Raw genomic sequence first — 141,078 nt, forward strand, 5'->3', positions numbered from 1 at the left:
GGGGTGCGTGGAGAAGGGAGGGGGAAAGAGGGAGAGAAACAGCAGCTGAGAATGAGAGAATAGATCGGTTGCCTTCCATAAGTGTCCAGACGGGGGCTGAACCAGCAACCCAGGCATGTGCTCTGACCTGGAATCGAACTGGCAAACTTTGGGTTCACTGGACATTGCCCAACCAACTAAGCCAAGCTGGCTAGGGTTCCAGACATACTCTTTTAGAATAAGAATAAAAAGAGACAAACACGATGACCTTCACTCAAATGCATGGATTCAGAACCCAAGTGTCTATACCCGGTCATGCGCGCCGCCAGCAAGACTCCCCAGCAGTCACGAAAACAACAGGTTGTTAGGGAGCGGAAAAAGCAGCCAAACAAATGGGTGAAAGAGTAAAAAGTTTAAACAACTGAAATTCAAGTAATAACCTTAGTTTTTTATCTTATAAACTATGTTTAGAAGTTTATATAACTTTCTGTAACTTTTTGGAAGAGTTTTAGATTGACAGAAAATTGAGAAGATAGTATAGAATCCCTCTGCACCCCGCCCCCAGTTTCCCCTGTTAAAGGCTTGTTCTACTTCCCTGACCAGTGTGCTCAGTTGGTTGGGCGTCTTCTGGCAAAGCGAAAGGTCTCCGGTTTGATTCCCCAACAGGGAACATGCCTGGGCTGCACGTTTGGTCTCTGGTCGGGCGAGGGGGAGCCACAGGTGGATGTTCCTCTCCTACTCTTTCTCCCTTTCCCTCTCTTATGAATAAATAGATAAATAAATAAAGGCAGGCTCACACTACCGTGGTACTTTTGTTAGCAATTAATGAACGAGCCCTGACACAGTATTGCAAATTAAGGCCCGTTGTTTCGTTTATTCCAATTTCCTTAGTTTTCCCCTAATGTCTTTTGCCAGGTCTCTCTCTACAGTACCACTTATATTAGTTGTCACAGTTCCTTAGGCTCCTCTTGGCCATGACACTTTCTCAGGATGTCCTTGTGTTGGATGACTCTAGTTGTTAAGTAGCAGGACATACAAATATATTCTCTATGGATGTGTTTGGCAGAGAGCAATTTTAAAAAAAACAAGACCACAGAAGAAGTCACAATCCAGTTGGCCAATGGAAAGTTACGCTATTCTAAAACATTTTGGTAACCTTTAAATAATCACATCTCAGACACCGCGCCGAAGAAGTGCACTGGCGTTATTAAAAGCCAAGCAACTGCCTGGGTTGTGGACACCATGAAACAGCACTTTCGCCCCAGCTGTCAAGGAGGGCGTTGGCTGGAGAGCTTCGGTGGATTTATAAACAAGGTTAGGAAAGAAAGGCTTCTACACATGTGTTTTTGACCCATAAGTGTGTTACTATCAACCTGTAAAATAAAGGAAAATACTTCATACACAAGTGGAAAAAACTTCACACACAGAGAAATGTTGGAAGAAAACAAATACTTTGGGTGGAAATGGAAATTCCTGATGCTTTGGAAATTGTTTCAGTATTTTTTCTAGTACTTCAGACATTGACTCAAAGAATTAAAACTACAAAATGTCTTAAACTGTTTAGTCAATGTTCACATCTTCGTCTGTTCTCCATGCTGAGACTTACAACTTAAAATAGTGATTACAAACTTGGGCACACAACCCTCCCCACACACACTCCTTGCTCAATAACAAACCAACTGAGCTATTTTCTGAGTCAAATTTGTGCGAGTCTAAAGGAAAAACTTCAAAGAGCAGGGTGTTTTTCAAGGCAGGTTTTCAGAAGCTACTGTTCACTTGCTCTGTTCTAGGCTTTTGGGGGGTTCAGTTTGCTTTCCTCTGACAGTTGATAGTTGGGAAATTAGTTCATCATCTGATATAGGAAGGTCAGATTTTATTTTTATTTTTTAAAAGATTTTATTTATTTATGTTTAGAGAGAGGGAAAGGAAGAGAGAAGGGAGAGAAACGTCAACATGAAACATCGATCGGTTGCCTCTCGTACGTGTACCGACCAGGGACTGGACCCACAGCCCAGGCATGTCCCCTGACCTGGAATCAAACCACTGACCTTTCGCTTTCCGGGACAATGCCCAACCAACTGAGCCACACCGGTCAGGGACAGGAAGGGCAGATTTTAATATTTTCATTCTCCCATTCATTTGGTTAAATGCCTAAAGCAGGTAATTTACTAGCACTGAAAGTGAGGGGAAGGAAACATTTATGGGTCTCTAAAAAATCCCCTCGGCTTAAGGGTCAGCTGATTTTTTCTTTTTTTAAAGATTTTATTTATTTTTAGAGAGAGGGGAAGGGAAGGAGAGAGGGAGAGAAACATCAATGTGTGGTTGCCTCTTGCACACCCCTTACTGGGGACCATGGCCCACAACCTAGGCTAGGCATGTGCCCTGATTGGGAATTGAACCTGTGACCCTTTGGTTCGCAGGCTGGTGTTCAATCCACTGAGCCACACCAGCCAGGGCTGGTTTTCTTGTTACAATGCTTAGAGAGGAGGACTGACCCCCCTCTCCCCCCCAAGCTGAAGAGATCTGGATCAAAATAAGCAGATTTATCAGTATCATGTCAGTGAGGGCATAATAATTTTAATAAAAAGAAATTTTAATTTCAACATTTAAAAAATTACAGTTGGAAGCCAGGCTGTCATCAAGCCAAGTCTGCTACAGTTCACTGTGGTAACCCTAGTAAGCGTGGCTAACTCACTGCTGGAACCTTGATTCGCCACCATCCGGAGCGGCGAGCGCGAGTCCCGCCTGCCACATGCGATTCTCTGATCTCAGCTTATGAAATGAGCCCACATGCAGAGGCCAGAACCTAATTTTCCTTTCCAAAAGTAGGAAGGATATGAACACATGTTTTTTTCCAAAGCAAAAAGTTTTTTAAAAAAGGAAAGTCTCGACCCGAAGCCCTCCTTCTGACCCACTTAGAGTGGGTTCTCTGTGATCTCTGGGTAGATCTCATTACTGGGCAAGATTAAACACTGGTAGCTGTCTATTCATGTGGCCAGACTTCTTTAAAGATGGTGAGAACATTTTATTTTATTCTGGCCAAAATTAATCATATTATTTTTTGAACTGAGCCTTTACATTTACTGCTTTTAAAAAAAAATTCCAGCCCTGGCTGGTGTAGCTCAGTGGATTGAGCACCAGCCTGTGAACCAAAGGGGCAAAGGTTCGATTCCCAGTCAGGGCACAAGTCTGAGTTGCAGGCCAGGCCCCCAACAAGGGGCGCATGAGAGGCAGCTGCACATTGATGTTTCTCTCCCTCTCTTTCACCCTTCCTTCCCCTCTCTAAATAAATAAGTTTTAAAAAATTCCAGCAAGCTCAAAATTTAGGTGTTAAAGATGCCAACGATTTAAAAATCTACCCTTTGAAACAATACGAAGAGTTTGTGTCTCTGTTATTGTAGTTGCTATCTTACTGCATTCTAGTTAAAGCTCAGCATAGGGAAGAGTGAGCTGAACTCAATTCCTCTTGCCACAAAACCTCCGGCTAATACAGAACCAAGATGATTGAGAAGTAGGCATGCACGGTTCGCATTAGAGGTGCATTTGTACAGCATTAGAACATTTGATCTACTGTGTCAGTTTGGTGGAAAGATCAATTGGTATCATATAAAAAAATCAACAGGTTAATTGACCAAACTTTTCCAGCTTTCAATTGGTTGTGTGGGATTGAATAGACATGATAGGCTAATCATGATAAAGTACACACGATCCTAACCACAGTTAAGGAAAAATACAAATGTTTAGTGTAAGTACTTTCTTATATGTTTCTTTACTCAAGAGGGATGAGAGTTTATTTTCATGATTTCCTTTAAATAAATAATGGTAAAATTTAACCAACTGGCATAGTTCAACTTATTAAGTTACAATGTAACATTCCAATCTATTTCAGTTTATGGCAGACATATATCACTAGAGAACTGCAGTTTTCCACACCTCCGTTTTGCTATATTTTTGATTCAGAAATAATGCTTAGAAGGTAGAACCCAACATTTTGTGGTTATTTATAATGCTGCCAAAAGAATTGTTTATCAGATGTCAATGGCTCAGTTACAATGTAAACTGTATCAGCTTTCAATGTAAAACTCCATTTGAGCAAGAGAAACTGGATTAGAGTCAAACCAGCCGAGGAAAATTATTTAATTCATTGGCTTTCTTTTACAGCTTCTCCCTTCTTTGTTGAGGTGGAAGGTCGCCGCCGTCCCCGGCGCGGCACCCCTTCACTTCCGTCTTCTGAAGCAGTGAGTTTGGAGTTTGGAGATCATGGACCCATCGAAACAAAGGGTTTCCTTTTCCGTTTGGGAGGCATGTATTTTTATGAAAGATAGCTTTGCTTTGGATTTACTACCAGTTTTGACCTCTGGTTTGCCTTCTCTGGAATTTGAAAGACGGTTGTTGGGCTGGCTGCATGTCATCCTCAGATGTCTCCAAGAAGGCTCAAACTGTGACTCCAAAGGTACTATTATCAGCTGCGACATTTTTCTGATTATTGGTTCAGCTGCCTTTACGACTCCATCCAACCACTTCCCATTGATTGCTACTGCCTGTTGGTCACCCCCTGCCGCGTGTCTGCACTGATTCTCCAGGTCTCGCTATTCTCCTCCCTCCGTATCTTACATTTTCGGAAAGATGTTGGAAATATGAAGATGGTAATGCTTATGCAGCTCATGGTAGAATGTCTTGAAGAATTGAGCGGTAATCCCCTTTGCTGTCCTCGCCAGTGGAGACGTTTTTGAGCTTGTTGGTTTGCCTTTCCGACTTCTACTTTTAAAAACATTCATGTCAGCAACACGTTCTGAAAATACTGCTGTGCTTTGTCGGGCTTTTTGCAATCCCTCTCAAGCCTTCTTTCACTTGATTTAAGGTGCTTCCCGCAAGTGTCCGTGGGAGGTGCCCCGTGCCCCATGAAGGGACGACGTCCACTCCTGCTCAGGCCCTGATCACAGACCGCTAACTCCACCGTGACCTGCGAGGTCAAGTTCTCGAAGATGAGATCCTGCTGCCCAGTGCGGCCGCTCGTTTTGCGCCCGGGGTGTTAAAGAAAACCTACATGGTGTGTTCCTGTATTCTTCCTCCGAGTTATTATTGGGTCGGTGTTTCTTCGAAAGATTCCCGAGTCGCCTTGCACGGCAGAGTTCACTCTCGGCGCGTTCCTGGACTGACGAACGTGACGTATCTCTCAAGAACATCCATTCCCCACGGGTGTGTTTGCCGAAGTCAAACCGACACCGGAGCCCAGCGGGCCGGCCGAGCGCGGAGGGCGGGAAGGGCGCCGGCGGCGGCGGCGGGCCTCTCCACCCGCATCCCTCCGCCTCCCGCGTCCCTCCGCCCCCGCGTCTCTCCGCCTCCCGCGTCCCTCCGCCCCGCATCCCACCGCATCCCACCGCATCCCACCGCACCGCCCCGCCCCCCGCGCTCCCTGCGGCCCCTCCTCCCCGCCCGTCGCTCCTCTGCAAAACGGCGGGAGGAACCGGCACCCCGCGCCCTGGGCGCTTTAATTTGTAAAAGACCAGGACATCCACCCAGCTCCGGAAGCGAACACGCGCGCGGAGGCGCGCGCGGGCCCGGGAGCGGGACGGACGAGGGTGGACGCCGGCTGCCCCCGCCCCGGCTGCTGGCGACCCGGCCCGGGTCCCGGCGCTGAGCCGCCGCCGAGAGGCCGCCCGGGAATAGACCGCGCCGGGAAGGAGCCTGGATCCCGGGCCCAGGGATGGAGCCTCTGGGGAAAGAAGCCCAACCAGTGCTGGGATGCGGCGCCCCGGGGCTTGAAGCCCCTGGGGAGCAACCTGGAAGCCCTACAGGCCGTCTGCTGCGAGAAGGGAAGCGGCCCGCACACGGTTCCAGAGCGCTCGTGGTAACTCCGGGGCCACGGCTGGGCGCCGTCTTCTCCGGGCGCTTCAAGCCCGACCTCCCTCTGCCTCCTCCTGCCTTTCTCTCTCGGCCCCCCTAAGCCAGACTCGCCCGCCCAACCTCCTTGCCCTCTTCCCAGTAGAAGTGGACGAAATCACAAGATATGTTAAGCCAAAGCTCAACACGAAATGGAATATCATCATTGGATAATTAACCTCAGTAATAAAAATTTATGTTAAAACTGTAACCAGACTCTTAGAGTTACAACACATGGTGTAGACGGTGTGGGAAGCGACAGGAGTAGATCCCTCCCGTGGAATACACTTGCCGCATGAAACAAGGGCGCATGTTCACAGGTGTGTGTATTGAGAGTAGCCTCAACTCAGGAAGGGTTTTCAGGACAGTTTTCTAGAAGGAACTTTGTTCCTAGGTTCATAGGTTGAGTAGAACAACAACAAACCAACAAACCCTTTGTGCCCTGGCCCGTGTGGCTCAGTTGGTGGGAGCAACGTCCTTACCCCAAAGGCTGCTCTTTGATTCCCGTCGGGGCACTTGCCTGGGTTCGCTTTGGTCCTGCCCCCTCCCTGCGCATGTGGACGAGAGGCAGCCGGCTGAGGTTTCTCTCCCTTTCTTTCTCCCTCTACTTCCCTTCTCTCTCGCATTTCCCCCTGTTACTCGCCCCAAAAGTCCTTATATTTTTGACATCACTTATGCTCCCACATGATAAAACAAGTGACAGTTTAAATCAATTGCAACAGATAAACCCATGAAATGAATGTTTGTGCTGTTTGATGAATCACAGTATGTTATGGTTAAATATATCTGCTCTTTTTTACATTCCTGGAATCCAGGATGAAGAAAAAAATCTTCGAATATACATTTCATGTAGGTAATCACTTCATGGCGAGTGGGATGAGGCTGCTTGATCTTCTGACACTCTTGGAAGACTTCTTCACGCGCGTCCTGATACTCTTGGAGCCCGGAGACAGTCACTTCCATTGTGCGTGTGGTTCGATCACTCTTCTAGCTGCCGTCTCTAGTCTGGTGTGCAGAGCCCCGTCCTCATCCTTGTAATCTGGCGCTGCTCCCAGGAGACGGCAGGATGCGTTTTGTCAAACGCTCTGGGAGTGCAGTTGTCGAAAAGGGCGCGGTGGAGGCGGTGCGACCCTCTCCGACTCCTTCCCTGGAATTCAACTGGAGTTGCTCAGCGCGGCAGTGCCCTCAACCCTTCCCAGGTCCTCTTCCTCGCCGTCAGTCACCTCTGTGTCCTGTTTGTTTATTAGGTCCTTTTCCGCATGTTTTTCATACTTCGTTTTAGACTTTTGGTGAGACACTGAATGGTTTTCTCCCACAGGCTTAGGACAGAGCGAAAGGTTTCCAGAGAAGTCCCAGAGGTATATTTGTCTTGCTGGTCCTCACAGATACTACTGTTTTGACAAAAACAGGTATGTCTTGCCCTGGTGTGGCTCCGTGGATTGAGCGCTGGCCTGTGATGCGAAGGGTCACGGGTTTGATTCCCAGTCAGGGCACAGCCTGGGTCCCTAGTAGGGGGCACTTGAGAGGCAACCACACATTGATGTTTCCCTCTTTCTCTCTGCCCTCCCCTCTCTCTAAAAATAAATAAATTAAAGACACACACACACACACACACACACACACGCAGGTATGTCCTGAGTCCCCTGGCCTTCTGAAGTGCTAGGGGAACTGGAGTGAGAAGGAAGAGGCCGAGGGGATGGGAGCTGGGCAGGTGCGGGGAGGACAGCAGCCGCGGGGGCGGCGGGAGGCCCGCGCAGATTTTTCACCGCTGGAATTGTCGTGACCGTTTAATGCTGGCGGCACGACTGGGGAGTGGTTTTTTTTAACCCAACCCCGAGGACATGATGATGGGGGCGGGGGGACCCCGATGTGAGAAACATGCATCAGTTGTCTTGCGTTCACTACCCCCCGCCCCCACATCAGGAATTGAACCCGCAGCCTTCCGCCGAGTGGGGTGACGCTCCCACAAACTGAGCCCCCCGGCCAGGGCCCGGGCTGCGTGACCCGTTAAAGGGTCCACGAATCCGAATCTGAACGCTGTTTCTGAGCAGCAGACGCGGGGTCCCTGCGGGAGGTTCTGAAGGGCGGGTGCGGGCGGCCCTGCGGGGCGTTCGGGTCCCGAGAGCGCCGGCTCCAACGGCCCGGTCAGCTTGCACCCCGGCCGCTCTCCCGCAGCCCTCTGCGGTTCAGGGGAGGCCCTCGCGGCTCGGACCCGCATCTGCGGCGCGTCTCTGCGAGGGGTCCCCGTCCGCGGACGCCGCCGCCCCGCAGCTCCGGTTTCTGGCGGACTCAGCCCCTGCCCCGCACGGCCCCGCCCCTGTGCGGCAGCGGTGGGACACAGCGGCGGCGGGCGCTCGCTCACCTCGCCCCGCGGGCGCAGCGTCTGCAACAGCCCGAGGCGCCCTCCGCATCCGCGCCCTGCCCCGCACACGGCCCTCCGGGTTTGGGAGCCTCTGTGCTTCGGGGCGGGAGTCCCCCCGCCCCCCAGCCTGGGTCACGCTTCCTCGCGTCGTGGCGGCGCGCGTCGTGATCTCGTCCCGCAGAAACCCCGCGCGCTTGGGCCGGGAGGCTCCAGAGCGGGAGCCCTTGGCCGCGTGCGGTCCCATTAGACAAATAGAAGTTAAAAGCGTGCGCCGCGCTGACAGGACTGTTTCGGGGAATTTGACAAGCCCTTGGAGCTCTGGGAACTGAATTAAAGTTGGAAAAGGGATTAAATTCTCGTGTCTCCGGGAGGTCCAGATCGAGGACTGGAGCTTCACCTGCGCCCGGCGGCGACGTCCCGCCCGCGCCCACCGCGCCGCTCTTCCCGCAGCCCCGCCGCGCCTCCTGCGGCAGCTGCAGCTTCAGCCCCGGGGTGCCGCCGCTCAGGCTTCTAGGTAACATATTTGAATGGATATTTCACCAAAGAAATAGGCAAATGGCCAAAACACACATGAAAATCTCCTCAACAAGATTAGCCATTAGGGAAATGGGTAGCAAAACTACAAGGAGATAGCACTTGGCAACCGCCAGTACTGCCAGAATCAAAAGGCGAGCAAGTCTGGGGAGAACGTGGAGGAACTGGAACTCACGTGTGCTGGGGGGAGAGCCGCTTTGGCAAAGTCGGGCAGCTTCTTGAAAGGTTAAACATGGAGATACCACAGGACCCAGCAATTTCACTCTTAGGTTTCTTCCCAAGCGAAGGGCAAACACGTGTCTACAGAAAAACTTGTGCATGAATGTCCATAGCTTTGTTCATAACAGCCCCAAGTGGAAAGGATCCAAGTCCATCAGCTGCCGAATGGGCAAACAGAATGTGGCATATTCATACAGTAAAACGTGGAAGGCTATAAAAGGGAAGGGAGCACTAGTACATGCTACAATGTGGATAAACCTTGAAAATGTCATGCCCAGTGAAAGAAGCCAGACAATAAAGGCAACATATTATATTATCCCATTCACAGGAAATGTCCAAGACATGCAAATCCTTAGACAAAGGAAGTAGCTAAGGTTAGGGATAGGGTGTGTCTGGTAATAGGTATGGAGTTTCTTTGGGGGGTGAGGACAATATTTTGGAGTTGTAAAGTGTTGATTCATGTGCAATTTTATGAATATACTACAAATTGTTGAAATGTACACTTTAAAAGGGTGAACTTTATGCTTTATGAATTACTTGAAAAAATTACCAGAAGTGGTGGGAAAAAAGGAAAAGGACTCATAGACATGGACAACAGTGTGGTGCTTGCAGGGGTGGTGTAAGGAAGACAAATGGTAATAAAAAAATACAATTAAAAAAATCCACAGTGGAAAAAATAGTGGAGGGAAAAGAATAAAAAAGAACTCTATAAATTGATGAGGAATTGCTTCCGATTTGCATTGTTAAGATATAAAAGTAAAGTGCAGTCAACTGGAAGCAATCCAAATGGCCATGAACTGGGAGAGGAAGAGACAAATCATTCTGGCCACAGGACAGAATAGGGTACAGCAATAAAAAGAAAGGAACTATCAGTGCTTGGAACAACAATGGATGCATTGTGGTCTCCACTGATCTGTCAGTGCTGGGGCACAAGGTCGTTAGTCAATGCCTCTGGTCCTGATGTCAGCCACGGTGTTGCTTATCTGGTTTTGCTGCTTTTCTGGGCCTGGAGCTAAAATACAGCTGAGGCCTAGATGTTATCCCTAGGGAGGAAAGGTCAGGGGGTCCAAACCACCGGACTGGTGTGAGGTGCTAGGGGAGGAAAGGTCACCCTGGGGGCAAGGTCCTTGTTTTCCCAGTTTTGCCACTTGCTAGGCACCTGGGGCTCTCCGCCCTGGTGCCTTCTGTACCTGGCCCGCCACTCTTGCTCTGTTTACGTCCGTCTAACTGCCTGTCACAGTACGATTTCACTTATGTGAAGTGCAGAAGTAATGAAATGCATGGAGACAGAAAGAAGGAAGATGGTTATGGGGGGCTGGAAAACGGGAGAATGGGGAGTTGGTGTTTAGGGTATGGAGTTTTTGTTGGGGATGATGAACAAGTGGTCTGGAGTTGGCTGGCTGCGATTGCACCCTGTGAATGTACTTGGTGCCACCGAATCGTAAACTAGTGAATAGTTAAAATAGTAAGTTTTATGTGATGTACATTTTACAATAATAAAAAATTTTAAAAAATGCTAACAAAACCAAGAGAAAACCTCACTTTAAACCAAATGACAATAATAATTTTTTTTAAAAAGCATGTGGCTGAGTCCACATGTCAGAGGTTGACTTAGAATTAATTTGCCTACAGAATATAATGTTTATCAAAGAGAGTAATTTAAAAATGTGCTACTCTGAAGGACATGCATATTGTTAAAATGGTAACTGAAGCAACTGTTACAATTTAGACCAAAACAAGTTTGCCCGCCCAAGGCGGCAGTCCGCCTGAAGGCACCTGCGAAAAACAGAGCCTGGGGCCTCGGGCTCCTCCCTGCCCTCCGGCTTAACGTTTCCTGTTCCTGGGCAGCACTTCTCACTGCTGTCAAATCAGATCCCAACAGGTCCCTCCTCTCCCCCTTCCATTACCTTCCCTGCCCCATCTTCCCTACACCTCCCCCTTTCTCCCACCCAGCCACCCAGCTGGCCCTTTCCCCGTCCTCACCTGAGCCAGGACCAGCTTCTCAGGCTTGGTGCTGACAGCTCTGTCCCCAGGACACACTGCGCCCTGGGTGCCCACAGAAACCCCTCTCTTCCTTCCTTTTACAAAACACATGTTAATGCAATTGAAGTGTTGATTCTAGTGATAAAAAGAAATGAGCTATCAATCCATGAAAACACATGGAGGTAACTTAAATGCACATTATTAATTGAAAGAAGCCAATCTGAAAAGCTATATACTGTGTGATTTTAACTGTGACATTCTGGAAAAGGCAAAACTATGGAGACCGTGCAAAAGGATCAGTGGTTTCCAGGGGCCGGAGGGGAGGAAGAGATGAACAGTTGGAGCACAGAGGGTTTGGGGGCCGTGAAACTACTCTATATGATTCTGTAATGGTGGATACATGTCATTATGTATTTGTGAAAACCCATAGGCTGTACAATACGAAGAGCGATCCCAGTGTATAGACTTTAGTTTATAATTTTGCCAGTATGTATAATTGTCAATACTGGCTCTTCAATCATAACAAATGTAGCACGCTAATACAGGACGTTAATAATAGGGGGAATTGGGGAGGATGAGGTGGGTATGTAGGAACACTCTACTGCTCAGTTTTTCTATAAATGTAAAATTGTTCTAAAATAAAGTTTATTAATTTAAAAACAAAAAAATGTGTCAATTCACTATTCCTTTTTTGCACTATAGTATTTATTTATTTATTTCATGTACTCCTTTAGCAATGATGTTTAGAATTGCCAGTGCATAGAGATGATGATGATAATAATAATAATAATAATAATAATAATAATAAGCCAGCTCACTTTTAGCGTGGCCCTCTGCTCTGAACTGTGCGATGCCTGGGCCTGGCCCCTGTGCCCAGCACAGCACCCACTGAGAGCAGGGCACTTAGTGCTGGCTGTGGAGTGAGTGGATCTGAGAGCTGTGGGCCACGGGGCTGAGATTTTGCTTAGGGTTCCAAATGAGAACATGGCTGAAGAGTCCTGATGTATTTGCAGAAATGCTTCCCCAGCCCATTAGGAGAAAGATAATTTCCAGGACTCTCCCTTCTTGATGGAATGGACCAGAGCCTGCAGTACTTGGGAGGTATCAGTTCTCATCTGACCTCAGTCTGAACATTTTCCCCCCATAGACTTTTATGACTAACTCAGAACCATTTATTCATGTCCTTTACCAGGAATTCCCAGTATTCTCAAGAGGCATCTCCGCGCTCTAGTCTCATGGTCTTTTGTGGCCTCGTGCAGTTCCCTATATATTCTTTCATGTTAAGTAGCTGTTTCCCGATCTTTGGTTATTCTGTTCCCTGCACATTAATTGTGTTTTTGGCATAGATACCACTTAGTCTGTTATCTGGTGATCCCACTTTTGTTGAGTAGGTGAGATGTTCTCTCTCATCTTTTTGAAAATAGATTGCAATTGATATCTAACTTCTTTTTGCAAAGGGCTTATTGCTAGTCTTTGGATTCTTAATGTTTGTTTTCATTATGCAGTAGACGGTTCTTTTTGGTGTCAAACAACTTGGCTTCCTATTTATTCACACTTCTTTGGCTAAAATCTTGTTGATTTTTTAAATTCTTATTGATAATTTATGCGGAGTTGCTTTATAGTTTATGTAAATATTTTAATGGATTTTAAAAGGAGTTCTTGCCCTTAGCTGCATGGCTCAGTGGGTTGGATGTGGTCCCGCAAAGTGAAAGGCCACAGGCTCGAATCCTGGTCAGGGCACATGCCTGGGTTGCAGGCCAGGTCCCAAGTTGGGGGCGTGTGAGAGGCAACCCATCGATGTTTTTCTCCCTCTCTATTTTCCTCCCTTCCCCTTTCTCTAAAAATAAATAAAATCTTTAAAAAAATAAAAGAAGTTCTTGGCGGTATTACTTGTACTACCATTAGCTGGAAAGTCACTTCATATTTGAGAAGCCACTTGGGGGGTGCGACATTAAGATAATTGGAGAAAGACATGGAGCAGCCGGTAGTGGTACTAGAGGTCCAAGCTGAGGCCAGGCCCTGCAGGGCCCTATGACAAAGTTAAAATGGTGTGCCTTATCCCGAGAGCTGTACCCAAATGGGGAGCAACTGAGGAGTGGTACAGCGACACAGTATCATCCTGTCTGGTCTGTAGGAAGGCTGGACAAGGGGAGATCGGCTTTGGAGAGATGGGCAGGGAGATCAAATGGGGACTAGAATGCAGACTTCAAATACCAATGGCTGTTGAAAAAGCTCCAAAGAGCACAGGCCTCCCTGCCCACCCACCCTGCTGTACCCGGTGCCTCTTACATCTGCAGACCGCCAGGTCGCCGGCCATGCCCTAACCTCTGCTTGTGGGTAGATTCCCACTAGTGAGGACAGTGTGCGTCCCTCAGGGACATGGCGCTAAGATGCAGAAGAAACGGGTGTGTTTGGACAGGGCATGGGCTTTGGTGTCAGGCCCAGCCAGGTCTGAGTTAGGTTCTGCCACGTCTTAGCTGGATGGTCTTGGGCAAATCACTTAATTTTTCTGAAAGGTCTCATTTTCACGTCAGTATGAGAGGCCCCCAGCTTTAAGGGGCCCTGCTACAGTCTTCTTCCAGCTTGCCCTGCTCATGGGGGAGGAGTCATGCCAACGATGAAAGCCCACGTGGCGGTCTGTGTGAGTGGCGCCGGTCCAACTTGCTCAGTGCACGCCTATGAAAACGCACAGCATGGATTGCTAACAATAGTGGCACGGAAAGCGGGATTGAAGACGTGGAGGGGATTGGATCCAGACCCGGCAGGGGTCAGGATGTGATCAGGAGAACGATGAGGCCATCAGCGGCCAGAGGGAAATTTGGCAGAGAGGTAAGGTGTCAGTTTGAGGTGTGAAGACTGTGGCCTGTCAAGCAGCCACCCAGAGCTATCCAGCAGCAGCTGGAACACATGCCGGAGGTCAGGGCTAGACACAGTTTTGGAAATCATCAGCACTGGGGTCATAGTTGAGGCCTCGTGGCTGAACGGGGCCTCTGAAAGGAAGCCTATAGGCCATGGCAAAGATGGAGCTGATTCTCTTGAGGGCGTCTGTGTTTAAAGGACAAAAGTGCACAAAAGGGCCATGAGAGGGGCAGAGGGCTTTAGGGCCCTGGGACAGTGCCGTGCTACTGGTGGTACAGCCCAAAGGGGGAGAGTTTAGGGGTCCACAGAGTCAAGGCTTCTGGGGACGGGGATCAGTGAGAACAGGATCCTTGGCTTAGAAGACAGCCCTTTCTGGAGAGACAAGGGCACAGGTGAGTGAGTGGTGTGGAAGTGGAAGCCAGGAGGTTGCCTACACCTGCAGAATGTGGTTGCAAAAGGAAGGGGTGGGAAAGGCGGTGAGCATGAGGGTCTCAGAGCAGGACTGGGCCCGGGGACTGAGAGTACAGTGAGGGGAGGGGCTGCAGAAAGCGGACAGTGGATGAAGCCCATTCCAAAGGAGAAGCAAAGGGTATAGACCAAGAGAAAACATGGGGGTGGGAGGCAGTTCGCCCAGAGGAGTAAGGATCAGTGTGTGTGAGGAAAAACGATGAAGATATGTTTGAAGTGTAGGGAAGGGAAACAGGGCAACTCACTGGGCCTGGCACTGGGCGTCTTGGTAGAGCAGAGCAGGTATCTGCCAAGGCTTGCAGGGGTAGGTGTGGGGATGGGGTTGGAAGGACCTAGATTTTGACGCGCTTTGATGGTGTTCTCTGTGTGTGGTCCTCTTGTGTCTTCTGTGGTGCTCCTGGCTCTAACAGATGTGCCTTGGGTTATAGGTGTTGAACGTATTTTTACTAGAATCGCCATGCCCTGGGGGTATGAGAGAGTCATTTCCTCTTACAGGATGATGAGTGTAAGATTATTTTCCGAGTTCATCGGAGACATAAAGATGACTGAGCCCTCCGAGGTTAAGCCTACAAGGACGTCAGCAGAAGACCCTGGGATAAGGCTGTCGAGCTGGATAGGGAAAACCCATGCTGACAGAATTAAGATTCAAAACAGGAGAGGGATGAGTTGAACAGTCCATTTAAGAAGTGCTGTGTGTAGAATTAAAAACAAGATGAAATGCATAAAGGCTGGGGTTGGGGGGCCTGCCTTGGCAGTAGTTCCCTTAAGAGGTCACTGTGGTTTGCGACTAGTCTTGGACACTTCGGTGCCCTCAAGTTTTGTCTGTCCTGAGTAGTAGCGACAGCATCTATTACCGCCATGTGCTGAATACCTGGTACGTTCACGGCAGGGTTTTGTTTGATCGTCATATCCATCTCCTGTGGTTTCATTAGCCTGCTCTATAAACAAAGAAATGGCGCCGCAGATGAAATGGCTCACCTCACATCACACGCTCGGGGAGCCGGGGAGCCACGTCCTTCCCACTGAGCCCACCGGCCATCAGCACAACTCGGCTGCTTAAAAAGGGAAACTTGGTGGTTTACAAAAATGGCATGTCCAGATCGTGGGATTCCTTGGTGTCGCTGTGCTTGGCTTAGGCCAGCCAGATCCCCCCTGGCACAAAGTGTTCATTTCTAGAAATCCCAATATAAGCTGCTGTAGGTGTTAAAGATAGGGGGACAGGGGTGGGGTTGATTAGGGTCTGGGGCTATGTCGCCAGAAGGTTTGGGGAGTTAAGGATGTGGTCGTGTGGCTGAGGGATTCATTGGTATGCTTTTTAGAGTGGAAAGAAATTCAGTAGGTGGGACTTTGATGGAGGCAGATTTAAATTGGTTCAATTTATAATTGCAGCAACTTGGGATTTCAGAGTTTAGTAATATTATGAATGACTAAATCCATATACAATGAAATACTAGGCAACTCTTTAAAAAGATGTAGCTCTGCATCACTGGTACTTAAAGATATATTGAGTGAGAAAAGGTTACAACAAAGTATTATTCCATTTTAAAATGCATGTACACATATGGTTATATTTACACATTCAGAAAATGTTTGCAACCAATATGTGGTTCTCTTGTAGTGGGAATTCAGAAACATTTTAAAAACTCCAGTCTTCTAGTTTTTCTATATCTAGCATGGAGTTTCTATAAAAGAAGAAAGCATGTTATAGTTGCCCAGTAGTGAGTCTAGCGAGTCTGCACCGGCGGAAGCAGGAATCTCCTGGTCCTCACCTCAGGCCCTGGGATTGGGGACAGGACTGGGGCTCTTTCAGCTCAAAGGGGTCGAGTGGAAAGGAGAATTTACTAAACAGTGTGATCCCACTTCTGTAAAACACACACATGTGTATGAGGATCCGGGATAGCTGCGTGTGCCCAGGCATTTCCAGGGGTTCTATTGCCAGGGAAACGGAATGCAGATGAAAGCCTCGGAGCCTGTGGTCTGGCGCCCCGTTATGATTGTGGGGTTTTCACTCCGATGCCTTCAGAGAGGCGCTCTCCTGTCTAGTGATCTAACAGGATGTTGGCATCAACTAGAAAGAATGCTGAGGTCTCCATGGATGGCTGGGTTGCTTGTCTCTGGGATGCTGAATCCGTTTCAGCTCCGTGTTTCAAGCGGGAGGGGGTGGTTTCCCCTCCCCAGTATCCTCTCTCTTGCTTTCCTTGATTTACAGTCCCTTTTCAAGAGCAGCCACTGCACTTGGCAATCTGAACCAAGAGAATCTATTACCTGCCACGTTCTGAATACCTGGTCCTTTTGACAGCCCCAAGCATGGGACCTTGTGGGAAAGCTCCCTGCCCCGAGGACAGCAGAAAACTAGTCCCCATATTTGCCCTTCCCTACCAGACATGGATGGGTTCAGGCTGTCAGCCTAGAACAGGGCTAGTGATCCTTTAGCAAACATAACTGAAGTAAACAACTTTAATGGGGGGTGGGGGGAGGGCATTGGTCTCCAAATTGAATGAAAAAAGGAACAAAGATAAAAGGGAAAGGAAGCAAAAGGAGACACGTGAGAAAAAGGCCACCTGTGTTTCCCCCCTTATGGCCCATTTTAACAGCTGACAGCCTCTGAACAGTACTTTTCGCAGGTGGCAGACCGGGTCGAGGACCGGCTCAATCTCTGCCATCGCTGGTGAGGGCCCATCTGCGCACCTGCAGTCTACAGCGTGAGAGCAGGCTTAGTGGGGCTTCAGCACCCCAGCGGGGCCTGCCTCGAGGGGGGAGGCGCAGAAAGAAGGACCCACACTGAATTTGAGTGCAAAAAATAAATATAAAATTTATTAAAACACCCACAATATTTTAAAGATACCAGGAGTAATACAGTTCACAAACCCAGTTGTTTGTGTAAATTATAATAAAATACAAATCAAAAAAAGGATACATACTTGCAATTTCTAGGCACCCTAAATTAAATTTACTGAAACACTGGGGGAGAAGGGAGGGTAAGGAGGGGTAGCTCAGGAGGCAAACCAATAAAGTGGGAAGAAAAATATTAACAAAAAAGGTAAAAATTATACAAAATAAAATTATCAGCATAAATTTACTGTACTAAGAATATCTACAGTTTAATAATACACATCCTATTGCCTTGAGACATTGCAAAAATCTACCATTCATCCATCAACCCCAGATAAACTTCATTTCAAGTAGCCACAGTTACAAAGTCAAGACGGAATATTCAAGTATGGTTGTTAAGTTCACCTCCATTGGAAGCCAAGTAACCAAACAGGAATTCAAAGAGAGAAGAAAAAAACACATCAGAAAGCTACAGGGGTTTGAGATTAAATCTAATGCATTTGTATGCCGTAATATGACCTGCCCTTGTTTCTTTTTAAATTGGAGTACATGGAAAAGAAACATCACTCCTGTTTTTCTCCTCCTTTTTCCCCTCAAAAGAAAAAAAAAAACTTTTGGAACCAAGAAAATTTGGATGTTCAAATGAGTCAAATAGTATTTTTTTTAAATCCCCACGCGAATAGTGACAAGTTATCCCTGAATGATGGGTAGTCAAAATGAGAAAAGAGAGCAAATAATACCGCTACAAAAAGCATCCCTGATATCAGAATAGAAGCAAGCGAGGAAGTAGGCCAAATCACTCACTGACTCTTAGGCAAAAAGCAACGTTAGACCTTGCATTTCTGTGCTGCAGTCTCTGCTCAGGGGAGAAGCCTATTGCTTTGCTCTTGGGGGCAGCTCTGCGGGAAGAAGGGCTGGGCGTGCCAAGCCGGCCTCACACGTAGGAAACAACTTTGCAGGTGTGAGGTTGGGACTGTGTAACCTATGCTGGGAGTACGCACCTCAAGAAGTGTTCGTTTTGGTCCAGGGTGTGTTGAAATTAGCCACGTCCTATTGTAGATGCCACTGGCTAATCAAACTAGGTTTTGTGAGAGTCATTTCAAATGACAGCAACAATGACTGCAAAAGCTCAATGAGATGGGCACAGGAAATTCACATTTTCTTGAAGAGCAAAACTTAAGAAGAAATTGAAATAAAGTCAACCATGCTCCTTTCTTAAGGTGGTCTGCCATCTGCTGAAGAATGGAAAATAACGTGACCTCAGATTCTCCAAGGTCAAGTACATCATCAAATGGACAAGCTGCAAGTATCAGACCCTCACGGAATCTACTTTACCAAAGTTGTCACGATGTCCTGTTTTTGAGGTATTTAAAAAAATTATTGTGACAGTGGATGACACAAAATGGAGCTTCCTGTTGAGTTTTAAAAACATCAACTTTTGTGGACCCAAGAAGAAATTTAGAATAGCACCAACTAAAAAGCAGCCTCAGTGGCATTGAGGGAGCAAAGAAAGCTCCTTCTTTAGTTTGAACACGAGGGGTTACCAATGAGGGGTGGAAGCAACACTGGGGCAAAGGCTGTGAGGAGCCAAGGAAGGAGCCCGTCACCATGGCTCTGGCCAGTGCTGGGGGAGGAGGCAGATCCTGTGGTCCACCTTGGTGTGCAGAGCACCTTTGCGACTCTCAGAGAGGTCTACTTGGCACCCTGGGCTGCAGGAGAACGTGTGTCCTTGGCTATGGGAATGCCTGCCATGTTAGAAGAGGCAGGAGAATCTACTCCCCTTCCTTTGAAAAAAGGAAAAAAAAAAAAAAAGCCCTTCACCCTTCCTTTCTCGTTAGGCCTGAGAAGACAGATAGGAAACTAGAGCACCAGCCAAGCCAGGCAGCCCGCTCCCATTCGCAGTCGGGGGGCCGGCTGCCTTTGCGGCTTGCCTTTCTGAGTTTGGCCACCAAGGCAGGAACAATAAAACAGAAATACTGCTCAGAGCAGGTGACAGCATGGTAAACAGGGGTCTAAGGAGACAGCACCAAAATAGGGAGGGGAGAAAAAGCCGAGAGACTGGAGCCCACCTTGTTTTTGGTTGGTTGTGGTTTCAGAACCTCAATAGCACCTCAGCAGGAACAGGATCGAGGACAGTCACGTAAGAACACCATAGCACCATTTGATTTAGACTGCTTCAATTCATAAAAATGCTTCCTAGTCCACGAAACACACGTCAGGAACGAAAGGAGAGAGGTTGGTCGAGGCACGTCAGGGATGTCGTTTAACTGCCCACCAGCTCTGCCTGGGTGTGAGACCTGCGGTGGCCAACCGGCCCAAAGTCTGGCTGGACTCCTCTCTGTGACATCCGGTTACCAACTACCCATCGTCAGCCGTCCTCACACACCCCCCGCCGCCAAGTACGAAACAGTGAGGTGCCGCTACCCCTTTCCTTGCTCTAGCGCTTTGGAAGCCCCCCATGCTCTGCACAGCACGGTACCCAAAAGGGGGCTGGTGGCAGGACCAGGCGGGGGCAGGGTATGGCCGCTGTTCACGCACGCACACCAGTGTCATCTCGGTGAGAAGGCAAAGCAGTGCCCGCGGAGCCGGTGAGTGGGAAACTGAGGCCTTGCCAAAACACAAACCGAACGACAAAGAAAACAAAACACCTCAAAAATCCATGAAACACCTTTAGTCAAGATTTCCGACGGTTAGATAATGGTTTCTTAAGCTAGCACCAGTTATTTTGTGAGAACCTGCCAAGAAGCACTTTTTATTTTAAAAATCTCTTAGCACAGAACTTTGCAAGCACTTCCCTTGCACGCAAAAGGCAGGGCAAACAAAGGAAAAGGAGAGGAACCAATCGTCAGCGCTGCATGTGGATGGTGTCTGCGGATGGGCACAGTGGGGAGATGACTCAGAGACTCCGTTGTTTTCAGTTGCTCTACTACTACTCTTAACACTTGGTCATGCTGTTAGGTTCTTTAGTTGCAATGGCTTTATTTTTCTTCTCATGATAAAAATGTCTGTTAATCATCTTTAGGACTTAAAAAATGACAGTGCCAGTAAAAAATAAAAATTTGATTTTTTTTCTCTTTTAAGAAACCTTCAGCAGCAAGGGGGGATAAAGAGCTGTGCATAGTTACTTTTTAAATATACGTCTAAAGCATGCTAATTTTAATGACTGAGATTTGAGGTAGGTTATACATGTAGTGTGTACAAATCAGCATGGGCTTGAGCGTGGCAACGGCGCCACCTCATTTCTGGAACACCACTCTGAGGGGCTGGGGACGGATGGAGACTGCCTCTGACTCACCTCTCAGCAGCCTGCTTGCTAATCTAGAAATTTATGCACCAGAGGCTGTTTGAGCGTGGGGTGGGGGGAGGGGAGATACCACATGCTTTGAGCTTGTATTGGATTCTCTTTTCATCTAATGGCTTTGCTACCAAAGGGCATCGAGGGAAAGAGTATAGCTACCATACATCAGGAAGACTCACACACGCCAAGTATCAGAATCGCCTGGGTTACACTCGGGACCTTCCAAACCAGCAGCCAACCTGGGGCTCTCCCGCGCCATACAGACGGTCACATTCTCCAAATGTTTCGTAAAATATTGTATTTCTTGCTTAAGATCATTTAAAATGAAGTTTTCAAGGCACCCCCGTATCTACCTAAGCACGGAGTCAAATGAGACCTGCATAAAAGTACTGATGCGATAAGCAAAATAGCATTTAAAGGACCCAACTTCTCCCCAAAACTAGAAAATCAGCATGCTCATTAAAGACTCTGCTTCCTTTAGCTTGTCACACTGAAGGTCAGAGGTTTTCCTATACTTCTGAGTTCTGAATAATTCTAAATCCTGATAAGCTCTTGGGTATTTATTTCAAAAGCAATAATATTTCATTTTTGTCCTGTAAAATAAATGCAACTTTACAGAATATGGTAAAAGTGAAGGATAGACAAAAGCACGTTAAATATTCAGCTACTATTTACAATTTCTCCCACAATTACATGTTAAAACATACTTTATTTTTTCAAGTTGCTGTTTAAATCTAGGCAAAAGTGCTTAAAAAAATCTTTCCCTATTTACAGTTAAAACCAGACCACACACATGCTCAGGACTGTCACAGCGACCTCCGCCAGTGCTCCTGGGCCCCTGCAGTGAACACCCAGCGGGCGGCTCTCGGCTCCTACACAAGGCACCTGGAAGCTCAGGAACTTGCCTTCAGCATCGTCATCTGATTGTTAAACTCGTTTTAGGAAGACCCACATCTGAATAAAACTGCTCCATAAACATCTGACGTTTATCTCAGGGCTCGGCGGTCATTCACTGAGTGGCCACGTCCCCCTCTGTGTGTCCTGATGAAGCCTCCCATTCACCACACATCCACACTGACATCATCGCTGCTAACGCCACAGGGAAAACACACACGCCAAGAAGAGTGACTTACTGTCCGCGAATGCTGCTTCCACCTGTCAGGCCCAAGCTCTCTCAACATGTTGTGAAAATTAAGCACCACATTCTTATTTCAAAGAACTGAACGAATGCACCAGAATTTTCGAATGCGTGTGTTGAAGTGGGTGAAGAGGGGAGGAAGGAGAGGAGAAAATGACCGAATAGAGAAATGGCACCAATTAGGGAGGAAAATCATAGCTACCAGCTGAAAACGTTTGACTCTTGTATTTTAAAATTGTTAAGTGTAGGCCCACCCCCCAAGTGATAGCATGGAGGGGGTGGGCTCGGGGTGGGGCATGCACCATTACCCAATGGGAAAATCCAGAAATAAGGAGAGATGCGTTAACTGCTGTTACACTGGTGTGCTGAGCTCCTGCAGGATGAGCCCTGCCCTTAAGTCAAGGAAATCCCAGCACAATACTACAGCACCAGGCTCTGCGCAGCGCTGCACACGTGGCAATGCTGGCTTTTCACAGCTTGGGTTCAGCTTCTTGTTTTTAAAGATACAGTAGCCCTTTTTCAGTATCAGCATGGACTTTGGGGCGTTTTAAAAATAACTGCCTATAAGACAAATTCCTTCAGCCCAGTATTACTCATTGGCTTGTTGACTTGGTGGAAAAAGGCTCCTGAGAGCCTCTCAACTCCAGCTCCATCACAAGGTGCTGCCTAGGGAACCATGACATCATGTGACTTGATAAATAACAGACAGAGAGGATTCAGTGTGGAGACTAGCAAGCTTGAAGCTGTCTTACTTCCAACCTGGTTTCTGGGGAAAACTACGTCAGCCGCTCAGGTGCCTGGCCTGGGGTGCACCTGCCCCCTCCCCACAACACCAAGCTGGTGCCTGGAAAAGGGACCCCAGATGTTTTTCTACAGATTCTTCCATCCTACCAGAGAGAACAGAAGCCATCCTGAGGGCACCCTCCCCCGAAGGGAGGCCGTGTCTGTCCAGAGGGATGGACTGGGTAGCTACAATCTGCACTTGGCTCATGAGGGGCAGGTGGCTGAGAGAACCTCGTCAGCTCCCAAGAAGGCCAGGCTCGCCGGGCCCAGCCAGACTGGGCAGGAATGAGCACTTCCGGCCTATCCTGACCATCCTTTACCATTACTATTGTCGCTTTTAAAAAATCCAATAAATACACATTTTTAAATGGAATTTAAAACTACTCCTTTGTGAAAGGACACTATAAACTTTCTTTCCATTATTGTCATATACAAGGATAGAGTTTTAAAAACAAGAGAAAATAAAAGTCCCCCCTAACAAGGGGGGTAAAAAGCCAATGTGGAGATATAAATATTAAATTCCCGAAAAAAATCACCCGACAGCCGTAGCTTCTTCTTCAAAGTGCTGGGGAAGTGGGGGAAGGGAGGGGCGGGTCAGTTCTGAGGTTTGGACCATAAATACATATATATGCGTATCTATATATATGTATATATAGATAAAAAGACTTCTGCACCCCCAACCCGCCCCCAGGTGTGAGGGCAAAAGCACCACAGAGGCAGCTCGGGCCGGGCCCGATGCTGAGGTACGCTGGCACCCTGGCACCTAGATCCAGCGGCTGTAGGGACCAGTGACCTTCGTGTAGGCGTAGGAGGACACGGTGACCGCTGAGTCTGTGGGCACAGCCAGCGCCTGCCGGGTAGGGACAATCCCCTTCTCCTTATGCTGGGGCTCGGTGACCACGGCACCCCCCCACTTGCGCTTCTTCCCATAGAGCTTGGCCTCCTGCTGGCCCAGGCCCAGCCGGGCAGCCTCCTCCTGCCGCTGTCGTGCCCTCTCTGCCAGCTGCTTCATCTTGGCCTCCCAGAGGGCCAGCCCGTGATTGGGCTGGTTGAGGTTCTTGTGCTGGTAGAAGACCAGCGAGATGCGGGTGGGGTGGCAGCGGTTGGGCTTCTTGAGGGGGGTGGTGGCGTGCAGTTCCCGTCGGGCGCACTCGATGAGGATGGAGCCATGGGCGGGGGCCACAGCCACGCCACCGATGTTCTCGTCCAGGAAGTTGTGTTCACTGTCAGACCACAGCTCCTCCTCTTCCTCCTCCATGCCGCCCTTCTCCTCCTTTACCACCCCCTTGTTGGGGGGGTCCTCAGCTGTCCCCTCTTCCAGGCTAAAGGGATCCCACAGCTTCTCCTCGGACTTCAGGGCCCCGAACAGCTTCTCACTGGAGCCCAGGGGCATGCCAAAGGACTGCCAGGCTTTGTCCAGCTGGCTTACCCCCGGGGTTGAAATCCGTCCCTCCTCCCCTTTCAGGGGGCTCCACAACTTGTCTTGGAATCCAGGACCACCTTTCAGAGCAGAGCTGAAATCCCCTGCCCCCACCCCCCATGGCTTCTCAGTCAGACTGGACCCGGCCAAGGCTGACGTGCTATTCCCAAACTTGCAGGGGCTCCATGGTTTGCCTCGCAGCCGTCCTCCAGGCTGGGAAGCCGGCTGCTGCCCCTCGCCAGGGAACAGCCCCCACTGGCCATCTGGGAAGGGGGAAGGAGTGAGGCAGCCAGCTCCAAAAGAACTGATCTTATCGGGGACAATGGCAGGGCTCTCCCCTGGAGGGAACACACCCCAGCTGCCACCCACACTGTTAGTCCTCTTGGGGGACATGCTTGGGCCTCCTGAGTACTGTCCCCATAGGTGATTGTGTCCCCCATTCTGAGATGCCTCGGGCAAAGGTGTTTTGCCCATCTTACCAGGGTCTCTGGTTATAGATTCAGCCTGGGCCAGTGGGTCTACTGGCTCTTGTTTGATGGGTCTGTTGTAGCAGTTGGAGCTCTGTGCAAAGGGAGAGGGGTCCCTGGATGCTGGGTGGATCTGGGGGGCCTTGGGAAGCAGATACTCCTTGGGGCCTGGATAAGCAGGCTGCTGGTGGTGAGGAGTGGGGTGGTGGGTGTCCGTGGGAACAGCCTGGCCAGGCAGCTCGGCAAACTCAGCACCACCGTAGGCCGGGCTCAGGCTGTTGTGCAGAGCATGGAGGTCTGGCTTCTTTTCGAAACTGCAGCTGCTGCCACTGTGCCCCCAGGTGCCAGGCCCCAGGAACTGAGAGGGGAAGACGGGGTTGCTGGATGGAAAGCTGTAGTAGCTGAATGACGGAAGAGCGTACTTGGAGTGGAAGCCATTGACGGAGGCCAGGCTGGGCTGTGCATAGTAGGAGTGGTAGGAGTACACGCTGTTCATGCTGTATGGGTCAGAAGGCCGGCAGCTGCCCAGCACCGAGTAGCTTTCCACCACCGTGTTGCTGCCATACTTGAAGGAGCTGAAGTGGTTTTGTGGCTCCACCTTGAGCGAGGGCTTCAGGCTCTGCTGGGACAATCCACCCTTCAGAGACAGGCCTGGGGAGAACAGGAGGCAAGGCAGAGGAGAAGCAGATAGAACCACAGCTGGCCAAGGCGTTGGGTAGGAGGACTGGGGATAGAATCTCCCCTCTCCCACAGAGGTTCCCTCGGCAGGTAAGGCTGGACTTGCTCTGGGTGCTGCTCATCACGGCCCCCCCAGACCTGCTGAGGCCCTGGGAGAAGTGGCTCCCAGAGCCCACAGCGCCCTCTGCATCACTCCCCGCCCCTCAAATATTCACACAAGTCTTCACTGAAGCACCTCCCCTCCTGCTGGCCACTGCAGGGACAAGGGCCAGGAGAAGGGAGAGCCGGCCCACTCTGCTGCCCCACTGCAGCCCACATGCCTGAAGCCATGGGGCCTCCACAGTCTCTCAGGGAGGGAGCGGGCAAGCTGCAGGGGAAACCCAGCTCCTCTTCGGGAAGACAAGCCCACCTCCTGCCTGGCTGCCCAGACATCTCCCACCAGGTTTGGTGTCCTGGGATCACTGTGACTGCCACCCGACTGACAAAGTTAAGAAAATGGGGTGGTCCAGGTGGCTGGGAGATGCCCCAGGACTGTACTGCCTGGAATGTGATCCTGAGGCATGAAGGGGGAGGTGAGGGAGCTGTCCAGGGCCACCACCCAACAAGCACCAATGCCACCCCCAGTGGATGCCCGCTCCACACACACCTGAGTCAGTGGAGATGCCAGCCAGCTCCAGGGCCTCCTGCTTGATCTTCTCTGGAGTGCTTAGCTTCTCCTTCTGAATCTTCTTCTTCTCAGCCGCTGCCCTCCTGGCCTCCAGCTGCCGCTGGCGGCAGGACTTGGCCGGTTCTGGCAGGCGCCGGACCTCGCGGGGGAAGGCGGTGAGCACCTGGATGGCCCCACTGCCCACCTTGGCGTTCTGGTTCTCCTCACTGCCGAACTCATCCGTGGTGGCCATCTTGTACAGGGGCAGCACGTGCAACTGCTCGTCCTCGGGGATCTTGCCCACGCAGCGATTGTCTTCCTTGGTCAGGGTGCAGACCTGCCCCAGCAGAGAGAGGGAGGGGCACAGAGTTGGGAGAGCCCAGCACTGGGAGGAGCGGCTGAGCATCCACCACTGGTGACACTGCCCCCACCGGCAGCCCCAGCACCAGCCATCCACTCAGCCCTAATGCTCCCTCTTACCTCCTGGAATGTCTAAAAAGCACCTCTTTCTTGGTTCCCAGAGTAACAGTACCACCAACATTGAGTCTGCTCTACAGCTTTCAAAGCGCGTCCATTCACACTATCTCATGTGATCTTAGTAAAGCTGAGAGGGGATGAGATGATTGGCCCAGGGTCACATGGCTGGCAGGGGGCCAGCTCAGGGCTGGGAGACTTGCACCGCCCTCCCTCCAGGCCAGCACAATCAGACCTCCCCCCACTGCCCTCTGTGCCCTGAACACTCGGCCTCCTTTCGCTCTTAAAATAGTTTTCCTTTTTATTCAAAACTGCTTGTGCTGGTTGCAGAAAACTCAGGCCAGCAAAAAGGAAATAAAAATTTCCTAATCCCTAATCCCTGTTTCCCTAATCCCACCACCCAGATGTAACCACTGTAAACACTTTCATATTATGCATGTGGTCCTATAACTTCATGTAAAAAATATAGTAAATATTCTCCCTCAGGATGATTTAAGAGCTGGTTCCATTGTATCAATGCGTTCATTTATTTACTCCTCCATTACCATTTAAACTTGCTTCCAATTTTTCCGTATCACAAATAATACCTTACCCTTTGGCCAAAAATTTTAAGATACTTAATTCCTTAGATGAAAGACTGTGGAGCAGAACTGCCACATGTTGCTAAACTACTCAAAATAATTATCATCAGCGTTTAACCCATATTGGCAGAATGGGTGTTTCAATATTCTTACACTTTTCCATAATTTTGCCAACAATTTCTTAAAAACTTTTTGCACATTATCAAAATGTGTTTCGCTGGTTTGCATTTCTCTGATTACTAACAAGGTTTGATTTTTTTCCTTCAAGTTTACTCTCGGCTTTTTTTCCTTTCATAATTAAGATTTTATGGGTTGTTTTGAGGGTAAGTACACAGGCATTTCAATGTGTATGAAATTCTTTCAACATTGATCGGTTGTCTCTTGTTTGTGCCCTGACTGGGATTGAACCTGCGACCTTTCAGTTTGCTCCAACCAATTGAGCCACGCTAGTCAGGGCTCAATTTATACACAATTCGATTTTTTTTAGATTTACTTATTTTTTTATTTATTTACTTATTTACACTTAGAGAGAGGGGAAGGGAGGCAGGGAGGGAGCCCTTTGTGTGAAATTGATACAGCTGTACATGCACACACATTCAAGTGTCTAAATGAACGGTCATTAAAATGCTAACATTGGCTATTTCTACGGGACTTCAGGCAACTTTTACTCTATTTATACTTTCTTACGTTATTTAAATGTTTTTACAACAAACAGTTGTTCAATTAGTAAAATATACTATTCATTTTGGAACAAGTTTCCTTCTTTTCTCTCCAAACTCTAGAAACTCTGAGACCCCAATAACCTCCCTGTGCTCCTTTCTCCTGGTGCTCTGTCCTCCTCCCCACCCCCCTCCTAACCCTGGAGGGCCCTCCCTTTCTATTTCAGCTGGAGACCCCACAATAGAGTATAGACAGGAGCCTGCCCCATCCTGCTTCTTGGCCTTGGACATGGAGAAGGAAGACAAGGTGGAGAAATGGAATCCTAGGGCTGGGCCATCACTCTCCATGGGGCCACAAGCTGCGCCAGATCTGGGGACCTTTTTTAGATGAATTCATGGGTGCCCCTGCCTCTTCCCCAGCTCCTCGGGAAGCCCTGTCTGCCCGAGACCTAGTTAAAGCGCAGAGAAGATAGCTGGCCTCCTCCCTTTGAGGGTGTCCCACGCAAGCCCAAACCCCTCCTCCTCTCCACTCACTCTCCTGTTGACTGCATGGAGCCTGGGGGCTCTCACCATGAACTAACTACATGCTCTCCCGTCCGGAGTTCATTTCTTCAGATTCTTTCTCTCCCCTGCCTATTCCACATCTCCACCCCAACATCTAGCAAGCATCTCAAAACAGAATTCTTTATTTTTTCACCCCAAACTGGTCTTCCTCCATTGTTCTGTATCTCAGTATTTCACACCAACACTCGCTCAGCTGCTATGCTACAGGCCTTGGAGCGGTCCTCCAGTCTGCTTTCTCATCCTGTATCCAGTCCCATCAGCAAATCCTCTCAGCCCTATCTTCAAAGTCACCCAAGATCTGTCTACTTACCCCTGACTCCCACCCTCATTCCTGCCCAGGCCCTGTCACCTCTGGCCTAGACAATGGTCCTAGCCTCCCACCCTTCCCTCTCCCCAACCCCACGCACTTTATTCTCCATCTGCAGGAACAAGAGACTGTGTCTAACTTTATAAATGAGATCTTACTCATTGCAGCGGAAGAGCCCCCCAGGGACTTCCCATCACACTTAGAGCACACCCCCTGGCCCTGCCAGGTCGCCTGGCTCCCTGCGCCCTGGTCCCTGCCTGCCCCTTTACCCGCAGCCCCCCTGTGCTGGTCCCTCTGCCTGGAGCACTCCACACCCACACAGTCGGCTCCTCACTCTCTCACTTTCCTCACGTCTCAGCTCTGGTGCCCCTCCACACAGAGCTCTTGCCACCTCTAAAATACCTCCCATCACTTCACCCTCGGCCCGCCTTCACCTTTTCCTCACAGCTTCCATCTCTCCAGACAGCAGACCAGATCACACACCCGGGAAGGACTCTGTGCACGTCATGCCCTGGCATCTAAAGCCGTACCCGGGCACAGCAAACATGTGCTCACTGAATGAACCGAGAGGGTGTTCGGATTTAAGTCGAGTGTTCACAGAGACCTGGAACCACACTTCAGATAACGGGCCTCCGTGCCCAAGGGACTGCTTTCCGCAGCATTCACTTAACCACGGACAACAAGGTGAGCCCGTGCACGGATCTGGTGAGGGCTTTATTTCCTTTTTTTAAAAAAGATTGTATTCATTTATTTTTTAGAGAGGGGAAGGGAGGGAGGAAGAGAGGGAGAGAAACAGCAATGTGTGGTTGCTTCTCACGCACCCTCTGCTGGGGGCCTGGCCCACAACCCAGGCATGTGTCCTGACTAGGAATCAAACCAGCGACCTTTTGATTCACAGGCCGGCACTCAATGCACTGAGCCACAGCCAGGCAGGTGAGGGTTTCCTCAGAAAGGTGGGCAGGAGCAGGCAGTCTGGCAGGACAGTCCCAGTGTCTGAGAATCTGTCTGTAGGTCCCTCCCTCCCCGAGCCCTTCTGTCCACACGGCCTAGTCAGCCCATCCCAGGGCGGTCCAGTGGGTGAGGCTGTTAACAGGACACAGGCTTCCTTACCACTGTGCAGCCGTTGTAGAGGTTATGCTGGTCCTTGTGGGCGTGGGCACAGAAGTCCATGCAGGCCGTGACCCCCGAGAAGGGCCGCCCTTCCTTTAGCCCCAGGCGGCAGTCGATCGCTATTTCCTCATTGGTCACCTGTGTGGATGACCAAGGAGAGCTGCTCAGGTGACCTGAGGTAAGTGGCCTTAATTGTGTACCTGGGTAGGGCAGGTCTTGGGGAAGGTGAGTTAAGGATCACGGTTGCCTTGCCTTTGGGCTGCGGGATGGAGGTTTTCTGGCCGACGCCCCTGCAGGAATCACTCCCTCCTGGGTTATCTCAAAGCCCCTGGCCTCCTCTGGAGGGGACCTTGATACGCCACTTGGACACATAAAAACGGTTCCCACTTTGAGGGCTCCACACCCTACGTTAGGGGTGCGCGGTACAAGTGCCAGGGGAGGTAAACTCAAGCCTCACCAGTGAAAACCAGACCAGAGGCAGTAGAGGGGGCTGAAGACCAGGGATGCAGGAGAGATGGACTGGGATGCTGTCAGTGTGGTGTGAAAAAGGGGTCTTGTAAAAGAACCACATCACTGCTCCGCCTCTGGCTGGGCCTTTCCAGTAAGGAGCACAGAGGAGGAGCTCACCCCCCTGTTCCCTGCCTTGGGGAGCCTGGGCAGAGATGGTGATGCTACGTGGGCAGAGGAAGGTCAGGACTCAGTACCTGGTTCTGGTAGGCCTGGGGGGCCAGCCGCTTGTACAGGGGAGCGACTTCGGTGGCCAGGTCCTGGAAACTCTTCCGGAGCACTTCTTCCTGTGGAGACAAGAGCAGTCGCATGTCCAGAGCAGCCCAACTTGCCAACTCTACCTGCTGGAAACCAGCCACCACTCTGGAACCACCACTGGGCTTCCCCCGGGGAGACAGGAGGCAAGGTGCTGTTACAGCGTCCTTCTGTGCGAGGTATGGAGTGCCACGTCTGTTTTAAAGTTGGAGACACAAGTGCACCAGGAAAAGCCATTGGTAGTCATCCCTGACTGCTAAGCTACCGTTCTTCCAGCCCAGTGCTGCCCAGACCACCTAAGAACAGCTCTTGCTTGTGAGTGCTCCACACCCTGGGATAGAGGGTGACACGGGAGCACGTGAAGGTGTGAGCGATGAGTGTGGACCCACCTTCCCATGTCAGAGACAGGGAAGCACTGGCTGAGGTGTGGTCAAGGTGCACACTAGAAGTTCCATAGCTGGCCGGGCCCAGAGCCTGTCCTGAGCCAGGTGCAAGATTTCAAAGCTCCATCCTCTCTACCTGGCACCATTGCTGTGTTAGTCACAAGCCACGTGTGCCTACTGAAATACACATGAATTTTAATGAAAATTAAATAAAATTAAAATTCACTCCCTCCACTGCACCAGCCACATTCAAATGCCCAATGGCTACATGCGGCTCCTGTGGCTCCTGTACTAGACAGCAGGGAACAACATCTCCATCATCACAGGATGCTCCAATGGACAAGGCCGCCCTGAGCGAAGCGGCAGCCCCCCCAGCTACATTCCAGGTGTCCACAGCCAGCCTCTGGCCCTCCAAGGGCAGTTAGTAGGGTTGCAGATGCTCCTAGTGGGCCTCGAAAGAGTTTCCAGAGAAGGCATGAAGAGTTTTCATGGAAGAAAGGAGAAAGAGGGAAGAAAAAAAGAACCAAGTTCATAGGATCAGCAAAGGCTGCCACCCACAATTGCACCTCCCTGGCTGCCGCTCCGATGCGGCCACCAGCGCCATGTGCCTGAAGCCAGCACAGCAGAAGGCGAGGCGTGTAAACTCTGGGGAGAAACAGGCCTCCTTAAACCATGAGCTTTAAACTGTGGCTTCACCATCACGGCCATATGGCCTTGGGCAAGCCACATCCTCACCTGGAAAGTTAGGAGTGATGTGCCTAGGGCAGGTCAGGAGGGTGTTGTGAAATTAACTGAGATACCTGTCAGGTGCTGGGCAGGGTACCCCGCACTTAGTAAGTGCCCAGGAAATAGTAGCTAATGGAACAAGGGAAGTATTTGTGAGAAATTAAACCAATGCATTTTCATTCCCGGTGACTCTGACCTCTTGGTGGCCCTGAGGCTCCTGCGTGCATTGAAGCAACAGTATTTGCTGCTTTCAGGGAAAGCGGATGCTGTCCAAAATAAAACTCCAGTGTCAAACCAGGCTATCAGACTAGCTCACACAATAGTCTAACAGCCAGGCCTTGAGGGGGAAAAGGGCTATAAATTAGAAAATGCTCCTTTTTACTTCTCAAAAGCAAAGCTGGACGTCTAAGCATAGAAGTTTATTTTTGGTGCAGAAAAATGTGCCCCAGGGAAGTCCCTGCAGGTGGAAAATGGGAAGCCCGTCTGGTTCGAGGAGCTTGGAGAGAGCTGAGACACAGTGGCTGGGGTCAAGATGCTGCCTGGAACCAAGCAAAGGGACCCGAACGGCCACCCTGCAGGAGCTCAGGCAGGAGAGAGGCAGGGAGGCTGGAGGGAAATGGCACAGAGCCAAGACAGGCCTGTGTCTTCTTTGCATTTGGAATGCCGAGTGGAGGCCACCTCTCAGGTGGCCTTCATCTCACAGCCTTCTGCACATGGGGAACAGGGGGAAGTAGCAGAGTGGGAGGTGTCCGGACCTGGTGCTCCTGCTGCTGCAGCCTGAGCACAGCCAGCAGTCCAGACCCACAGGCCTGTTGTCCCACTGTCCCTGGGTCGGGCAGGAGGCCTGGCCTTCAATAAAGAGACTGCAGAAGGAGGCCTCAGACCTAGAGGCCGCACCTTGTAGATGCCAGCCCAGTGCCCAGGGAGCAGGCCAGGCCCCTGGAAAGGAGAAGACAGGACAACTGCACAGAGGCATCCTCCCGGCTACCAGACAGGATGGGGGACCCCTCGGGAGGTCGGGCACTGGCCCAGAGAATGGGCCAAGGACCAGGGGCCCTCCTCCTGACACCTCCCAGACCCATAAAGAGGTCTCGGGAAGAATGAAGGAAAGAAATTACCCTTTAAAAGGATCAAATTCCAATGAGAAATTTGAATATTTACTTTAAGAGATGGTTTTAAACTGGAGGAGCCTAAGCACTTGTGATTGGAAAGCCTAATTTTCCACTAATTGCACCTGTCCATGCATTTCCCAGGTAACCTTATTTCATAGCAAGATAAGGTCAGTTAACAAAAATAAAGCCTCATTTTCCATACATCCGAGTTGTGGTGTGTTAACCCCACAAGACAATTAAAGACACGAGGCGTGGCAGGGTGAATGGGAGAGGCCTGCTGCTCCCTGTGAGCTCCTCACCTCTTTAGGGTTGTCCCCTGCGAGGCGGAACTTGCGAGGTGTCTTGCTCCGAGCGTATTTGCAGCCGTTGAAGTACATGCTCCAGGAACAACCAAAGGAGAAGGAGGCACCACAGGTGTTGGGGTCTTTGCCTTGGCAAGCGCAGGTCCGGCTGCAACACACACCATGTGTTAAGCATAGGTATATTTTTTTGTTCTAGAATCTTCCTCCTCCCTCAGAGGTAAGCCCTGCTAAGGCCTGACATCCACTGGACTCCCAGTGACTGGGACCACATCCTTCCCCATTCTAAATTCCTTCCTCAAACTTCCTTGGGCAGAGGGGCAGCTCTCTGCGGCCTGTTCTGTTCCCACTCCTGAGCCTGGAGGTCTGAGAGTCTGTCGTTGGGAGAAGCACATGGGTTGCTTGAGACAGGTGGGGAGAACCCAGTAAAAAAGCCAGGAAGGTTCATACTTTGCCTGAACTCTGATATCCTGACCAGCTCTAACACAGACCACACAGACAGGGGAGCCGCATGCACCACAGGGTTCGAACACGCCTGTGTGCCGACAGGCCTCTAAACAAATACTGACATTACAATTCAACCCCTAATAAAATCCAGAAACCACCCGAGTGCTCCTCACTGGGGGCAATGACAAACCACGACACATCCCCGCAGTGGAGTACTACTCGGCAGTGAAAAGGGACCGGCTGCTGACTGATACACACCCACAGGTCAAGTCTGGAAACTGTGATCGGGGACAGAAGACAGACTCAAAAGGCTACACTGTGTGGGTCCATTCATACAACATTCTTGAAAAGGCAAACCTGTGGGGCCAGGAAACGAGACTGGCGGCTGCTGGGGCGGGGGGCGGGCTGTCTGCAAAGGGGCACGAGGGAGGTTTTTGGATGATGGAACTGTTCTGTGCCTTGATTGTGATGGTCGTGGCTACATGACTGTAAACATTTGTCAAAACTCTGCCAACTGTGTCCCTCAAAGAATCAATTTTATTGTAAGGAAAAGTACCTTAATTTAAAAAATGGAATACAAAGAAAAACCTCTCAGGGCAGGTTTTGTGAATATCACTGATGCCCTGTATTAGTGGGGCACTTACGCACTTTTTCACACTTGTCACCACCATGAGACTCTCAGATTTGATCGGGGCACAACAGCAAAGCTGAGCCACGTGGACAGACCCTCCCCAGCCAGGACCAGAGCCCAGGTCGGGACCCATAGGAAGCATTCTTTCACCCCTGGCAAACAGGGCCCTGGATGGGACAAGCGCTTTCCCCAGAGTTGCCCAGAGTCTCTGCCTCTGCTGCCCAGGGCCCCGCCCACGTACTCATCATTGAGGCCACATCTCCGGCTGGTGGGGTTCCCATACTTCCGGAGGGTGTCGGTGAGCTCCTGATACAGGGTATCTCCGAGGCTGCGGGGGATGCCCTCCCAGGCCAGGATGAGGATGACGATCACGGCGTTCTGGCAGTGGTGGCCCGCCCGGTGCCGCACCAGGCACAGCAGCTTCTCCTCCAGTGTGTGCCTGCGGATTACCTGCAGGGATGGGGGGCGGGGCGGGCGCCGTTAACGACAGAGAGCCAGGCACCTGTGCTCCTCTGCACAGGATGCCGCACACGCCTCCCCGCTGCTGATCACACGGGGCGGGGGGGGGCAGCAGCTCTTTAGGGCAGTGTCCTGAGGGTGTCATGACCACGGAGGCTGACACCATTATAATTAGGGAATGAAAAACACAAAAGTTATGTTTTTTGGAAGGAAACAATCATTACAAAAGCTAAATTAATGATTTATGTAGACTTAGGGGTACAAATATAGAGATAAAATTGTAAGCCAAAATATATTAGGAGAGTTTTATGTCGTCCTAAAACATCGGGAGAGAAAATGCTGCACACCCGCATGTTTCTGGTCAAAAAACAAGGACCTCGGTGCTGTGGAAAACAGTTTTGGGCAGTTCCTCAAAGAGCCAGACATCCAATCACCACACGACTGGTCTATTCCACTCCGGGGGTATCGCCGAGGGATCTGAGAGCAGGGCCCCCAGCAGACACTGGAGCCCGTGTTCCAAGCAGCAGTGTGTGTGACAGTCACAGACAGCCAGCCCAGTGCCCGGCAGCTGATGAATGGGGCCACGACACGGCATGTCCGTACAACGGGACAGCAGTCGTCTTAGAAAGGAACGAAATTCCGACACATGCCACAGCACGGATGAACCCCGAGAACGCTGTGCTAAGTGAAAGAAGCCTGACACCGGAGGACGAATGTCGTGTGGTTCCCCTTCCATGAGGCACCTAGAGGAGGCGAATTCAGAGAGAGAGTAGAAGGGAGTTGCCAGGTGCGGGGCGGGGAGGGTGGGGAGTGCCGTTTGGTGGGCAGAGTGTCGGTGCGGGGCGATGACGAGCTGCGGGAGCAGACTGCGGGGACGGCTGCGTCACCGAGTGCATGCAGCTGGTGTCACTGAACTGTATCCATAGAAATGGTTAGAATGGCAAACCTTATGTTTTATCTATTTCGATACAACTTTTAAAATTTAATAATGTTAATATACCAAAACCCATTGAATTATACACTTTACACAGGTCACCGGTACGTGAGTTATATCTTGATCTGGCTGCTGACTCAAAAGCAAGGGCCTGGAGCCCCACACTCTCTGTGGGGCTCCAGGATCCTCAGGATCCGGCCATTCCCTCCCCCGGTTCTCCCCTCAGTCTTCACCCCTAAAACACTGTCCTGGCTCCCAAAACAGGAGGTCAAGGCACAGGGTCCAGGTAGTGGAGAAGGAGGGGCTGAGTCTCCCCAAAGGACCCCACGTAATTCCGTGACCAGCTAAGACGTAGGTGCGGAAAGACAGCGGAGCCTGGGAAGGACTCTGAGTGGCAGACTGAGGAGCAAGGACTCCAGGAGGGGTTCCCAGGACGGTAGCAGGGGGCTTACTTATGTAAAGAGCCTCATGCTACAGAATGGGGGGACAGATGGTTGGCAGAGGGGGAGCCTGGGAAACTGGACATCACACAAGCACGAAGTCCTGAACTAGGGCAGTGGGGAATAAAATAGGAACAGGAGTGAATTCCAGAGACATTTGGGAGAAGGGTGATTTTGGGACCACCTGAACACAGGAATGAGGGGCAGGGAACAGCCCTGAGTGATATCAACATTTTGTGATGTAGGAGCGAGCGTCGGTGCTGGTACTGGGAACAGCAGGCCCAGCAGAGGGGCCCGGAGGATAGCAGATGTCTGAGCTGGAGACAGACTTGGTCAGGAGTGTGTCAGTGTCAAAGGGGCATCTGGGCAGGCAACATAAATGAGGAAAATGGGCCAGATGTAGTAAGACTGGGGAATGGCGTGGACCATGGCAAAGTAAAAGCACTTGCATCTGCAAAAGGAGGAAGCAAAGCCTCCTCTTCATCAGCCACTGCTTATGGGAAATTCCAGCCCAATGTAGCTATCTCTAGCAATTTTGCAAGAAGAAAATAGAAGTCTAGATTATTACATGCAATCTCCTCTTGGAAAGATAGGAGCACCACATCCAATTTTTTTTATTGTGGTAAAATATACGTGCCATAAAATTAACCACTTCAGCTGTTTCTAAGTGTACAGGTCAAAGGGAGTAAGTACATTCGCACTGCTGCGCAGCCGTCGCCAGAGCTTGTCCATCTTCTGAAACAGAAACTCTGCCGCCATTGGACAGTAACTCTCCATTCTCCCCACCCACAGCCCGTGAGTCACTACCTTCTACCTTTCGCCCCACGAGTTCGACTATCCTGGGTCCCTCACATGAGCGGAACCATGCAACGTTTGTCCTCTTCTGACTGGCTGACTTCATCTAGCATGATGTCTTCAAGGTTCACCCCTGCTGTGGTGTGTGCCAGAACCTCCTCCTCACATGCTAAACAAAACATACCTCTGGGCCGTGAGTTCCTGCTTTGAGCCTTCATTAAATACAAAGGTGCACAGGCAGGGGGTAAATACCAGGTAAGGACAGGCAGGTGCACAGATGGGCACTGGCTGTCAAAGGTCAGTGACCACTGTCCCTCATTCCAAGTGAGCTGTGTGTGCGTTCACGCTGCCTTTGCGCCTTAGCCCATGCAACTCCCCTCACCAGAAATGCCTCTGCTCTCTCCTCGGCCCGTCTGACGTGGCCCTGTATTCGCAGCCCCACACATGTCCACATTCACTGGGAAGCCTGGCCTGACGCTCCCTCATCACCTGTGTCCCTGTCCCTCAATGCTACAGCACCAAGTCTGCCTCTCCAAGTTCAACCTCGATTGTTCACGCCTCTGCAATTTTATCTCGTGTGTCTCAACATCATCAGCAGCTGGAACACAGGGAGAGAGCTCTCCATTTTCCCTGCATGTCCCTCTCCCATGCGCCCAGCACAGTGCGGGGCTCACAGCCACCCGACAACCTTGCTGCCGCTCCTCATGCTACAGTGGTCCTAGAAGTCTCTTTGTGGACTGGAAGTGGAAGGGTCAGAAAACTCTGGGTGAAATTGGGGTCTGAGTCGCTGACATCTCCCTGCTGAGACACCCAGATTGCCTCGTAAGACACAGTGGCTCAGAAGCAAGGCTGTCCCTGACCCTGCCTAACCTAGCCCATTCCAGACAGGAGCCAGAGCCATCAGGAACTCTGGGCACACAGACCAGGCAGAGCAGTCTGTTTGCAGTTGGGCACAGTGGGGCCCAGACTTTGGTTAGATACCGTCTCCAGCCTCGAACGTGGGGACGGTGTGAGCTGAGTATAATGACTAGAGCAGTTCCGAGGCCAACCCAGGATGCCAGGGGCTGGCATTTAAGTTAAAAGGAAGTCAAACAGCTGAAACTGGGGGAAAAAGATTGTAACCATGCACCAGAGGCCAGTTCCAAGGTTTCCTGGAGAGAAACATGTCTAATTCCTCCCCACAGCCCAGCCCTGGAGGGTTAGGCACAGCCTGGGCTGCAGGGTCACGGCACTCACCCACTTGGCGATGGGGCAGCCGCGTGAGCTCTTCCCCTCCTTCCCGGTGTAGATGACCTTCTCGATCCGGATGGCCTTCCCCTTCTCTCCATACCTGGAGAGGGAGACAGAAGCACCCTTCGCTCAGAGGAACCCAAAGGAGAGCAACTTACAGTAAGAAGGCAAGCCTCAGTGGGTTTCTAGTTACTGTGGGGGCAACAGAGAAGAAAGAGAAAGGTGTAAATGTTTATTCTGTGCTAAGAGCTTCTGGGAACACAGTGGCCACTTCCAGGTTCCCACAGCCTCTGGTGCACCTGGTCCAGCTCTGGCCCAGGGAGAGGTCCAGCAGAATGTCCCTGATTATTGGCTCTGAGCCTCTAGAAAGGTAGGCTAACCAAGCATTTGTGTCTAGCCCTGTTAGCTGAGTCACCCTGAGGGCTAACTATAAATTCAATGAAACAAAGAAAATACAGAGAAAATAAATCCTTATTGCTCTCTTTCGACAACCCACAACTGGCAGGTGAACATGATGAGGACACCTGAGGCCAGGGAGCAGTGACCCTGCAAAGCACGAACTGGCTCCGAGATTCCCGCAAGACAGTAAACACACCTGTTCCCGCTCAGGCTTCTGCCCTGGCCCACCTACACGTTGCACACGCCCGGGTATCCTGAGAGCAGCTAATTAACCAAACAAAGCACCTTCAGAGGTGATGAGACTGCGGGCCCCAGAGCTGAAGGGGCCTGCTCCAGGCAGGCCACCTGACCACCTGGGGGTAAGGATGCCTGAAGTGCAGCCCGGGAGGTCAGACAGACTGGGCTGGGGTGACTTTCTCACTACGACTGTGGCCAAAGGACCGAACTTTTCCAAGCCTCAGGTTCCTCATCTGTAAAATGGAGATAAAAATGATTTTTTTCCTCCTAGGCTTGGAAAAAAGATCAAATGAGGTAATAATCCACATGGAGTGCATTATTTAAAGTGCTTTGAAGTTCTTGGCATGAGGGAAGAGTCCAGCAAACATTAATTATTCTTAATAATGTACACAGTCATCTTGCTGAAATTATTTTTTAATAGCTTCTTACTTTCAGGTACAGTATCATATTACCTGCAAATTGTGGTCATTTGCCACCTCCTCCTTTTTAACTCTTTGTGCCTCTACTCCCGTCTTTCATCTCCGTGCTGACCAGCACTGCCCAAGTGCTAGCGGGCACGTTGGCTTATTTCCCGACTTTACCGGAAATGCCCCCAACTGTTCATCACTGAGCATGAGGCCCACCGACTTTGGGATAGACAGAGGCTTCCTTACTTTGAAAGGATCTCCTGTTCTAAGGATTTTTAATGAAGAATTGATTATCTTTATTAACCATTGTCACCCCAATAAATGTACCGTATTTTTGGAGTATAAGACGCACCTAGGTTTTAGAGGAGGAAAATAGTAAAAAATGTCTGTTCCACCGCCACCCCTGTGCCCCACCCCCCCCCCAGCCCGGTGAGCCAGGTAAGCTTCATTCGGACTATAAGACGCACCCCCATTTTCCTCCAAAATTTGTGGGAGGGGGAAGTGCATCTTACAGTCTGAAAAATACAGTTTTATCAAAATGTTTTATCAAAAACATTTTTAGCTTTAAGGAGTGAGATAACGGAATGGTTTTTCTCATTTGGTCCATTAACATGGAATGCTATTTTAACAGACTTTCTAAATCAAACTATCCCTGGATGTCTGTAGGTCTCAGCATATTGTTTTAGTAGAGCATTTAATAGAGGGTAATGTTATCACAGCTATTACAGTCATACATGTTGCTAACACACATACACAGTTACACAAGTGCTCTATGTCGCTGCTCTCGACCCAAAATAACTCTGCGAATGCACCGAGATTCAGGAACAAGACACTCACTGCCGCACCAGTAACAGAAACATCAGGGACAGCGTGAGTGTCCAGCACAGGGCTGGCTAAATAGAACGCAACGCATTTCCACACAGTGGAGACCACGCAGCCACCTAAAAGGATGCGACAGAATTACATGTGCTGACAGGGACGAGATTAAGGGGGAGGGCAGCAGCTGCACACTGTGGGCACAGGATGGCCGGTCCCACTGCGCTCAACATTTCTTTATATCATTTGCAGATCGTTGTAAATGCTTACAAAAAACTTAAAGGTAAGCTTTGTGTTTTTTTAAAGTTTCTTCTGGGAAGGCAAATTGCTAGAGAGCTTTATTCACTGTAAACTTTTTTGAAAAGGCCTCTTACATGTTTTGTTTTTGTAATTGGAAAAGAGAACTAATATTTTTAAAATGCTGTTCTAAGGTTTCTCTGAGTTCTCTATTTCACTCAAGGTCTCAGTGAAGAGGCGAAAACTGTTTCTGATAATTACCACATTAAAATTCTGAGGCTCTGTGGGTCCCGTATAGAAAGTGCTTGCAGACAGCAGTCTGGGGAGGTCACACAGCGTGGTCTGGCTCCAAAGGACAAGACCAGATAGTGCTGCTTTTGTCTGGGTCCCGGAAAACGTTCAATTCTACAAGATTTATCAGGAAGCAGCCCCTGAGCGCAGAGGCTGGGCGCCCGGTGAGTGCTGGGGTCCCTGTGGGAGGAGCGGCAGGAAGCGACCACACTGCTCTCACCAGAACGGACAGGATATCGTGTTCCCCACGCGAGAGTGAGCTGAGGACACTGACTCGGGCTTCCTGGCTAGGACCTGCCGCGCCATCCCACTCTTACGAGAAAAGCTTCCTGTAGTGAACTTCATATTCCAGAGCAAATAAAAGGGCCAAGCAAGCACTGAATGATTGGCTAGACATTTTTTTTTTAAAACCAGAACTGTCTCAGTGTTTAAAGACAACCAACCAACTCTAGACTTCTTTTTGCTTAAATGTCTTACTTTCTGGCCTAGCATTAAGAGGCCCTTTTAGAACATGGATGAATTCCTAGACCCTAAACTAAGACTGCAAGGATGGGCTGAAACCTCATCCCCAAGGGTAAACTGATCATCCTAGCCAGTGGTTTTTCAAGGGTAGTGGCAGGACCGGCATCACCTAGAAACCAGGGAGGAAGGGCACACTCCAGGGTCCCTGCCAGCCGGGCTGGGTCACAGACTCAGGGTGGGGGGCCACACGCTGTGCCTTCCCAAGCACCCTAGGAGATGGAAGCACACTCGGGTTGAGCACCACTGCCCTAACCCGGTGCTGCTTCGGGGTTACCACTATCACAAAGTCCTGAGGCCACTGCCCCCACACTCAGAGCAATGGTGCTGGCTCTTCCTTTCCAGAATGAACCTCAAATGAACTCCTCGCCTGCAGAGAATCCTCTTCCCGCCAGAGGCCACAGGGCTCTGAGCAGCGCACCGTTCTTGGGCACGCATTTGAACACCTGGCTCCAACCATCAGGGGCAATGAGGAGCTGGGTCACTGGCAGGGATGGAACACCTACTAAACTGGGATAATATTTCAGGGTTCCCTTTTGACTCCCCCTGCTTCCTCCACATCTTTACCAAGTAAGCTAAAAGCTCCAGTCTCCCTGATTTCAGTTTGCTTCCCCTCCTGCCTCTGGCCACCTCCTGAGAGAGGTGTGGTCCTGCAGAGGAAGGGGAAAGGTCTAGGGAAAGAGGCAGCCTGACTCATTCACAAACTAGACCCCCAGCAGGGTTCTTTTCATTGTCAACCGTTCATTCCCTTTCTGGTTCTAAAAGGAACTTAAAGACACATCTAGATGATAAAAATAGCAGGCAATGGCATCAGAGTAAAGGTGGAAACAGACGGACATGATGTTGGTGCACAAAATGCAGACAGTGGGTCTTGTGTGTGTTTTTGAGACAAACCTGGAACATTTCATCATATGGGAAATCAAGGAAGCTAATGGAGGCTCCTCAGGGTCCTGTCAAAAGGACTCAGGACTGAACCTGAATAGTCTCCCACAGGCCAAAGATGAGGAATTACATTCCTCCTAATGGGGAACACAAAAATCTGGCTCTAGCTTACAAGCAGCCAACATAAAGATGCAAACACACAATTTTCAGGACTTCTGGCCAAGATGGAGGCGTAGGTAGACTCACTGTGCCTCCTCGCACAACCAAAAGAAGGACAATAACAATTTAAAAACAAAAACAACCAGAACTGACAGAAAATCGAACTGTATGGAAGTCCAACAACCAAGGAGTTAAAGAATAAACATTCATCCAGACCGGTAGGAGGGGCAGAGACAGGCAGCCAGGTGGAGAGGACTTGCGGCAAGGTGGTGGCTGGCGGAATGGGTGGTCCCACATTTGCCTGCTGATGAACTGGGAGGTGCAATTGGGGAGCGAAACAGACTGTACAACCCAGGGCTCCAGCTCGGGAAATAAAGCCTCAAACCTCTGACTGAAAACACGTGTGGGGGTTGGGATGGCATCGGGAGAAACTCCCAGCCTCACAGGAGAGTTCGTTAGAGAGGGGACCACAGGGTCCTAGAACATACACAAACCTACACCCAGGAATCAGCACCAGAAGGGCCCAATCTGCTTGTGGGTAGTGAGGGAAGTGACTGAAATCCGGCACAGAGCTGAGCAAGTGGCACTGTTCCCTCTTGGACCCCTCCCCTACATACAGCGTCACAGTGCAGCCAAGTGGGTTACTCTGCCCTGGTGAACACCTAAGGCTCCGCCCCTTACTATGTAACAGGCCCACCGAGACCAAAAAAAAAAAAAAAAGGTTCAAATGAAAGAACAGATCAAAGGTCCAGAAAAAATACAACTAAGCAATGAAGAGACAGCCACCCTATCAGATGCACAGTTCAAAACACTGGTAATCAGGATGCTCACAGAATTGGTTGAATTTGGTCACAAATTAGATGAAAAAATGAAGGCTATGCTGAGTGAAATAAAGGAAAATGTACAGGGAACCAATAGTAATGCAAAGGAAACTGGGACTTGAATCAACTGTGTGGACCAGAAGGAAGAAAGAAACATTCAACCAGAAAAGAATGAAGAAACAAGAATTGAAAAAAATGAGGAGAGGCTTAGGAACATCTGGGACATCTTGAAACATTCCAACATCGGAATCATAGGGGTACCAGAAGGAGAAGAAGAAGAGCAACAAATTGAAAACTTATTTGAACAAATAATGGAGAACTTCCCTAATCTGGCAAAGGAAGTAGACTTCCAGGAAATCCAGGAAGCTCAGAGAGTCCCAAACAAGCTGGACCCAAGGAGGAACACACCAAGGCACATCATAATTACATTAGCCAAGATTAAGGATAAGGAGAGATTCTTAAAAGCAGCAAGAGAAAAGGAGACAGCTACTTACAAAGGAGTTCCCATATGACTAGCAGCTGCTTTCTCAAAAGAAACCTTACAGGCAAGAAGGGGCTGGAAAGAAGTATTCCAAGTCATGAAAGGCAAGGACCTACATCCAAGATTACCCTATCCAGTAAGGCTTTCATTTAGAATGGAAGGGCAGATAAAGTGCTTCTCAGATAATAAGGTCAAGTTAAAGGAGTTCATCATCACCAAGCCCTTATTATATGAAATGTTACAAGGATTTATCTAAGAAAAAGAAGATAAAAAATATGAACAGTAAAATGATGGCAATCTCAGTTATTAATGACCACACCTAAAACAAAAACAAAAGCAAACTAAGCAAACAACTAGAACAGGAACAGAACCACAGAAATGGAGATCACATGGAGGGTTATCGGGAGTAGGAGGGGGAGAGAGGGAGAAAAGGTACAGAGAATAAGTAGCATAAATGGTAGGTAGAAAATAGAAAGGGGGAGGGTAAGAATAGTGTAGGAAATGTAGAAGCTGAAGAACTTATATGTATGACCCATGAACATAAACTAAAGTGGGGGAATGTGGGAGGGAGGGGGTGGGCAGGGCGGAGGGGAATAAAGGGGGGAAATGGGACAACTGTAATAGCATAATCAATAAAATATATTAAAAAAATAAAAGTAAAAAACAGATGCAAACACAAACTGTTACATGATTTATAAGGTCCTCAAGATAAAAATAAATCAGTTACCGAGGAAAAACACAACTATTTCTGGTCTTGAGAGAAACTCCCCCCTTGGATCAGTTTCTGAAGAATCTATACTTGGCCGTTTTTTTTAAAGCAATGAGGAAAAGAGAGAAGAAATCTCAACTTTATCTCTATCTCTTAATCCTTGTTTGAAAACAGTCTTCTGTAACTAAAAGTTATTTAGACAGCTATCTAGAAATCTCATAAAATTGTGACAAGAAACACACACACAGACACACACACACACAGTATCCCAGAACTAACTGTACATTTCACTCCCCGACAGCCCTCAAATAGTGCGAGAATTCCTTAAAAAAAACCAGTGGCCAAAGTGGTGCCCTTCCCAATCTTGAAACTGTGACACGTAGGCGTGCGTGTACAACACACAACCTGTCATAAGCACGTGTCATGCTTGCTGACTCAGAGGTGCCCCTTCAGCCAGGCCCGAATTCACAGACTGGGTCTCTGACCTACTGCTTTTCTGACGGGCTACTCTGAATATAAGTGTTTCCAGATGGTACAGGACAATGAAGAGTGACTACAGCAGATCACTGTCCTCCATCCACCTTACCTCTTATTCATTCACAGATGCTCTGAGTTACTCGGTTAAAAATCATGTTCTCTGCTATATTAATGAAAGGATTAGTCTGGCTCCCCAACTCAGACAAAATCTGGTTCCCAAATTTGTGGAAACTTGGAGCCACTCAGCTTCCACACATGTATGTATATGTATGAGCAAACATGTTTATGTCTACATAACTTTTGCCTTTATTATTAAAATACTATTGCTTGTTATAAAACAATGCAGCCAGTACATGGGTATACGAGGCAGACACTCCCTATGTAGTAGTTACTAGTAAACACTACGTGTTTTACATACAATCAATTCAGTTTATCCTCACAACTCTCCTACGTGTGCCCTTCTATCACTCCAGTTTGCAGATAAGAAAGCTGAGTCACAGAGAATCGGAGCGACTCGGCGGTAAGTGGGTAGGCCAGGACTGACCGGGCCTTAGTCCTGCTCCAGTGTCCGTATGCTCTCAATCACTATTTTACTCTCCACACACTGGAACGCACAGCGTTTAATACCTGCTGTGGACATGTGTACAGATTTTAGAGTCTCTATCCATACAAACTGCTTAAGAACAAACAAGAGAGAGCTATTAAGTAAAAACCCCATAGTCTTGAGTTTGAATTAGAAGTGTCAATATAAACTCCCAATGTATTTAATCACTAAACAGTAACAAAAATCAAAAACCAACACACACATCTTTGCTCTTTCCACTGAAGTGGTCTAGGAACAGTGAGCACCCCTGTGCTCCCAGAGTCTGTTTTCTAAATACTTTTTCCCACAATAAAAGGAACCAGAACTTCTTGGATAAATGCACAATGTAAGTCCAGAACATCCTGTCAGCTGAGAAATCAAGAAAGCTACGTCAGACTCCCAGGACCATGTCAAAAGGACTCAGGAGGCAACCACTGACCAAAGATGAGACAGTACATTCCTCCTAGTTGAGGTACAAAGTATCACCTATAAAGTAGTTTAAAAAAAAAAGGGAAAGAAAAACAATGTTTCTGATCAAGCCTTTAGATCTAACTACCAATTTCTAGGATGTAGGACAGAAGACCAAGTTAAACATACTACAGGAAAGCTAGCAGCCAAATTCAGACCACGGGGAATTCTATAGGACATAAAACCATTTAACCACATTTTCTTCAATAAGAAATATTTCAAGAAAGAGAGAGAGAGGAAAAGGAGAGAGGGGGATGGATGGAGGACAGACCTACAGATAGACAGAGAGAGACTCAGAAGTAACAGGAGAATCCCACGCTCAACCTTCCACAGTCTGAGTAGCAGTATTCCCTTCTGCATGCTGTCCAGCACAAGGCAGTGAAACTGAGAGGTGTGTAAGTCCACGTTCTGTTAACAACTTGTGCATTTCTCCTTGGCCATCTGCGCATCACTCACCGCTCCTCCATGAGTTCCCGGATAGAGGCTACCGTGGGGCCAGATCCCAGGTGGGTGTAATATGGACCTTCATCTTTCTCCACTATTTGTTCTGCAGAAACACAGAGTAAACATTAATTGGAGACAACAGTTCCTCAACATTCATTTGGAAAGGCAAACCAATAGGAAAATTAATGGGCACAGTACAAACAGGAAATTCAAATGGTTTATAAACACATGACAATGTGTTCAACTCCATTAGAAATCAGGAAATACGAATTAAATGAAATACTATTACACAAATTGGCAAAAAATTTTAAAGTATAATACAATCATGGGCACTGGCTGGTGTGGCTCAGTAGGTTGAGTGCCAGCCTGTGAACCAAAGGGTCACTGGTTCACAATTCCCAGTCAGGGCACATGCGTGGGTTGCAGGCCAGGTCCCCAGTAGGGGGTGCGTGAGAGGCAACCACACACTGATGTCTCTCTCCCTCTCTGTCTCCCTCCCTTCCCCTCTCTCTAAAAATAAATAAAACTCTTTAACAAATATAAAAATAAAACCACGTGTTGTCAAGACTGCAGTCCAACCACATTGGAATTTAGTTTATCATCATACATATTCTAGACCAGGGGTCGGCCAACAACTCCACTCCACGTGTCCGCACAAATGGACCAAAGACAAGGACTCCACAGTCCCTGGAAGCCCGCGTTCACAGCAGCACGACTCACAAGAGCCACAGGTGAAAACGATACAAGTGTCCGTCAACAGAAGAGGAGGAGGATGCGGTCTAGCCGTACAGCATCAGTCCACCGCACAAAGGAACGCAGTCTGGCACCTGCTGCATCATGGGTGAACCCTGAAGACAGAGGCTAAGTGAAACAGGCCAGACACAGGAGGACAAACACTGCAGGGGTCCACTGAATTGCCCCAAATAGGCAAACTTACTGAGACGAAAACGAGAGCTTGCCAGGACCTGGGAGGAGCGGGGAAGCGGAGCCACTATTTAATGGGTGCAGGGTTTCTGTTCAGGGGGATGAGACGGTTTTGAAAACACAAGTGGCTATGGCTGCACCATATTGTGAGTGTAACTGATGCTACTACACTGCACACGTAACAAAGGTGAAAATGGCAAATTTTAGGTTATATGTATTTTACCACAATTTTAAAAAGAAAGGAATGAAGTACTGACTCATGCTGCAAAGTGGCTGAACCTCAGAAGCGTTATGCTGATAGGATCCAGACATAAACGATCACGTATTGTATGACCCCATTCACGTAAAATATCCAGAGTGAGCGAATTCCCAGGAAGAGAAAGCAGACTGCTGGATGCCAGAGGCTGGGCGCAGAGAGAAGTACACATGGGTTTATTCGGGGCGATGAAAGTGCTTTGGGACCAGACAGGCGGTGGCTGCGCAGCGCCGTGAACGTGCTAATGCCACTGAATTATTCACTCTGAAATGATTCATTTTATGTTATGTGAAGTTCACTCAAATTTTATTTAAAAGGAAGCAACTATTGATTCACGGAACAACATGGGTGGGTTTCAAAGACTTCATACAAACACGGTACTACAGTTGGGAAGTTTGTCTCATGTCTAAGGAGGCGTGACAACGAAACAGTGTGGTGCCCCACATCGGGTCCCAGGACAGAAAGCAGACATCAGTGGACTTTAGAGGATGGATTTTAGAGCTACCACAATCGTGTGAGACACTGACAGTAGGGGACGCTGGGTAAAGAGAATACAGGAACTCTCTGTACCAACTTTATAACTACTATAAATGCCAAATCATGTCAAAATAAAAAGTGAAAAAATAAAAAGACAAAACAAAAAACTAAGCAGGGGGCGCTAACTCACTGACCCTGTCTGTCCTAGAGGGTGTCTCGGCCACAGGCACCAATTTCTACGCAAGGATTTTCGCAGCCACGGTACCTGCAGTAGTCGGAGGTGGGAACAGCCCATAGCGCAGCAACAGTGGCGGAGGTCAGCGAGATGCAGCAGTCACACAGGGAACGGCACCCACACGAGAACTGACACCCTGCAGCAGCACCGCTGCAGGCGGCACCACAGTGAGTGTATAACGGGGTGCAGCCAAGGGGGGGGCCCAAACAGGGATTTGTAATGGGGTCCAGAACTCAAGGTGTCCAGGAAATATTAGAAAAATATATATAGGACGCCCTCACCCCCACAAGTCTGAGCTGGGGGAAGGGGCACATGGAACAGGGCCATTCAGAGCTGTTTTGTATAGCAACAGCTTTTCAGCTAACCCCTGGCACGGTCATTTAACATATCTATAACCTTTCACTGGTTTCATGGATATGTTAAATAGCTGTGGCCCTGCTTTGAGCCAGGGAGATAGGAGTGACTTCCACCCAAGATGTAACTGGGAAGCCAACTCCCCCTGGTTACACTGCCTGCTTGAGAGCTTGGAGAAGATTGGCTCCATGCCATGGGGCCACACCTGCCTGGACTTACCATGGCAGCCCAGTAAAGCTGGAAGAATACGGGAATGCTGGCAGGTGTAACTGATTGTAGGAGGAGTCGGAAAGGGGGCTGCAGAGGAAGATTGGCGCTGGGATTTAAACCCAGGCACTGCAGCCATACCAGAGAGAGGACCGTGCAGCTTTGGTGGAGTGGGGACTCCATGGCTGCAACATAGCTGATGGTGCCAGGAGCCTGAATCACGGACTTCTACTTCTTTTCCTGAGTTATGGTACCCAGACTGGGCAGAGGGAGAAGGAAAGACTGTGCATCTGTGGGTATTCTAAAGGACTGTAGTGTTTTAATGTCATTACTCTAAGTATGTATAACTTTTAAATAAATAATTCCTTTCCTTTTCACCAGTCTCTGGCATAGAGAGACGTCTTTCCTCTGGTGGTGGGCAAGGCGAACCTAGGAGGTGGGGGGCACCCCCAGAGAGAAAAGGGGGTCCTTTCCGTAATAGTATATTGTTCACCCCCCCATCTGTTCTGTAACAGTGGAAGAAGAACAGCACCAGACAAATACAGCAAGACTGCACTGAAATAACGTTCGAAACCAGGCTCAACTAACGATACTGTTCGGAGATGCCCAGGGGCTAAAGTCACTAGGTTGAAATATAAAACTGCAGATATTCAATGATTTTGTACCTACAAAAAATGGCAATTTCAGATGGTTCAACCTGAAAGAAAAACAAGGAGGTCGTTGTCACAAGTGGAGAGAATGGTCACCTCTGCGGGGCGGGAGAGGCTGTGTTTAGAAGAGAATACGGGGAAGCCAGGGAAACTGGGAATGGTCCATTTCTTGGTGTAGGTGGTGGTTCCACGAGTGTTTATCTTATAAATTTTCATTAAACAGTACATGAGTGTTCTGTGTACTTTTCTATACAGTATGCGGAATTCACAACTTTTAACATGTAAAGGAAGTTAAGGTACCCATTCTATGTGGAAGACGATGCTCAGCTTTGTAGGGAAACAAGACAGGATAGAACTGGCTGGGCCCTTACGAAGTGTGTCATCTGGCTGGGCAGGGACGACTCACACGTAAGAAGGTACCTTAGAGCATTTCAAGTTGACGGGCAAGATTAATTTTTTTTAACACATGGTGTTGGGACAACTGGGGGAAAAGTCTGATCCATACTTAACACAGCCTATGCCCAAATACACTTCAAATGGTCGAAAGCTTTAAATACAAAAAATAAATAAATAAACTATACAAATATCCAGAGGAAAAACGATTTTTAAAAATAGTCCTGAAATGATAAGATCTCTACATATCACATGAAATTCAGAAGCCACATGTATTTGACAAAAAGCCCTGACAGAGTTAACTAAAGAAAGTTCTATAGTTAATTATTACCAAAGTCAAGCCAAAGACAAATACTACTCTGAGAGGAAATACCTGAAACTCACACCAGACAAAAGTCTAATTTCCTTACTATATCAAGAGCTCCTACAGCTAAATAAGGTCAGTGACACAACAGAAAAATGAAAACAGGATAAAAGTGGTTCTTTTGAAGGGAGATGAAAATGGCTCAGACACACGTAGAGGTGCCAGCTTTACCTTTCAGATGAGTCACCACCAAAGTCTGATGACCCCTTCTGCTGGCGCGGGTGCCGGAAAACTGGCAGCATGGAGAGTAATGTAGCAATATAGTAAAAGTACAACCGCCCGATCCATTTGACTCAGCAATTTCGAAGAAATGTCAAATCCTTCTAGGAATTTATTTCTAGAAATGTGGATATACTTTCACACGTGCAAAGCATGTACATACTAGAGCACTCACTGCATCATGTGTAATGACACGATATCTGAGATCTAAACGTCCATCATAATACGTTCATTATGTGTCCTAAGTTCACTATGGTACATTCATATAATAAAAGACTAAGCAGTTATCAAAAGGCACCAGGTGGCTCCAGATTCACTGATAAAAAATGACCTCCAAGTATTTTAAGGGAGAAGCAAGCACGCTTCAGTACAGCATGTATAATACGCCAGTGAGCGTACACACAGCCACACACATATCAGCACACGCACACACACAAGCATGAAGGGGTATATGGCATCACGCACATTAATGGTAAGTGTAAGAGCAAGCTGGGCAATGGCGTGTGCAGCCCAGTGAACTGATGGAAGTTGCCTACACTCAGGGCTTCTGCTCAAGGCGGCTCTTCTTCACCCCTAACATCCCGGGTCAGGCTCTTGCCTGAATTATTGTCATGGCCTCCTAGCTGGTCTCAGTCCTCCCAGGTCACCCTACCCAGCAGCACCTTGTATACTCCCCCAAACAGAAATCTGACCATATCACTTCCCAGTGAGGACTCCTCGCTGAACAGAAGGCAGAATGCAAATTCCAGGGCACAGTCCCCAAGGCCCCTGCAGAGGACGCTCTGCATACCTCCCAGCCTCGGCCACACAGCTCCTTCCACACAACCAGGCAACACCCTCTGTCTTTAAACGTTTTCTCATTGACAGCAAAGTGTCTTCCTTTATGTCTCTCTTTAGAAAACTCATCTTTTAAGGCCTAGTTTCAATGCCTCCTTTTCTGTGAAACCCTACCGGACCTCCCAGGTTCTTTTTCCCTCCGGATTCCCAGAGCACCTTGCATACGACAAAAATATCAAAGCACACCTCACAGTTCATTCTAACCGTTAACATGGAACAGCAGAATGAACGTGGGTTTTGCAAGACCTGGGCAACGGTGACAAGTGACCTTCCCGGCCCCTAACCCTCAGGCCTTTCCCCAGGTCTCAGTGCCGTGTTCGGTGCATGACAAACTCAACAGGCAGCTGCGGTCCAGACCCTGCCAGACCAACTGTGTGGTTGTAGTCAGGCCGCTACAGCCCTTACGGTCCTTAAAGCAGTTAAGCTGAAGTCCCCACACCACATTCAGAATTGTCGATTATTAGAGGGGACAGAAGGTACCCAGTACAGTTCAACCTATCAGTGCTGAAATATTTCAGGAATACATATTTTCAACTAGAGGATTAAAAATGACTTGCTCCAAATAGACACTAATTTGAACGAGACAGAGAAAACGACGGAAGGAAGCATGTGAAGTGGGGGAGGGGAGGAGACGGAGGGGGACGGGGAAAGAGAATGCAAGACTGTGTGTGTTGCAGGCAGTGGTCTGAAAGCTTTTCATAGGCAGGGGTACTACACGGCACGCGGAAAATGGAACATAAGGACACGCCAGAACTCCTGGGCTCCGTTCCAGCGTCTATTGTCTGCAGAAAAGTCAAAATAAGGGATCGACTGCAGGGTCTCACACTGGAACTAGAATGCAACGTAGCTTTTGGGAACCACCTTGTGCCCCAAATCAGCAAAACTCAAAACTTACATAGTTAAGGGCAGGGAAAGGAGATTTTCAAGGAGAAGATGCAAACCAAATCTTGGCAACTCTATCCCAGCAGCTAGGAACAAGGTACAAAAATCCAAAACCAAGCCAACCTGGCAACGGAATGGTCCTTTTCTCTGGGGAAGGCCGTGAAGACACAAAGGGCAGACAGCCCCAAGAGCCACACAAAACCAAAGGCACTCTCTCCCTTTTAGCAGTTTACAAGGCAGCCCAAGGAGTATTACAGAAGTATTGTCTCCTTTTATACCTCCCCTTGCCTAGTATACTATATGTATTAATTATGTGTCTGTATCAGAGAGAAGATATTCTATGGAAATAAACTGGACTTATAACCAAGTATGCCTAGTTATGAAACTAACACACATTTACAAATTTAAGTATGCTTTTTATACATATCCTCATTTCACATGTGTACAACAGATACTGCATATGTTACGTATGATGCTCTGAATCAGTGACCAATAGATTTCTGTTTTCCCACAGTGAAATAAGGGTTATTAACCTTCTTGGCGAAGTTTAATGCCTTTCATCTTAAAATCAATAGGTGAGTTTACACTACTTAACATTTATTGCTGTAACATGCGCATGGTGTTCTGTCATTTTATTTTCCATGTTTATATTTCCTTGTTTTCTTTCTTTCCTATCTTTTGTTATAATTTTGCATTTTCATTTTACCTATCTCCCCAGTAATGTGAAAAGGCTATAACATGTGTTTAGTGATGGTAACGGTAATTTAGGGAAGAAGTTAGCACCCTTATAATTTCTTCTACCTCTTCCTTCACTTTATACTTCCTGCTTTCCATTGGTATCCTCGTGAACATGCGTCCCCTCTATTATAAAAGAGATATTTAATATAAAAATAAATTTACTTCAAGTATAGTGTAAGTAAGCATATTACCTCTTGTTTGGGGGAAAAATAATTACACCATTATTTAAACTTACACCTTGTATTTGAATACACTTAGTGTTCCCTGCCGGCCCCTTCACACCGCAGTGCCCCCAGTCTGCTGCTTACTTGATTCACACCTCCAGAAAATCTGAGTTCTCCCATATCTGGAAATGTTTTTATGAAGGCTTTACATGTGACTATCAACATTATTGGACAGAAAATTCTTAGGTCAAACTTTTTATCTCAATATGCTGAGAACTGCAACACATTTATCCAAAAGGAACTCCTATCTAGAATAACTGTAAAACACTTACCAAGCTCTAAGAAAAAGACAGAAATACAAAAGAGAAATGGGCAATGGCCTGAACAGGCCCTCCACAAAAGAGGGCATATGAGAAGCTGCCGAAGCTCTTTAGTCATCAGGGAAATGTAAACGAGAGCCACAGGAGATGGGATTAAACACCTACCGCAACGGCAGAGAGACTGTTCATTTGTGTCGCCTGCCGGTGAGGCTGTGCAGCAGTGCTGAAGGGAGTCCAACGGTTATGACCACTTGGGAAGATGGACGGTCCCTACCGAAGCCGAACACACAATTTCCATCCTAGGCATTTACCCTACAGAAACGTGTAAGTGTATATATACATGTACCAAGGGACTTATATGGGAGCCTCTTACATCAGCACGATACATAAGAACCCCAAACTGGAAATACTCCAAAGGACTATACACCATCTTATGGATAAATGATGGTATAGTCATAAAATAAGATACCGTAGAGCAATGAGAATGAACAAGGTACAGGCACCACTGCACACACAGCTGGATCTCACAAACGTAACCCTGAGCAAAAGAGGACAGAATATGAAAAAGTACGTATATGGACATGATTCCACACATAAGAAGTTCAAGGACAGGCGAAACCGATCAATGGTAGAAGTCAGAACAGTGGTTACCTCAGGACAGGGGTCAGCCAGCTTTCTATGGTAAGGGCCAGATGGCAACCGTTCAGGGCTTTGCCGGCATGCAGTCCCCGCGGCAGCCACGCATCCTTGCTGACGCAGTGCAAAAGCAGCCACAGGCAAGGCTTCAGTAAATGAGCGTGGCTGGGTTTCATTAAAACTCACGGGCACTGCAATTTGGGCTTCATATAATTTCCCTGAGTGTTGAGATGTTCTTCTTTTGATTTCTAGAAGCCATTTAAGAAGATGATAATCGTCTTTTGCTCACAGATGTGGGTCAGATTTGGTCCGCAGGCCGGAGTTTGCTGGAGGAGGTCGGGGGCTGTGACTGGGCAGGGGCCCTGGGGAACTTCTGCGGGGCTGGTGAAGTTGTTTCTTGATCTAGATGTGGTCACACAAGTACGAGCCTTTTGGAAAACCATACTGAGCTGCACGCTTAAGATTTACATACCTTCTCACGTGTCTTTCAATTAAAACAATGTTTTTAGAAAGTATTTTTTAAAGTAAAAAAAAGTTTGGAAAACCAAGTATGTGTGACTGACTTAATTTTTGGATATATTTATTTGTAGGCAATTCCTCATTCTTGAATTTCAGGAACTTTATCAGGATCATTATTTGTCGATTTTTCATTTTAGAGAAGTTTTTTTTATTCTTTGACCCTTGCCTTTGCTCGGTGTGCTCTGTGCTCTTCGCGGGGATCCATGAATGACCCTGCCATCCGCACAGACTGAATCTGCGTGCAGCCCTCTGCAGCCTGCCCTTGTCTCCACTCTAATGACGCTCATTTCTATTTTCTTTTCCTGTTTTGGAGAGCTCTTCCCGCCTGTCTCTCCTCCTCCCTGATCTGCTGTTTCTGTAGTTCTGATTCTGCTTTGTGCAGCTCTGGGCAGTTGCAAGTGCTCTGTTCGATGGCCTGCTTCTTCTGGAATTCACTCCACGTCCCTTGTGTGTGTGTGTGTAACTTCCTTCTAGCGCCCCATCACTCATTTCTGGCTTCACCGTGAACATCCCATTCAACTTCCCTGAAGGTATAAATAAGTTGTTCGGACTCTTATTTTCTAACGTTAGCCTTCATTTTAAATGTTACATCAATCCCTCTACTCCCCCCTCAGAATCTGAATGAGACGCATGTTGGATTTTGTGTTTACTTGCCTATTAATCTTTCAATGGAGGAAAATGATCTCCAGGACTTCTCCTGCCCCGCACTCCTGACGTTCTGGACTGGATGATTCTTTACTGCAGGGGCTGACCCGTGCGCTGTTGAAGGTTTAACCGCATCCCTAGCTCTACCCACTAGATGCCAGCAGAACCACACTGGGTGTGACTGAAAAATGTTCTCAGATACTGTCCAATGTCCTCTGGGGAAAAAGGGGTAAAACAGCCCCCAATGAAAAGCCACCGGTCTGGACTCATTTGCTCAAAATAGGATAAGTAGAATCTCCTCACTCCTCTCTACCTGGACACTGCTCAAATTCTTCTCTTAGAAATTAGGCTAGAGAACTGGATGTTACAGAGGTTTCAATGATTAGTTCAAAAGTTCAGCCGCCTGAGGCAGGACGGGAGGACTTGGGGCCGGCTGTGGACAGCTGCAACCAGGAAACTGCATCTCCGTGCTGTCTGTGGAGGCCAGCACCTCTGTACTTGTGTGCTGAGGGTTGCGCTGTACTCTGTGCTAATGTTAAGACTCTGGCTTATTTCCTCATTTGGGAGCAAGCTGGTCATTCTGATAAGACATCAAGGTAAAACAAAGCCCCATGGTTTGCAGGATTTTTGTTGGGTGATTTGGCAAGTATCTCTCTCTGCACAACGGCCTTTGTTTGGTGCTGTCAGCCCTTGGTTAGAAGCTAGCTCCTAGGATATGTTTCCCCTCTCTCCAGCCAACTGCCCTCGCCCCACACCTTGTCCGCCATCAGAAGCTGGAGCAAAGAGGAAAAGGGGGCCTGTTTGCAATCCTGATTTTTCCAAAGAGCATGCCTTCCAGATGGGTGGTCTCCAGCCCATCTTTTCCAGCTGTGGAGTCCCTTTGAAACTCCACTATTGTGCTTCTCAATACTGGGAGTTGTATACCACGTGTCATGCTTTATTTTCATTCAAATTGACCTGAAACTGGCAGAGAGCCCTTGAAATGCGGGGCTATTTCCAAATTTCAGAGGATAAAATTTCTCCTTTATTTATTTTATTTTATTTTTTTGGTTTCTTTCACCAGATTTCAGAAAAGGAACATTTTACTATCTTGCTGTTAAGTCATCATTTTTCCTTTTAGTCCCTGGTATAATAGTTCTTCCTTCTCCAAACAGGTGAAGTGACAGAGCAAGGAAACAGCTCAACAGTGGTGGGGGGGTGGGGGGAAGGCAGACAAGTGTTCTTGAGCAACAATAAAAGAAAAGAAAAAGAAAAGAAAAAGAAAGATCTGTTTCATGTCTCACTTTGAGCAGTGAAAACAGAAGAGAAGTCCCCTCCCCCTGGCCACCCCAAATACATAATAGAAAGCTCCGGGGGGTAGAGCTCAGGAGAGAAAGTCCAGTTTTTGACAAACGCTGGTTCTGTGGCTCTAGGTGCTTTTCCTTGCCTTGTGCACTAAATTTTAAACTCATTAAAATACTCTGTTCCACTTCTGCACGAGGCTGGGAGAAAATGAAATGTATCCTCTCTACTATCATCAGCAAGAGATAGAGAACAAGAGGAACTACCCCTTACTGCCTGACAGAAAAAGGGACCTTCGTTTCTATACAAACCTTCCACCTTTCCCTCTTTCTATACAGAGAATGGGGTCCCCACACTTCCCAGGGGGGGGACCCTCATGCCAGGTATAGATGTAAGCTGAGAATTTCCTCTCTATGACACTAATACGGAGAGGCAGTTGATAACTGGCATACAATTAATACATAGGTGTCAAGATCACATAAAGGTTTTAGTGCAACTATCCTCTTTTTTCCAAATAATCCAATATAATGCCTCAGTTTCATGATGTAATGTTGGTGGACTTGCAGCCAAACAGCTTAAGCTTACGTAACTAATGAGGTCCTACTTCCGTGACCGCCAACGGCTGCTGGCACAGTACCCCTGGCAGTCACACATGCACGCACAGGGAAGGGAAGGGACTGGGTCCTATCCGGGTTCGGGTCTGTCAGATGAACTTTTTTTTAAATTAAAATCTCTTATCAGCTGCCTGTAAGTTCATGGGTAGCATAGTGGGCCTGCAGGTAGTAGGCAGAAATACCTTTATAATGATGGCCATATTCACTGATGACAAAGATTAAAAGTAAGGGGATCATGCCTAAACCAATTTGATGTCTTTGTAGAGTTTAAATACAGACATCAAATAAGGTTGACCAGTTGGCCATAAAACCCAGGGTGGGGCAAAAGTAGGTTTATAGTTGTTCGTCTGGAAAATAATAATTATATAACAACACAAGAATAAACTATGTGTTTCATGCACTCACAACGTTAAACCTACTTTTGCCCCACCCTGTATGGGGAGAACTTACCATATGCTCAGCATCAGTGTAGATGCTTTAGAAATACAATACTCAGTCCCTATTTTTTAAGGAAACCTGGGATTTAATTAAAAGACTAGAGCACATATGTGTATAATAAATAATGTAGGACAAAGAAGAATCCAGCCTTAAATCTTGACCCTTCTTCAGCTCTGGTGCTGGCAGCCCTCTCAACCTCCCAAACTGTCTGCTGGTTCCTTAACCTATTCTCTCCTCGGCTTCTTCCCACGTCTCTCCCACACCTCCTCCACAGTCTCCTGTTCGAGATTCTCTCCCCTGAACGTTCGTATCCTGCATTTCAGCTCTCTTCTCCATCTACACATTCAGCCTGGTGAAAGACTCTAATCGAAACTTCAACTACCATCAGTTTGCTGAAGAACCTCCAATTCACAGATGCAACCAGACTCACGCCTCCAGACACCTCCCGACACCTCAAAGACCACATGTCCAAACTTGCTTCCCTCCCAGTATTTCAAATCTTGGCGTATGGCACCACCATCCCACCCAGTCACCCCACCTGGAACCTCAGAAGTCACCTGTGACTGCTTCTTCTTCCTTACTCCCAAGTCCAGCTGGTCCCTGAACCAATTAATTTTCTTATTCTTTCTCTTATCAACCCTCTCCTTCCCTCCCTCCTGCTCATTGTCCTTTTTATTTCTGGCACCTGTTATTTCTTGCCTGAACTTGCAAACTGGTTTCTCTGCCTTTGGTGCCATCCCCGCTTACCCTGAAACTTTCCTCTTCGGCCACTCCCAGTCTTTCATCTAACACACTGGTCATACCGGAATGACTTGTATTTCCCTGTGTTTTCTCGCCTCTATATCTCTAAGTACCTTTGCCTGGAACACTCTACTACCTTCTCCCTCTTGATCTATTAAACTTCTACTTATCCTTTGAAACTCAGGTAAGATATTACCTCCTCCAGGAAGGTCTCTCTAATACCCTCCTACCCAGAGTCAGATCCCCACCTTTATAATGGTGTCCAAATACCCCAGTATCATAAAAAAAAAAAAAAAAAAAATCAACGATGAAGTTCCTCTTTATCTCAAACTGAATGCAAGGGTGGAAATACGTTCTCATAAAACCTGCAGGAAGTAGACCTTACATGTCTGTAAACAGAGATGAGTCTCTGTGCCCCCCATTCAGACAGTGACCACACTGAGGTGACCCCGTGGGTCCCGCTGTCAGCCATGTTTGCAGGACCGACACCCCTCCCTCGGCCAAACTTTCATCACACTCCAGGCAAAGGAGATATTTTTCTTGTATTGGTCTTTGGCTACTCTTTTAGGGCAGGTTGACTAACCAGATAAAAACACAGGATTTCCGTGAAGACAACCCCTAACATCTGTCTCCTAATCTGCTTACAGCTACCTGTGAGCGGTGCCTCAGAGATATCAGGACAAGACTTAAAAGTAAACACAGACCGATTTCCTCATCTATACAATGATAAGCAGATGATCTCAAAGGATGCTTTCCCCACTAAAGCTTCCTCTGGACCCATTCCCTGTCCCAAACTGGCTCTCTTTGTGAACTTCCCCACGTCAGAGAGCAGATAAAATACAAAAGGGCCTAGCCAACAGTCCTGCCCTCGCTGCCCTGCCCGACGCTGGTTGTGCTAGCGGACGGGAAAGGGGTGGGTAGCAGGATCTCCAGGGTGTGCTTCAGAACTACGTCAGTACTCGCCCTCCTAGTAATTCAGTATGGAACATCAATATGTGCTAACTCTTCTCAAACCTGTACATATGGTACTACCTTCTGAAGTGAGGCACTTCCTTTCATGACCCTCAAATTTATTTCTTAAAAGCTTCAAAGGGTGCCTTTAATTCTAGAATTTCCAGATTCACAGAGCGAGTCCCTATGAATCCCATCCATTCCTTCACAAACCCCATGGTCTTAATACAAGGATAAAACAATGCTCTTGGAGCTTGGGCTTTTGGTTACCTGCTGATGCCCATATTAGCCAAAACTGCATATTTGGCAAAAATCACCAGGGACCTTGAATATTATAATTCTTTTGCTAGAAAACATTTTTATGCTTTTATAAAGTTGTTTTTACAGTACGTATCAATCATTTATTGTGAGCCCTTAAAGGCATCTCCATATTTCACTATCACTTCTACAAAAACGCTTCCTCACACTGGCAGGCAACCTGCACCCCTCTGCCTAGCACCGCTGAGGCGTGAGTTTCCGGAAGAGAAGACGGCTCCCATCTGACATGAATCCTGGAGTGAGCGGCTTTATTCCCAACCTTTGTCCTGAGCCCAAGTTCACACAGGCAATTCTGCCACACCAGCTGACTGATGGAAGCATCTGTCTAGACGTGGGGTTCAGACATTTCTGGAAAACACAATGACTTTCCCTAACACGGACCCCAGCACCTCTAGAAGCTGTTTCCAAGTGAATCCCTTCTTTTTTTGGCCCTCTCCATTCCTAATACCACTGTTGAAGTTAGGACTCATGTCTCAACTAAACAATCTCAGTCACTGTATCACATGGGTTAAGAGTCTAACTGCCTCGGTTCAAATCTCACTTCCACCCTTTGCCAACTTTATGGCCTGACTAAATTACTTAATCCAACTCTACTTTCTTCACTGTGGAGATAGAACTGCAGTACTGACAGTACCCGCCTCATATGGATGTTATGAGACTTGAGTGGGTGGTGACTGTAAAGCACGTGGCACCATACCTGGAATAGGACAGGGTTTTACTATGTTATTATTATCATGACCACTGTCATTGTCATCATCATCATCATCATCTTCCTAACTGGTCTCTTGCAACAAGATTATCACCCTTCTTCCGGCCAAGATGGAGGCATAGGTACATATGCTTTGCTTCCTCGCACAACCGAAAGGAGGACAACAACAAATTTAAAATAGAAAACAACCAGAATTGCCAGAAATTCAAATTGTATGGAAGTCCGACAACCAAAGAGTTAAAGAGGAAACATTCACCCAGACTGTACCACAATGCAGCGAAGTGGGTTGTCCCACCCTGGCGAATACCTAAGGCTCCACCCCTTACAATGTAACAGGTGCATCGAGATAAAGAAATATGGCCCAAATTACGAACAGATCAAAACCACAGAAAACGAACTAAGCAATGAGAAGATAGACAACCTATCAGATGCAGAGTTCAAAACACTGGTAATCAGGATGTTCACAGAAATGATTGAGTATGGCTGCAAAATAAAGGAAAAAGTGAAGGCTATATAAAGTGAAATAAAGAAAAATATACAGGGAACCAAAAGTGAAGGAAAGAAAACCAGGACTCAAATCAATGATTTGGAACAGATGGAAGAAATAAACATTCAACTAGAACAGAATGAAGAAACAAGAATTCAGAAAAATGAGGACAGGCTTAGGAACCTCTGGGACAACTTTAAACATTCCAACATTTGAATCATAGGGGTGCCAGAAGGAGAAGAGGAAGAGCAACAAATTGAAAACTTATTTGAACAAATAATGAAGGAAAACTTTCCCAATCTGGCAAAGGAAATAAACACGCAAGTCCAGGAAACTCAGAGAGTCCCAAAGAAGTTGGACCCAAGGAGGAACACACCAAGACACATCATCATTAAATTACCAAAGATTAGAGATAAGGAGAGAAGCAGCAGGAGAAAAGGAGACAGTTACCTACAAAGGAGTTCCCATATGACTAGCAACTGATTTCTTAAAAGAAACCTTACAGGCAAGAAGGGGCTGGAAAGAAGTATTCAGAATCATGAAAGACAAGGACCTATATCCAAGATTACTCTATCCAACAAAGCTTTCATTTAGAATGGAAGGCAGATAAAGTGCTTCCCAGATAAGGTCAAGTTAAAGGAGTTCACCATCAGCAAGGCTTTATTATATGAAATGTTAAAGGGATTTATCTTAAGAAAAAGAAGATCAAAACTATGAACAGTAAAATGACAACACACTCACAACTATCAACAACTGAACCTAAAACAAAAGCAAAAACAAACTAAGCAAACAACGAGAACAGGAACAGATTCACAGAAATGGAGATCACGTGGAGGGTTATCAGTGGGGAGGGGGTGGAGAATGGGGGAAAAGGTACAGGGAATAAGAAGCATAAATGGTAGGTACAAAATAGACAGGGGGAGGTTGAGAATAGTATAGGAAATGGAGAAGCCAGAGAATTTATATGCATACTTGGACATGAACTAAGTGGGGGGAATGCTGAAGGGAAAAGGGGTGCAGGGGGGAGGGGGATAATGGGGAGAAGAAAAATGGGACAACTGTAACAGCATACTCAATAAAATATACTTAAAAATTAAAAAAAGATTACCCCCCTTTACCAATCCATTTTCCATGCTATCTCTAGGATGCACTTTCAAAAATATTTCCTGATTATAAGGTACACATATTTCACTACAGAAAATTCAAAATACCAATGAGGGGAAAGTCACCCATAGTCTGACCACTGTTGGTGTATTTCCTTCTAGTCTTTTCTCTATATTTTTTCCACCAGTCATTAGGTTCGGTTCTGATTCTTTGTGTAGCATTGGACATGACTGGAGCTATAAATGACTGGCAGTGGGAATCGCCACTCCCCTTATCTCCTTCCCCAGCTGCCAAGATAACAGCTGCCAGCGTTGCCACTGCCGAGTTTCTGTGATGCTGACAGCCTACTGCCCGCACTTTGGCCCACTAGCTTCAAAGCTGAGACCTGTCATCTCAGGGTGGGATGGGGGCTTCTGGTCCAAGGAACACAGGAGAATGCTGAGGGTTCATGTCTACCCCTGTGCTGCAGGTCTCACCTCCCGCGAGCCTGCTCCTCGCTACCCTGAAGACTGTGCTCACGCATTCCTCGGTCTGCAGGGGCGCCCTTCTTGTCTCTCCGCAACTGTGTTCACTGCATTTTTCAAGACTCTGAGCAAGGATTTTTTAAATAAAACATTACCCTCCATAATGACAACCAAGCCTGGTGCTTCAGAGTGCTCTTCCGATTCATGCCACTGCCGTGTGACAGCACACGCACCTGGCAGACACCTGTTGAATGGGCGACTGAGTACTGTTTACACTGTCTCTTCAGACAAAACACAAAGTCCTTCAGAGATGAACTGTTTCCCTAGCACAGAGCGACGTAATCAATAAACAACTGATGAATCAAGCCACAGCCAGCACTTTTCTTCCTTTGTAGTATTGGGTTGGCCAAAAGGTTTGTTTCGTTTTTCCAGTACGATGGCTCTGGTAGTGCTGAGCTGTCTTTAACTACATTTGAAACAATTTTGTTGGATTGTGTTGTGACAGCTATCATTTCAGCGTGCACTGTAAAAAAAACTTATCAAAACTGGTGAATTTTTGTGCAGCCATTTTAACATTGAAAATGGAAGAACACGAGCAACATTTTCAGTGTATTATTCTTTATTATTTCAAGAAATGTAAAAACGCAACTGAAATGCAAGCAGTGTATGCAGAAGGTGCTGTGACTGACTGAACACGTCAAGAGTGGTTTGTGAAGTTTCTTCGTACTATTGACATTTTGGCCAAGTAATTCTTTGCTGCGGGGGCGTCTCATGCGTGTTGGAAGATGTTTAACAGCTTCTATCCCCTAGAAGCCAATAGCAGGAGATAGTTGACATACTCAAAATATCCAAAACATTAAAGTAATTGGTGAAAATGAAAAAAATATGTCTTCCATTTTACAGAAAAAACTAAACAGACTTTTTGGCCAACCCAGTATGTATATTATTACTTCTTTTTCTTGCCTTATTGCAAGGCCTGTTGTTGCCTTATTCAACAGGCTCAAAAACGGTGAACAGTTCTAGGGTGCGTACAATGTTCTCTAAGGTTCTAAGTGTTCCACACATATTAACTAATTTTCTCCTCACAACAGCCCAGGGAAGGGGGTACTACTATCATTTTTATTTTATACATGAGGAAATGATGGAATTAGAATTCAAATTTTAAAAAGACTACTTTGATCAAACACAATGCCCATATAATTGAATCCAACAATTAAAATATTTGTTAAGGATTAATGTCCTAAGCAATAGGTACAGATACTTCCTGCCCGGAGGGGAGGCACGCCTACTAATGCACTAAACCCAAGTCAGGTGGGACAGACACATGCAGACGCAGAAAGGGAGAAGAGGGCACTGGAAGCCCAACTCCTGGGGTCAGAGCAACCCTCTCCCAAACGCTGGGAAATAGGGGCCTCAAAGTCACACCACCGTTAGTCAGACCCAGGGTCGGTCCTCCATGAGAGCCACAACCCCGCATGTCTGAGCGCCGGCAGGACCCTGCACATTTGTTCACCCCCAGAACGAAGCCCTGGAGTCAACTCTTCCTTGCTCCCCAAGTGATTGCTTGTCACTGATCCTCTGCCCTGCACCCCAGGAGTCTGGGGTAGCTGGACTGGGCAGGCAGCCTAGCTCCTCCCCATTGACAGGACATTGTGTTGAGACACAATGTCTCAACAAATCACACAGCGGACCTGCTACTAATGTATTTTACAAGCACAGAGGACAGCCTTTTTTGTAGAACCTGTCTGTGTATCATAAAATCTCAAAAATTCAACATGCTCATCACCAGCATCAACGTGTTTCTTTGGTCAACATCAGGAACACACGTATCTTTTAGGGAACACTCCATAAATACCAGCGAGCTGGAGTCTAAAGTGTGCCCGAAGCCAATGCATCAGTTGCAGCCTTCACCTGCACCCCGCCCCTCCCCACCGCCTGCCCCAGACAGCGCAGTCCACAGGAACAGCCCTCACAGGCCCAGAACTGCGTCTAGTCTGGAAGGCAAGAAATGGACGCAACTCCTCAGTGCCCTCACCCACCCCACGACTTCAGCCACCACCTGGACACTAACTACGTCCCAACCCCTAGCCCAGATTTCAGTCTCTCAGCCCTTCAAACCCAGGTCATCCAAACAGAAATCATGGCCTCTCCTCCAAGCTGGTGTTCTCAGTGACCACCGCCAAGGTGGAGACCTGAGTTGTCCTTGTCTTACCCTCCTTCCTCCTCGGAGGCCCTCACACCCACTCACTCTGTGCCCCTCACCCACCCACTCTTTCGATCCACACCCTTGTGATTTTTTCCTGGGCTCAAAATACCTTTCTTATAGGTCCCCCACCAATCCTTCCTCTCCACCACAGGCAGAAGCATAAGGTCACTACTTGCTTTAATATCCTGAGAAGCTCACTATTACCTATGAGATCAGGTCAAACTCCCAACCTCGGCTCACTGGTCCCTGAAAGGTCTGGCCCCTGCCTACCTCTCAAGCCACCTTTTGTTCATCCTCCCCTTTTGCTCCCTCCAGACCAAGAACAGTCTCACAGCCCTCTCACAGCCACCAAGCTCAGGCCTTAGCACAAGTACCACCTCCCACAAGAAGGCCTCCAGGATGCCGTTACCTCAATCTTTGTGACAGAGCACCTCTGCCCACTTCTATTGACATGCCACACACCACAAAGCATCATCATTAGTTTCCTTCAATGTTTTTTCCATTGGCCTGTGAGCTCATTTCTGCATCCCCAGACCCCAGGGTGGTGGCTGGCACACAGTAACTATTTGCCAGATGAAAGGCAGAGCCCTAGGGGCCTGAACCCACTGGGCCACATCCCTTTGCCCTTCCCTGACACCCAGGAGCAATTACCGACACAGTCGCAGGTGGGGAACTCGGCCTGGGCTCTCTTGGCAGGTGTGTCCAGCAGACTCTTGGTGGGTGTGTCCAGGTACTTAAGAGGTGACTCCAGAAAACCACTGAGGGTGGGTGTGAGTGGGTTCTCAGCCTTGGTGGGCGTGGCTTCCTGGCCTCCCTCCTCAGAATGGAAGCAGGTGGTTGAGAGCACAGTCACGGCTCCTGAAGACTCGATCTTGATCTGCTTGGGGGAGCGGGTAGCGAAAGGACTCTCGGGGGCTGAGAGACATGTTGACTGGCTCTCAGGGTCCTGAATGGGCACAGATGGGGGGCCAGGAAGCCCAAAGCTATCCCCAAATTCGGCTTCAAACTGCCGGATGAGCTCTTCCAGCTTATCATCGGTGGGGGGAAGAGGGCCAGCAGAGCCTGGCTGCAGGGTTGCCATGGGGCTGGGGGACCTCATTTCCTGAGTAGGGGGCAGCAGGCTGTCCCCGGAGGGACTAGGTGCAAATAGCGCAAGAGAAGGTTCTGGGGGCAGGGGGACAGCAGAGCCCTGTGAGGCAGGGACAGGGGCAGGTGGATGTGCCTGCGCATCCTCGGTGGCTGGGGGCCTCAGCCCTTCTAGGACGATTTGCCGCAGAGGCGGGAAGAGAGGCTGTGCTTCCCGCGGCCTGGACTTCTTGATCTGAATGGGCTTCCGGACAGTGGGCTTGATCCCAGGAGTGGCTTTCTCCGCTCCCAGGGGACCGCCAGCTGGTATCAGGGGCTTCTTCTTCTTCTCCTTGGGCGGTCTGTCCGGAGGCCGCGGGACAGGTGAGCTTGATGGTGCCCACCAGCCAGGAGCAGGAGGCTCTGTGGGACCGGAAAAGGAGGCATCGTGGGCCTGGTCCAGGAAGAGACTGCGCTTATGGTGGAGGTGCTGCTGCAGGGCGGCCTGGGCCTTCTGGTGGGTGTTGGGCTCCAAGGATGGTGTGGAAGCCTCCCTCTGAAGGATGGGGGATGGGGCTGGGGCTGGGGAGGAAGAAGGTGCCTCAACCTTGACTTTGGGCTTGGTGGGCAGGGACTCGGGCCGCTTGAATACTGACTGGATGTAATCACTGGCATTGCCCAACAACTGCTCCAGTTCGGCCATGGGGTCAGGGCTTGGGCGGGGCATGGGCCAAGAGCTCCGGGGAGTTGCTGGTGGGGTGTCAGTGCCCCAGGCTTCAGGGAACTCTGTTCTAGGTGTGGCTGGGGGGAAGGCAGGGCTATCAGGAACAAAGGATGGGGGCTCTTCAGGGGGGACCACAGGCCACGAGGGGGCCCGGAGGTAGGACTGGGGAGATCGGAAAGGGGCAGGAGGGGACAAGGCCTCCTCAGGAAGGGGGCAGGAAGCCTGGGAGGTGGAGTGAGAAGGCTGGGGCAGGGCAGAGGAGAGCTGTGTGAGGGCTTCGATGGCGATGGCCGTCTGCAGGCTGATGTTTTTTTCCTTGGCGATACTCAGGGCATTCTGGGACAGAGGCAGGCCCTCTGGGGGAGGGGGAGGTATCTGGGAGACCTCAGAGCTGAGGAGTGGCCTGGTGCTTGGTGCTGGGAGGCCAGCCTCACTAGGAGGCAGAGTCCCTGGGAGCCTGGGCCGTTGCTCCCCTCCCTCCACGACCACAGACTTGATCTTCCCCTCCAGCCACTCGAGGTAGTCAGGGCATTCCGGGCCATCGCAGTTGCAGTTGGGTGGTTTCATGCCATGCCGAGCGAGGGCCAGGGCTGTCTGCAGCGTGTCGAGGTCTTCGCTGCCAGCAGAGCAGCTCTCAGGCCCTGATGGGGGTCCCCTGCTGTTGTTCCCAGCCTCGCGACTCATCTCACGGTTGAAGGTTTCATAGAGCCGGGAGCTAAGGGCCCCATAAGAGGACACAGCTTCGGCCACAGCCGAGAAGGCCACCAGATCGTGGGCATCTTCCAGGCGAGCAGTGTGAGCTGGGCCTGGGGCAGCGTCCCAGTCGGGCTTCTGGTCTACTCGCCAAGGACCCCCAGCCCCCAGCAGGCTGGGTCCAGCGGGTTCTCTAGCACCATTGACCGGCGCCCCTGAGGTGCTTAGCTGCCTTGAGTCCCCATGGTATACTGGCCCTGAGTCCATCTGACCTGGAACAGGTCCATCAACTGGGCTGAGCTCTGAGCCTGTCTGGAGAGAGAGAGAGAGAGAGAGAAAGAGAGAGAGAGAGAAAAGGAAAAAGATGAGCCATAACATTTGTAAAACTTGTCCTGCGCCTCGTGCCACTAAGACGCACCCCTGCACCCTGGATTCCTGACAAACCCTCTCCGTCTCTGACAGAGCCTGAACCTCAGCTCACTGACCCACATGGCCTTGCCCAGCTAGCTGCACCGGCACCAGCGGAAGGCAGGACTTCAAGAGCTCCTAGCGCAAAATTCTGATTGCTGGTCAGACGTTTTGGAGACTCAGACTGATCACACTGACCAGGGTCCCCTGAGACTAAGCATTCATTAAGGACACACAGAAGGCCTTGACCTCACAATGACCGAGGTGACACCAGGACCATGTTGACTTTGTGGGTGTGTCAGAAGGCAAAGAAAGCTACCCAAGCACACCAAGTAATAATGTGCCATTAGTGTAAAATGTGTGTGCAGATTTGATTTGATTAACACATTTAGCGGGACAGGAAGGGGTCAACCACAGCTTCACAGTGGGAAGGAACCCACAGTTCTTTCCTTTGCCCACTGCTGTCCTCAGTTAAGCCAGGCTGGGCTCAGTCTGGGGTAGGACAGCAGTCCCTGTCCTGGGCCTGAGGGAACCCAGATGATCTGACACAGCATGTGTTCTGCCTCACACTGAGCTGGTCTTGTTGATGACAAGCCCACTGGTGCCCGGAAAAAGGTCCAGGCCCCTTCCCAAGCCCAGGAAGCCAACGTCCACCAAAGTGCACAGCTCGGGGAGGGCCCATGGGGCTGGTCCAGCAAGCTAAAAGCTAATACAAAGATGCAGAATTGAGTTTGCAAGATTCACCCCTCCAGGAAGGAAAGCTCTTCCTTACAGGAGAATATACCAATTTTAAAAATATACAGAAGGAATGATGGATTTAGAAAGTCAGTAGATGTACAACTAGCATGTGAAAGCTTGACAAGGCACAGGATGTATACATGTCTCAAAACATGTCCTCAAAAGCTACTTAATGACAACAGTAACTTCACAGTTCAGAAATCTGGGAGACACCACCTTTACCAAATGATCCAAGTTATCATCACCACACACATGGGGAAAAACCAACAGCATGTCTCTTCACACGCTACACGGCAAAGGGTGTAACACCAATCACACAGAACTCCAGCCAACCTATAACCCCAACCCAAGCACGAGAGAAGATCAGACAGACCCAAACTGAGGGCATGCTCGAAGGCAGCGGGGTTGCCCCCCTCACCAATTTCAAAGATAAGAAACACAAACATCTCTCCCAGCCTCCATGAGACTACAGAGACAGGGTAACAAAGAGCACGCTCATGGGCTAGGCCTGGGCCCGGGGAGAAACAGATAAAGTACACCCTCGGACGACTGGTGGAACTTGAGTATGGCTATGGATAAGGTCGTACATACTGTGCCCACCCTAGTCTTCCTCACTTGGATCCTCATACTGCGGCCATGTAAAAGAATGCCCTTGTCCACAGGACGCACCACCCTGAAGCCTTCAGGGTGAAGGTTCACCGTTATCTCCAGCTTAATCTCAAATGGTTCAGAAAAAATTACAGCCACGCACCATTTAATGACAGGGATACATTCTGAGAAATGTGTCATTAGGCGATTTCATCACCGTGCGAACATCGTAGCGTGCACTTACACAAACCTAGATGTGACAGCCCACTACACACTAGGCTCCATGGTAACCACCATCGCATACGCGGTCCATCGTCAACCGAAATGTCATTACATAGCAAGTGACTGTACATTCCCCCCCACACACACACACACAAAAGCAAATAAGGCAAAATTTTTTAAAAATTGGGTTTGTGGGAGTCCCAGGTACTCTTCCTGCAACTTTTTTGGTAAGTTTTAAAGTTCTATTGAAATAAAAAGTTAAAAACAGAAATTAGTCCCTTGGGTAGAACATGAGTGTATTAAACAGATGACCAAAATGATACGAGTCCCCAGTCTGTCGACCATGATCATCACGGGCCCCAAAGTGGCGTGGGGAGCCTGGGATTTGGGATCAGCCTGGTGGGAGGTGGGCAGAGGCCCCAGCCCGTGGCTCTGCCCTATATCCTCTTCACTATCACAGGGTCGGTGATCCTCTTCACTGCCCCAACTGTGAACCCAAGGGACCTTCATGCTTTTCCAATATGCTTTTCTGAGCCTTGCCAACGCAATTCTCATTATCTGGAGTGCCCTTCCCAGCCTCTGTGAGGTTACTTTGGCTTATCCCACAACGTCACCTCCTCCCCGACCTGATTGGCAGAACTACCTGTGGCTCTTCCCCCTGGGTTCCCGTGCACCTGAGAGATGTCTCTATTAGCACCTATCACATGCCACTACTATTTTTCAAGCAGCTGTCTTCCCCACAAGTTGGTAGTTCTTTTAAGGCAACATTCAAATCTTCCTGATTTCTGTGCCTCTTGCCTGTAGCTGCTGCAGTAACACATTCTCAGTCCGGTGAAAAGCCTCCCACCCCACAATGGCCATGGAATACGCCAGCCTCTCCCTGACCCTGAAGGAAGACTAGGAACAAATACCTTCCCTCTAGGAAATATGGCTGATCACCCAGTACTCCCTTCCTTCCGTCTTAGAAACCTAAGTTAATGAGGCTGCCGAGGCTACAAAATCCGAGGTGGTCAAAGCTTGCCTGCTCATGGATGAAAGCCACAATGAGCACGCAGAGCCAAGAAGAAACGGGAGAGAAGCAAGAATTCACAAAAACGGTGCCACGGAAGGACAATGCTGCATGAGCTGAGCATTCCCCAAAATGATCAAGACAACAAAAAGGACTGGAAAAGTTATTTTTGGTGTGTGAATACGAATAAGGAAGGGCTAAGCCCACTCTTGTACCTCTGAATTCCCTGGAAAGGAAAATGTTATTCGGACCAAAAAAAGAAGAAAGGGGAAGAAGGGTAGACACAGGTAGGAGGGAAGTGAAGCCAGGATGGGTAGGAGACATTAAGAAAGGCTAAATTCCAGTTTCCTGGCCAGGGAGGCTCATTCATACATTCCTCACACTTGCTGGTGACCCTGGAGGAAACTTGCCATCAGGGGACGGTGCCAGGAGGTGAAGGACAAGTGTTGTCTCAACTTCCAGGACGCTGAGTGAGAACAGCCCCAGGTAAGATTCCCAAGTGGATAACAAAAGGAACTACAGGAGGCAGGCTCAACGAAGGCCATCAACCCATTAACGTCCAACTAAACTACTGCTTTATGTCACGTGATTATTGGAGCAGGAGGTGAGGAGACATCTGGCCTGACAGGTCACAAATTCAAGGGCTGCAGGCCAAATCTGCCACAGATCTGTTTTGTTTGGCCTGTACAGGTATCCCCTGCTTTTTGAAAGTCTGCATTATGCCACTTTGTTTTTATGAAAGATTGACATTAGTACTTGATTTCGCTTAACTGAAACAAACCACAAAGGAACTTTTACAAAAAAAAGGCAAAAAGTGAAAACGGCGCTCAGCGTTTATCTGGCAGCGAGCCATCACAGAGGCAGCGCGCGCCCGGGCGGCAGGGGCGGCTCCGCCAAGCTCCTTCCCCAGGATCTGCACTCAGAATCTCAGCATCAAGCTGCCATAACTTTGAACTGTGTCAGCGAGCACCTGCGCTTTATCTAGACTTACTCCGTGAGTCCCCCAGCAAGATATGTCCTAAGGTATCAGAAAAGCTTAAGAGAGCTCATAAGGGTGTGCGTCACGCTCAGTACAGAACTGGACTTAGCACTGGCTGGTGTGGCTCAGCGGACTGAGTGCCAGCCTGTGAACGGAAAAGGTTGCCGGTGTGATTCCCAGACAGGGCGCGTGCCTGGGTTGTGCGCCAGGTCCCCAGCTGGGGCGTGCGAGAGGCAGCCGATTGACGTCCCTCTCCCTCTCTATCTCCCTCCCTCCCCCTCTCTCCAAAAATAAATAAAATCTTTTTTAAAAAATTGGACATAATTCAGTGTATTTGGTATATGATAGTTTATTTATTGGAGCTGGGAATGCTCAAAAACTTTTCCATATAAATTAATGGTGATTCTACACTGAATGCCGTTTCAGCTCACAACAGGTTTCACAGACACACTGCACTTTCAGACAGTGGGGAACCTTGTACAGTGCTGAGTTTCTATTTGCTTGTTTTGCCAACATTAAAAAAAGCAAATTTCACACGAAACTCAGAGTTTCTCGACAGTCCGCACTTCTGCCTGGCCGCTCTGTCCACCACTCCAGCTCACACCCAGCTTCCCCATGCTGCACTGACTTCTTGAAACCAGGGCCAGGGCTCAGGGGTTATTTATCAAACGCCTGAATTAATGATCACTTTGTTCCTTTGTGTTACTTGCCAAGCCCTTGTGGGCACTGGGGTTTGTGACTGGGGCTGCAGACACTCAAGTTTCACAGGGTCGGCCATGATCCCTTGGAGGGCCAGGCACAGAGAATCGCAGGCTGAGCAACCACACTCTCAGCAAGAGCCGCCTGTCCCCGGGAGAGCCTGCCACAGCGCTCGGTCCTCAGAACCGCCCTGGTCAAAACAGTTATCAAGGACAGCAAAGGCACGTCTGCCAAATAGACAGATGCCGACAACGGGAGGGGTAAACCTATGTTAAGTGACAGGACCAAGGCCAAAAGGCCAACAAGCTGGAGAGAAAAAATCTAACAGGGTAAATAGGGTCCTAGACTAGGCTCCAAACCACACCTGGGCAACTCAGAGATGGAAGAAGCACAGAACAACAGCTGTGAGGTAAAGATGACATTATCACTAGTGCACACATTAGGATGTTTTAGGGTTCGGGAGGGGCAGAAGACTGTGATGGGGCCCCAATGTGATGTGACTTGGTAGCTTTAAAGGGTCTTATAACCCAGGATTTTTTACTACAATCCACAGTGAGAAAAATATTTTGTACCAGGATCTATTACATACTGTATGTGTGACAACTTTGCAAAATAGTCTTTCTCCAAAATAGATTCACGAATCCCACCTCCCCTCCCTCTTTCTTCCAGGTTGCATTTCATAGTCCACTCATGCATCCCAGCCCATAGTCAGACACAGACCTGTCCAGAACGGCACTGTAGCCCCGCCCAGGCGGTCTCTACCCAAAACGTGGGCTTCTCTTTGGGGCCGCACCCTCTCAGGGGGCACAGAGGACAGCATGCCGGACAGTTCAAAACCACAACAGGAAAAGGTCCCTTTGGTTCTGAAGAAGACAAAACTCAAGGTCTTTAAACATCTGAAGGTCTGTCATTTAGGGAAAGAATTCGACTTGTTTTGAGTTGTGCTAAAAAAATGGAATTAGAAAAAGGGTAAAGCTTTAGAGAGAAGAACTTTGACTCAATTTGGGGAAGAGTTTTAATACTTAGGAATACTAAAAAATACACCGGCCCTGGCTGGTATAGATCAGTGGATTGAGCTCAGCCTGTGAACCAAAGGCTCGCCAATTCGATTCCCAGTCAGGGCACGTGCCTGCGGTGCAGGCCAGATCCCTGGTGTGCAGGGGGGGGGGGGGGGGGACAACCACACATTGATGTTTCTCTCCCTTTCTTTCTCTCCCCCTCACTTTTGTTTAAAAATAAATAAATAAAATGTTTTTTAAAAAATGCATTGAATCCTGTCCCTCTAACAACCAGGAGGCAGCAAGCTCTTATCAATGGAGATAAGAGAAAAGAAAAGCAAACAGTTATTTGGTGATCGTTGACAGGCGGGCAGGGCAATGCTGGAGGAAGAGAAAGGGGCGGTATATACGCCCTTTCGAATTCCCAGCGCAGATATGCCCGGACACCAAAACCCTCCACGGCTTCTCCCTCAATCGTCAGTCCCTCTGGGCTCCAGCAACCACCACACTCTGAGTGAGGACGCTCCTCAATGTCTGCCCTTTGTCTGAACCTCTCAGCAGACCCCAAGCTAACCCGCCCCCCTAGAACAGGAGTCAGCTCATCTAAAACAGAACTGAATCCCGCCTCCCCACCTCCCACAGCTCCTTCTCCAACTCTTCTTTTTTTGCCAGTGTTATTACAGTCACCAGTGTCCCCACTCAGACATCATCCCCCTCTTCCAGCATGCCCGGGCTCCAGACCCAGGCAACTCTAAACTCGATGCCTCTCTACCCCATGGCCTCCCTTTCTGCTCTTGCTCTCCTAATTTGGGCCTTGGGGTGCGTGCACCTTTTCAAATTTTCTAACCTGACAGTGGCTCCTTTAAGCAACTCTACACACCCCCGAGTCCCTTTCCCCATCATACACATGCGTGCACACACAATCTTTTCTCCACCCTACCATCTCTGTTGTTGATCTCACCCTCCCTCCAGACTCCCAGCCACCAACCTCAAAACTTCCTTGCTCAACCTTCATATTTTAAGAATGCCAAGTGCATGCACCCAGTTCTTAGCACCTGTGACAGATTTTATTCTCCAAAGATGGTCAGTACAATCCCTCTATGCCACATGCGCTTCACCCATGGGGAGGCGGGGCTCTATGCTCCCTCCCCTTGAATCCAGGTGGGCTTGTGACAGTGGTGGGAGTGACACTATGTGGCTTTAAAAGCTGGATTTCACAAGGCAATACAGCTTCTGCCCGGTTCTCTTGGGACACTTACTCTTGGAGCCCAGCCACCAGGCTGTGAGGAAACCCAGGTCACATGGGAAGGCCGTGTGTAGGTGCCCAGCAGAGGCCCCTGCCAACAGCTGGCATCACCTGCCAAACGTGTGAGTGAAGAAGGTCTGTGAGGACTCCAGTCCAGTCATGGAGCTACTTCTAGCTCTTGAGCCCTGCCAGCTGATGCCTTAACCATCAAGGAACAGAGAGAGAGACAAGCTACCCACGCTGCCCTTCCTGACTTCCGGGTCTGCAGGCTCTGTGAGCATGATAAAACCTCTCTTGTTTATGCCCCTAAATTCTGGAGAGGCTTCTGACCCAACCATAGACCAGACTGTTTATTTTAGGAACATCAAGAAGTTTATAAGGAAAAAGGCAAGAGACAGACCTGTAAGCACACACATGCCCCCGAAGCGCTATCGGTGCAGCGGAAACAGTCTACACAGGGTGGCAGGGGTCGCTTCTCTCTAGGCAGGTGAGCGCGCGTGTCAAGAAAGGTTTCACCTTCAGAATGAGGCTCAAAAGATGGGCAAGAGCTTTGGAGGAGGGACAAGGAGGAGGAATTCCAGACGGAGGGACTAGCATTGGGAAGGCACAGACTCATGAGAAGGCCTGGCAGAATGGGGAGGGGTAAGCCGTTGGCAGGGAAGGGTAAGCTGTTGGGCGCCAAGCGTGGGGAGGGCTCACAGCATGAACGCTGCAGAGCAGACTGACATTCCAGGAGGGGCACCCGGTGTCCCAGCAGGGCAAGGACTGCGGAGTTTGAGGCTGGTGGCCTGAAGACCATTTGGGAGGCAGTACCACTATCCAGATCACTGACAACAAGGGCCCGAACCAAGGCCAGAGCACAGTCTGGAGTAAAGCGTGGTTCTGGAGGCAAACGATTAAATGCCGAGGGCGAGACGAGGAACAGAATCAGTCCACTCCTGGTGAAGCACCCACGGCCAGCCCTGCCCACCAGGGGGTCTGAGCCAGACCCCACAGTCAGCACACCTTCTGTGGGGATCTTCTCCTTAGGCTGCATCACCAACTGCACGCGGGGCTCCTCAGGCACCAGGCTTCCCCCACACTGCAGAGCCTTGCAGAGCGTGCTCCGTACGTTCAAAGAGAACTGCCGCTGCTTCCTCCCCAGGCCTGGCTGGTACAAGCCTCGTCACCCCAGGACTTCGAGAGGACAGCCCACAGAAGCTCTGGGCAGTCAGTGGTCTCCTTTGTCATGCACCCATCACAGCGCACGCACAGGGGAAGTCTGAAAATCGCCAATGCCATCAGGAATGCCTTTGCACAAGGGACGCAGGAACCTGACAACTGATCTTGAAACTGCCCAGCCCCACCCACAGAGAGGCTCCCCACAGGCATCAGCTCTGGCCCTCCTTACAGCCGCCTTCCAGGCACGGAGCCATGCCCTGCCCTCACTGAAACCTGCACGCCCAGCCGTAACCAGGTCTCTTCCCTGCCTCACAGTGTCTCCAGAGGGCTCTGGCCCATCCCAGGCTTGGTCCTGCCCAGGCTGGGGGTATGCTCCCTCGTCTGGGGGCGGCAGGGGTTTGGTACTGGAAGTCAGGCAGGTAAATGCCCTTTATAGACCCCAGAAGAGACCTGGCTCCCGTCCCACTTCACGAAGACCTGACTTGTGCATACGACGTCGCCACCCCCAGCCACAAGTCTCACCTTTGGAGGGCTCTGGGTCTTCACTAGGGGTCCGCTGGAGTCTGTCCCTGTACCCTGCTGGGTCAGGACTCCAAGGCCCCACCCACTCTACAGCCAACTCCTTTCTTTTGCTCCCAGATTCCCGCAGCTGCCCCTCCCCACATCTGCAGGTACTCAACAACAGTCTGCCTCCCCAGCAGAGGGCCTCCAAAGCCCCCTGCCGCAGACGCCGGGCAAGGCTGCAGAGGTGTGGCACTCACCCCCAGCACCTCATTTGGTCCATAACACATGAGAGGTGCAGAGACACACCAGCGTTTCCAAGGCTCTCCCCGCTCTCAGGGCCAACCCACCAAAACCAGATCTACAACCCTGTGGAAGAGCAGCGGGAGGGATGTGCGGACACAAAGACTATTTCTCTCAGACGGCCAAGTCCTCACTGACCAAACCTTCTCAGGGCCTCTAGGAAAGGGGAGGTCAGAACAGCACAGAGTCCCCAGGGCCGTTCTGCCCACCCTCCGCAGTCAGGCACCATTTTAGAAGAAATAGGTCCAAGAAGGTATTTTTATCCAAGATGAAAAGTCTGAAGTCAACCTCCCAGTGGCCAGGAAGCAGGCCGATGAGGGGCACATCCTCATTCCCCCAGCGGAATCTCCAAGAATGGCTTCTCAAGGGACACCAAGATAGCGAGGGCTGCTCCCCACCCAGCTGGCCAGTAAAACCCACCTAAGTGCCTTCCCGGCCTCCAGCACCACCAGCTCAGCTGTTCCATTTCTCCAACCGCTGGCCAAGGAATTGGACTTTCCAGCTTCGCCCCTCGCCCCAGTCCTGGAGCTCAGTGTCCACCTCCACGCAAATTCCCCTCCTCCCTCCCGGCCCCAGGTGGACAGCCCCACCCCTCGCAGCACACGGGTTGTGTTCACGGCACATTCCGTCCAGATTTCATCAGTTATTCAGCTCCTAAGGGGATCTCTCTTCTTGGGATTTATTCATGAAAAAAACGAGTGAGGAAAGAGACGTTTAGGGAAACCTTTGAGAGAATGTGCACACTGGCCAGTTTTTTGCAAGTGTGAGTGTGTATGCACCGTCTAGCCCGGTCCTGTGACTACACTCTTCACAACCAAACCCTCTCTGCAGGCAGCACATCTCGGAGGGTTATGTCTAACTTCTTGAGACTGTCACATGTTGGCAGAGGGTATTCGTTCTTGTGGTCGGTGAGGAGAGGTACTGGTTCTTGTGGTTACCATGTACGTAGCAGTAAGACATTTTCCTACTACCAAACGGACAGACAGAGCAGATCTCTCAGCCGCTGGGGTGATACTCAGGAAAAAGCTGAACCGAGGCCAAATTCCCTGAGGTCATCCTATCTGGCAGAAGCACGGGACTGTGACTGTTCATGCCCTCTGACCCAATAGTAATTAACGTGGCCCCAGGGAAGAAAGGAAGAGAAGAGCAGGAACTAAGAAAAGCCTCCACATAACTCTCATGGAACACTCTTGTAATGTACTGAATATCACACTAATCACTGCACACTCACTCATCTCCTCCAATCGGCACAAACTCCTCCAAGGTAGAGACTTATCTCCAATGATGAAGACACAACACAGAGAGGTTGAGTAATGTTCCCAAGAACAAACAGCAATCCAGAAGGGCACAGCCATTTTTAACCACTAAGTACCACTATTAACCTTATTTCAGCAAATGGAAACAAAATATATAAGACAACAGAAGAAATAAAAGTTACATGTGCCAAACATTTTCCCAGAAGTATTAACAGTAAAGAATTACAAGTAACCTAAGCACCCTACAATAGGGGAATGATTTTAAAACGTTATGATAGTTCATGAAAAGAGAATGGGAAAAAAATATGAAAAAATACTCAACTTCATTAGTAATCAGAGAAATACAAAAGAAAACCACTATGAGTTCCATTTTATACCCGGTATATAAAATTTTTTAAAGTATATTTCATTGATTATGCTATTACAGTTGTCCCATTTTTTTTTCTTCCCTTTATTTCCCTCTGCCCTGCACCACCCCTCCCACCAGCATCCCCCCCACCCTTAGTTCACATCCCTGGGTTGTCCATATAAGTTCTTTGGCTTCTCCATTTCCTATACTATTCTTAACCTCCCCCTGTCTATTTTGTACCTGCCATTTATTCTTCTTACTCCCTGTACCTCTTCCCCTATTCTCCCCCCTCCCCCTCCCCGCTGATAACCGTCCATGTGATCTCCATTTCTGTAAATCTGTTCCTGTACTAGTTGTTTGCTTAGTTCATTTTGTATTTTAAGTTTGGTTGTTGATAGTTTGGTTGTTGTGAGTTTGTTGTCATTTTACTGTTCATAGTTTTGATATCCTCCTTTTTCTTAGATAAGTCCCTTTAACATTTCATACAATAAGGGCTTGCTGATAATGAAGTCCTTTAAATCGACCTTATCTGGGAAGCACTGTATCTGCCCTTCCATTCTAAATGATAGTTTTGCTGGATAGAGTAATCTTGGATGTAGGTCCTTGCTTTTCATGACTTTGAACACTTCTTTCCAGCCCCTTCTTGCCTACAGGGTTTCATCTTTAATCTTGGGTAATATGATTACAATGTTTCTTGGTATATCCAGTATATAGAATTTAAGAGCAGGAATGCTTAGTTCAAATCTTGCCCCCACCACTTCCTTGCTGTGACCTTGGGCAAGTTACTTAATCTCTCTGTGTCTCACTTCCCCGTCTGTAAATGTGTGGTTAACAATTAACCTCTCTGTTCTTTATTTCCTCATCTGTAAAGTGGGGGTTAATAACAGTACCTAACGTCACTGGGTTGTCCTGAGAATTAAACACGTTAATATATGAAGAACACTTACAACAATACCAGGTCCATAGTGTGGTAAAAAGCACCATAAAAGGGCTGTTTGGTTTAACACCAAGTGCGGGTGGTGGTCAGCAGAAACGCTTTCGGATACACCACTGGCAGAAGGCATAACAGAACCACCACTCTGGAGAGGTCTCGCGGTGCTACCACGTACCCAATGGCTCTACAGTCCCACCTGTAGAGACTGCGCATGTGCATCAGGAGACGGGCACACAACGCTCAGGGCAGCATGATGCAAAAATCCAAACTGCAGAAGTACTCCACGTGCCCACCAGCGACAGAGGGGACAATGGAACATTCTACAGCAGTGTGACTGAATGAACCACAGGAACATGAGTGAATCTCAGACACTACACTCAGTAAAAATAAACAAATAAAATAAATAGCAAGCTTCAAAAGATTATAGTCTACCAATTCAGTTCTTTAAAAAAAACAAAAAATTAAATGTATCGTATGAGAATAAAACAGGTACTGAAAACGTGGTTGAGATTTTCGTTTCATGGGGGAAGGGAGGGACAAAAGTCAAGGTGGTGGTGATGTCTGGAGGTGACAAAGACGGGCAGGGTTGGGGAAGACACCCAGGTAGTTTCAGTTAGGTTGGCAACATTCTAGTTCTTAACTTGGGGAGAGGATTCACATGTGTTCATTAGTGTGCTTCATCTGTTTAACATACAACATATGTCAGAGATACTGCAGATTTGGTTCCAGGCCACCGCAATAAAGTCAGTCACAATCTTTTTGATGGTGGAGAATCTTGCCTTCAATTTGTTTAAAAAACAAAACAAAACACGCAACATCTATGAAGCTCGGTAAAGCAAAGTACAATAAAATGAGGATGCCTGTGTATGAAATACTAAGTCAAATAAATACATTTCAAATTATATATAAGAAAAATTATAATACATTATATTTATCACTAGATGTAGAGCTGCTTAAAATTATATGGAATGAGAACATATAAAAATAGAGAACTGCCTTAAATACAAAAATGAAACTCAAGAATATGCTGAGGACTTTTATGACAGGGGAAGTGTTCATACTATTTGAAGTGGGGGAAAGAAGGAGTCAAAATGTTGCCCAATTTAAGAATTCAATTCCATTCACAATGCACACACACACACACACTGAGGGGACTCTCGGACATGTCAATAGGACTTGTCTCCGATGGCAGAGAATGAGTACATTTTGTTGTTCACAGTCTCCCGAACTTGCTGTAGGCATTACATTGTTATGGGGGGGGTGGGGGGCTAAGAAAAGAGTACCTACAACACACCTGAAACATCACAAACTCGGCATGCTCAGGCAAAGGAATTGTGGGTGAATTTTCTCTCTTGTTATTTCTGTGGCTACAGAGTTGTTACCACACACACACACACACACACACACACACACACACACACGCGCGCGCGCGCGGAAAGCAAGAGCAATTCTACAAGACCAGCAGCACACTGGGAGGGAAGACAGGGTCTGGTCAAGGTGGGGCGCTGAGCCTGAATCTACTCCCCTGCCCCGCCTTGAAAGTTCTCTGTAACTTGCCGGGCTCCAAAGTAAAACCCTCCAACTCCGACCCACGCAGAACCCCCTCCCCCCGCAGCTCGGTCCTCCCCCAAGGCAGCCGTGTCAGGACGGGTGGGGGTGGGGGAAGCCCAGCAGCGGCCGCCCCGCAGGCTCCCCGTCCAGCCTCCAGAGCTGCGCCCGGAGCAGCGGCCAGCGCTCCGACGGAAGCCCCTGCCTCCAGCAGCCGGCGCGGGCGGCCGGAGGCCAGCGGGAGGAAATTGAGCCGACCACATCTGAGGCCTGGCGCGAGGAGCAGCAGCTGCCTCCAAAGCCGCCAGCGCACGAGAAGCAGGTCAGGACGCTGACACGGCTCCCCAGCCAGAGAGCGAGAGCCCTGACTCCCTAACACGCACGCATACGCACGCATACACACGCGCGTTCGCGCACACACGCGTGTAAACACACACCCGCCCCGCTCCAACAGCCCTCGCTTATCACACGGCCCAAGCCACGCAGTGCACGTCTCCCCGCCAGAAAAGCCCCACCCGTCCCGGCGAGGGCGGGGTTTCCCACAGCTCCGCCCACCCGGGCTCAAAGCCAGTTCTCACCACTCACCTCCTACTCCAAAGTCTGAAAAGCTAAGGATATGAGAAGGGAAGCACTGCCAATGTCAAGTCCACCGCCCTTGACTAACAGTCCCATGCACTCTCCCTAAAGGTGCTCCAAGCCCCCACATAACCCCCTGGCCGTTCAGCTGTGTGCAAAGGGCGGGAGCTAGAGAACCACCCCAGGACAGGGGCTAACAGTTTTGAGTGCTGGGTGATAAACTCTGGAACTATGCATTAATTAGGCACTTCTATGTTTATATGTGTAACCTTTCAATTCTTCCAACAAGCCAACATCTATTTCAGTGGGTCAACAAATGAAGCAGAGAGAGGTTAACCTGGGAGTATGTGACATACTCCAAGACACATAATTAGCAAGGGGCAAAGACTGACTCTAACATGGGAGTTGATGCTGGATGCCCACGGCCTCCCTGCCGCCAGGGTTCTCCTCTTTTGGAGAATCAGCTCCTACATTCGCAGGCGATTCAGTGACTATGGATTTCAGCCTCTCACTTGGACCCCTGGCAAGTGAGTTTGCCCCATGCATTCCCTTCTCAAGGACTCAAGAAGACTTAAATTTCTTTCATTCAAAGAAATGAACAACTAAATTTCTTTTCATTCAAAAGAAATTAATCTTTAAGCTACCACTCAAAAATCTGGAGAAAAAGAAATTTTGGGGGAGAGCAGCCTTCACCCATCAGTCATCAAACCGACTTCACTCAGTAGGCTAGGAAATAGAAAAGGGGAAACTGCCATTTAGGGAAGCCTGTGCTGTCCAGAAGGCAGCAAATCAGGGAATGTGTGTATAATTCTACTTATCCTAACCCCCTGGAAAAAGTCATACAACACATCTCAGTGTAAAGTCTCCTTATCCACAGTCCCTGCTGGTCTGTTAGTCCAGAAAACTGAAAGATGCCAGTAATTTGGGTTCTTGTACACGTTCATCTCAAAGTCTTGCCTGCAATGCTGGAGAACAAGGGTACCGACCCCTCGGCCCCTCCTCATCCATTATCTCCTCCCTGAGGGTCTGGGTTGATAAAGACCCTGGGAACTGTCTTCCCTCGAGCATCTCTGTGGCAGACCCCCACTCCCCTGCCCTCCCCACACGCCCCTCCACAGGATCCTGGTCCTCCACCATTCTCTCCTTTTCCCCCCATCCATCCCCTCAACAGAGCTGCTCTCCACTGGTTCCTCCCCCACCCCCATGCCCTCAGAGCTCTCCTGGAAACCTCACTTCCACCCAAGGCTCCCCCACTCAGCCAGCTCCAATAGCCCCAAAGCCTCCGTTCCCCTGGACTGCTTCTCAAACTCTCCAGCTACCAGATGCTTTCCTACTTGGGTGCAACTAAACCCAACACCTAAAACCTAACTTAGCGCCTGTGCCCCTTCCCTGGGCATCCTGGGAATGCCCTGCCATCACCTTTGATGTCTCCCTCCTTATGCTTCCATATACAAGCAGACCCTGGCCCCGCCAACTGCTCCTCTTGAGAGTATTTCAGATCTGCTTTCTTTCTGTTTTCTCCTCACTTATTTCTCACGGGGGACAACCACAGTAGATGGCTCGCTGACCGGCCATCCCCCTCTGCGTTCACCCCAGCACTCCAGCACCCCACTGTTGGACACACATTCAATCCACTGAGCCTCAAACCCGTGTCCCCAACACCCAGGTGAGGGTGCCTGCTAATTCACAACTCGCATCTTCTCTTTTGGCTCAACAGTAAAAATAAACAAACAGGTAAGCAAATGGATAGACAAATGTATCAAGGGCAATAAAGACCCTCCCACCTCGTAGTGAGGCTCCTAGAAACTTAGGTTTATTAATTAGCACTTCAAGAATTTTTTTCTGCGCGTTAATGAAAGCTGAAAACTCAGGACGCGGGCAACAGTTCGGTAAGTGATGATACAACTCAGTAGAACATTATTACACAGTCAAAACAAATTCTAAACACTAAGGAGAGTGTGGGACAAAATGGGAAGTAAAAACAGCAGAATACCACACTGTACATGAAGATTATTATGACTGTGTAAAACTGTGCATGCAAAGGACAGAAGAGGGAAGGGACTTAAAAAAAAAGTGAAACAGCTGTAGAAGCCCCACAGCATCATGGGATTTCACCTACGGATGCTATCAGCACATTACGGCAATCATACCTTTAGTGTACGATAGATACGCAGTCACTCATCTGTTTCTTCAACAATAGGTACGGAACGTTTACTACTCGAGTGTCACTTTTAGGCACTGGGGATACACCAGGGAGTGAGCCGTCCCTGCCTCATGGACAGAGACTTTCCAGTTATTTAAATGTCTTGGGTCCCACTCAAAAACAGGTTCCTTTAGGGTACACACCGTACCACTATCTCTAAATGTGCGTGGTGGCATAAATCTATGTTATGTACTCTGTGGCTTTGAGGATGTGATGAATTCAATGGAACTCTTATTAACTGTGAGTTGACCTCGGAGTGAAGCTGCCCTTTGTGTAGTTACTGAGAGAATATCAAAGGCAGACAAAAGCTCATTACAGCCAGGGAAAACCCGGGTGGATGCCCCAAAATAATAAAGTCAAGTCATAAGAACACAATAATAAGGAAAGTAAAAAATAGTTTCAATAGGAGATGCTGGGAGAACAGGAATTTTCATTACTGCGAAGTGCAAAATGAAGTAAAAACAGGAGTCTGACTTCCCTGAGATGATGGGAGTTTACATTTGGTGCCTTCTCTTTCCTGTGCAGCAGAGACTTCTTACAAAACTGAAGTCACTGAGTGTATTCGGCGGGGGGGTATATGAATTATTATTGAAATTAGATTTTCACAATCAAAGATGTCTTATTCTAGATTTCTAAAAATGCTAACTTCTCCCCTTTCTCTAGCCTAAGTATTTTCCATAGTCTCAACTCTTCTTCAGGAGCTTCATTTTTAATAGCTGCAATGCTGTTCCTGGTGTGTATGTGGCGTACACATAGCCCCTGAGGCTGCATGCCTGGTTTCTGTCACTTTTTGCTACATTCTCACGGCACACAGTGACTACTGACACGGTTTCTTTCCTCTTTACCCCACGTCTATTTGGGCACTTGGCTCCCCTGAGGGCAGAGAAAACTTGGCATGAAGTCGGCGCTCTGGCTGGCTGAGTAGATGGACCCTACCGGCCCCAAAGACCGGAGGTAACAACCTGGGTAACAGCAGGCGGGACTTTAATCACATTAGCACAAGGGTCTCATTTCATTGGGGCGACAACTTAGATGTCTGTGGAGTCTGCCTGTGAAGAGGAGTATTATGCACCCAGAAAAAGGAACGGAGTCCTGATACATGCTACAACACAGATGAACCTGAACACATTATGTTAAGTGAAAGAAATCGGACACTAAAGGCTACATATTGGACGATTCCATTTACATGAAATGGCCAGATAAGGCGAGTCCATAGAGAAAAAGGGTTAGTGGCTGCCTAAAGCTGAGGGGACGGGGGGACAAACAGGGGTGAACGTTATTGAGTAGAGTTTCTTTTTTGGAGCAATGGAAATGTTCCGAAACTGATTGTGGTGATGGTTGCACAACTCTGAATACACTACAAACCACTGAATTGTACACTTTAAATGGGCAAATTGTATGTTATATGAGTTATATGTCAATTGAAAAAATATTTAGAGTAAACCCTAGTCATCTTCTCCATCTGGGTAAGAAGCTTTAAGACAAAAGCAGAAACTGAACACCTGCTCAAGGAGGGGCAGGCCAAGCAGGCAGGACCCCTCCCCCTCCCCCTCCCCCCAAAGGTGGAGTGAGAAGGACAAAAGGAGTGACAGGAACATCAGTGAAAACCTCTTCTCTGTAACTCCATCACAAGTGTTTATCACTCCCTTTGTCTCTCCATTGGGTTACAAGTGAAAGTGAAAAAGAGAAAGCAAGAGAGGCCTTATCCCAGGGCAGGTGGTGGCTGAGCTTTGATGGGGAGAACCTCTCAGGACGGCAGGGCGTGGGTGTGGCCATGAGCTCTGAAACGCACAGGTGGGGGTCCCTATATCCAAGAACCACTGACACAAAACCGGCTGATGAGCTAAGCAGAGTCACAGATAGAGTCAGACAGGAATTGTAAGTTGGTTCAAAAGGTCCTTACTAGTAAAAAATAGTAATAATTGAAGAGGGGAGTTCACAAGAGCTTCAGTAAAATAAAAACAACGAAGACAAGAATATGTATTAAGCAATTAGCATACCCTTAAAAAGATACACACAAATCATCTTGTTGAAAAAAAATGAATCATGTGCTTAGTACCCACAATACAAGAGGGTGCCCATGCTGCAAGATAACCGACATCAGTTATCTCTTCAGTTATCTCTTCGGTGTCCCTGCTGTGACGCAAATGACCACTCCTTGAACCTGCTGCAGGGGAGGGCCTGGGGCAGGTGAGCAGGTGACCTGCTTACTCTGGCCCAGCCTAGGGACACATCGCAGGCTCCCACTTCCGGCTTGAGAAGAACAAGTCCCAGCCGCTAACTCCAAAACTGCCAAGGGGGGTTACTACCCACACCCCCAACCCGTGGGTGTCACTCCTCAGAAAGCAGCAGCCCTGCCCTACTCACGGCAGGCCGGCCGTGATCCTTGTTCCTCAGCCCGGTTCTCAAGGGAGAGGCAGTGGCTAGACCAGTTTTAAAGTCCCTCTCTCCCCAGCTATGGCCTTGATCCCCTGCCAGCACCTAACCGGCGAGGGAAGGGGTGGAGGTGGGGTGCTGCGGCCTGGCATTGCGCACAGAGGGGCAAAGGGAAAGGGCGGGAGAAAGCACATCCCGGGAAACTCGGTCTGCAACCACCTCTCTGCCTGAGGACTTGGCTGCTGATAAGGACCCAGGAGCTAGGTGTTCCCCCAGGAGGGGGAGGGGAGGGAAGAGGAGAGTAACTAGGAAAGCGCTTCGGACACCAGATCCGCAGCCCCAGCTCTTCTAAGACTGTCTTGCTATAAGCCCTGGACAAGTGATTTTTTTTTTTTTACCTGTCTGTGCTTCAAATTACTCATCTGCTTTTTTTTTTTTTTTTAAATCCCCACTTGAGGATATTTTTATTGATTTTAGAGAGAGCGGAAGGGGGGAGATAGGGAGAGAGTGAGGAAAAAGAAAACATTGATGAGAGAGAAAAGCATGGATGTGAGAGAGAAACATTGATGGCTGCCTGCCGTATGTGTCCTAACTGGGGATCAAACCCACAACCTTTTGTGGTGCACAGGACGACGCTCCAACCAACTGAACTGCCTGGCCATCTGCTGTTTCAAAATTATTTTTAAGTGTCAGAAGAAACCGAGGCTCTGTCCCAGAGTAAAAAGCCTGACTACTGAATACGTGCAAACACAAAAGAGGTTGTGACAACAGGCGAAACCTGAATAAGTTCTGCAAGTGGTGACGTTAGTGTTCACAAGGTCTGTAGATAAAGTCCGGAGTGTTTACCTTTTTAAGATGATCGTCGTTTTTTAAGGTGTATGCCTGCTAACTTCCTGATTTTGATTGTTACACTGTGGTTCCTTATGTGATTTTAGAAAGTTCACACTCAGCTCTGACCATCAGCTGGTCAGAGCATCACCCCACCAAGCAAAAGGTCGCCAGTTTGATTCCCGGTCAGGGCACATGCCTGGGCTGTGGGCCAGGTGCCTGGTTGGGGCCTGTGCAAGAGGCAGCCGATTGATGTTTCTCTCCCTCTCTTTCTCCCTCCCTTGCCCTCTCTCTAAAAATAAATAAAATCTTTAAAAAAAATAAAGAAAAAGCTCACACTCAAGTATTCAGAAGGGATCAGGTCTGCTACCTACTTTCAAATGGTTCAAATAAAAATTATAGAGAACGAGGCAGAAAAGAATAAAGGAGATGTAGTAAAATGTTACTATTTGGGAATCTTAGTAGAGAGAATTCTTTGTCCTATTTCTGCAACTTTTCTGAAACTCTGAAATTATGCCAAAAGGAAAAAAAAATTAAGAGTTATGTTACTAGATGATCTGAAAGGCTCTTCCATCCCTGTGAGACAGTAACGCCATCCGCGTTTGCAGACTGCAGAAGAGGAGCAGGGAAGGGCAGCAGCAGCGGGCTCCAGAACTCAGGGCCTCTGACTCGAGTCCACTCTCCCCCAGACCCCAGCTCTTCCAACCAGCGTGGCACAGTGGATCCCAGGCACTACCCCAGGCCCTGGACGACAGAAGGCAAGTAGGAAGCAGGACAGCGTCTGGACTGGCTGTCGTCAGAAGCCTAGAGCATCAGAACAGGGACCACCCTGCTCTTCTCCCAAGACCCCTGCCCTCCACCTGCACAGGGCACAGGGGGCTCTTTATGCGCGCCCCAAAAGACTGACGCACACGCACAAGCTCCGCCAGAGCACGCAGGCCCACGTGGAGCACAGGATCACAGCCTGGAGTGACCTGGACGAGCCCTCTCCAACCAAAGAAACACAACATCTGGAAATCCTAATTAAGTCTCCTAAATCACTCCAGGGTCAAGGGGGAAAGCAATCACAATTACATTTATTTTCTATCTGTTTATGCTAGTCGTACTTGTTATGATAAGTACGTACTTTAAATATCATTAATATATAAACTGATACAAATATAAAAATAGAGCTGTTTCTGTGGGAAAAAAGTCACACTGATTTGAAGATTAACATCAATGAAAACAATAACTATTAAAGAGGAAAAAAATCATGCTTCTAAAATACTTTTGTTAAATAACAAGGAAAAAAATGAAGTTTTCCATTCAAGCAGCTAAAAAATAAAAACTAAGAAAGGCAGGAAAAAGAACTATGTAGAGATAAAGACAGAAATACTTGATTCAAAGCAAAATGTAGTGGTATTCATAAATGAATCCAAGAGGTGGCTCTCCAAAAGACCAATAAAATAAACTTCTGGCAAGGCTGATCATCTTAAAAAGGTAACTAAGCAGTATTAGAAATGTGAAAAGGAAAACACCACTGCCAGTAAATAAAACTGGAAGTTCATACTAAAAACTTTAAACATATGCATGAAAGAACAATCTTCTAGAAGCATGTACTCAAGAAGTAGAAACGCTGAAAATATCAATCACCAGAGAAGTAGAAATTTGTCAGAGAACTAACCCCCAAAAGGGCACCAGGCCCAATAATGTATATTACATTATTCTTCTAGCTCACAGAAAATGTCAATCTGTTTTATTCTTTCATTTAATTCTCCCAGAACCCTCTAAGGTAAGCACTGTCTCTCCATTTTATAGACAAGGAACCCAAGGGTTCAGAAGGGCCAAGGCATTGTCTCTAAATCATCCAGCCAAACGGGCCAAGCTGGGATTCAGTTGCACAGCCAGACATCTCCAGGGTATGACCCAGAAAACTCTGTGTTCCAAAAGCTCAAGTACCTCCGCGATCATCCGTGTCTGGAAACTCTGGCCCTCTTGCTACTTACAATGTGGCCCAAAGGACCAGCAGCAGCAGCATCACCTAAGGGCTTGTTAGAAACGTAGAATCTCAGGCCCCCAGACCTGAAGGGTCCAGGCCTGCTGAATTGGAACATGTATTCTAAAGAGGTTCCTAGGTGTTCTAGACGAACATTAAAATGCGAGGTGCCCTGGTTTGGCCTGTAACTGTCCAATCTCTTCAATTCCTCTTAAATGTACAAAGGCAGTACCTGTTTTGTTCGGACAAACAAACAAAAAAATCAACTTGATAAACTATTAGAACTAGATTTGAGCCCTGGCCAGTGTGGCTCAGTTGGTTGGGGCATCATCCCATAAACCAAAAGGTCTCGGTCAGGCACATGTCTGGGTTGCAGATTCACTCCCCAGTCGGGGTGCATGTGAGAGGCAACCAACTGATGTTTCTCTCCCTCTCTTTCCCCCCTCCCTTCCCCTCTAAGCATGTCCTCAGGTGAGGATTAAAATAATAAACAAATAAACAAATTGTTAAAACAACCTAGATTGTATAAACATGTAAAAAAAGGTTTGTCAAAAAACTCAAAACAAACACTAAGAAATTAACAGATATTTGTAATATTCGCCAAGGTATAAAGAGTTAATACCACTAAGATATGAAGCTCTTTCATGAATTCGTAAGAAAAATCACACAAAAGTAAAATAGGTAAAGCAAATCAAAATATACTCACAAAGAAATACACATCATAACTAAACACAACAATGAAAGATTTGCAAATCAAAACATTTCACACTAATTAAAAATAAATCATTTTTATAATAAACATGTATTATAATCAATGGAAAAATGAATAGACATTTAAAATTTTTAAATACATATACTTATTTTAAAAAGACCAAGATATTAATAGGAGTTCTCTCTGAGTGGTAAAATTATGGCTGTTTTTATTTTCTCTGCTTGCTTACATGAACTTCCTGATTTTCCTGCAATGAATTTGCATTCTTTGTAATACACAACAACAACAACAACAAAGTTTATTTCCTAGAGTTTGAGCTTATCTGAAAGTTAACAGCTTTGACACTTAGTCTCTCTTGGTTTTTCCCAAGTGTTTGCATAAGGCCTGGCCTTTTCACAACTCACGGCAGCCCATAAAGGCATGTCTTTCAGTCCTCATCAAACACTGGGAACCCCAAGTAAGCAGAGCCCCTTCTCATGACTCCACAGACGGAGCTCTGCAACTCCAGCAGGCAGAGGAGTCGCCTGCAGGGCGCTGGCCGCAGGTGCACGTCCCCAGGTCCCGCCCCCAGAGGTCAGCCCTGTGTGTCGATGGTCGCCCCTGGACTGCCCTTTGGGAGCCCTCCTCCAAGAACTCCCTGAGGCTGACGGTGAACACAGGAAAGGGGAAAACCGAGTGATTCAGAAACTGGGTGAAGTGAGGATGTTCATGCTGGCAGGAGACAGCAGTCTTTCCACCCACCCACCCACCCACCCAGCCCTGTGTGCTCACACACTCCAAGAGTCAGTGCTCAGCTCCCCTGCTCTTTGAAAGAGGGCGGCAAGTGGCAGGGAGGCAGGGGTGGGGAAGGCTTTCCCCAACAGGTGGGCTGAAGCCCTGAGCAGCGCAGTTTCACTGCCAGAGCTTGCCCTGCTCCGGGAGAAGTCACTTGGAACAACTCCATGGGATCACAGAGGTCCATCTGTCAGAGTTTCTGCTGGGCACCCTGAGAAGGTAGCTCCTCCAGAGCTGGCAGAGATCCAGCTGTGGCTGCCACGAGGGGCCTGAGGACTTGGCACTGCGCAGGCGGGGCCCATGGAGACCGTCCCCAGCCCTGGGCTGCTCCCCAACCCCAGGTGGGCACTAGCAGTGGGAGTAAGACACGGATGGGGTGAGGGTCCAACCTCTTGGGTGTACCCTTGGCTGCACTATTTCCCTGGTGGGTTTCAGTAAACTAGAGGAGGAGCCTGAGAAAATGTTTCTATCTCCTCTGCCACCCTGAGCATCGAAGGGAGGGGAAGCACAGACTGCAGGCTAAATGGAACTGTTCGTGGCCACAGTCAAACACGATCCGGTGACACACTGAACCAGACGCAGGAGGACTGGTAGAGTGCCCGGGAAGCAACTCACAGCCCACCTTTAACTGGTCTTTCTTTTATACAAATACAAGCAAAATTGGTCCCCTTCCCCCACTTTCTTTTTGGGCAGGACTCCTGCCCTCTGCTTAAGAGCAGCAGGGACCCTCCCATCTCCAGGTCTGTAGCCCCTGTGCCCCAGAGATGAGGGCCCTTGTTCATGGGTTCTGGGGGACCCAGCCTTCCTAGGAAAGCAGTGATCTCCATCTCTGCCCTAGCTCTTGTGGCAACACAGAGAGGAAGCTGCAGGATGGCAGGGGCAAGGCACAGTGGCTTGCACTGGACAGCTCCTCCAAGAAACAGGGTCTTTCATTCCCCAGTTATAAGTACAAGCTTAAAATGTAAACACAATGAGGGGAATTAGTACATTGATAGGAATAAACTTCACCTAGAAATCACTTGGGAGCTGGGGAGGCCACAGACTCTGGAAAAGCGTAGGGAGAAGGAGAAAGCCACTACCTTTGAGACAGAAGACCAGGCACACAGACGTGGAGCCCAATGTCACCAGGGGCCTTTACAAGCTTTGCTTCAGACTTGATGGCTCCTCATCCCCAAAGAGCAGCTGCGCGTAAGTCTGTGCTGCCTTCAGGTGTCTGGGAACCAGGAAGGCAGCTCTCCCCTTCTAGTTAGTACTAATGAGGGTTAATGACAAGTGGGCTGTCAGTCCCAGGGTAATTAGAAGGTATCAGATCAGAAGGCTCCTCCCTGATGTCCGCCTGTGGGAAAGTGGCCCAGGACCTTCTCTTTACTGTGGGAGCAGGGCAGGTGCCCCATCTCTGCTGTCCGGCTCACAGTCCCTGGGCTTGGAGCCAGGGCTGCTTTAGATTCTGTCCTCACACTGGCCTGGGTGGTCACACTGGGGAGGTGAAGCTCATTGTCTCTCTCATCAATCTGCTTCCGCAGCATTTATTAAAAGGATTTACTGCATGCTAGGCTTTGCGCCAGGTGCTGGGGAATGAAATTGAGTAAGACGAGCACCTCACCAACCAGGAACTCATACGAGGCCCTAAAGTACTGCTTCAGAGGTACAGACAACACATACGGGGACTGAGGGCGCAAGGGGCTGCCTGGGCCCAGAGACGACATCACGGAGCAGCTGACACAAAGCAGAGCATTTCTAACGTACCCGCAGTAACAGGTTAGAAAGTTCAACAGCGAAGACCCCAGTCACTGCAGCAACAACCAAACCTAAACACCCTAGGAGCAAACGCAATGAGCACTGTGGGGGAGCCACAGGAGGAAAACTTTAAGTCTCTAATAGACACACGGGAAGGCTGGAATGCACATAAGATCTACTCCCTGTTTCCTTGATGGGAAGGCTTATCATAAAGCTGTCCATTCTGCTCCAAATAATCTATAAAGTTCCATGTGATTTCAATTGAAAAATCCAAACATTTTTCATAGAACTTGACAAGTTGTTTATAAGCTTATTTGGAAAAGGAAATGCAAAAGAAAAGCCAAAAAAATGTTGTGGAAAAAATGAGTTTTTGAGGATGTCTAAAAAAAAAAAAAAAAACGTTATATAAGAACTGCAGTAATTAAAACAATGAAATTGTGACACAGACTCAGGCGATCAAGTCGATGAAACTGCAGACGGTCCCTAAACTCCACGAACATACGCGCGTGTACAAACCGCAGAAGACAGAATCACAAACCTTTTGGGAAACAGTAGCTACCTGATAGACTGGACATGACAGGTCTTCTATTTGGGAAAAATTCCATCCCTATCTTACACCAAATACAAAATAAGTCTTGGCTTAGGGATCTAACTATCTACAATAAAACTATAAAGTAAAAACTTGGGTGCAAAAATATTGATGAATTCCAATTGTGTAAAAATCAAATTTCCATATGACAGACACGTATGAAATGAGAAGCCACAATTTTTCAAAATATAACAGAGGTTAATGTTCATAATATATGAGAATGTTATGGCTCAATAAAAAGTGTAATTAAAAGTGAGTAATGAATATGTGATACACAGAATAAATGCAAAATGGTTAACATTTAAAATGTTCTCAAGTTCACTAATAAAATAAATTAAAATAGTAAGAGATATCTTTTCTACCTACCAAATTGGCAAAAGTTAAAAACCTGTAATTCCAAATGAGAGGAGGGGTGTGGGACAGTGGGTGAAGAGGTGAGGGGATTAAGAAGGACAAATAGGTAGTTACAGAACAGCCATGGGGATGTAAAGTACAGTATAGGAAATGGGGCAGCCAAAGAACTTACACATATGACCCTGGACATGAACAATGGTGGGGGGACTGCCTGAGGGAGTGGGGGGTGCTGGGTGGAGGGGGACAAAGGGGGGAGAAATTAGGACAACTGTAATAGTATAATCAAAATACAATTTGAAAAAAACTGGTAATTCCTTATTCGGTGTAGGTGGGATAGCAAGTTTAATGGATATTATCAAATTATCTTTTGGGAGGGTAATTTGGTAATGTCAATTAAAATTCCATTTGTATGATTCTGTCCTATACAAATACTTAAATAACCAAAAATATATTTATAAATATGTAAATTAAACATCATTTATAATTGCAAAATACTGAAACTATAAATTTCCATCAGTAAGAAACAAATTATAATAAACCTATAAAATGACAGACTCCACAGCCATTTAAAAAGCTAAGATATACTATCATGGAGAGAAGTCCCCAACATATTGATGAGTAAATAAAATAAAAACAAATGATACACACACCTTTCTGTGGGAAAGAGAGGAAGTCCATGTACTCACTTTAAAGTGTGGAAAAATATGTATAAATTGTTTGTAGAGACTACACTGGGATGGAGAAGAAATAGGGATTTTCAGTTTTCAATTCATATACTTTTATATTATTTTTTCCTTTAAATGGGTATGTATTACTTTTATTTTATGTCCAAAAGCTTCTCTTTCATTTGGGGGGGGGGGGCGGGAAAGATGAGTATTGCTCTTGGTTTCTAGGTTGAACTCAAAGTCCATACCTTCTCTACTCCCCCAGCCTCCTTCCCCCACCCTGGCCTTCACCGCTCTTCATGGAGTGAAGACAGAGGGTAAAAAAAAATCTATCCTCCAAGGTGCTGCACATTTCTCCCTTGAGTGGGACCCCTGGGCCAAGTCACTTCTCTGCTGGTTGGAACAAGCTCAGGATAGGTGAGAAGGTGCCCCCACCACACCAGGCCCTGCCGGACCCAGAGAGTGGAGGTCACGCCCTCCCACTGGGGACCACTGGTGCCCTACACACTGCGCTCCGGTGGACAGAGATGGATTTTCAGAGAGCACTGGAGGCTGTGCCCAAGAGACACCCAGCCTGTTTTCCTGGCACTGTGATCCCTCTCTTCTCCTACTGTGCTCTCCATCCTAGGACACTGTTCCCGGCTTCAGGGACACCAATTGGATCATATCTTCTAGAGGTGCATGAAAGACCCAGGGAGGAAGACCTGAACCTGGGGCCTAGGCCCGCTCAGCTAGCCGTCTGAGTCAAATGCTTCCCCACCCCCACCCTGCCCCCTTACTACCTTTAGCTTCTAGCTTCATTTTCTCCGGTGCTAACGTGTGAGGATTTTCTAAATACTGTTAAAACTTCCACTTGGGCTTGGGAGATACTCTGGTCCTAAGCAATAAATCAAACTGATTTTGCTTTATTTAAGTTTAAAAAAAAGTTTCCGCAGGTCCTGGTTGCTAAGCTGGTCAGCTATTACCAGGTCCCTACCCAGGGGTTGAGACGGCGCCCGCAAGAATGACCAAGCGCTGCACTCTCTGGTCTGTGGTATTCCAAGCACAGCGATTCTCCTGGGGGCTCCAGCTGGGGCTCCAGACAGGGGATCAGGCTGAATCAAGACTTGGCATCCATTTACACGGTAGGTGGGCCATCAGCATCTCCCCAAAAGCTCTAGCAGACATAAGATATCAAACCCTAGACAATGAGGCCACAGCAGAACTTTGAGAAAAAGTCATGGTTTTAAATGTGTCTGTGATCAAAGGAGAAAAAAGTAGAAAAACATTGTCCTGAGGATTCACCTGAGAATTTAGAAAAAGCGCATACCAGATGGACGTGAGAAAAAGACGACAAACACTAAAGCAGAAATTAAAGCTTTAGAAAACAGAAAACACAGCGGACACATCTATGCACTTTCCAGTTACATAAAACTCTGGCAAAGCTAGTTAAGGAAAAGAGAAAAAATTAATACACGGCATCAGAAATTAAGAAAGCGAGAAAATCAGATAAGGGAAGTGCAAAGCAGTAACTATATACGCAATATGCTACTGAATGGGGAAGCAGCTCACAGTCACGTGAAACACAACGTAAACCTCATACACCAACAGCCGCAGGAAAAGTCAGTCAGAAAGCTACAAAGGCCCACCCCTCAAAAAAAGGTACTAGGCTCAGTTTCACCACATTTTTAAAAAATCTTTAAGGAATAAAATTATGGAAACTGTATTATTTAAATTGTTCCATAGCATAAAGGAAGAACCAAATCCTCACTATCCATTATTTGAAATTACTATTACTGTGATACCAACATCTGACAATGAAAGCATGAAATCATACAATGAAACATAGGTCAACATTGTTTCATTGTTTCAATGAAACAATGAAAATCATACGTCAATCTCATTAACAAACAGAGATGCAAAACTCCCACATTAATAGTTCAAATCCCTAGCTGGTGTGGTTCAGTGGATTGAGTGCCGGCCTGCAAACCAAAGGGTCGTCTGTTCGATTCCCAGTCAGGGCACATGCCTGGGTTGCTGACTAGGTCCCTGGTAGGGGGTGTGCGAAAAGCAACCACACACTGATGTTTCTCTCCCTTTCTTTCTCCCTCCCTTCCACTCTCTAAAAATAAATGAATAAAATCTTTAAAAAAGTAGTTCAAATTAAATAGCATGTTTAAAAAAATACCCCATTACCAAGTATGGTATATTCAAAGAATACAAAGATAGCAGAATATTAAGAAATGTATTAATATAATTCATCTTAATAATAGGCAAAGAAAAATACAATTTCATCTCCAAATCATGCTGTCATGAGAATTCAGGGAGTGAACAACGAAAACTTTGCCTCTCCACGCCCCACAGAGAGTGAGTGCTCCACAAGCATTACGTAGGGAAAAGGGAAAAGTGCGGCGTGACCCGGTTTGTACCAACAGCACGAAACAAGCGCGTGCATGCAGAGAACCAAGTCTGGAGGGGCGCTCCAGTTCAGAGCCGTTAACAGGGTTGCGAAACTGTGGGTAAATTCCTCCCTTTCTACTTCTACTTCCTAATTTTTCTTTTCTATTTTTAATTTTTTTCTACTTCCTAATTCTTCCAAAGGACTTGTACTATCTGTATACTCAAAAAAGAGAATAAAAAGCAAAAAGCAAAAAAAAAAAAAAAAAAAAAAAGCAGCAGCAGCAGATGTTTGGACTTAGCCAAGAGGACTGGGAGGCCTAAAGGCGAAGGTGGAAAAGGACCTGAAGGTGACAGGGAACTGGACAGCACCAGGGAGGGGCTTGCGGGATTCCTCTGCCCTGCGCCCTACGGCTGTAAAACCCACTCGGCTCTGGGAACACCCACACACGTGTGGAAGGCAGGACGTTCCTGGCGGAGGGCAAGCTAAAGTCCTCTGGGCCGAGCGCCAGCACGCATTGCTGCATTATACAGAGCCGGACCTGACTTTGCCCAAAGGCCACAGAAACTCCACACTATGGGAATGGGGTGAGGGTACTCCATGGATCCAGGTGCTGGTCACACAGGTGTGTTTACTTCAGGAAAACTCACCCAGATGTACACAGTGGGTGCTTTTTTGTGTGTATGCTGTACTTCAATAAAGTGTTTTGAAATAATTAAAAACGGAGAGGAGAATACTGAGGGCCTGTCATCTGCTACAGAGCTTCCCTCCAATTCTGGTTTTAATAAATCTGAACTCATGGATGGATCAGTCTCAGGGAACAGAACATTCAACCCAGTATTTTGTCGGACATATCTCATTGCCTTGATTTTTCCGGGTTCTATATCATCACTAAAATTATCAATGGATGAGAAAAAAATTCTGGGGCAACCCAGGGGCATGGGAGACACAGGGAAGCCTCACTGGAGGAGGGCAGTGGCTTTTCAACCCTGAGGGCACACTCAAATCACCTGGGGAGCTCTGACAAATGCTGGGGCCTGGGCTCCACTCCAGACCAATTACATCAGCCTCTCTGGGGCGTGGGCCCAGGCATTGATATTTTCTTTTTTTAAAACTCCCAGATGATTCTAATATGCAGTGGGACTGAAAACTACTAAACTAGTTGAACCAGAGGGACTGGCCACCGGAAACTCTAAGCAAGTTGAGGCGGGCGGGCGGGCTGGTGTGTGGGCGTGCGTGCATGGCCCCTGCCTATCCTGGTGGAGGCTGTGGGGGTGGGAGCCAGTGTTTAGGGCAGAAGTGCCCTGGCTCCCACCCAGGTCCTCCTCCACATCTCTCTTCCCCCAGACCTCAGACAGGGACCCAGCGGGGAATGATGCCCTTCGCACGGAGGAGGCAGCCTGTGGAAAGTGAGGGGAGGGGCTCCCCGGGAGTTGGGCACAGCACCCTGGGCCCTGGCTCCCAGCGGGTGTTCAGGCTGCTCTGGACCACTTGCCAGGACAACCCCAAGACATACACCACTCCAACCACACGGTCCCAGAGCTAAGCCCTAAACACTACCCAGGGTCCAAATGACAGCACTGGGAACCCACAGTTAGAAAACAGGAAACCGAGGAGAAATAATGGTGGGGAGAAAGGCCACAGGGCAGAGGTCAGCATATAGCTCAATCATCAGGTAGGACCTGGCTCAGGGACAAGTGGCAGGGCCAGTGAGGAGGGGGTGCCGCGAGGCCCACGTGCCCAGAGCTTCCAACACCAATCCCTGGGGCCACCCTCATCCCACACCTGCTCTACTGGGCTGTGGGACAGGAGCCCATGGGTCTGACCCCAGCCAATGGCTGCCTTCATCCGGCAGCCCTGCAGCGCTTTACTGCTCCAGGGCAATTCTGACACAGAAGCCCCTGGACCACGCCCCACAAAGCAGTGCCCTCAGAGGTCCCCTCTGCTCAGTTCTGGACTTAAGGCTGGGTGCAAAGCAACAGGGGCAAGAGTGAGGGTGGGCTGAGGCCGTGAAGTGTGTCCTAGGATGGAGAGCACTGAGAGAGAAGAGAGAGGGATCACAGTGCCAGGCAAATGGGGAAGGAGGAGGCATCTCTCGGGCACAGCCTGCAGCACTCCACTGCAAATCCATCTCTTGTGTCCCCCGAAGCACAGGGTCTAGGGCACCAGTGATCCCCAGGGCCCAATGTAGTCAGGGGACATCCTCTGCACCCATCCTGAACTCATTCAAGCCAACAGAGAAGTGAGTTGGCCCAGGGGTCCCACCACTCAAGGGAGAAGGTGCAGCACAGAGCGTGTAGGGATCCAGCCTGGGTTCTCAGCCCGAGCCCTCCAGGGTGTCTGCCTCTGCCTGGAGTTACAAGCCTCCCTAGTTCTTCACCCTTCCACAGAGTGGCCAGCAGGAATCAGAGATGGACCTTCCTAAAGTCCAGGAAGGTGGACTGGCAGGAACTGGCTCCTTCTGTAAACACCATCTGCTTAGCAGGGCTAGGACCCAAGACCCACAGGCTGAGACCAGGCTCCTGGGGAAGGATATCATGCCTCAGAGAAAGCAAAGCAGGAAAACTCAGTCAACAGGGCAGGGAGTTTAGGAGCTCCCCGTCAGGGACAAGTTGCAAACCCTTTCAATGTCTTTGTTTCCTTCGCAAAGCCCAGGAGGTTAGGATTACACTGAAAAATGCTAGGGGGGCGGGGTTGGGAAATCCAATTACTTAAGCAGGGAGGGAGCAAGAGGTCCAGGCCACAGAGGTGACCAGGGTTTAGTAGGACTCTAATCTTACTGTCCTTGGGATGTTTGCCTCTCAAGGAATATTTCTGTGGCAAGACTGTGTTACCTACCCCTTAGGCCCCGCCCCATTCTCCTCTACAGTGAGGCATCCAGGGTAGAAGGAAACTAGTATTTTTATCTTTTTGGCTAATCTTAGCAGATCCTCAGTGGAAAAAAAACTTTGCAGGGGGAGGGGGGCGGAGACAATTGGGATAAAGTAGGAAAAAGATGCCCAAACTCATTCCCTCAAAAATATTGGGATATCTGTCCTTACAGACACCAGGGCAGAATCTGTGATCAGCCCTCGGAGGAAACGGACTCTACTTCCGCATCACTGACAGCCACCGCATGAAGGGGGAAAGCCAAAATTCAAGGGGCTCTGCCTGAGGCAACAGAGCTTCAGGGTCTTACAGGGCCATCCAGCAACTACCGCAGACCTTGCCTCCACCTTCACTGCCCCTCCCTCTCCGTCACGCAGTTTACACACACATGCAGAGAGAGCCCTGCCCCTGAGGGGGGCTCTGCAGGTTCTGACACTTCTCCATCAGAGTAGTCGGAGACTTGCGGAGGTGACAGGCAAAGGGAAGGCATCCTTCTCTAGGGAGGCTGAGATGCTAGTAATCTTTTGAGGGGCTCTTGAGGGAATCTCTGAAAGAACAAGATCTCTACTCTTCCAAGTGGTGCTCTGTCCCCAAGGGGGACAGTACAGAAGAGAGGGCAAGTCGTGTCCAAAAAGGGGTGGAGTGGTCAAAACAGACGCTCTGCTCTCCCAGAAGTAAAGTTCAAAAGTGGTGCTTGTCCAGGGTATGGCCCGTAAACTGTGTGTCACCAGCCCCCACCCCGTAAACACAGGAACCAACAGCAGGCCTCTGGAAGCCGGCGCAGCGGTCGGAACCTGCATGGACATGCAAGAGCAAGCTCACCGGACTCGCCTCCTTCAGCGGCTCACAGGCCATTCTGGACGGTGCTGAACTTCCTAGCCATGCACAGTGCAAGCTGCGAACTAGCTGTACAAAGGAGGACTGGGCATTGGTCTGCAACATTTTGGAAATAAAGTATTCAGAAAACAAAACAAAACCTGGCCCTTTGCCACATTTAGTTTGAGAAAAATAAACTTCGGAAGGCAACCTCTTCCTTTTACAGAGGAAACTGAAGACCAGGGACATTAAGTGACCTCCACATGACTAATGGCAGAACCTGAGTGGCAGAGTTGGGAAGAGGGAGGGAAAGAAATGGGACAACTGCACTTTCTCACCCTCCTTGCCTCAGGCAGAGGCCTCTGTGGGAGCCCCCGCCCCGCCCCGAAGCAGTCAAGGCTGAGGGCCCGCACAAGCACACCGGGCAGAAGGCGACTGTGAGTTGCAGGTAAGACGCCCAGAACCGTGTTTCGATCCAGCCTTACCTGAATCTCAAATCCAACACTTCTAAAGCTAACGCTTGCCTTTCAAAACTAAGCTCTCTTCCCAGCCGCTCCACTCCTGACACGGCTACCCTAATCTGTAACTGCCAGATCCCAGAAATGCTAACTTACTGAAAACACGCCGGGCATGCTGATTCTTCCTTCAAAGTTCCTCGAGGTCCACCGAGCCAGTGCTGAAAGCAAAGGTAAAGAGCTAGGCTCGGCTGGGGGCGAGGGCCTGGTCTGCTGCAGGCAAGTGCACAGCCCCAAACACAAAGGTGAAAAGCCTTCCCTGTTTAGAACACAAAAGCTGCCAATACTGGTTTGCCCACATAGAGCTGACTTTAGGTAATGTAGTCAATGTCTCTTGCTTCCAGTGATATACTGTAAAGATAAAATAATAATGATTTCTCTTATTTTTCAGGACCCAGCACTGTATCTGGAACATGGCAAAAGCTCAGTAAATGTTGAAAGACAGAGGGAGGAAGACAGGGAGAGGAAGTGAAGGGGGGTGGGGTCGCAGTCCTGGACAGCAGGACCATCTACAGATTCTAACTGCCTGGGCCAGCCCCGTCCTCTCTCTGCGCAAAGGCTCCCCAAACTAACCCACGAGGAAGCCACCTCCTCCTCAGACGCTGCAGGCGTGCTGGGAACAGAGCGGGGTCCTCCGCAGACTGCCAGACTCTCAGGTACGAGAGGAAACAAGGCCCAGAGGTCAGGGTGGGGAAGAGGACTGGAGGGGACTGGGAGACCCCAAAACTGAGCAGAACCAAAGCCCCGCCCACACTCCCTGAACCCACTCTCAGCCAGCCAAACCATTTGCTACAGCCTCGGGGGGCACGGGAGGGGACCTGGCAAGACCACAAAGACCATTTCCAGCAGAAACGTCCAACTGCAGCTGGAGGGAGCCCAGGGCCAGGCCCCTGCTCAGCAAGCCCTGCAGTGACCCCTGTGGGCACGGTAGTGTGCAGGAAGGCTCCCTGGGGCCCGCTCACCTGTCTATCCTGGAAAGTCCTTTCTCTCTCCCAGGACATTCAGAATGAGTTGGGAGTCACCAAGGAGGTGGGGCTGAGCCCCAAGACTCTCACTGCCATTCTTGTTATGACTGGGGAGGTCCTCTCTCTCCTGAAACTCAACTCGAAATTCTCCTGGTTGGCTCATTTCCCACTCTAGCCTCACGTGCTCACCTCCTGCCCTGTCTCCCCAGGTTCACGACCCACGGCGTACGCAGTCGGGGGTCACAGACCGCAACAAAGGGGCACTTCTGCAGTGGTCAAAAGCAGAGACCGAAGGCAGAGATCCTGGGCAGAGCCCCAGAATAGTTCCCAGCCATCTTCGGCCAATTGAGGGTTCCCGTGGGGCAGCGCGTGGGAGCCGTGTGGGAGCCCGAAAGTCGGGCAGCATGATGCTCTCGGCACTGGGCACTCACTCCTGTCCGGGCTGCCAAGAAGGAGGTGACAGCGACAGTGTGTGCTTTGGCTCGGTCCTTCGCATATCGTGGGTAGACACATAACACACTAGACAGCAAAGTGACAACCTGTGTTTATCAAGCTCAATTCCACACACTCTACATCGTGGATGGTCTCGAAACCCTGGCAGGACACGGCACACAGTCATTGAGTATATTCCTTCCCACTGGCTACTGGATACCGCTCACCCCAGGGTTCCCCCTGCCTGCACCCAGCCTATGGGAACAGACTGTGAGATGCCCCTGCTGTGCCCCCGAGTCTCGGCCTGATCTCAGAATGAACTCATGCACCCGATGTCTTCCTACACCATGACCTGCTGATGGAAGCAGATCTGGCCAGACCGCCTCATCCAGGGTATGCAGGACACTGCACAGAACTGGTCACCCAGGAAAATTTGGTGTGGCGCCAGGGACAGGGGACTCAGTTGCCAGTGGCTGGCAGTGCCCAAGATGGGCCAAAAGGATGCGGTGATTCTCCAGTGGAGAACTTAATAAAAGCAAGCACAGAAACAACTCCAGAGCTTTAAAACACAGACAGCTCAGGCTCCACTCTGAGCAGGAGGAAGGAAGAAGATGAAGGGCTTCCTCTACTTTTCAAGTATCCCTGACACATGCCCACAACATGAAGGGTCAAGGTACTAGGATGGAAGCTTCTAGCAGGACTGCGGGGCTAGGAGAGTATTCCAGGCAGGGAGAAATGGAGAGAACACACTTGGAAAGAGCTGAAGAGAAACCACCGCGCGGGAGGGGGTGCTTTCGGGAGTAAACAAACCTGCCAGCAGTCTTTCCTCCCAGCAGAGAGGGAAGCTCTGGCCCAGGAACCTCCAGAGACACAGAGGAGGGAGGGAGCTGCCCCCTCCCTGAGCCCATGTGTCCTCATCCCCTTGTCCTGCTTTCCCCAGGGTGGGGGACTGAACAGGTGCACACCAGGACCTCCATGCCACAGCGCTCAGCAGCACACTTGGTGACTACCGCTTCCCCATCAGCAGTGGGAGGCCAGGGGAGGAAGTGGAGGTGGAACTGGGGGTTCTGCTCCCGAGAAGAACATGTGGAGTGAGCTCACAGCTTTCTCCTCCCCGCCCACAGCACCGCCAGTGTCAACCACCCTCTGCTTGCCTCAGGGGCCTCTCACGGTCTGGTCCCAGGTGATCGCCTACTTCTCCCAGCCTCACCAAGGCATGCCCAGCTCCCCAGGGAAGCCAATGCCCTCTGGCTCTTCTCCTTACCCCAGAAGCTGCTTCAGAAGCAAAATTTTTGCCCTCCCCCAAGAACTTCCTTGCCTCAAGTTCCTTGGAAAGTGGCCAAGGAACCACCCTAGCTTCTGATCCACCCTGCAGCCTCACCTAAGAGCCCCCATCCCACAGAGGGAAGCAGAGCCCCTCCCTGCCAGTGTCCCCACCCAGGCAGTGAGGTGGCAGAGTGCAACTTCCAGCACCTCACAGACCTTCCCACAGCTTTCCCAGGAAGCAGGAAGAGAAGTGTCTGGGGACAGAAGGAGCTCATCCACCTGCTACCCAAGCAACCAGATTCCCCCAGCTCTCCACAGGCTCCAGGGGCCCAGGGAGGAGATGGGGCTGAGATGGGCTAGAATGGGCTCCCTCCCTCCCAAGTCCCATCTGGTCCTGGTCCTGCCCACCCGTCCCCAGCCTTCCCCAGCCTCTCTGCTTGGAACTAGACAGACAGCCACATGGAGCTGCCTCCAGCTTTGTGTCCTCTGCCCAGGGCCAGCAGAGGATACTGCTGAGTAATCCCAAAATCACTGAGGGTCCCCAGCTCTGACGATGTGGGCAAAGCCCAAGGAAGCCTACTGGTCCTGGTCCTTGTCAGCCTGGGAGGACTATCTGTGTTTCCCAGTAATGGCTGATACCCCACCAGACCCTGCCCTATCCCCAATACCCCTGCCCTGACCTTCAGACAACCACATGGAGAAGAAGCTGGGCGCCCCTTCCCGGCTTCCCACTCACCTGGTAACATTCTCTTCCTGGTTCCCCAGACACCAAGCCACAGAGTAACAGCAGCCGCCTGCCAGATTCTCAGTCATGATGTTGCATCAGCCCCCACCCTACCCAAAATATCCTCACCCCACCACCTCCTCTCTCCGCCAGCCATCTCCATGGTGACAGCAGCATGACTAATGACACCCTATCAGCTTCAGACTCAGGAGCGCAATTTACCCTCCCCTCTACCCTCCCCTCTACCCCCCCCCCACACCCAGGGATTTCTGCAGATTGGATGCAAACCAACAGTGCTAGGGACATTCTCAAGAGATTTCCAGGGGCAAGGGTGGGGAGTGGGTTGCATGTCTTAAACACACACACACACACACACACACACACACAGTTCAAAAAAATCCAGTCCCAACTGCACCCAAACCATCCAGCTGAGAAAGCAAAAAGAATCCAAACAAAACCCACACAGGCCTGAGAATTCATTGGCCGCCCACACCCCCGCCACCCCTCCTCCTCAGCTGCTGCTACACACAGTGGGAGATTAAGGGATCACCCGAGGAGACCCTTTATTTTTATCCAATCCAGTCAGACACTTCACCCCCACCGCTCGCTCCAGCGCGCGCTTGCGCTCGCAAGCGCTCTCTCTCTCTCTCACTCACACACACACACACATACACACACACACACAAGAGGTACCTTGACAGCAGCCCCTTGTCCCCACGGCGGGGCTCCTTCACCAGCCTTTATTTCCACCTGCAAAAGAAGCCAGAGAAACTGATGAGCCAGGCTGACAGCAGAAGGGACCCGAAGTCCTTCTGCTGCACCCCCAGCACCGCAGCAGGGGAAGGGGGAGGATGGGAGGGAGGGGGCCTCCTTGGAAAGAAAGGACAGCAGGGACCATCTTCCTGCCTCCAGCTGCCGCCCAGACGCCCGGTGAAGGGGCTCATTCGCCTTCCAGTGTGTTTTTGTTTTCATTTCTCCTTTTTCCACCCTCCCATGATCCAGAAGGCCATTGCCCCTCCTCCTGCATCCGGGCTGGCCTGTCCCTCCCTGCCCTGCGCGCTCTACCTCGGCCGGCCTCCTCTGGTGCATGGGCCGGCGGGCCTCCCATTATCCCCGCCGGAGCGCACGGAGGGAGGCACTGCAGAGGAGGCGGCGGCCAGCTGCCGGCTTGGCTCCCCTCCCTGCCGCCGGCGAGGCTGGTGTGCAAGGGGCGGCGCGCTCACCAGCCAATCCCCGAGGCCGGCCGGGCGGGGGCAGGGCGGCCGGAGGCTGGACCTGCCCAGGAGGGAGGCGGGGGCGCAGCTGAGGGTGCCTCGGGCCGCGTCGGCTGCACGGCTGCGGCCCAGGCCCGCTGCCGGCCCCAGGCAGGCGGGGGATCCCAGTGTACCCCGTCTCCTCCAAGTAGAGGACCCAGAAGATAATACCAGCGGCATCCTCTGCCATTTCCAGGGTCAAAGGACAGACTACTCCTGGGGTCCAGCAGCCGCTGGTGGGATTCCCCGCCCCCCCCCCAACCACGGTCTAACCCCAGGACACCAGCTTCACCCAGTGCCAGCGCTATGACAACAGCGTGAAGAGCAACAACCCCTGCAATCTTCAAACAGAAAATAAAGCCTTGGCTATAGGAACCTTTCTTTACCCCATTTTGCAGATGAGGAAACAAGGCAAGCCAAATGAAGTAACTTACCCAAGGTGACACAGCTAGAAAACAGCAGATCTGGGACTCCAAGCCAGGTCTCTCTGCCTCTGAAGACCAGGGTTTTAACCATATGCAGCCCAACTCTCCCTCCCTCCAGCTCCCACCTCAGAAAATAGACTTCCTGAAGCCCACACTGCCTACCGCTCAAAGCCTCACCAAGCCAGCCTGCCCCCACCCCCCCGCCCAGTGCGCGCAAACACCCACACCTCACCCAGGGACAACTCATCCCTGCCTGAATACACCCTCACCCCATTCAGATAGCCTCCCTACCCCCACCCCCACCACCTTCAGGATGCTTTCTCCTCTCTTAGAAGGACCACAGGAGCCCCCACCCCCAACAAGCATCCAGGCTTCCCATCCCTGGGAAAGGCTGAGGAGGGAAGGTGGATCCAGACCCCAAGGGCTCCAGCCTCCAGTTTCCAGATTCTGAGCCTCTGCAAGCTGCACCCGCCCAGGACAATGAGGGGCAAGAGAGCAGAGTGGGGCGAGGAAGGCCATGTACTCCGCTCCTGGATTTAATTCCTGGCATAGGTACAGCCTATTCAACCCCATCCCCTCCCTTTGGTGAACACCCAGAGCCTCCACCTCCCAGGAAGGGGATGTCACAGACTCTGGTCCTCACATATCTGGCTGTGCTCCTGGTTCCTCCACAACCTAGCTGCAGGGCCCTGGTGGTGGCACCTTCACCTCACTCTGCTCATCTGTAAAAGGAAACTACAGAGAGCGGTGACCTCACACACAGATGCAAAAGCTCTGTGGAGAACCGCGGTACATCCCCTGCGCGGTGTGGGTGCTGCTGGCTACCACTGCTCTTAGTTTCTGGGACAAGTCATTCTGTGCTGCTTCTCGTCTCACAGATGAAGAAGCTGAGACCAGAGAGAAGTGACTCAGAGCTAGTCAGGATGTGTGACAGCCTGTGTCAGTGATGTGCCCCGCACAACAGCTGTCCCACCCTGGGGTCCCAAAGGGCTACTCAGCTGCGATAAGCTGCCTCTGGTGGGGAGATCCCAGGAGGCACAGGACCCACACCCTCATCACCCCTGGGGACAAAGGGCAGCACTCCTAGGCTCCTCTCCAGGAGAGGTGACAGGCAGGGCAAGCAACAGTGTCCTGAGGAATGGTTCCAGATGGAAAAAATGGGCTTCTGCACCCCTTAGCTCTTACCTCTGCCAGGCCAAGTGAAGTCCCTCGTTTGTCCTGGTTCCAAAAACCCTGGCCCGACCCACCACCCACCCACCCAACCACCACACAGTCTGCCGCTGGATCAGAGAACTAACACCACTTGGACAGTACAATTAATACTGTTGCTGCTGCGGCCGCCACAGTTTATCAAGCCCCTGCTATGTACCAGGCTCTGTGCCAACCATGTCAGTAGGAGCATCTCATTTGAATTACTCCACACACAACCTTGTCTCTTCTGGAGGAACGGACTTAGAGATAGATGTTGATTATTTGCCCACAGAACACTCAGCTGTTGAGTGGCAGGCTGGAATTCCAGTCCAGGCCTTCCTCCTCCCAGTTCTCTAAGCCCAGGGAAATGCAAAGAGGGATGGGGTCACTTGAACTCAGCCACTTACGGTTAAGCTATGGGTCCGCGAACAGTATCGGAGTCTTTGAGATACTGCTCTTTGCCTGGGTTCCCCAACCCCTCCCCTAACGTAGTACAAGGAGCAAGGCTTAATCTGAAAGTTACTTCCCTCTGCCACTCTCCCGCTCCTCTAGCCTCTACGAGCATCACCTACGTCTCTCCCAGGGCCTTAGAGGAGCAGTGCGTGGCCTCTGCCAGAGCACCAATCACAACCAAGTTCAGTTATTTATTTACACGGCAGTCTTCCCCACGTGGGCGGGGGCCTGTCTTCCCCAAGTTACTAGGCTCTGCACAGAGCTGGAATGTGCTGAGCTGAGTTTCTACGCAAGGAGAGAGGAGAGGCAGGGGGATGGGCGATACAGAGGCCACTTTCCTGGCTGGCTTTCTCTGAGGTCCCCAAGAATCAGAGGGACACCTCTTCTCCTTGGAGGATAGGATCTGACACGGCTGAGCTGCAGGTGAGGCGCAGCTTGTTCAGCTCAGCCCACATCTTCCTCACCAGCCCACAGGAGACACCCTGACTTTCTGCTTCACCAGCCCCCACTGATAACTCAGCCCCACCTCAACCACAGTTCCTGGCCCACCCCCTGCAGATACCCTAAGAGAAGCCCATGGTCCCTGAGGAGTCCACCTGCACCCACGGCTGTCGCACCCTGGTATCCTGCCTTTTCCGAGGCATCTGGAATGCCAGGGCTCCAAGGAGTCACAAAGGCACTTGCTGGGGCCACTCTCCACACTTGACCCTCTATCTGCTTGGAATCTCTGTCTGCTTTTTTCTACATTTGGAGCCCCACAGTGACCAACCCAGAGGTACTTGGGACCTTTCTGTATGGGGGCCGAGGTGCCTATGCACCTTCCACCATGACCTCTCAGCAGGAGGTTGGGGCCACAGTCCTCACTACCAGAGAGAGGTGAATAAATTCACTCACTCTCAAACCCACTCTCAAATACACAAAATACCCCAAGACTGAGGAGCTCCAGAATACAGACACCCACAGGCCAGAGCCCGGACAGATATGTAGAGACTAGGGAATGGGAACAATTCAGACACAGACCAAGCGCCAACCCCATGTCAGGCCCCACATTTGGAGTAAAATGTACCACATCTTATTTTACCCTCAAAAGAAACCAACGAGATAGGAGTTATTCAAGTCCATTCTACAGATGGAGAAACTAAGATATAGAGAGGCTGAGCACCTTGCTCAAGGTCACACAGCTACAGAATGAGTAGGGTCCCTGCTGGCCCCTCACTCGTAACCACACAGTCAGGGCTGCTCTGTGCAGCCCTGTGGTTTTCATGTTGACCTACCTCTTCTGGAGTTGGCGGTGGGCAGATGGACTTCTCCTCCCTGGCCATGGCTGTGTCCTGAACGAGGTCACTCCCCACAAAGCTTTGTTTCAAAGCTCAGTTCAAGCCCACTTCCTCCAGGAAGCCTTCTCGAGTTACTACAGTCCTCTGCCAGAGGACAGCACTTCTAATGTTTCTCACCTGACACTTGGTACTGCTATTTGTCTCTCTGGTGTCCTGCCTCTCCAAGCAGAATGTCCAGAGACGTGCCTCTCCAAAGCCCCTGTGGGGTTTTGCCCAACATTCCCACCCCGAAGCCACCTGGAATCGAGTGTGGGGGAAGTCTGTGACCTCCTTCCCTTCCTTCTTCATCACACAAAGGATCCTGCCAAAGAAACCCAACACCCCCTCCACCTTCAGAGCCTATGTTTGAAGTCCCTGGTGTCCACGCATCAATTTCCACCCAAGTAATTGCAGCCCATCACACACATCATCCCTTATATTTGAAACTCTTTGCGGTTGTCATGGGAACTGCCTTTGCCTTCATTCACTGATCAGGCCTCACAATTAGCTTCGGCAGCGGAAGTCTGTGTCAACAGCAATCTCAGGGAGGAGGAGGTGGAGGAGTAGCAGCAATAGAAGAAAAGGTGTTCCTCCTCCTTGGAGATACAGCAGAACCAGACTGAACCCAGGCACCCAGCAATGTCCACGGAAACAGAGTCAGAGCCAGCCAACCACTCTGCCCGCACGCCTCAGTACCTACATGCAAAATGCACCACGGCCCCAGGGGCTAACAGGTAGCAGGTGTGGCTCTGCCCATACTCCCCATGCTCTCCTAGAGGTTTGTAAGGTTTTAAGGTCTTTGAACCTCATTAGGGTCTCCCCACCCCACATTCAACAGCCTGGGACCACCAAATGTTCCAGAACTCAAGTAAGTAACAGGGGACCTTAAGAGGTGGGACAGGAATGCTGGGTGGTTTAGAAACCTGGGAGCAGCCTCTCGGAAAACTTCCTAGGGGAATTAACACAAAGGGTCTTACCTTCTACCTGAAGGATCCAGGAATACCTGCATGTGGTCCCCTGCGACTTGTGTCCTTCCACACCCCGGCCACCAGTGACTGGACATTGAAGCACTCGGGGAGCATCTCGACACACCTCAGGCTCAGAGGAGGTGCCTTCCTCCTCCTGGAAGTGCCTGTCTTCCCACCTCAACCCCCCCCCCCCCCCCCCCCCCCCCCCCGCCGCATCCTTCACATATCGCTATACTGAAACTCTCAAAACATGTCCCTTCCCTTTCCCACTGGGCTCTCTGGACCCGAAGATGACTAAAGGCTGGTCTCTGCCCTCGAGACATCCCTCCCTGGTAGCCCTACCAGACTGCACTGTAATTATTTGTTTCCACGCTCATGTCCCTCCACACAACGAGAGCTCATTAGGGACAGAATACACGCTGCCTCCTCTTTACCCACAGCTCAGCCGCAGCCCTGCACACAGCCAGTCCCAGGCGAGACTTGCTGAAGGAGGCTGGGAAAGCGACGGGGCTACGAGTTAAAGCAGATGACGTCCTGCCCTGGGAAACTGGAGCAAGGCCAGAGAGAGGACCTGCCCTCCCCGGCACATTCCGGGGATACCGTAGGTCCTGGGACAGAGAAAACATTCTAGGAAGGTGTCTCTCCTCCCTTCCTCCTCCCGATGGCTCCCATCCTGAACAGGAACCCAGTCCAGACAGGACCCAGCCTTCACAGTGAAATCTGCCATCCCTCTCTCTTCTAGGGCTCCAGGGTCATTCCCAGCATCCACGAGGGAATGGGGACACTCAGAGCTTGCTCTTAAAGGGCACAGCGATCAATAAAAAGACAGGAAAAAAAAATGAGATTAGAGAGTCACCCAATGTCCTCCTCACGAGGAATGGCTGAGAAATAGGACAGACTCTAGTGCAGTGGCTTGTTACCTGCTTTTGGCCCAGCATTTCCACACCCTTCCTGCGGCTTCCTGGCGGTCTCTGGGAGAGGTGGGACACTACCGGGCACGTGCAGTCTGGCAAACGCCCCCAAATGACTCTACCAGCGTAACTTCCCCTCCGCTTGGAGAATCTAGAAATTACTGCTTTGCCAGTCGTGGGAGGTGCATTAATCTGCGAAGAACTCCCTGGCTGGGTGCGGGAATGTGGGGCACGGCAGAGTTGGGACTTGCGTGGGTCAGAGTGAGCCAGGCAGGCACGCAGCTTGTGCGACCTGCGGCAAGCGGGCAACCCCCAAACCTGCAGTCGCCTGGACGCCAGCCAGTCAGCCCACACTAGGCTGTGGCTTTCTTTTTTCCCTCCCTGGGTAACTAGTAAAAACCTAAGTTATCAGATTTCTTATGCAAATAACAGGGGACAAGGCCACAGAGGGGCGTGTGCCCTCCAGGTGTCCCTGCAGAAAGGCCCTGCAGACACTCAGGCAGCAGCCAGCAACCCGCAAGGACTGCCCCCCAAACAGCAGGCAGACCAGCAGGGCTCAAGGTAGGAGAGGAGGTCCCAGCCTGTGAGACCCGCCTCGGCCCCCCGAGAGAGCTGCAAAGAAGTGACAGGGAGCTGGGTGGGGAGTTAGTGACAGTTCCTGAGCCCCCTGATGTGGTCCTCCAGCTCCGCTGGTCACCTCACTAGCTTCTAGAATAAGAGGCCCAAGGCTCAGAGGTGACGACCAACTCCGGGAGGGTCTGTGCTGAGGTATGTTTGAGGCCAAAACTAAACATGGTCTAGTTTCACCAGGGCCTCCAGTCAAGTCTGTGGGTGGGAGACGCCCCTTTCTGCTAGGGAGCTCTGGAGAGAGCCATTGGGTGGAGAGCCACACCCCACTTCTCTTGCTATTCCTTCCCCACAGCAGATAATTAAAACATGGCCACGCCCACAAGGAGAAGCAGCAAGCGTCACTGTGGGTTAGAACCCAGGAAACCACTGTCCCCACCCCTCTTCCACACCCCTCACCACTTACCTTGGGGTGGGGACAGGGATCCTAACCCAAAATATCCTTCTGAGAGCAGCCGACCAGGACAGCTATTTCCCCGACCCAGAAATATCATCTGCACGCTGAACTCACAAGCCACTATCGAGCGCTTGAAAGGCAGCTAGTGCGACTCAGTTCCTGAATTTAACTTTACTTAATTTAAACTAATTTGAACTTGTTTACTCATTTCTATTTTAGAGAGAGGGGAAAGGAGGGAGAAAGAAAGGGAGAGAAATATGATGTGAGAGAACAACACTGGGGTTGCCTCTCATAGGCACCCCGACCCAGGAATGAACCTGCAACCTAGGCATGTACCCTGACCTGGAATAGAACTGGCCACCTTTCACTTTGCAGGATGACACCCCACCAACAGAGCCACACTGGGCAGGGCTTAATTCATCTGCATTTATATAGCCACCCGTGGCTAATGGCTACCATACTGGACAACTCAGGTAGAGCACACTTGTTCGATCTGGAGAGGTCATGAATATTCTTGAGAATCTACTGGAAACCACGGGCCCTTTTCCCTGAGAAAAGCTACCCCTGCGCACTCACAGCATTTGGCTGAAGTTTGCAGAAAGTTCACAGATTCTCTTCCAACCTGGGTCTGAGATCAGGTCTATGTATAAGATTGTCTAGAACCTGATAAAAACCGTGGTCTAGGAGATATTTCTTCTGCAATGTAGTTATCTGAGGACTCTGAACATAGCCTTGATATTACACTTTACATAGTTTTAGCAAGAGATACCAAGGGTGGAAGCCTCTGCCCTTCAGAGGACGTCCTCATAACATCCCTGCCAGTCAGCACCCCGCCTCTGCCCAGACACAGGAAACGCAGCACGGTGTACCGCTCGCTCTCCAGTTTTGGAACAGCTACAGAGGTTCGACAATTCTTTTTTCTAGCAGGAGTTCAGTGTGCCTGCTCACAACTTCCACCCACTAAGAAATGTCCTGCACACTCCTCTACATGGCAGAACTGACTCCATCTTCCACTCCCGGGGTGCCTGCATTCCTGTACCCGTATCCAAGCTGAACAGGCCAGCCTCCTTCCACTGCCTCTCATGTGACCACTCTGACAGATGCCCTCCACACAGGCTATCAACATTCCTTTGAGTTTCAGCTCTTCTCACCTGCTAGGAAGGCAGCGCTCGGCATTAATTCCTTCTCTTTTTTAAAGCAAGTATGTGGCTTCAGACTTACCCTAATTAAAGTCCATCAGGTTTGGTTGGGCCCATTGTCCTACACTGCCCCAATCTCCTTAACCCCTAAATCTATTATTCAGCTTAATACCTCCACCTGCCCCTCCCCAACCACCTACCCACAGATCTGACACACCTACCCCTTACCTACATCTGATGAAGAAGGCACACCTGCCTTCAGATGCATAGGCCTCCAGGCCCTTCCTTGGGTCCCAAGATTCTATAAACACACCCTTCCTCTTCCCAACCAGCATCAGCTACTACTCCCTCAGGGGTCTCCAATGTTCTGGTCGGGCCCCTGAGCAGCAGACGGCTGAGAGCCCTATCCTGACTCTTTTCAGAGCACACAAAGGTCCCTAAAGGGTTTTACTGATGACTCACCAGACTAGCAGAAAATGGACTCCGGAGGAGCAATAAACCTGGAATAAATCTCAAGAAGTTCTGGTCTCCCTGGCCTACAGGGTGAAGAAATGGGTTGGGTCATCTTCCTTGACCTTGCTGGCTACTGGAGTTCTTTTACCTGTTTATGAAGACTTACTTCTGTCCTCTTCTCCAAGCCCCCCTCCCTTCTCCCAGTCTCCAGCTCCTCAGACGCTTGCGGACACACAGACCACCTAGGAGTCTGGTGAGAGCGGACATTCTGGCTCACTAGGTCTAAGGTGGGGCCAAGTGATATCATTGCTACCGGCCCAATGATCAGCGAGGCCGGAGTATGGGTGTGAACAACTCAGGTGCCCCAAGACTCAGGTAAGCAGTTTGCAGAAAAGTCCAGAAGGTGCTCATCACCTCAGCTCTCCTGTGCATCGAAGGACTTCCACTCTAACTACACAGTAGGTACACCTGGGAGCCCCAGCCCCCGTGGGTCCACCCCAGGCCAATTAAATCAATGTGGAGGGGCAGGACCCAGGTGATCCCCATGTGGAAGCCCTGGTCCACGTGGCTGATAAAAAGGTTGAACCAAATAAATAAATTTGAAAAAATAAATCAAATAAATATGGGGTGGGGGGCTGAAGCAGGATGCCCTGACCAGGTAGCTCAGTTGGTTAGAACATCGTCCCGATATGCCGGGGAACATACAAGTATCAACCAATGAATGCAGAAATAAGTGGAACAACAAACTGACGTTTCTCTGGAAAGAAAAGAAAAGAGAAAAGAAAAGAGAAAAGAAAAGAAAAGAAAAGAAAAGAAAAGAAGAAAAGACTGAACCAGGGCAGCTATACCAGTGCCATCTCTTCAGGACGATTTAAAATTAAAAACTGGCCCTCTGATCTGTCCAAGAAACTGGCAGGAGATACCATCATTTACTTGCAGATACGTTAGTTTGACTGCGTTGCTTTGCAAAGAATCACTGGGACTCTCAAAGCTCACCCCCTGCCTTTCTAAAGCTTCACAAACCACCTTTTTAACAATCTGGTCTAGAACCATCAAAAATTGACGTTAAAGTTATAATTTTCAAAATCTCTTTGACAAACTGAACTTTTTGCCTGGCTCTGGTCTTTTGCCCCCTTTCAATCATCATAATTCATGACGATGTCACCCCACAAACATGTCTGAAGGTGTTCAGTAGGGAGCGAATGACTCAGACTCCCGCAGACGGCTGGCTCTGCTTTCCTAGCCACGCACACTGCAGTTCTTCCCTGTTTATACCTCCTAACACGACAGGGGTCCAATGGCTACTACTCTCTCTGTGTCACTCATTGGTTATGCTCCCTGAAGTTGTAAGCCTACCCCTTCCTTCTCGTTCTTGCTGGGAGTGATAAAAGGCTTTTATTGTCTTGAGTATTTTCCACCAGCTTCAGCATATTCTGGTCACTGCAGTTCCTGAAGCTCCTCTTACCCCCGTTCAGACCACTTGTGAATCTGCCTTCAGTGTCGCGCACCCTTTTCTGCACAAGGAGCAGGCCACAGCCATGCAGCACATAGCCGGTTCAGCTCTGCCCCCTCTCCCACCTCCTTCCTCCTTAGGGCACCATTCGGGACTGTTCCTTCAGCATTTCCTTTTTAAAGAGCAATCTTAGCCCTCCAGCTAACTTCCCTTTTAGGGCCTGTGGCCATGGGGTTAAAAAGTTTTTTGAAAGACAATATGAAAAACAATTGTGTAAAGTCCATGGTAAACACCTCTCTTGCCCAGCCTTCCCTCTAGCCTCACCACCCTAAGATGGGGTCCCTTTCGCTAAAGTCTCATCACTTCTGCTTCACCCATCAACTCTCCCTTTGGTGGGTGAAAGAATCCCTCCTCACAGCCTCTATCTTGAGGAAGACAGATCTAACGGCAGGTGAGGCAAGAATCCACCAGCTGTTCTAATATTGCTGAGCAATCCCTAATTCCAAGGTATCTTTTCTCAAAACTGGCACAGAGAGCTGTTTCAACCACTTGGCTGAGTGTCAGACACTGTCTCACACGATATATATTCCGATTTCTTTCCCTTTTCACTGATAACATTCTCAGTCATGCTTCCACTCTTGTGCATACATCTTCCAGTACAGCATCCCCCACCTCCCCCGCCACACACACAAAGGGTTTTTTCTCCCACCCTATCAGGCGTTCACTTTCCTTGTCCATAAGCAACTTTTCAGTCCCGCCCAGGACCAGAGTGCTCCTTGTTCCTGCTGTCCAGCCTCCTCCCCGGCAAGGAGGCTGGCAAACTCCTCCCTCCCTCTGCCTGGCCCCACAATTCTGATATGAGCATGTTAGGGAATGTCTTGAGATAAACATTTAATTTGAATTGCATGTTTCCAATTACAACCCAGAGGCTCACTAATGCACAACTGTGCATGCATACAGATTAATTCTTTTCTACATGTTCTAGGGGTGTTCTGTCACCAAGCACTGATTACCTACTATGTGTCAGACATTGTGCACACTTGATCTCAATTTTCACAAGAGCCCCGCAGAAAAGAGGGTTACCACGTCTGACAAATGAGAAAAGTCACACTCACCACAGTGAGCAGCGCGGGCTTCCTTACTGTGTCCCCATACCCACCAGATCTGACTTTTCTGATCAGCTGTCCTGTGCTACAGGCCACCACTCAGGTAACAAGAATGTGGCGGTCACACAGCCTCGGGCATCAGCACTAAACACTTCCTGGAACTAGGAAAGACAACTGTGGTATAGGAATGAATCCCTTCGGGTGTGTTACTGAGCTTTAGGACCCAGAGCGGTAGTCACCGGCCCCTGGTGGGAGGGCCACCCTGGGAGCTGTCTCTAGCCTTAAAATGCTGAACTTCCCTTGTGAGTATAGGGGCTCCACAGCACCACCGCCCACCCCCTCCACCGGGAAAAGAGTGAGGAGCAGGGAAGGAAGCCGGGAAACCCGAGATAATATTTAGCTGCTTACAGGATGATACAGAGCGGCTGTCAGCAGATAGCTCAAAGGAAGCGGGGGAGGCGCAGACAGGATGGAAGTAAGGAAAGAGCGCCCAGAAGAGGAAATACCAGGGAGCAAGGATGCAAGGAGATGCTCTGATTCCCAAGAGACTCCCGTATCTTGTTCCACCTGAAGAGTCAGGGCCGAATTCTAAAGTTCTATTGCTAAGCCAAAACCAAAGAAAACGCAGGTACCAGGAATGTATCTCCTCCTTTCCCAACTTCCCCAATCCCAGGACTTGTTCCTCTGCTACCTGGCTGTTTAGATGGAATGATTAAGGGCCCAGCAGTGCCCTGGTAAACACTGACGCTGGAGCTCCATCACTCCGGCACAGCCTCCAGGCTCATCAGCTCCGCTAGAGGTGCGCGCGTTAAATGCACTGTCGCCCGGGTAGTGGTTCCCACACCTTCAGCCTTCGCAGACCGATCAAAAAGTTATGGAGACTGATACTAGTTATCCTTTTGTACTTTGCTAAGACTTCTTTAAAAAAAAGATCAACTTTCTATCAACACCTTCACTTCCTAAAAGAAACCAATGTCACCCCAGTAAGTTCAATTTTTAAAAAAGAGCACGTTTTAAACATTAAGAAGTAGAAAGGAGCTATTATTAAAACAAAGCAGTCCTCTTTAAGTCATAGAAAATTAACTTTAAGAAAAAGCTGAGTCCATTGTCTCCTTTCCATTATTTTTCCAGAAACTGAGAGACACTGTCATGGGCCACCACGTGGACCTTCTGTCCTGGGATCCCGCAGGCCACCAGTCGCACTTTCCCTGACCCCGGGCCGGCCAGAGGAGCAGCCGACCATGGCGATGCATACATCTCTCAGCAGGGCTGCCTCTAAGCCTCAGCCAACCCAGGTCGAAGGTATCTTAACCAGGACCACCCAGCAGCCCAGGCGGCAGCTCATGCACAAGGATGACAGGACCCTGGCCTCGCTCCAGCCCCTTCCTCTCAGGTACGCCTCATCGCTGCCGAAAGAATAACTTAAACCTTGTTCACCAGGGCCACTGGTTCTGGGAACATCCAGCCTAGAAAGCTCAGCCCTCTACCCCTCAGGTTTGATTATGGGGGGAATGGAATAAGACAACAGGTGGAAAAGGGGGTGAACAGGGGGAGAAGGAAGGAAGCAAAGGAACCCAGCTTTACAAACTAGACTGGGCAGGTTCTCCCCACCCCAAAACACCAAATCTCATGCCCAGGAGTAAAACTCGCCGTTGACCCCACCCCCCTTTCAGCAATGACCCATGAGGCACTGGCCCAGTGGGATGCCAACTCCCCACAACGCCAGCAACAGAAAGGGGCTGTACACTTCTCCCAGGCTGGGATGGGAGCCGCAAATGTGATCCAGATGTCTGCTTTAACCAGAGACTGGGGACACGGCCCTGAGTCTGTGATCCCCAGACCACGATATTCTACTTCCACTAGGAGTGGACAGGAGAAGGTGAGAGGGGGCAGAAACATCCCACAACACCCAACTTCCACCCCCCAACACTTGCATGATTCTACCTAGCCACAGGACCGCAGCCCCACCGAGCCCATGGCATGGCTCTGCACCCAGCAATCAGGAAAACCCCAGCCAAGTCCATCGAAGCCACAGGTGCCCTAGCCCTCAGAAGCAGAATGGCCCACAGCTGGAAAGGGCTTCAAAGACCATCAAGCACTATCCCTCCGTTTCCCCAGAGAGAAGACAGGCCCAGAGAGAGGGCCAGTTTTCTAATCCCCTAGACAAATCAGTGGCAGAGCCAGGGAGCCCCACAGCCCACGCAGGCCTCCGTCTCTGTCCAGCATCAATTCCACTGCCTGGAGCGACCTCAGCCGCTACACCGTGCCTCCCGAGCTGCTCAACTTCGTCCCTACTTCTGCCAACTCTCCGCTGTCGCGGCTGCCACCAACCTCATGGAAGGGAAGGATGGCCAATGCAGGGTCAAGTACCTCTTCACTTCCCTCCTCAGATCTCATCCCAACTCCTCCTTCCCTCCCCCTATCCCGCTACTCCTAATACAGGGAGTACTTCTCCCTGAGGTGACAGTGTCTCAAAAACACATCATTCATTCATTCGATTAGTATCTGAGTGCTTCTGACACACCAAGGGACTGAGCCAGGTCCTGAAACACAGAGATAAGCAGTCTTGACTTCAAGGACTTAGTAGGGGAACCGAAATCCTGGGTTTCTCATTAAATTCCCAAGCAGTTTCAACGGGCTCTTCTGCTATCTTTCTGAGAAAAGTGATGGTACCCAAGAAAAGGTTTACGGAAAGAAATATCCCATTCTATCGGGGCAGCATATAACCACTCCAGATTTTTCTTTCTAAACCCCATCAGCCTCCATCCCTTACCTGACACCATCACTTCCCACATCACCCAAGCATCGGTGGGACCTTGAAATACATGAGGCCTCCAGCAAGACAAGGAACTTCTGGAGATAAAGCTGGATATCACTGTCCAGTCCTCTGAGACCCAGTTACTCTATTATAAATTATTAGCCTGGCAACGGAGCCCAAGGCAGCTTCCAATGACACTAACACTCAAAGTCGAACCAAGAGGCTCAGAATGAGTGGGTGGGCTTAACTGTCTTTATACCAAGACCCCGGGGAATACAGCACCCTCAAGAAAGGGACAGGGTAGCCAAGGACGGGCCAGCTTACCTCCTTGAGAAGCCCCGCTTTTTTCTTCAGCACCTCACACTTGCGCAGTTTGCAGATTTGGTGCGTGCGGCGGTTGGTACAACTGGTGCACGCCCCACAGTTCTCCAGCCGCCGGCAGGGCTCACAAGCACCACACCGTTTTCGTTTCTTTCGCCCATCGCCACCCCCTCGGAACTGAGGTTCACTCCCAGGCATCGGGAGCCCAGACTCCTGGAAGCCCCCTACCATTACCTGGCCCTGAGGGAAGCCATAAAGGCCTGGCAGGTCCGGCTGGACGGCCAGGGGCACCTGAAACTGGCTCATGACGCCGCCAGAAGTGGGGGCATAGGTGCCAGGGCTGAGCCACGGTCTAGCGTCCTGCCTGCTACAAAGGCCAACAACAGGTCCTTCTTTCCTAAAACAGTCACGTGTCTACAAGGTGAAGGCAAGTAGCTCCAGTCTCTGGGGTGGGCACCTCTTCACCTCCTCTGCAGCAGTCTGATAGGGCTCCGCTGGGGGCCACACTCCCGCTTGCTGGGGCCCAGGGTCTGGGGGAGGACAGCAGCAGCAGCACCCAGAGGAGAGATCATCTTGACTGGGTGGGCTCTTCACCCTCACCCACCCTGGACCCAGGCATGAGGTGAGCAGGTGTGTGATGGGGACAGAGCAGGGTGAGGGGTTTCTCCTGATATTTCTCCTTCCAGGTCAGGATGATGAAGGCAACGCTGCCTGAAAGAGACAGAAAGGGGAAGCACATCACTCAGGGCTCGGGGACAACTTTCACGTGTTAATTAACCTCTTCCTGCCGCTGGGAAAGGAGAAAATGGGGGAAGAGAAGGGGCTTGTTCAATGAAGTTCTGCTCAGAACCTCTGGCAGGGCACAACAGCACCCACTCCCTGCCTGAGGGAGGGGGCTGAGGGCCCAGTGGGTTATTAAGGGAACGTCGACGATGAATTGAAGAAGGTGGTCAAAGTGACATAAAAAAGGTTGCCCTCTGTCCCACCCTCACGGGCCTGGAAGTTTCACCCAAATTCCCACACACACCCCTCACTGAAGGTCGGTGGGGCCTCCCCAACGGAGCAGAGCTTTCAAAATAAAGTTTGATGAGAGCTGCACTCGGCGGGGCTGCCCGGGCGCCCCCGGCACGGAAACAGCCAGGAGGGGGGGGTCGCGCCTGGGGCAGCCCTCGCTGGCCTCCTGGCCGCGCCCCCCACGCCCGCCCGCTTGCCAGGCGGGGGAGGACGGCCGGCTCAGCCAAGGGGGCGCAGGGAGGGGGGCGCAGAGAGGGGGGCGCGCTCCAGCTCGGCCCGGGCCGCGCGCGCGCCGCCGCTCCGGCTCCTTTGTTCTGGGGCCTCGGCCGCTCGGCTCCGGCGGCTCCGCAGCCCCCGCCCCGCCGCCCCCGCCCGGCTCCGCTACTCTGTGACCCGTGGCACTCCCGCCCTGTCCCCCGCAACAAAGTAGCGCCCCCCCCCATGGCCGGCCCCCGGGCCGTCCCCTCCCCCGGGGCTGGGCCCCTCACGCCTCCCCGCCGCCCCTCCCCCACCCCGGAGCCGGAAAGGCACCGACTGCACCGACCTGCCCGCCGCCTCCGGGGCGGAGCGCACAAAGGGGCAAAGTTTCCCGGCCCGCGCTGCTGCCACCACCGTCGCGGCCGCCGCCGCCGCCTGGGGCACCCGCCTCCTGGAGCGCCTGGCCCAGCCGCTCGGTGCGCGGAGCCCCCCGCCCAGGCCGAGGAGGGGACGGCTCGGGAGGAAGGAAGAGGCAGCGGCGGCCGCGGCGGCAGCAGCAGCAGCAATGAAGGCGTCCGCGGGACTCCCCGCCCCCCGCGCGCCGCGGCACGTGCTCGCCCGGGGACTCCCCCGCCCGGGAGGGCGCGCACGTGCGGCCCCGCGGAGCCCCGCCGGCCTCGCCGCAGCCCCCTCAGCCGGGCCCGGGGCTGCGCGAAGGAGGGAGTTCCCGTGGAGGGGGAGGGGATGGAGCGGGCTGCCCACCAGCGGGTGGGGGCAGGGTCCCCTACCGCTGCGCCTCTGCACCTGCAGAACCTCCCCACCCCCGCGGTCGGCCCTCGCTAGACCCGGCCACCCCCGTGGGGTGGCCGCTCCCGCCCTCCGGGGCTTCTGCAGCCCCGGCGGGCGAGGCGGGCCGCACCGGGTGGGGCACGCGGACCTCCCAGCCTAGGCCCTCTCCGAGCGGGCCCGAGGTCCCCACTTCCTGCCACTCCCTGCGGGCCGGCGCGGTCTGGGACGACCCCGGCACCCTCGGGCGCCCTGAGCTCCGGACCCGACTGGCCCCCCGCCCCCGACTGCTGCTCGCTCATTTCGAAGCAGGACAATGGGGGACATCGCGCGTTTGCGTACCGAGTCAGCCTGGCCGGCAAAAAGGGGGTACCCGGGGACAGAGGGCGCGCTGGCCGGCTGTGGGGCACCTTCGCGGGGGTCACGGCCGAGCGCCTTGCCCAGGCGGACCCCAGGACCCTGCAATCGCGAGCCTCCCCCGCGCGGCGCTCGGCTCTTTCGCGTCGAAAACAAAGACTAATCCGATACCCCCGCCCTGCCTCTCAGAGGAGGGGGAACGGGCGCGTCGCGGAGGGTAACGGAGGAGGACAGCTTGGAGGGGACCATGGCGCAACCAAGCCCTGTAACCAGGCGCTGATACTTTGAAAAGTCACCCCGGGATATTTTTCAGCCAGGGGGCAAGGGGCAAGGCACAAGAATATTTCCAAGTTGCCAAACAGCCCATTCTCTCTGTTGCTTTTCTCCCTCACCTGTTGTTCAGGCCAAGTTGAAATTCCAGGTTAGATTAATTCAACTCCACCCCTCTGGCCTGATTGCCAGGCTGGTGCCTGCAGCTGCCTTCCACCTACCTGGGTTGCTGGGGAGAAGGGTGGGTCTCTAACACACACACACACACACACACACACACACACACACGCACACACACACGCGCGCGCCCGCGCTCGCGCTCGCGGGCATGTCCTGGCAGAAACAACCACGGGCGGACTGGCCTGACCAGTTTGGGCGGTGCTCACGGAGCCAGGTACCTGGCAGGCGTCCCCGCCAGGCTGAAGCTAACAAGTCAGCCAGAACTGGAAAAAGAGCATTCGGCCGGCTATTTAGAAAAAAAAAAAAAAAGTTACTGATCTCTAGTAGCGCTGTCCAAGACGTCCCTAGGTGGTAGGAGAAGCCCGGGATCTGTCTGGAGCTTCCCTTCTAGCATGCTTGACTTTGACAGCCTGCTCCAGGGGCAAGGCTGTCAGCTGTGGGGTGCGCGGTGAACATGGCTGCAACACCTACTTCCTACCTCGGCCTTTGAGAGAACTGAAGAGTTTCTATTCAGGGAAGTAAGGCTAGAACCGAGAAGAGAAACCAACAGAGTGTGATTTTCAATCAAACATGAGAACAGGTCATGGGCTTGTCATTGTTTTTAATGTTATAATTGTTTAATGTTTTCAATTTATTTTAATAGAAATTATATGAAATGAAATGTAGAAAATGCAGAGAATTAGAAGACAAACATCACCCCCATACCACATCGAACCATTTGTCGCATTTCCCTCGAGCCTTGTCTATGGGCAGACTGGTTTCCTTTTTGAATAAAATGGTTGTCCTCACACTGATTATGCAATGTGCCGTCCTCTTTTCACTTAGCATTATATCATAAGCATTTCCCTATTTGTTATACAGTCTCAAGAGAGACAGTGTGACAATAACGTGAAGACACTGACTTAGGAGCTAGAGAACTCTGGGTAACAGACCTGGCTTTGCCACTTGCTAGCAGAGTGACCTTGGGCCAGGTATTCACCATCTTCCCAGAGAACGCAAGTAAAGTACTTAACATAGGGCTTAATAAATGACAACAATTATTGTTTAATCTATAGAACAACCTTGTGAGATAGGTACTATCACTAAATCCATTTTGTAGATAAGGAAACAGATTAAGTAACTTACCCAAGGTCACTCAGCTAGTAAATTGTAGACTCAGAATTTGAGCCTGGGACCTTTCCTCCTGTATTCTTTCTTGGTAAGTGGTGCCAACAATTTCCTATGCCAATTTACCCTTCATCAGCTGTCTACGGAGGATGTTTTCACATAATCCTCGGGCTTAGGGGACTAGGAGGCTACTCTGCCTTTCACCAAGGCAGAGTACAGGAGGAAAGATGCCTGGGGACATCAGTGCGGAGATGAATTCGGGGTAGAGGGGGCATGGTCTGGGCTGGAACACACACATGGGCCCCTGTCAGTGAGGCCTCAGGTAAGGAGGAGGTCCTCAGGAGTGGCCAAGGAGAATGAGAGGAAAAGGCAGCCAGGACAGATCCCCAGGGAACACCAGCTCCTGAGGGACAGCATCTGCCAAGGGGTCAGCGACTACACACAAGGAAGGAGCTGGCTGCCACGGAGGTAGGAGGGAAACCAGGTCCAGGACGGAGACCTGCCTGTCAAGTTTTGCTACTGCTTCTCCCCTTGGAACCTTGCACTTTGGCAGTCTTGCTGCCCTTCCCTTCTGTCTGGGGAAAACTATTCCAGCTTCGCCTCCTCCCAGCTGCTTCTTCTACCTGTCAAATTCCCACTCATCCTCCAAATTCGTCCACATAAATGCCAGTTCGTCCATGAAACTTTTTCCTGCTTCTGGGATTCCAGGGCCCCGCCCACTCAGCCTCCACAGAAGTTCAACTGCTCCCTCCCTCGGAACAGTCATCATCCAGGCGCCCTCATTGTTTGCACATTCCCCTCCCAGTTACTATGAGCTCCTGGAGGGCTGGGACTCTGTCTTTTCACCGTTGTAACCCTAGGAGGTCAATGAAATAACCCAGTAACACGGAGGAGCCATCGGTTTCCAAGGTTTTTTTTTTTTTTTTCCTGCCTTCTTACCCGCAAAAGCCCATCAGGGTGCTCCAAAATAAAATCCAAACTTCTCGGGCCCTGCCTTGCCGGGTGTGCCGCCTCCTGTGCACGGTATAGTGCTCAGGGCAGGGGAGCAGCTGGGGCGCGCGTGGGGGCACCCAGGAAGCCTCTTTCTGTGAGCAGCGGTAAGCTAGAGATGGTGGGGTTCGCCAAGTGTGGTCCCAGGACGGCAGCATCGCCAACACCTGGGAACTTGTTAGAAAGGCAAGTTCTCGGGCCCCACGCTAAACTTACTCAAGCAGGAACTCCGGGGGTGTAGCTCTGCGATCTGTTTTAACAAGCCATTCAGGTGATGCACACTCAAGTTTGAGAAACTCTGAGCTAGAGGAAGCGGGTCAGAAGCAAGTTCAGCACCTAGGCGGCGGCCAGGATCAGGCCCCAGGCGCTTAGAGGACGTAGACTGCGGAAGGCTCCTTTGATCGCGGCCGGCTGGCCGGGCAGTGTTGAGTTTTAGGCCACTGCTTCTTGTGAGGTCAGGATCTGGCCGCGCAGGTGCCCCAAGGGCTAGAAAGGGAAATCCCGTCGCCAAGGAAAGCCCGGACTGCTGGCCAGACTGTTGACAGAGAACGCAGTCTCCGGTGGAGGTGGGGCTGGGGAAAAAGGAGGACTTCCCGCTGCATTGATGAACTGCGGTTGATTCAGCACAGGGCCGAGGACATAAATTGTAGGAGCGCCTGTGGTTCTGGGGGAAGTCACCGCGTGGAACCAACACTGCTGGTGTTTGCTGAACCTGCAAATCATTGAATGTCACTAAACACCTTGAGATGCTTGACCCCACTCCTTCTCTTTAGCTAATGAGCAATTTGTCTGTCCTATTTGGAGAATGCCCTTTGTACGATGGGACATTTTGCAGAAATGTAAATAGACACGAATGTTCACACCCGGGCTTGGCTGTGAAGATTGAAGGCATTGGGAAGTTTATTTGATTTGGGATGTACTTCTTCTTCAGTCATATATTGGTTAAAGCATTATCAGCTAATATTTTCGTAGCTCTTCCCCTGTTCAAAGCACTTCCACACACATTATCATTCTGTCTGTACGGAGAGGCTAATACACCAAATGTTATTCTCCTTTTCTTTCAATGATGTGGTTTTTATCATTATTATTATTATCATCATCACCATTTTGCAGATAAGGGAACTGGGACTCAGAGAGGTCATCTGTCCAGGGTCCTTCATTACTAAGTGGCAGAATCAGGACCTCTGAAACTAGCCTACCAAATGCCAGAGCTGGTGTGGGGCAGAAGATGGCATTTTGCTCTTGTAGAAAGAGATTACTGTCAATAGTGGGTTGCTTTTGAACGTGCGTAGGTTAGTTTCACATGTGTGAGGTATCTAGACTATGTTTGTGAATAGCTAGTTCAGCAAAGGCTTTCATGTGTTACTGTTTCTATGACTTCATTTTGAATCAAGTTTGAATCAAATAGACTATATAACTTACAAGGAGAATGCCAGGGTCCCCACCGTAAGGCAAAAGAGATGAAATTTCCTGGAAACCTTTTAATCTACGCAGGCTGAGCAGGATAGGAACTTTGATTGACTCAAAAACTCAGGTTGCTGAAAATTCAACAGGGATAAAGACCTCGATGCCTCCAAAGCTTGATTTGGCTGGTTGTGTCAGTCAGGATTAGTTAGCTCATGCTGTAGTAACAAAGAATCCCCAGATCTCAGTGCTTTGACATAACAGAATTTTATTTCTCCATCATGAAATATGTCTATTGTGCCCTGGCTGGTGTGGCTCAGTGGATTGAGTGCCGGCCTGCAAACCAAAGGGCCATTGGTTTGATTCACAGTCAGGGCACATGCCTGGGTTGTGGGCCAGGTTCCCCTGTGTGGAGAGCATGAGAGGCAACCACACTGTGATGTTTCTCTCCCTCCCTCCGTTCCCCTCTCTCTGAAAATAGATAAATAAATACAATCTTTTAAAAAATATGTCTATTGTGGGTCAACAGAGCTCTGTTTCCCACAGCCACTCAGGGACTCAGGCTGCCAATGGGGCAAATGGAGCACTGACGAGAGCCTTTACCTGAAGTAACACATATCACTTCTGCTCTCATTTCATAGGCCAAAATGAGGGGGGGGCAGGGAAATGCAATAAATGCAATGCTCCCACATGCCTGGAGGGAGAAGCAAAAACATATGGCTAACAGCACTAATAACTATCACACAGGGAATGTGCCCATGGGAGGTGAATGTGTAAGTGTGCACTTGAAGTATGTGTAAGTGCCATCAGTTCTGTCCCTCTCCAGGGTGCTTCACCTTCCTGGGAACATGTACTTGAAATTTCTACTCTAATGGTTTGTCATTCTTTGCCGAAGAGCAGGTTTAGAGATTTAGACTAGGGTGAAAAATCCGAGGTGAGGCAAGCATGGTGGAAGGGGTAAGTGGCAGTGGGGCAAACTTAGAAATTAATGTGTAAGTAGAGAAAGTATCTAGCAAAGGAAAGGACTCAGGGTATACATGTCACTAGGGCCCTGCCTGCTAAAGCAAACTCCTAAAACAGCGTGTCTTCGGCAGAAGCACTTCCTGCCTTGTTGCTCTTCGCTGTCACTCATCCTTCCTGGCTAAACTCAGGTGATACTCCAGGAAGCCTTTGATGACTGGGCCTGCCACTCACAAGGTAAGAGTGCCTGGGTCTAAGAGTGCCCTGTACCCAGTGGACAGGGACTACATCTTGCTCCACACTGGCTGTGGTATGGGGGAATGTATTAGAATAGGGTCTGAAAATGGAGGCAGAGAGACCAGCTGGAAGGCTGTTATAGGAACCCAGGTGAGAAAAAATGGCGGTCTCCACCAGGGTAATGGAAGTGGGGTTGGAGAAAGATATTACAGAGATTTAGGGAGTCAAATAAACAGGATAGGGATTGATTGAATGACTGGGAAAGGAGGAGGTTTCTGGAAGAGCAACAGGATGGATGGTAGCACCAAGAGGCCCAGAGGAGGCGCAGGCTGCTGAATAAGGTCAGCAGGGCCATGTCCCTTGGAGGCACTGACGGGACTTGCCCACAGAGAGACCCAGGAAGCAGCACACATAGGGGCCTGAGGTTCAGCTAGGAAAAGCAGCTGGGCCCAGACCCTGTGATCTACCCCTTGACTAAACTTCAGCATCAAGTTCTCAATCAAGGTCAGCATTTTAAAAAATTTTTCTTTTTAATTTAGAGATTTAGAGAGAAAGGAAGGGAGGGAGAGAGAGAGAGAGAAACATCAATTTTTTTGGTCCACTTATTTATGCACTCATTGGTTGATTCTTGTTATGTGCCCTAACCAGGATTGAATCTGCAAACTTGGCCAAACCAGCAACCTTGGCTTATCGGAATGACTCTCTAACCAACTGAGCTACCCAGCCAAGGCAAGGTCAGCATTTTTTAAAGGAAACTGTGGCCAGGGCAGACCGGGGGTGGGGTGGCAGGGAACAGGTGGGGGAGGAGGGAGAGGAATGAAGAGAAAATATGTATAGGATAAAAATGATGGGCCCTGGCCGGGTGGCTCAGTTGGAACATCCTCCCATACACCAAAAGGTTGCTGATTCAATCCCTGATCAGGGCATATACCTAGACCGCAGGTTCAATTCCCGGTTGTGGTGCGTACGACATGCAGCCCATTGATGTTTCTTTCTCACATTAATGTCTCTCTCTCTCTCTCTCTCTCTCTCTCTCTCTCTCTCTCTTTCTCTCTCGTCCCCCCCCCCCCCCGCATAAAATCAATAAACATATCCTCAGGTAAGTATTTAAAAAAACTGTTTTTAAATGGTAAAATCCTTGAACTACACAAGTCCTAAGAATCCACCCAGAGCAATGCAAAGGCTTTATAGAAAGAGCTGAGCTGCCCTAAAAGACTGCTTCAACTTCAGCTGTCCTGTCCCATTATTGTGTTTCCATCCTGTGTTGCTGCCATCCTGAGTTCTGCTGAGTTCCTGCATCCTGCGTCCCCACTTATCCCACCTGAGATCTGACCCTGACATCAACCCCTTTCATCCTGGAGGCTCCCCCTTCCTTGCATTCTCTTATGGATGGGGATCAAGCCCCATTTGCAGAAACTGCACTGTGAGGGGGCCAATCCTCAAGACACTATCAGAGACCTCATTCTTCTTGCTTGGCTGTTGTGCACCCCCTCCTTCATAGCCCCCTTTCCCAGCCAATGAGATCCTCCCTCTGGACTCCCTGACTCCATTTCCAGCTCATCCTTGTACTGGTTTGTGACTGTGGGTGAAGTGATTCCCTCTCCTGGCCTCCTTCCCACCTGTAAAAATGGGACTCACGATGCCTCCTTTGCAGAGGATCAAACGAGCCCCTCTATGTCTCAGACCTTGGTACAGAGCAGGCACTCAAACCATCCCATCCTTCCATCCTCTCCCCATTCCCTGATTCTCTTCCTGCTTCACAGAGAAGGTGTCTACAATAGTTTAACTATGTGTATCCATGGCAACCACAGTTAAAATGTGTACAGGTAATCGGTGGGGACATTGTGCCACCTAAGGAATTGGTGATAAAGATGTCCAGGTGCCCAGGATGAGGCGAGGCACTGAGAAAGAGCCCCTACTCAGCCTCCCCAAGTGGAGTCAGCCCATGTCCAGTCAGCACAAGGACTGGTCAGCTCCACTCTAAATTGTCCGAAACTTGTCCCCCCCGCCCAACCCCAGCTCAGTCTACTCCAGCCTATCCCCTTGCCCTCGCTCTGTGCCCTCCTTTCTCTTTGGCGTGGATCACATTGCCTTTGAGTCAGACCTCCCGGGCTCCCGGCGGTCCCACCCAATGGGCTCCTGGGCCATTCAGCAGGCGATCAGGGGGGAGGTTTCAGCCTCCTGCCTCACAGCATGGTCACTAGACTTGCAGCAGTGGCACCGCCGAGAGTTTGCAGACGTGCAGAACCTGGCCAGCCCCGGAGCTATTGCATCAGAATCTGCATTTTAACAAGAGCTCCAGGTGATTCAGAGGCAGCCTAAAGACGGAGAAGCTCTGCTTTGGAAGCCTCCAGGGGCAAGGGATAAGTAGGCCAGAGGTAAAAAGGACACAGGAACCCCCTACTGAGTCAGGAGAGGTGTTTTTGGAAACACCTGCACAACCAGATTGAGTCATTTGAGGTCACTCTAGCGTCACTCCTGGGCAGATATACTGTGCTCCCAACATTGTTCTAGTCACCTCCTAAACCAGGGCAGGGGCTGCCAGCTGACATCTCGGTCTTCCTGTCTGTCCTTTGGACTGTCCTAAATGGTTGCACGACTTGGCCATGACCCACAGGCGTGTGACATCCAGCATCTTAAACCACAATAAAACTTGAATGTAAACAATCCAATTATTCATAGTCAATCAAAAAACTGTAAGACTGGAAATAGGGTGTTGAAGGCAAAGAGAGGCCAAGAGGACAGATTGGTCACTCAGACAGGAACGTGCAGCGGGCTGAGGGCACCTGAGGGAGGCTGTGGCCTACGGGCGCAACAGGAGCCTCATAGCTGCTAAAAAAAATTTTTTTTAAAAAGGAGGACAAAGAACAATGAAGCCTGGAAGCCCCCCTGAGGCCTGGCAAAGAGTTCAGATTTATAAGTGTGAGCTGATGTGTGTAGACAAGTCAGTGGAGTGGGGTTTTTTTGAAAATATCTCTACGGTCCTGGGAGGAAGCTGCTCCTCAGCCTTGAGAGCGCCCTAACCTGCTGTGTCAGAGGTGCCCGTCTGCCTAGCTGTTTCCTGTGTGTGCCTCTGGGATGTAAGCCCCCACAATAACACTGAACAGAAAATGCAGTATCAGGGTGACCAGATTTAGCAAAGAAAAATACAGGACACCTGGTTAAATTTGTATGTCTGAGAAACAACAAATAATTTTTTAGTATATATTTGTCCCAAACATTACCTTGCCACAGCTGCCCCCCTCAGGATCAAAGTCTGTCCCCAGGGTATGGGACCAGGACAGGTTGCAGCTGAAGGACAATATTGACCTGGGACCCAGTGGTACCATCCTAAAACTTATTTTTGAATACAAAGCAGAAATGAGCTTTGTTAGTTTTGGGGTGGGGCAGTCTTTTGTGAGAAGCTATGCTATATTGTTTGTCTTGAAAATGTTTTGCTCTACAAAGTAGGTGAGAACTACCAATGGGTTTTTGTTGTTGTTGTTGTTTTGTTTATTTGTTTTTTACATTATCAGTATCAGGTGGGGTGGTTCAAGGAATGTATTCTATAGAAGTATTGTAGGGCCGAGCCAGGTTCCTGTAGGAGGAGGCAGACTGTTCCCAACCCTGCTTACCCGCATAAACTGCTCTTACATAAGCAAGCATTTATTTATTGAGAACTGTGAAGAAAATATTGGTGACTATTTACCTGACCAAGTAATCTCATGTAAAGGTATTTAAAATCAAGAAACCTTTCTGGATGTCAAAAACCAAAGTAAGTGATAAACTGAGGGAAAGTGTTTACAAAACAAATGAACAGGAAAAGTGTCATATCCATATTTAATATGTAAGAAAAAAAGACAAATACCTCAAAGATGGCAAAAAAAAAGCAAGGGGTGTGAACATTCACAAAGGATAAATACAAGTGACCAATAAAGATATAAAAAGTCCAACCTCATTAATACTCATAACAAATCGATAGATCACAAGTGAAAATGCTCGATTTTGCAGTCTGCAACAATTCCATTTCCCAAGATATGCCCCTGATGGGACCATAAACTCGTGTATTCTTCTGGGAAGTGATTTAGTAACGCTTATCAATAACCTTCAAGATGTTTATACCCTCTGACTCATAATTTCACTTCTGGGAAAGTAATGCCCCAAAATCTGGTACAAGGATCTTCACAAAGACAACAAAAAACTGAAAACAACCTAAATATTCAACATTAGAGTGATTAACTCATGGGCTATGAGCACACTGGAATATGATACAGCTATTACTATAATGATTTTATTATACATTAAATACAGGTTAATCACAGAAAAATAAAAACATACGAATGAGCAAAAAGGAAAATCTAAAACAGAATCTGCAATCCATTGACAATCACTGTTACTGTCATGAACAAGATCTTTCAAAATCATATCTATCGTAATATTAAAATAGTGTTTTTGAGACTTCCGGCCAAGATGGAGGCGTAGGTAGATATACTTTGCCTCCACCTACAGCCAAAAGAAGGACAACAACAAATTTAAAAACAAAAAACAACCAGAATTGCCAGAAAATTGAATGGTATGGAAGTCCAACAATCAAGGAGCTAAAGAAGAAACCTTCAACCAGACCGGGGGTGGATGAAGGGGTGGAGAGGACAGGTGGCAAGGCTGTGGCTGGAGGACCTGGTGGGTGAGATAGTGGCTGCGGTTCCACATTCGAGTGTGGATAAACCCTGAGGAACAACGGGAGCGAGACAGACCGCACAACCCAAGGTTCCAGGACAGTGAAATAAAGCCTCAGAACCTCTGGCTGTAAAAACCTGCGGGGTTTGTGGCAGCAGGAGAAAGTCCCAGCCTCACAGGAGAGCTCCTTGGAGAGACCCACAGGTTCCTAGAATGTACACAAAACCACTCACCCAGGAAATCAGCACCAGAAGGCCCCAATTTGCTTTTGGTTAGTGGTAGAAGTGACTGAAAGCCACTGAGAACTGAGCAAGCAGCATTGTTCCCTCTCAGACCCTCCCTCACATACAGCCTCACAACACAGCAATGTGGGTTGCCCTGCCCTGGTGAACACCTAAGGCTTCACCTCTTACAACATAACAGGTACTCAGTGACAAAAACATATGGCCCAAATAAAAGAATAGATCTAAACTCCAAAAATAGAACTAAGTGATAAAGAGATAGCCAACCTATGAGATGCAGAGTTCAAAATACTGGTAATCAGGAGGCTCACAGAAATGGTTGAGTATGGTCACAAAATGGAGGAAAAAGTGAAGGCTATGCAAAATGAAATGAAGAGAAATGTATAGGGAACCAACAGTGAAGGGAAGGAAACCAGGACTCAAATCAACAATTTGGAGCAGAAGGAAGAGATAAACATTCAACCACAACAGAATGAAGAAACAAGCCAAAAAAAAATGAGGAGAGGTTAGGAAACTCCAGGACAATGTTAAATGCTCCTACATTCGAATCATAGGGGTGCCAGAAGGAGAAGAACTGCAGCAACAAATTGAAAACTTATTTCAAAATATAATGAAGGAGAACTTCCCCAATCTGGCAAAGGAAATAGACTTCCAGGAAGTCCAGGAAGCCCAGAGAGTCCCAAAGAAGTTGGGCTCAAGGAGGAATGAACACACCGGGCACATCATAATTACATCACCCAAGATTAAAGATAAGGAGAGAATCTTAGAAGCAGCAAGAGAAAAGAACACAGTTACCTACAAAGGTCTTCCCATAAGACTGTCAGCTGATTCCTCAAAAGAAACCTTGCAGGCAAGAAGGGGCTGGAAAGAAGTATTCAGAGTCATGAAAGGCAAGGACCTACATCCAAGATTACTCTATCCAGCAAAGGTCTCATTTAGAATGGAAGGGCAGATAGAGTGCTTCCCAGATAAGGTCAAGTTAAAGGAGTTCATCATCACCTTATTATATGAAATGTTAAAGGGACTTATCTAAGAAAAAGAAGATCAAAACTATAAACAGTAAAATGACAACAAACTCACAACTATCAACAACTGCATCTAAGAAAAACAAAAACAAAAACTAAGCAAACAACTAGAACAGGAACAGAATCACAGAAATGGACATCACATGGAGGGTTATCAGGGGGGAAGGGAGGTGGGGAATATGGGAAAAGGTACAGGGAATAAGAAGCATAAATGGTAGGTACAAAATAGACAGGGGGAGGGTAAGAATAGTATAGGAAGTGCAGAAGCCAAAGAACTTACATGTACGACCCATGGTCATAGATGAAAGCGGGTGGGGGGGGTGCTGGTGATGGGGGGGTGCTGGTGGTTGAGGGGTGCAGGGTAGAGGGAAATAAAAGGGAGAAAAAATGGGACAACTGTAATAGCATAATCAACAAAATATACTTAAAATAAAATAGTGTTTTATAAAAATATTTAGTAACATTGGGAAATATATGAAGTCAGAAGAAAATAATCAGTATATACTGTATTATCAAAAATTTGTGTGTAAATATGCACAAAGACTGGAAGAGAATACATCAAAATATTAACAATGAATCTCTTGATGATTTTTGTTTTCTTCTTTACACCTTCTTTCTAAAGTTTCTACACTGATAGGTATTATTACTCCTGTAATTAAGAAACAGAAAATTCCTGTTTCGAGGACAAGTGGAACATCCGTGCCTTGAAGCAGGCCCTTCAGAGAGAAGCAAACCCTGATTGCTAACCAAATGCCGAGGCCCCGCTCTCAGGGACTCCGGTCGATGGGCCTGGATGGGTCCTGGGCAACATCCCATCATGCCCAGTCTGGGGGCGTCTACTGTGCAGCCAGGCTGGGAAGCACTGCTTGCGTGAGTTTCTAAAGGAGTTGAGGTGACTGTGCTCTGGTGAAGGAGGAACTGCAAGATCTTGTTTCAAGCCCCATAAGCGACCCTCTCAAATTGTGTGATTTAGGCAAGTCACTTAACTGAACCGTAGTTTGTCTGTATGCAAGATGGGAACGCTCCGTGCCTACTGCAAGACTGGTAGTGTGGCTTCATGGAGAGGATAAATGAGGAAGTGCTGTATGAAACAGAGAGCATATTGAATATGTTGTTAGACTCTGGGAACTCAGACGATAGCAATTATTTTTGATCAGTGAAATCCTTGGCAACGTGGGAGTCCATACAAATAAATGATTGTTTCTAAGCTGTGTCGGTCTTGTAATTTGACTTGATTTGGAGATCATTGAGGCGGGTGCTATCCAATGTGGAGGCCGGGGGCTGTCCTAGCCACAGGGCTCATGGACAGTGGACAGCAGCCAATAGGTCTGGATTTGTTTAGACCGTTTGGTCATCTTGCTTTTTGAGAGGTGGCAGGCCTCCAGAAGCCAGAACCTTGTTCTCATGAAAACATGCCTTTTCTTTCAACCAACATCACAAAATAAATGTTCTTATCTAAGTTGTCTCCTTGGGAGGTTATGTGACCATTGCTTAAAATGTCTTGGGAATTCCTCTTTTTGAGATTGCCTTTGTCTAAGCTACATGTTTTTCTGAGTGTTTTCAATTAGTGAATTCATTTTCTATCCTTTGAAGAGGAGCTTAATTTTATAAAGCAGCCAAAATATCTTTCAAACCAAACCTGATGATTAAGATTGCATTCAAACCTAGGTACAACTTTTTTTTTTATGTAAAGAGGTCAGTGGTAAGGTGTGTGTATGTCCGGCTACCTGCTGTGCTCCCAGCGGTCTGCGTAGCACTTGGGACCTGCGTTGACCGTATTCTTGTTGAACGGCAAACGGAGCCTGGCTGCTACTGAGACCCGTAGACTGTCTCCAGAGGTGAGTCTGAAAAGGTTTTTGAGCAACAGTGGCCTATTTGGGATTAATAAATTCTAGCTCGTATATTGATTAGAAATTAGCCCCCTTCTTTGATAAGTACCCTGTCTATACTTTACGTATTTTACTCGGGAGACATTCATACAGATCCTTCCCCTTACTGGTCCTAACACTAGGTTTAGGAGACTAAATCTAGTATTCTAGGCAACAGGAATCAATGACACTGAGCAAACGCAGGCATTTGGGGAACTACTTTTCATGCCAGCTCAATCCACACGACATCCAAGCGTGGTATTGTTAACAAGGACAATGCAGAAACAACTCACTCTTTCACACAAGGGTTTCAAGACACTGACATTAATCTGGACTTGCAAAATAGCTGAGGTCCGCACTTTCACACCCTAATAAGTTTGTGCCCTAATAAGTACTGGGTTTGTACTCTGTACCCTAGTAAGTTTGAGGAGTACAGAGTTAGGCAGCTAGCAGCCAGGGTAGAGAGCATGGGCCTGACACTTGGAACTCCTGGGCTGTTCAAGCTGTGCCCCAGGGAAAACATTTCATAGCTCCTGCTTAGCCTTTTTGTCCTTATCTATACCGTGATCTTGCACTTCCAAAGTCATCAATTCTAAATGGAGAACAATGAAGGCTGACCAGAGGCAAGGAGAACAGGTTGCTAATGGGAGATGCCCCACCTGCACGCACCCAAGAGGCAGGGTCTTGCTCAGGTAGTGGGGAGACTTTGGGAGCAGCAGAAGCCACTCTGGGCTGAGACAAAGTCCTGGCTTTGAAGGAGGAAGAAAGCAAAGATGAAGCCCAACTGCTCCTGGCAATGGAACTGTTTCCAGGAAGGGAACACACCAGGTCATCTGAGGTCAAGTTCAGGGCCTGAAGCCAGCTGCCAGGCGGGAAGGAAGCCGCAGTGAATGCCTGCCTGCCTGCCTGCTCTCCCAGCCCCCCAGCTTCTGAACACAAGTCCCGCACTGGTCCCTTTGCCAGGGCCCCATAGGGACCTCAAAGGCTCCTTTCAGACCTGGGCATTCTGGCTCTGGCCTCACAGACAGAGCCCTTGCAAAGGTGCCGAAGTTACCCAGGTAGGGGACAGCGTGAGCAATGGAGGCTCCGCCAGCCTGTGTTGTCTTTGCCTTGCAAAGAGGAGCGCAAGCACTGTATTTAAAACACTTGAGCATTCCTTCTCCACTATTGCATTCTCCTCCAGCCTTATGGCCTCCCCTCCCCCAGACACACAGCACACTTTTGTAGCTCCCTGCTTTTGTCCATGGTGTTTACTCCAAAGCCACTGTCATCCCAACTTTTGCTCTGAAAACCCCACTATCATTTAATGCCCAGCTCGAATGCCATGTGATCCATGATGCTTCCCTAGCTGGAAGAAGCGCCTGTTACAATCTGTCTTGTATCACACTTAGGGACGTGCTGTCTCCCCATTTGGGACTGCACCATACCCACTGCTCTCCATCACGTCATGTGTATGTCTTCCTTTGCCCATGCTGCCTACCTGTCTGGCATGTCCTACCATTCTGTGGCCAACGTAGTCCTCACCTCATCCTTCAGTCTCAGCTCAGTTTGCCTCTCTGCTAAGGTCTTCTCAACTCTCTCCAATCTCTTCACCCCCACACACCTGCCAGCTCCATTTACTGAGTGGCTACTTTGTATCCATATGTTTGTCTGCAGTATTTCTAACCCCTGCAAAGCAGGTGCAAAGTTAGTTTCCCCTTTAGGTTTAAAGAAAACAGAAGCTCAGAGGAGTTAAATAGCTTGTCCAAGTTGCACTGTTGGGGAGGGGCCCAGTCAGGATTGGAACTCAGGTTGGTCTGGTGCCTGAACCCAAGCCCTTCACCTATCCCACACTTTTTCATTCATAAGGCGAATATTTTGAAAATGAGTCTGTAAGGACCTTGAAGATCATTTTTCTTGTTTTCAAAGCAAGGAACCTAAAGAGGCCTGATGACTTGCCCAAAGGGACACAGCTTCTCCCTGCCCCTTTCCTCATTCCTGCCACATGCCAGCACGGGTAGCCCAGGAACCATCTATCAAGTGCAAGGGGTCCCTGGTACTAGGTAACACTCCCTGGGGCCCCGGTTACAAGTCATCTGACTCACAGTTGTCCTGCAAGCAGGGCCCCAAACTAGACAAGAGAATGTCGCAAACAGCTCAGAGTCACAGCTGCATATAATGATAAAATCCCAAACAGTGACATAGTTTATTGCTTTCTCTTGTAAAAGAAGTCAGAGGAGGTCAGTCCAGGGCTGATGTTGCAGTTTTACCTGAGGCTTCCTCTGACTTACCAGTGTCCCTCCTCATGAGGCACTACTCCAGAGGGAAGAGGCTGCTTGGAGCCCAGCTGGGGGCTGACCTGGAACTTGGCAAGTTTGTAGCAACTATGTAGCTGGTCGCGCAAAGGGGTGAGGGTGTGGGGGATGTTTCATTGCTTAGTCTAAGGGGGCCTTCTTAAGCTCAGCCTACTTCTCCTTTTGTTCTTTGCTTCTTTCTTTCCATTTGTCTAACATTTACTGAGGAGAGTCAAGGAGGGTGGAGACACATTCTGAGCTCTGACAAGAAATAGATCATTTTAATGTTACGTGGTGAGAGCAACAATAAGATAAATGCAAAAGGCACTGCACAGGAGCGCAAAAGCGGGGCTCCGAACCCAGCGGGGAGGGGGCCAGCTAAGGCTCCCTGAACAGGGTGCTTGCTGATGAGACATCTGAGGAATATCAAGGGGAAGCTTCTGGCTAGCCCCAGGTGATTTCCTGAGTGTTGGGGATGAGTGAGAAGCCAGATGCTCCCAGGGGTCAGAGGAGTGATGGGGCCACCACTCGTAGAGAACACAGGGTCTTCTCCCAGAGACTGAGGGTTTTCTTGCAGTGGGGAAGACCCCCAGACTCAGGGTAGACTATTGCTGCTCCAGGGTTGCTATTTTCCATTGCTGCTCCCAAAGGTGTACCCACAGGCTGGTTTCACTTTAAGGGTTTTAATGCAAGAGTTCTCGTGAGATGAAGTCTGCATGACCCTGGTCTAGAAAATCAAATATAGGAGCATAGTCTGTTCTGTGCAACCTCCAAGCCAAACAAAGCTGGAGCTTCACACATGTCGTCTGAGCCCAATGGTCCCTAGAGGAAGCCTTGGTTCTAGAAAAGCTGCCTGTAGCAAATAGCTGCCACTTTGTGGTGAGGGGGCAAATGAATCCCTCTCCAGTGTTTGGGTACTTACACTCCTCCCACAGAGAAGATGAAAAATCAGATAACGTGCTTCCCTCACAGCTACTTGACAAGTTAGGGCCATGTGGCCCAGGCTGCAAGTCAGATATCCCTACCTAAACCTTGGGTCCTTGAGGAACTTTCTGGGACAGTGGCCATGGTGGGTCCTCTAGGGCCTTGCAAATAATGGGCCCTGAAGCTTAAGCTTCATCAGGTTCACGGTAACTTACTTCTGTTTTGCAGTTAAGGCCTGGACTGAGTCTTTGGCAGTTATCAGTTCAGCAGGGTGTGTGGCTGAGGCAGATGCGGGGACGAGGAGAGCACAGCTTTGTTGCGAGGACAGAGGGTCCTTTCACAGGGCCAGGGGGCGGTGAGGTCAGAGGACCCCAAAAGCTCAGTTAAGGAGGCTGGTCATCATCTTGTAAGAGGCACCAACATTTTTTAAAACACGGACTTTTGGGGGAATAATTTTAGATTTACACAAAAGTTGCAAAGATGGTACGGAGTTTCCATACACCCCTCATTCAGCTTTCCTTAGTGCTAACACCTTACGTTATCTGGTAGATTTGTCAAAACGAAGATGCTGTTACTGGTACGTCACTATTAACTAAACTCCAGACTTGAACTAGTGTTTGCCCTAATGCCCTTTTTCTATTCCAGGAAGCAATCCAGGATACCACCCTGCGTTTACATACCAATGTTAATGTGATGAAAGGTGTTTTAGGAGAACCGTTTGATAACAACATGCAGGTTGGACCAGAGGTGGGGTGGGAAGGCATTTGTAAAGGCATTCCAGAGCCTTCCCAAGCTTCCAAACACACCCCAATGCCCGTTACCTGAAGGGGCTCACCACCTTGAAGGTGCAGCTGCCAGGAAGAGGAAATCTGGGCCCCTAGAAGCATCCGTGTGCCTGCTCAGGGTCCCAGAAGGACAAAGACATCTCTGGGGGGGGGGCCATGCGGCAGTGCTGGCCAGCTAGATGGTTTTCCTGCCCGGGGAAACCACAGCGGGCTGACAAATCTAGAGAGGTGGCCAGAGAAAGGCATGTCTGCCTTTTCTGAAAGTCTAGTCGTGTGCCCTTCACAAGGTGGTTTGATGTTGTGGAAAGAGAACAGACTTTGGAGCAAGGATGGATCTGGGTCGAGTCCTGGTTCCTCCACTCATCAAGAAACCCTCAAAATACTTGGTTGAACTTCTCTGAGCTTCAATTTGGGATCTCAAACTCCCTTCATAGGGTTATTGTGAGGGATTAACATTTTAAAAGTGTTCAGGAGGGTAGCTGGCACGCAGGAGGCGTTCAATAATCATCAGTTTCCTTGGCAACTTGAAGGTGGGGTCTGGGCCAGCCATCTTCTTGCATTTCCTCATGGTGCTTCACACACACGAAGCACTTCATAAACTGGTGATTGTGATATGGCGCTCACAAACCCAATGACCTCGAAAAGGGCAGATCACGTCTCCAGTTGCATTGTTCATTTATTTAACAAGTACTCACTATATTAAGCACTCACTAAATAGCAATAAATAGTAAATGCCAGGCACTGTGCTAAGTGACCAAGACAGGGTCTGGGTCAAGGATGGCAGAGCCCAGGAGGGGAGAGCTGCTTCCAGACAACTTTCACTCAGGTCTGACACACAGTTTGACGTAGTTTAATAACGCAGAGAGCCCAGGAACACAAAGACTGGCTACTTGCGTGGGGCGAGGGCAGGGCCTCCCAGGGACAGGGTGGGTAGCCTTGGGACTGACAGAATGAGCAATTCTTCCAGGGTAAAAGGGTGGGGCGGAGGCAAGAGGGAGAGAGCGAAGCATTCCATCACGTGAGAGACACAGGATGTATTCTGGAACCGTAGGTCATCCCATGGGTTTTGTGCAATGAGTGTTGGGAGATGAGGTTATAAAAGTATGGCTGCTCTACCACCTCCGCCCAGGAAGGGCGGAGGGGCGGCTATCTGGGGTAGGGATGGGGTGGGAGACCGCGACACTCTGCTTTTGCATAGCAACCTCAGTCCTTTCCTGCACTTGGTTTAGTGGGGACGCCTGGAGAAAGGGAAGCTGACTGGTGGTCGTCATGGGTGGCTGTGGGGAAGGTGGGAATCAGGCCCCTCCAACAGGAGAAACAAATGAGGCACCGAGAGGAGACGAGAGATCTCAGAGATGAACAGGCAGAACTTGGTGGGAAAGGGTATACGAAGAGTCAGAGGGGCAATAACGACTCTAAGGCTTCTCATAACCGGGCAAATGGAGAAGCAGGGGCAACGGGCTCTGCTGGCTGAGGTGGGGGTGGGACAAGAACCCCATCCCATACACACTGAGCATAAGGGATATCCAAGTGATGAGAGCCACAGATCGAGATGGCTCTAGCTTTAAAAGTCATCCCCTGTCTGGGATTTGCTTCAGAATAATCTGCGAATAGTGGGTAGGATACAGGTGAACCAAAATTGGCTCTGCACAGATGACTGAAGTGGGTGAGAAAGTAGAAACCAGCCAGCACTAAGGAAAAACACACTCGCCAGGCCGGGAGGGCAGGCACAGGTACGAAGTTACCATGAAACAATATTCGTCCCGAGGGCACGCTGCAGCTCAAGTGTCACAGCCACCCCCTTCTTGTGTGACTACTGCTTTCTGACTCACGGGAAAACATGGTTATCTAAAATGATAGACCATCAGAAACTTCACTGTTTGAAATTTTATCAGTAAAATTGAAACACCCTTCTGTTGCCAGGAGGATCTAAGTCCCTTTGACATAGAGAAGGAGTCTCGATTTGCAACTCAGGTTCAGAGCTTCAGATAAGGGGCTTCTGAACGCAATATTCCATGTTTATATTAACCTGAGTCTGCTGCTCAGTTCAGACCAGATGCTCACTCCTGCTTTGCCATGAGCCCATCGAAACACTGTTGCTTTGAAGTCTTACCTCAACTCTGTCCTTCCCCCCAATCCTGTAACTTTCCCTTTGCCTGTTTGGTGAGACGCCGCTTATTCCCTTGGTGTGTGGTCTTCTCTACTGCAGAGTTAATCAATCTGATTCTGTCAGACTACAGGTTTGTTCCTAGTGGTGTCAGGCTGTTTGGGTCAGGATATGGGTAATGGAGATATAGGAGGTCTTTGTATTACTCCCTCAGCTATTGCAAATGATTCATTTTCTGTAACATTTCCAAGTTAAAAAAAAATCCTCACCCCATGCTAAGAGTACCAGTCATGACAGTGTTTGAGATCAGCGGAAAGCAGAACTAATAGCCTCCCAAAGATACCCACAACCTAATCCCTGGCACTCGTGAATGTTATCTTAATAGCAAAAAGGGACTTAAGATAGACGTAGTTAAGGCTGAAGACCTTGATGAGTATTCTGGGTTATCTGGGTGAGTTCAGTGTAATCATGTGGACCCTTAAAAGCAGAGAGCCTTGGTCGTGGCCAGAGAAGTGACCATGGCAAGTGAGCCAGAGATGCAGCGTCGCTGGCTTTGAGGACCGAGGCAGGGGTCAGGAGCCAAGCACTGTGGACAGCCTCTAGAAGACGCAGAAGGTAAGGAAACTGACTCTCCTGTAGAGCGTCCAGCAGTTAGCCCTGCTGCTACTTTGGTTTTAGCCCAATGAGAGCCGCGTCAGAGTTCCGACCCTCAGAACTGTGAGAGTGTCCGTGCCGAGGAAGTGGTGCGGAGACTTAAACTGCCTGCTCTTCGAAGGGAGGACTAAAGGGGGTTGAACAGCCTTCGAGACTTAAAGTGCACATTATTTCCTTGCTTCGTTTTCCTTGTGAATCCAGCACTTGCACATAACAGCTTCTTTCACCTGAAACTATCACCTTCTCCCTTCGCGTTGAAAGACTAAGAGTTTATCTAAGAACTTTCACAACCTCAATCCATGTTAGAAACCCATCAAGGCAGTATTCTGGTTCCAGAGTAGTAGGTTTAATACATCGCAAGTGGGAAACACATGTAGCTATTTTTGTGTGTTAATTCGAGTTACTGGGCTCTGGGGGACAGCCTGCGCCGAGTGAGGCCAGCCACCCAGGCCGGCCCGACGGCGCAGCGGTCGCCTCCACATTTCCGCACTCCTCCCAGACCCACCCTTCCCCTGAGACTCAAAGTCCGCAAGTACCGCTCCTGCAGAAAGTATTTACTTCTCTCTCTCCAGACCGTCGCAGCGACCAACTTGGAAAATGGCAAATTATTTCACCCAGGTGAGACTGTCGATGGCTTTGACTATCTTAGACAACATTTACCTTTTAAAATGTTCACAAATGGAAAGAAATGCTGGGTGCATCCATTTTCAGGCTTTCAGACGAAGTGAAGAACGCGGAGGGGACTATTTTCTTCCATTAAACTCACTAACTGCATCTGGTCTTGACAATCTGGGCTGACTCTCCCATTTTCACAGGCAGATCTAGGCACATGACCATTTTCTCGGCCTGAGTTCTCTAGCCCATTCATTCTTCAGAATTCAGCACCTTCATCGGGAGGGCTGTCCCAGATTCCACTGGCCCCTTGTTAGAGGGCCCCACTGTACCTACACCTGTACTTCTTTCGAAACGCTGCCCACACCTGTAATGATTTGTTCAGTGTCTGTCACCTTCCCCACTAGATGACAAAGATGGAGAACGTAAGAACACGGTCTGCCTCCTGCTGTGTCCACCGCTATCCCTGCGGTCTCTAGCATAAGGCAGGCACTCACACTTGCTGATGACTGAGTAGATGAATGGAGGGTGAGGGCCGAGTGCTCTTACTCTGAGCTTACTCTGAGTATTAGCGGTTCCTGGAAACGTAAATGGGAATGAAAGATAAGGCTTCTTAAAGCTAAAGGACCAAAATTAATGAGTTTCCAAAACATACCCAACACCCAATACTATTCATCTTGGTCTTGTACAAAGCCTGAAGCAGCAAACACACACGAGAACAAGCGGGACAGATTTTCAACGTGGTGCCAAGACAAGTCAATGGGAGAAAAGATTAATCTTTCTAAAAATGGCGTTGGGACGACGAGATGTGCACTTGCCAAACGGTGAAGTTGGACCCCTTCCTTATGTCGCACACAAAGGTTAGCGTCAGGTGCGTCACAGGCCTAATGTAAGAGCTAAAATTACACAGCTCTTAGAAGAAAACACAGATGTCTGTGACCCTGGGCCATTCAAAACTTTTAGACATGACAGCAAAAGGACAAGTGACAGAACAGATCTGACAGCATCAAAACAAAAAACTTCTGTGCTTCAAAAGACACTAGCAAAATGAAAAAACCACGCACAGAATGGGGAAAACACTCGTAAATCCCGTCTCCAGAATATACAAAGCAGTCCTACAACTCCACAACAAAAGCCAAGTAACCCAACTGAAAAATGGACAAAGGATTTCAACAGACATTTTTCCGAGTAAGATGTACGAGTGACCAATAAGCACATGAAAAGATGCTCGACGTCGCCAAGCACGAGGGCGATGTAAATCCAAACCACCATGGCATCCAACGTCACACCTGCAGGCTGGCCGTAGTTAAACTGGCAGATGGCAAGGGCAGACAAGATGTGGGGAAACTGAAACCTCCTACATCACTAGAGGGAATGTGAAATAGTACAGCCACCTTGGAAATATTAGCAGTTCCTGAAAAAGCTTAACATGGAGTTCCTCTGACTCAGTAATTCCATCTTCAGGAGAAACTGAAACATACAGCCATACAACAGTGTGTATGTGAACTGTCGGAGCAGCGTTATTCATAATGGCCACAAAGTGGACTCCACATGTCCATCAGTGGATGAATAAACAAAATATGGTATATCCATAAAGTGAAATATTTAGCTATAAAAAAGAATAAAGTACTGATACACTACAATGTGGATGAACCTTGAAAATGAAAGAAGCTAGTCACAAAAGGCCACAGATGATGTGATTCTATTTATACAAAATAACAAGAGTAGGTCCATCTATTGAGACAGAAAGTAGACTGGTGGCTGCCTCGGGCAGGCCTGGGGTGACTGGGGATTGTTGGGGGTGGGAGACGGAGATGATTAATTGGCAGGGCGTTTCTTCTCGGGCGGATGAAGCCTTTTGGAACCGAGTGTGGTCGTGGTTGCACAAGCCTGTGCCTACACTAAAAACCACTGAACATTCACTTTAAACATATGTGGTATGTGAATTTATCTCAATAAA

The 141,078-nt window shown here is 49.3% G+C and overlaps 1 protein-coding gene across 7 annotated transcripts; it reads right to left on the reverse strand.

The window, feature by feature from the left end:
- Positions 1-21,292: 21,292 nt before the first annotated feature.
- Positions 21,293-119,286, reverse strand: TET3 (tet methylcytosine dioxygenase 3). 7 transcript variants are annotated; one of them, XM_053923841.1, is made up of 12 exons: positions 119,217-119,286; positions 116,473-117,180; positions 102,392-102,448; positions 64,177-66,319; positions 45,405-45,495; positions 37,469-37,562; positions 33,846-34,054; positions 32,527-32,677; positions 29,949-30,038; positions 29,245-29,382; positions 25,550-25,886; positions 21,293-24,876 (listed from the first exon to the last, which is right to left on the reverse strand). In XM_053923841.1, the coding sequence occupies exons 2-12, from the start codon at positions 116,773-116,775 to the stop codon at positions 23,102-23,104; spliced, it is 5,388 nt and encodes a 1,795-aa protein (XP_053779816.1). In that variant the 5' UTR covers positions 116,776-117,180; positions 119,217-119,286; the 3' UTR covers positions 21,293-23,101. The 7 variants fall into 7 exon arrangements, with proteins under 7 accessions (XP_053779816.1, XP_053779815.1, XP_053779814.1 ...); XM_053923840.2 differs by lacking the exon at positions 119,217-119,286 and adding an exon at positions 118,810-119,060; XM_053923839.1 differs by lacking the exon at positions 119,217-119,286 and adding an exon at positions 118,028-118,579.
- Between the last annotated feature and the right edge of the window lie 21,792 nt (positions 119,287-141,078).

Source organism: Desmodus rotundus, chromosome 5, assembly GCF_022682495.2.
Source record: "Desmodus rotundus isolate HL8 chromosome 5, HLdesRot8A.1, whole genome shotgun sequence".
In the NCBI taxonomy this organism is placed as follows: Eukaryota; Metazoa; Chordata; class Mammalia; order Chiroptera; family Phyllostomidae; genus Desmodus; species Desmodus rotundus.

Excerpts from the sequence above, each read along its gene's own strand:
- TET3 (XM_053923841.1), bottom strand. The coding sequence starts at position 116,775 with ATGAGCCAGTTTCAGGTGCCCCTGGCCGTCCAGCCGGACCTGCCAGGC. Across the intron at positions 30,039-32,526 it reads CAGGGGACAACCCTAAAGAG|GAAGAAGTGCTCCGGAAGAG; the intron begins GTGAGGAGCTCA and ends TTGTCTCCACAG. Across the intron at positions 24,877-25,549 it reads TGGCATCTCCACTGACTCAG|GCCTGTCTCTGAAGGGTGGA; the intron begins GTGTGTGTGGAG and ends TGTTCTCCCCAG.